Source organism: Lathamus discolor, chromosome 6 (assembly GCF_037157495.1).
Source record: "Lathamus discolor isolate bLatDis1 chromosome 6, bLatDis1.hap1, whole genome shotgun sequence".
Taxonomy (NCBI): domain Eukaryota; kingdom Metazoa; phylum Chordata; class Aves; order Psittaciformes; family Psittacidae; genus Lathamus; species Lathamus discolor.
The window spans coordinates 64,996,089-65,138,263 of record NC_088889.1 but is presented as its reverse complement, the minus strand read 5'-3'; positions in this window follow the sequence as shown (position 1 = coordinate 65,138,263).

The window sequence follows — 142,175 nt, the reverse complement described above, 5'->3', positions numbered from 1 at the left end:
TTGACCTCTAATCCCACAGCCGATGGGCCAGCAGGGAAACTCCGGCTGGGTATCTTCAGCGCACAGTGAGCTTTGAAACTGTGTCACACACATTGCTGTCACCCCTCACTTTCCTACCTGAAAGTCCAATTGAATCCTACAACTCCTGTGCTTGCTCTTTGTCAGCAGCAGCAGAATATAGCAGTTACGTTTGGTCTCTGCTGAAACAGCAGAAGAGACATGCACAAAGTTCCTGCTGATCATCTTCAGCACACAGTGAGCTTTGCAACTGTGACACACACATTACTGTCACTGGTCACTTTATCTCCTAAAAGTCCATTTGAATGCAACCTTTCCAGTGCCCGCTCTCTCTGAGCAGCAGCAGAGTGAGTAGAGCAGGAACGTTTAGACTCTGCTGAAAGAGCAGAAGAGCCAGGCCAAAATGTTCCTGCTGATCATCGTCAGCGCACAGCGAGCTTTGCAACTCTGCAACACACATTGCTGTCACTCCTCCCTTCATCGCCTAATAGTCCGTTTGAATCCATAGTCTCTCGCGCCCTCTCTCGTTTGAACAGCAGCAGTGACACGTGAACATGAGCTCTTGGCCTCTGCTCCCACAGCCGAAGAGCCAGGAGTGAAAGCTCCGGCTATGCATCTTCAGCACGCAGTCAGCTTTGCAACTGTGACACATATATTGCTGTCGCTCCTCACGTTCCTACCTCAAAGTCCAATTGAATCCAAAATCTCTGTGCCCTTTCTCTGCTGTGCAGCAGCAGAGAGGGTAGAGCAGGAATGTTTAGACCCTACTCAAAGAATAGAAGAGCCAGGACAAAATGTTCCTGCAGATCATCTTCAGCGCACAGCGAGCTTTGCAACTCTGCAGCACACATTGCTGTCACTCCTCCCTTTCCTGCCTGAAAGACCAATTGAATCCAACATCTCTGTGCTCTCTCTCTGCTGAGCAGCAACAGAGAGAGTAGAGCAGCAATGTTTAGACTGTGCTAAAACAGCAGAAGAGCCTTGCGAAAAAGCTCCTGCTGATCATGTTTAGCACACAGTTAGCTTTGCAACTGTGACACAAACATTGCTGTCACTGGTCACTTTATCTCCTAAAAGTGCATTTGAATCCAACGTTTCTGGTGCCCTCTCTCCTTTCAAGAGCAGTTGTGACAGGGGAGCACGAAGCGCTTGACCTCTAATCCCACAGCCGATGGGCCAGCAGGGAAACTCCGGCTGGGTATCTTCAGCGCACAGTGAGCTTTGAAACTGTGTCACACACATTGCTGTCACCCCTCACTTTCCTACCTGAAAGTCCAATTGAATCCTACAACTCCTGTGCTTGCTCTTTGTCAGCAGCAGCAGAATATAGCAGTTACATTTGGTCTCTGCTGAAACAGCAGAAGAGACATGCACAAAGTTCCTGCTGATCATCTTCAGCACACAGTGAGCTTTGCAACTGTGACACACACATTACTGTCACTGGTCACTTTATCTCCTAAAAGTCCATTTGAATGCAACCTTTCCAGTGCCCGCTCTCTCTGAGCAGCAGCAGAGTGAGTAGAGCAGGAACGTTTAGACTCTGCTGAAAGAGCAGAAGAGCCAGGCCAAAATGTTCCTGCTCATCATCGTCATCGCACAGCGAGCTTTGCAACTCTGCAACACACATTGCTGTCACTCCTCCCTTCATCTCCTAATAGTCCGTTTGAATCCATAGTCTCTCGCGCCCTCTCTCGTTTGAACAGCAGCAGTGACACGTGAACACGAGCTCTTGGCCTCTGCTCCCACAGCCGAAGAGCCAGGAGTGAAAGCTCCGGCTATGCATCTTCAGCACGCAGTCAGCTTTGCAACTGTGACACATATATTGCTGTCGCTCCTCACGTTCCTACCTCAAAGTCCAATTGAATCCAAAATCTCTGTGCCCTTTCTCTGCTGTGCAGCAGCAGAGAGGGTAGAGCAGGAACGTTTAGACCCTACTCAAAGAATAGAAGAGCCAGGACAAAATGTTCCTGCAGATCATCTTCAGCGCACAGCGAGCTTTGCAACTCTGCAGCACACATTGCTGTCACTCCTCCCTTTCCTGCCTGAAAGACCAATTGAATCCAATATCTCTGTGCCAGCTCTCTGCTGAGCAGCAACAGAGAGAGTAGAGCAGCAATGTTTAGACTGTGCTAAAACAGCAGAAGAGCCTTGCGAAAAAGCTCCTGCTGGTCATCTATAGCACACAGTGAGCTTTGCAACTGTGACACAAACATTGCTGTCACTCTTCACTCTTTCTCCAAAAAGACCGTTTGAATACAACCTCTCCAGTGCACGCTCTCTGTGAGCTGCAGCAAGAGTAAGTAGAGCAGGAACGTTTAGACACTGCTGAAAGAGCAGAAAAGCCAGGACAAAATGTTCCTACAGATCATCTTCAGCGCACAGCGAGCTTTGCAACTCTGCAACATCCATTGCTGTCTCTCCTCCCTTTCCTGCCTGAAAGACCAATTGAATCCAACATCTCTGTGCTCTCTCTCTGCTGAGCAGCAACAGAGAGAGTAGAGCAGCAATGTTTAGACTGTGCTAAAACAGCAGAAGAGCCTTGCGAAAAAGCTCCTGCTGATCATGTTTAGCACACAGTTAGCTTTGCAACTGTGACACAAACATTGCTGTCACTGGTCACTTTATCTCCTAAAAGTGCATTTGAATCCAACGTTTCTGGTGCCCTCTCTCCTTTCAAGAGCAGTTGTGACAGGGGAGCACGAAGCGCTTGACCTCTAATCCCACAGCCGATGGGCCAGCAGGGAAACTCCGGCTGGGTATCTTCAGCGCACAGTGAGCTTTGAAACTGTGTCACACACATTGCTGTCACCCCTCACTTTCCTACCTGAAAGTCCAATTGAATCCTACAACTCCTGTGCTTGCTCTTTGTCAGCAGCAGCAGAATATAGCAGTTACATTTGGTCTCTGCTGAAACAGCAGAAGAGACATGCACAAAGTTCCTGCTGATCATCTTCAGCACACAGTGAGCTTTGCAACTGTGACACACACATTACTGTCACTGGTCACTTTATCTCCTAAAAGTCCATTTGAATGCAACCTTTCCAGGGCCCGCTCTCTCTGAGCAGCAGCAGAGTGAGTAGAGCAGGAACGTTTAGACTCTGCTGAAAGAGCAGAAGAGCCAGGCCAAAATGTTCCTGCTCATCATCGTCATCGCACAGCGAGCTTTGCAACTCTGCAACACACATTGCTGTCACTCCTCCCTTCATCTCCTAATAGTCCGTTTGAATCCATAGTCTCTCGCGCCCTCTCTCGCTTGAACAGCAGCAGTGACACGTGAACACGAGCTCTTGGCCTCTGCTCCCACAGCCGAAGAGCCAGGAGTGAAAGCTCCGGCTATGCATCTTCAGCACGCAGTCAGCTTTGCAACTGTGACACATATATTGCTGTCGCTCCTCACGTTCCTACCTCAAAGTCCAATTGAATCCAAAATCTCTGTGCCCTTTCTCTGCTGTGCAGCAGCAGAGAGGGTAGAGCAGGAACGTTTAGACCCTACTCAAAGAATAGAAGAGCCAGGACAAAATGTTCCTGCAGATCATCTTCAGCGCACAGCGAGCTTTGCAACTCTGCAGCACACATTGCTGTCACTCCTCCCTTTCCTGCCTGAAAGACCAATTGAATCCAACATCTCTGTGCCAGCTCTCTGCTGAGCAGCAACAGAGAGAGTAGAGCAGCAATGTTTAGACTGTGCTAAAACAGCAGAAGAGCCTTGTGAAAAACCTCCTGCTGGTCATCTATAGCACACAGTGAGCTTTGCAACTGTGACACAAACATTGCTGTCACTCTTCACTCTTTCTCCAAAAAGACCGTTTGAATACAACCTCTCCAGTGCACGCTCTCTGTGAGCTGCAGCAAGAGTAAGTAGAGCAGGAACGTTTAGACACTGCTGAAAGAGCAGAAAAGCCAGGCCAAAATGTTCCTACAGATCATCTTCAGCGCACAGCGAGCTTTGCAACTCTGCAACATCCATTGCTGTCTCTCCTCCCTTTCCTGCCTGAAAGACCAATTGAATCCAACATCTCTGTGCTCTCTCTCTGCTGAGCAGCAACAGAGAGAGTAGAGCAGCAATGTTTAGACTGTGCTAAAACAGCAGAAGAGCCTTGCGGAAAAGCTCCTGCTGATCATGTTTAGCACACAGTTAGCTTTGCAACTGTGACACAAACATTGCTGTCGCTGGTCACTTTATCTCCTAAAAGTGCATTTGAATCCAACGTTTCTGGTGCCCTCTCTCCTTTCAAGAGCAGTTGTGACAGGGGAGCACGAAGCGCTTGACCTCTAATCCCACAGCCGATGGGCCAGCAGGGAAACTCCGGCTAGGTATCTTCAGCGCACAGTGAGCTTTGAAACTGTGTCACACACATTGCTGTCACCCCTCACTTTCCTACCTGAAAGTCCAATTGAATCCTACAACTCCTGTGCTTGCTCTTTGTCAGCAGCAGCAGAATATAGCAGTTACGTTTGGTCTCTGCTGAAACAGCAGAAGAGACATGCACAAAGTTCCTGCTGATCATCTTCAGCACACAGTGAGCTTTGCAACTGTGACACACACATTACTGTCACTGGTCACTTTATCTCCTAAAAGTCCATTTGAATGCAACCTTTCCAGTGCCCGCTCTCTCTGAGCAGCAGCAGAGTGAGTAGAGCAGGAACGTTTAGACTCTGCTGAAAGAGCAGAAGAGCCAGGCCAAAATGTTCCTGCTCATCATCGTCATCGCACAGCGAGCTTTGCAACTCTGCAACACACATTGCTGTCACTCCTCCCTTCATCTCCTAATAGTCCGTTTGAATCCATAGTCTCTCGCGCCCTCTCTCGTTTGAACAGCAGCAGTGACACGTGAACACGAGCTCTTGGCCTCTGCTCCCACAGCCGAAGAGCCAGGAGTGAAAGCTCCGGCTATGCATCTTCAGCACGCAGTCAGCTTTGCAACTGTGACACATATATTGCTGTCGCTCCTCACGTTCCTACCTCAAAGTCCAATTGAATCCAAAATCTCTGTGCCCTTTCTCTGCTGTGCAGCAGCAGAGAGGGTAGAGCAGGAATGTTTAGACCCTACTCAAAGAATAGAAGAGCCAGGACAAAATGTTCCTGCAGATCATCTTCAGCGCACAGCGAGCTTTGCAACTCTGCAGCACACATTGCTGTCACTCCTCCCTTTCCTGCCTGAAAGACCAATTGAATCCAACATCTCTGTGCTCTCTCTCTGCTGAGCAGCAACAGAGAGAGTAGAGCAGCAATGTTTAGACTGTGCTAAAACAGCAGAAGAGCCTTGCGAAAAAGCTCCTGCTGATCATGTTTAGCACACAGTTAGCTTTGCAACTGTGACACAAACATTGCTGTCACTGGTCACTTTATCTCCTAAAAGTGCATTTGAATCCAACGTTTCTGGTGCCCTCTCTCCTTTCAAGAGCAGTTGTGACAGGGGAGCACGAAGCGCTTGACCTCTAATCCCACAGCCGATGGGCCAGCAGGGAAACTCCGGCTGGGTATCTTCAGCGCACAGTGAGCTTTGAAACTGTGTCACACACATTGCTGTCACCCCTCACTTTCCTACCTGAAAGTCCAATTGAATCCTACAACTCCTGTGCTTGCTCTTTGTCAGCAGCAGCAGAATATAGCAGTTACATTTGGTCTCTGCTGAAACAGCAGAAGAGACATGCACAAAGTTCCTGCTGATCATCTTCAGCACACAGTGAGCTTTGCAACTGTGACACACACATTACTGTCACTGGTCACTTTATCTCCTAAAAGTCCATTTGAATGCAACCTTTCCAGTGCCCGCTCTCTCTGAGCAGCAGCAGAGTGAGTAGAGCAGGAACGTTTAGACTCTGCTGAAAGAGCAGAAGAGCCAGGCCAAAATGTTCCTGCTCATCATCGTCATCGCACAGCGAGCTTTGCAACTCTGCAACACACATTGCTGTCACTCCTCCCTTCATCTCCTAATAGTCCGTTTGAATCCATAGTCTCTCGCGCCCTCTCTCGCTTGAACAGCAGCAGTGACACGTGAACACGAGCTCTTGGCCTCTGCTCCCACAGCCGAAGAGCCAGGAGTGAAAGCTCCGGCTATGCATCTTCAGCACGCAGTCAGCTTTGCAACTGTGACACATATATTGCTGTCGCTCCTCACGTTCCTACCTCAAAGTCCAATTGAATCCAAAATCTCTGTGCCCTTTCTCTGCTGTGCAGCAGCAGAGAGGGTAGAGCAGGAACGTTTAGACCCTACTCAAAGAATAGAAGAGCCAGGACAAAATGTTCCTGCAGATCATCTTCAGCGCACAGCGAGCTTTGCAACTCTGCAGCACACATTGCTGTCACTCCTCCCTTTCCTGCCTGAAAGACCAATTGAATCCAACATCTCTGTGCCAGCTCTCTGCTGAGCAGCAACAGAGAGAGTAGAGCAGCAATGTTTAGACTGTGCTAAAACAGCAGAAGAGCCTTGCGAAAAACCTCCTGCTGGTCATCTATAGCACACAGTGAGCTTTGCAACTGTGACACAAACATTGCTGTCACTCTTCACTCTTTCTCCAAAAAGACCGTTTGAATACAACCTCTCCAGTGCACGCTCTCTGTGAGCTGCAGCAAGAGTAAGTAGAGCAGGAACGTTTAGACACTGCTGAAAGAGCAGAAAAGCCAGGCCAAAATGTTCCTACAGATCATCTTCAGCGCACAGCGAGCTTTGCAACTCTGCAACATCCATTGCTGTCTCTCCTCCCTTTCCTGCCTGAAAGACCAATTGAATCCAACATCTCTGTGCTCTCTCTCTGCTGAGCAGCAACAGAGAGAGTAGAGCAGCAATGTTTAGACTGTGCTAAAACAGCAGAAGAGCCTTGCGGAAAAGCTCCTGCTGATCATGTTTAGCACACAGTTAGCTTTGCAACTGTGACACAAACATTGCTGTCGCTGGTCACTTTATCTCCTAAAAGTGCATTTGAATCCAACGTTTCTGGTGCCCTCTCTCCTTTCAAGAGCAGTTGTGACAGGGGAGCACGAAGCGCTTGACCTCTAATCCCACAGCCGATGGGCCAGCAGGGAAACTCCGGCTGGGTATCTTCAGCGCACAGTGAGCTTTGAAACTGTGTCACACACATTGCTGTCACCCCTCACTTTCCTACCTGAAAGTCCAATTGAATCCTACAACTCCTGTGCTTGCTCTTTGTCAGCAGCAGCAGAATATAGCAGTTACGTTTGGTCTCTGCTGAAACAGCAGAAGAGACATGCACAAAGTTCCTGCTGATCATCTTCAGCACACAGTGAGCTTTGCAACTGTGACACACACATTACTGTCACTGGTCACTTTATCTCCTAAAAGTCCATTTGAATGCAACCTTTCCAGTGCCCGCTCTCTCTGAGCAGCAGCAGAGTGAGTAGAGCAGGAACGTTTAGACTCTGCTGAAAGAGCAGAAGAGCCAGGCCAAAATGTTCCTGCTGATCATCGTCAGCGCACAGCGAGCTTTGCAACTCTGCAACACACATTGCTGTCACTCCTCCCTTCATCTCCTAATAGTCCGTTTGAATCCATAGTCTCTCGCGCCCTCTCTCGTTTGAACAGCAGCAGTGACACGTGAACACGAGCTCTTGGCCTCTGCTCCCACAGCCGAAGAGCCAGGAGTGAAAGCTCCGGCTATGCATCTTCAGCACGCAGTCAGCTTTGCAACTGTGACACATATATTGCTGTCGCTCCTCACGTTCCTACCTCAAAGTCCAATTGAATCCAAAATCTCTGTGCCCTTTCTCTGCTGTGCAGCAGCAGAGAGGGTAGAGCAGGAATGTTTAGACCCTACTCAAAGAATAGAAGAGCCAGGACAAAATGTTCCTGCAGATCATCTTCAGCGCACAGCGAGCTTTGCAACTCTGCAGCACACATTGCTGTCACTCCTCCCTTTCCTGCCTGAAAGACCAATTGAATCCAACATCTCTGTGCCAGCTCTCTGCTGAGCAGCAACAGAGAGAGTAGAGCAGCAATGTTTAGACTGTGCTAAAACAGCAGAAGAGCCTTGCGGAAAAGCTCCTGCTGATCATGTTTAGCACACAGTTAGCTTTGCAACTGTGACACAAACATTGCTGTCGCTGGTCACTTTATCTCCTAAAAGTGCATTTGAATCCAACGTTTCTGGTGCCCTCTCTCCTTTCAAGAGCAGTTGTGACAGGGGAGCACGAAGCGCTTGACCTCTAATCCCACAGCCGATGGGCCAGCAGGGAAACTCCGGCTGGGTATCTTCAGCGCACAGTGAGCTTTGAAACTGTGTCACACACATTGCTGTCACCCCTCACTTTCCTACCTGAAAGTCCAATTGAATCCTACAACTCCTGTGCTTGCTCTTTGTCAGCAGCAGCAGAATATAGCAGTTACGTTTGGTCTCTGCTGAAACAGCAGAAGAGACATGCACAAAGTTCCTGCTGATCATCTTCAGCACACAGTGAGCTTTGCAACTGTGACACACACATTACTGTCACTGGTCACTTTATCTCCTAAAAGTCCATTTGAATGCAACCTTTCCAGTGCCCGCTCTCTCTGAGCAGCAGCAGAGTGAGTAGAGCAGGAACGTTTAGACTCTGCTGAAAGAGCAGAAGAGCCAGGCCAAAATGTTCCTGCTCATCATCGTCAGCGCACAGCGAGCTTTGCAACTCTGCAACACACATTGCTGTCACTCCTCCCTTCATCTCCTAATAGTCCGTTTGAATCCATAGTCTCTCGCGCCCTCTCTCGTTTGAACAGCAGCAGTGACACGTGAACACGAGCTCTTGGCCTCTGCTCCCACAGCCGAAGAGCCAGGAGTGAAAGCTCCGGCTATGCATCTTCAGCACGCAGTCAGCTTTGCAACTGTGACACATATATTGCTGTCGCTCCTCACGTTCCTACCTCAAAGTCCAATTGAATCCAAAATCTCTGTGCCCTTTCTCTGCTGTGCAGCAGCAGAGAGGGTAGAGCAGGAATGTTTAGACCCTACTCAAAGAATAGAAGAGCCAGGACAAAATGTTCCTGCAGATCATCTTCAGCGCACAGCGAGCTTTGCAACTCTGCAGCACACATTGCTGTCACTCCTCCCTTTCCTGCCTGAAAGACCAATTGAATCCAACATCTCTGTGCCAGCTCTCTGCTGAGCAGCAACAGAGAGAGTAGAGCAGCAATGTTTAGACTGTGCTAAAACAGCAGAAGAGCCTTGCGGAAAAGCTCCTGCTGATCATGTTTAGCACACAGTTAGCTTTGCAACTGTGACACAAACATTGCTGTCACTGGTCACTTTATCTCCTAAAAGTGCATTTGAATCCAACGTTTCTGGTGCCCTCACTCCTTTCAAGAGCAGTTGTGACAGGGGAGCACGAAGCGCTTGACCTCTAATCCCACAGCCGATGGGCCAGCAGGGAAACTCCGGCTGGGTATCTTCAGCGCACAGTGAGCTTTGAAACTGTGTCACACACATTGCTGTCACCCCTCACTTTCCTACCTGAAAGTCCAATTGAATCCTACAACTCCTGTGCTTGCTCTTTGTCAGCAGCAGCAGAATATAGCAGTTACGTTTGGTCTCTGCTGAAACAGCAGAAGAGACATGCACAAAGTTCCTGCTGATCATCTTCAGCACACAGTGAGCTTTGCAACTGTGACACACACATTACTGTCACTGGTCACTTTATCTCCTAAAAGTCCATTTGAATGCAACCTTTCCAGTGCCCGCTCTCTCTGAGCAGCAGCAGAGTGAGTAGAGCAGGAACGTTTAGACTCTGCTGAAAGAGCAGAAGAGCCAGGCCAAAATGTTCCTGCTCATCATCGTCATCGCACAGCGAGCTTTGCAACTCTGCAACACACATTGCTGTCACTCCTCCCTTCATCTCCTAATAGTCCGTTTGAATCCATAGTCTCTCGCGCCCTCTCTCGCTTGAACAGCAGCAGTGACACGTGAACACGAGCTCTTGGCCTCTGCTCCCACAGCCGAAGAGCCAGGAGTGAAAGCTCCGGCTATGCATCTTCAGCACGCAGTCAGCTTTGCAACTGTGACACATATATTGCTGTCGCTCCTCACGTTCCTACCTCAAAGTCCAATTGAATCCAAAATCTCTGTGCGCTTTCTCTGCTGTGCAGCAGCAGAGAGGGTAGAGCAGGAACGTTTAGACCCTACTCAAAGAATAGAAGAGCCAGGACAAAATGTTCCTGCAGATCATCTTCAGCGCACAGCGAGCTTTGCAACTCTGCAGCACACATTGCTGTCACTCCTCCCTTTCCTGCCTGAAAGACCAATTGAATCCAACATCTCTGTGCCAGCTCTCTGCTGAGCAGCAACAGAGAGAGTAGAGCAGCAATGTTTAGACTGTGCTAAAACAGCAGAAGAGCCTTGCGAAAAACCTCCTGCTGGTCATCTATAGCACACAGTGAGCTTTGCAACTGTGACACAAACATTGCTGTCACTCTTCACTCTTTCTCCAAAAAGACCGTTTGAATACAACCTCTCCAGTGCACGCTCTCTGTGAGCTGCAGCAAGAGTAAGTAGAGCAGGAACGTTTAGACACTGCTGAAAGAGCAGAAAAGCCAGGCCAAAATGTTCCTACAGATCATCTTCAGCGCACAGCGAGCTTTGCAACTCTGCAACATCCATTGCTGTCTCTCCTCCCTTTCCTGCCTGAAAGACCAATTGAATCCAACATCTCTGTGCTCTCTCTCTGCTGAGCAGCAACAGAGAGAGTAGAGCAGCAATGTTTAGACTGTGCTAAAACAGCAGAAGAGCCTTGCGGAAAAGCTCCTGCTGATCATGTTTAGCACACAGTTAGCTTTGCAACTGTGGCACAAACATTGCTGTCACTGGTCACTTTATCTCCTAAAAGTGCATTTCAATCCAACGTTTCTGGTGCCCTCTCTCCTTTCAAGAGCAGTTGTGACAGGGGAGCACGAAGCGCTTGACCTCTAATCCCACAGCCGATGGGCCAGCAGGGAAACTCCGGCTGGGTATCTTCAGCGCACAGTGAGCTTTGAAACTGTGTCACACACATTGCTGTCACCCCTCACTTTCCTACCTGAAAGTCCAATTGAATCCTACAACTCCTGTGCTTGCTCTTTGTCAGCAGCAGCAGAATATAGCAGTTACGTTTGGTCTCTGCTGAAACAGCAGAAGAGACATGCACAAAGTTCCTGCTGATCATCTTCAGCACACAGTGAGCTTTGCAACTGTGACACACACATTACTGTCACTGGTCACTTTATCTCCTAAAAGTCCATTTGAATGCAACCTTTCCAGTGCCCGCTCTCTCTGAGCAGCAGCAGAGTGAGTAGAGCAGGAACGTTTAGACTCTGCTGAAAGAGCAGAAGAGCCAGGCCAAAATGTTCCTGCTGATCATCGTCAGCGCACAGCGAGCTTTGCAACTCTGCAACACACATTGCTGTCACTCCTCCCTTCATCTCCTAATAGTCCGTTTGAATCCATAGTCTCTCGCGCCCTCTCTCGTTTGAACAGCAGCAGTGACACGTGAACACGAGCTCTTGGCCTCTGCTCCCACAGCCGAAGAGCCAGGAGTGAAAGCTCCGGCTATGCATCTTCAGCACGCAGTCAGCTTTGCAACTGTGACACATATATTGCTGTCGCTCCTCACGTTCCTACCTCAAAGTCCAATTGAATCCAAAATCTCTGTGCCCTTTCTCTGCTGTGCAGCAGCAGAGAGGGTAGAGCAGGAATGTTTAGACCCTACTCAAAGAATAGAAGAGCCAGGACAAAATGTTCCTGCAGATCATCTTCAGCGCACAGCGAGCTTTGCAACTCTGCAGCACACATTGCTGTCACTCCTCCCTTTCCTGCCTGAAAGACCAATTGAATCCAACATCTCTGTGCCAGCTCTCTGCTGAGCAGCAACAGAGAGAGTAGAGCAGCAATGTTTAGACTGTGCTAAAACAGCAGAAGAGCCTTGCGAAAAAGCTCCTGCTGATCATGTTTAGCACACAGTTAGCTTTGCAACTGTGACACAAACATTGCTGTCACTGGTCACTTTATCTCCTAAAAGTGCATTTGAATCCAACGTTTCTGGTGCCCTCTCTCCTTTCAAGAGCAGTTGTGACAGGGGAGCACGAAGCGCTTGACCTCTAATCCCACAGCCGATGGGCCAGCAGGGAAACTCCGGCTGGGTATCTTCAGCGCACAGTGAGCTTTGAAACTGTGTCACACACATTGCTGTCACCCCTCACTTTCCTACCTGAAAGTCCAATTGAATCCTACAACTCCTGTGCTTGCTCTTTGTCAGCAGCAGCAGAATATAGCAGTTACATTTGGTCTCTGCTGAAACAGCAGAAGAGACATGCACAAAGTTCCTGCTGATCATCTTCAGCACACAGTGAGCTTTGCAACTGTGACACACACATTACTGTCACTGGTCACTTTATCTCCTAAAAGTCCATTTGAATGCAACCTTTCCAGGGCCCGCTCTCTCTGAGCAGCAGCAGAGTGAGTAGAGCAGGAACGTTTAGACTCTGCTGAAAGAGCAGAAGAGCCAGGCCAAAATGTTCCTGCTGATCATCGTCAGCGCACAGCGAGCTTTGCAACTCTGCAACACACATTGCTGTCACTCCTCCCTTCATCTCCTAATAGTCCGTTTGAATCCATAGTCTCTCGCGCCCTCTCTCGCTTGAACAGCAGCAGTGACACGTGAACACGAGCTCTTGGCCTCTGCTCCCACAGCCGAAGAGCCAGGAGTGAAAGCTCCGGCTATGCATCTTCAGCACGCAGTCAGCTTTGCAACTGTGACACATATATTGCTGTCGCTCCTCACGTTCCTACCTCAAAGTCCAATTGAATCCAAAATCTCTGTGCGCTTTCTCTGCTGTGCAGCAGCAGAGAGGGTAGAGCAGGAACGTTTAGACCCTACTCAAAGAATAGAAGAGCCAGGACAAAATGTTCCTGCAGATCATCTTCAGCGCACAGCGAGCTTTGCAACTCTGCAGCACACATTGCTGTCACTCCTCCCTTTCCTGCCTGAAAGACCAATTGAATCCAACATCTCTGTGCCAGCTCTCTGCTGAGCAGCAACAGAGAGAGTAGAGCAGCAATGTTTAGACTGTGCTAAAACAGCAGAAGAGCCTTGCGAAAAACCTCCTGCTGGTCATCTATAGCACACAGTGAGCTTTGCAACTGTGACACAAACATTGCTGTCACTCTTCACTCTTTCTCCAAAAAGACCGTTTGAATACAACCTCTCCAGTGCACGCTCTCTGTGAGCTGCAGCAAGAGTAAGTAGAGCAGGAACGTTTAGACACTGCTGAAAGAGCAGAAAAGCCAGGCCAAAATGTTCCTACAGATCATCTTCAGCGCACAGCGAGCTTTGCAACTCTGCAACATCCATTGCTGTCTCTCCTCCCTTTCCTGCCTGAAAGACCAATTGAATCCAACATCTCTGTGCTCTCTCTCTGCTGAGCGGCAACAGAGAGAGTAGAGCAGCAATGTTTAGACTGTGCTAAAACAGCAGAAGAGCCTTGCGAAAAAGCTCCTGCTGATCATGTTTAGCACACAGTTAGCTTTGCAACTGTGACACAAACATTGCTGTCACTGGTCACTTTATCTCCTAAAAGTGCATTTGAATCCAACGTTTCTGGTGCCCTCACTCCTTTCAAGAGCAGTTGTGACAGGGGAGCACGAAGCGCTTGACCTCTAATCCCACAGCCGATGGGCCAGCAGGGAAACTCCGGCTGGGTATCTTCAGCGCACAGTGAGCTTTGAAACTGTGTCACACACATTGCTGTCACCCCTCACTTTCCTACCTGAAAGTCCAATTGAATCCTACAACTCCTGTGCTTGCTCTTTGTCAGCAGCAGCAGAATATAGCAGTTACGTTTGGTCTCTGCTGAAACAGCAGAAGAGACATGCACAAAGTTCCTGCTGATCATCTTCAGCACACAGTGAGCTTTGCAACTGTGACACACACATTACTGTCACTGGTCACTTTATCTCCTAAAAGTCCATTTGAATGCAACCTTTCCAGTGCCCGCTCTCTCTGAGCAGCAGCAGAGTGAGTAGAGCAGGAACGTTTAGACTCTGCTGAAAGAGCAGAAGAGCCAGGCCAAAATGTTCCTGGTGATCATCGTCAGCGCACAGCGAGCTTTGCAACTCTGCAACACACATTGCTGTCACTCCTCCCTTCATCTCCTAATAGTCCGTTTGAATCCATAGTCTCTCGCGCCCTCTCTCGTTTGAACAGCAGCAGTGACACGTGAACACGAGCTCTTGGCCTCTGCTCCCACAGCCGAAGAGCCAGGAGTGAAAGCTCCGGCTATGCATCTTCAGCACGCAGTCAGCTTTGCAACTGTGACACATATATTGCTGTCGCTCCTCACGTTCCTACCTCAAAGTCCAATTGAATCCAAAATCTCTGTGCCCTTTCTCTGCTGTGCAGCAGCAGAGAGGGTAGAGCAGGAATGTTTAGACCCTACTCAAAGAATAGAAGAGCCAGGACAAAATGTTCCTGCAGATCATCTTCAGCGCACAGCGAGCTTTGCAACTCTGCAGCACACATTGCTGTCACTCCTCCCTTTCCTGCCTGAAAGACCAATTGAATCCAACATCTCTGTGCTCTCTCTCTGCTGAGCAGCAACAGAGAGAGTAGAGCAGCAATGTTTAGACTGTGCTAAAACAGCAGAAGAGCCTTGCGAAAAAGCTCCTGCTGATCATGTTTAGCACACAGTTAGCTTTGCAACTGTGACACAAACATTGCTGTCACTGGTCACTTTATCTCCTAAAAGTGCATTTGAATCCAACGTTTCTGGTGCCCTCTCTCCTTTCAAGAGCAGTTGTGACAGGGGAGCACGAAGCGCTTGACCTCTAATCCCACAGCCGATGGGCCAGCAGGGAAACTCCGGCTGGGTATCTTCAGCGCACAGTGAGCTTTGAAACTGTGTCACACACATTGCTGTCACCCCTCACTTTCCTACCTGAAAGTCCAATTGAATCCTACAACTCCTGTGCTTGCTCTTTGTCAGCAGCAGCAGAATATAGCAGTTACATTTGGTCTCTGCTGAAACAGCAGAAGAGACATGCACAAAGTTCCTGCTGATCATCTTCAGCACACAGTGAGCTTTGCAACTGTGACACACACATTACTGTCACTGGTCACTTTATCTCCTAAAAGTCCATTTGAATGCAACCTTTCCAGGGCCCGCTCTCTCTGAGCAGCAGCAGAGTGAGTAGAGCAGGAACGTTTAGACTCTGCTGAAAGAGCAGAAGAGCCAGGCCAAAATGTTCCTGCTGATCATCGTCAGCGCACAGCGAGCTTTGCAACTCTGCAACACACATTGCTTTCACTCCTCCCTTCATCTCCTAATAGTCCGTTTGAATCCATAGTCTCTCGCGCCCTCTCTCGTTTGAACAGCAGCAGTGACACGTGAACACGAGCTCTTGGCCTCTGCTCCCACAGCCGAAGAGCCAGGAGTGAAAGCTCCGGCTATGCATCTTCAGCACGCAGTCAGCTTTGCAACTGTGACACATATATTGCTGTCGCTCCTCACGTTCCTACCTCAAAGTCCAATTGAATCCAAAATCTCTGTGCCCTTTCTCTGCTGTGCAGCAGCAGAGAGGGTAGAGCAGGAACGTTTAGACCCTACTCAAAGAATAGAAGAGCCAGGACAAAATGTTCCTGCAGATCATCTTCAGCGCACAGCGAGCTTTGCAACTCTGCAGCACACATTGCTGTCACTCCTCCCTTTCCTGCCTGAAAGACCAATTGAATCCAACATCTCTGTGCCAGCTCTCTGCTGAGCAGCAACAGAGAGAGTAGAGCAGCAATGTTTAGACTGTGCTAAAACAGCAGAAGAGCCTTGCGAAAAACCTCCTGCTGGTCATCTATAGCACACAGTGAGCTTTGCAACTGTGACACAAACATTGCTGTCACTCTTCACTCTTTCTCCAAAAAGACCGTTTGAATACAACCTCTCCAGTGCACGCTCTCTGTGAGCTGCAGCAAGAGTAAGTAGAGCAGGAACGTTTAGACACTGCTGAAAGAGCAGAAAAGCCAGGACAAAATGTTCCTACAGATCATCTTCAGCGCACAGCGAGCTTTGCAACTCTGCAACATCCATTGCTGTCTCTCCTCCCTTTCCTGCCTGAAAGACCAATTGAATCCAACATCTCTGTGCTCTCTCTCTGCTGAGCAGCAACAGAGAGAGTAGAGCAGCAATGTTTAGACTGTGCTAAAACAGCAGAAGAGCCTTGCGAAAAAGCTCCTGCTGATCATGTTTAGCACACAGTTAGCTTTGCAACTGTGACACAAACATTGCTGTCACTGGTCACTTTATCTCCTAAAAGTGCATTTGAATCCAACGTTTCTGGTGCCCTCTCTCCTTTCAAGAGCAGTTGTGACAGGGGAGCACGAAGCGCTTGACCTCTAATCCCACAGCCGATGGGCCAGCAGGGAAACTCCGGCTGGGTATCTTCAGCGCACAGTGAGCTTTGAAACTGTGTCACACACATTGCTGTCACCCCTCACTTTCCTACCTGAAAGTCCAATTGAATCCTACAACTCCTGTGCTTGCTCTTTGTCAGCAGCAGCAGAATATAGCAGTTACGTTTGGTCTCTGCTGAAACAGCAGAAGAGACATGCACAAAGTTCCTGCTGATCATCTTCAGCACACAGTGAGCTTTGCAACTGTGACACACACATTACTGTCACTGGTCACTTTATCTCCTAAAAGTCCATTTGAATGCAACCTTTCCAGTGCCCGCTCTCTCTGAGCAGCAGCAGAGTGAGTAGAGCAGGAACGTTTAGACTCTGCTGAAAGAGCAGAAGAGCCAGGCCAAAATGTTCCTGCTCATCATCGTCATCGCACAGCGAGCTTTGCAACTCTGCCACACACATTGCTGTCACTCCTCCCTTCATCTCCTAATAGTCCGTTTGAATCCATAGTCTCTCGCGCCCTCTCTCGCTTGAACAGCAGCAGTGACACGTGAACACGAGCTCTTGGCCTCTGCTCCCACAGCCGAAGAGCCAGGAGTGAAAGCTCCGGCTATGCATCTTCAGCACGCAGTCAGCTTTGCAACTGTGACACATATATTGCTGTCGCTCCTCACGTTCCTACCTCAAAGTCCAATTGAATCCAAAATCTCTGTGCCCTTTCTCTGCTGTGCAGCAGCAGAGAGGGTAGAGCAGGAACGTTTAGACCCTACTCAAAGAATAGAAGAGCCAGGACAAAATGTTCCTGCAGATCATCTTCAGCGCACAGCGAGCTTTGCAACTCTGCAGCACACATTGCTGTCACTCCTCCCTTTCCTGCCTGAAAGACCAATTGAATCCAACATCTCTGTGCCAGCTCTCTGCTGAGCAGCAACAGAGAGAGTAGAGCAGCAATGTTTAGACTGTGCTAAAACAGCAGAAGAGCCTTGCGAAAAACCTCCTGCTGGTCATCTATAGCACACAGTGAGCTTTGCAACTGTGACACAAACATTGCTGTCACTCTTCACTCTTTCTCCAAAAAGACCGTTTGAATACAACCTCTCCAGTGCACGCTCTCTGTGAGCTGCAGCAAGAGTAAGTAGAGCAGGAACGTTTAGACACTGCTGAAAGAGCAGAAAAGCCAGGCCAAAATGTTCCTACAGATCATCTTCAGCGCACAGCGAGCTTTGCAACTCTGCAACATCCATTGCTGTCTCTCCTCCCTTTCCTGCCTGAAAGACCAATTGAATCCAACATCTCTGTGCTCTCTCTCTGCTGAGCAGCAACAGAGAGAGTAGAGCAGCAATGTTTAGACTGTGCTAAAACAGCAGAAGAGCCTTGCGGAAAAGCTCCTGCTGATCATGTTTAGCACACAGTTAGCTTTGCAACTGTGACACAAAGATTGCTGTCGCTGGTCACTTTATCTCCTAAAAGTGCATTTGAATCCAACGTTTCTGGTGCCCTCTCTCCTTTCAAGAGCAGTTGTGACAGGGGAGCACGAAGCGCTTGACCTCTAATCCCACAGCCGATGGGCCAGCAGGGAAACTCCGGCTGGGTATCTTCAGCGCACAGTGAGCTTTGAAACTGTGTCACACACATTGCTGTCACCCCTCACTTTCCTACCTGAAAGTCCAATTGAATCCTACAACTCCTGTGCTTGCTCTTTGTCAGCAGCAGCAGAATATAGCAGTTACGTTTGGTCTCTGCTGAAACAGCAGAAGAGACATGCACAAAGTTCCTGCTGATCATCTTCAGCACACAGTGAGCTTTGCAACTGTGACACACACATTACTGTCACTGGTCACTTTATCTCCTAAAAGTCCATTTGAATGCAACCTTTCCAGTGCCCGCTCTCTCTGAGCAGCAGCAGAGTGAGTAGAGCAGGAACGTTTAGACTCTGCTGAAAGAGCAGAAGAGCCAGGCCAAAATGTTCCTGCTCATCATCGTCAGCGCACAGCGAGCTTTGCAACTCTGCAACACACATTGCTGTCACTCCTCCCTTCATCTCCTAATAGTCCGTTTGAATCCATAGTCTCTCGCGCCCTCTCTCGCTTGAACAGCAGCAGTGACACGTGAACACGAGCTCTTGGCCTCTGCTCCCACAGCCGAAGAGCCAGGAGTGAAAGCTCCGGCTATGCATCTTCAGCACGCAGTCAGCTTTGCAACTGTGACACATATATTGCTGTCGCTCCTCACGTTCCTACCTCAAAGTCCAATTGAATCCAAAATCTCTGTGCGCTTTCTCTGCTGTGCAGCAGCAGAGAGGGTAGAGCAGGAACGTTTAGACCCTACTCAAAGAATAGAAGAGCCAGGACAAAATGTTCCTGCAGATCATCTTCAGCGCACAGCGAGCTTTGCAACTCTGCAGCACACATTGCTGTCACTCCTCCCTTTCCTGCCTGAAAGACCAATTGAATCCAACATCTCTGTGCCAGCTCTCTGCTGAGCAGCAACAGAGAGAGTAGAGCAGCAATGTTTAGACTGTGCTAAAACAGCAGAAGAGCCTTGCGAAAAACCTCCTGCTGGTCATCTATAGCACACAGTGAGCTTTGCAACTGTGACACAAACATTGCTGTCACTCTTCACTCTTTCTCCAAAAAGACCGTTTGAATACAACCTCTCCAGTGCACGCTCTCTGTGAGCTGCAGCAAGAGTAAGTAGAGCAGGAACGTTTAGACACTGCTGAAAGAGCAGAAAAGCCAGGCCAAAATGTTCCTACAGATCATCTTCAGCGCACAGCGAGCTTTGCAACTCTGCAACATCCATTGCTGTCTCTCCTCCCTTTCCTGCCTGAAAGACCAATTGAATCCAACATCTCTGTGCTCTCTCTCTGCTGAGCAGCAACAGAGAGAGTAGAGCAGCAATGTTTAGACTGTGCTAAAACAGCAGAAGAGCCTTGCGAAAAAGCTCCTGCTGATCATGTTTAGCACACAGTTAGCTTTGCAACTGTGACACAAACATTGCTGTCACTGGTCACTTTATCTCCTAAAAGTGCATTTGAATCCAACGTTTCTGGTGCCCTCTCTCCTTTCAAGAGCAGTTGTGACAGGGGAGCACGAAGCGCTTGACCTCTAATCCCACAGCCGATGGGCCAGCAGGGAAACTCCGGCTGGGTATCTTCAGCGCACAGTGAGCTTTGAAACTGTGTCACACACATTGCTGTCACCCCTCACTTTCCTACCTGAAAGTCCAATTGAATCCTACAACTCCTGTGCTTGCTCTTTGTCAGCAGCAGCAGAATATAGCAGTTACATTTGGTCTCTGCTGAAACAGCAGAAGAGACATGCACAAAGTTCCTGCTGATCATCTTCAGCACACAGTGAGCTTTGCAACTGTGACACACACATTACTGTCACTGGTCACTTTATCTCCTAAAAGTCCATTTGAATGCAACCTTTCCAGGGCCCGCTCTCTCTGAGCAGCAGCAGAGTGAGTAGAGCAGGAACGTTTAGACTCTGCTGAAAGAGCAGAAGAGCCAGGCCAAAATGTTCCTGCTCATCATCGTCATCGCACAGCGAGCTTTGCAACTCTGCAACACACATTGCTGTCACTCCTCCCTTCATCTCCTAATAGTCCGTTTGAATCCATAGTCTCTCGCGCCCTCTCTCGCTTGAACAGCAGCAGTGACACGTGAACACGAGCTCTTGGCCTCTGCTCCCACAGCCGAAGAGCCAGGAGTGAAAGCTCCGGCTATGCATCTTCAGCACGCAGTCAGCTTTGCAACTGTGACACATATATTGCTGTCGCTCCTCACGTTCCTACCTCAAAGTCCAATTGAATCCAAAATCTCTGTGCGCTTTCTCTGCTGTGCAGCAGCAGAGAGGGTAGAGCAGGAACGTTTAGACCCTACTCAAAGAATAGAAGAGCCAGGACAAAATGTTCCTGCAGATCATCTTCAGCGCACAGCGAGCTTTGCAACTCTGCAGCACACATTGCTGTCACTCCTCCCTTTCCTGCCTGAAAGACCAATTGAATCCAACATCTCTGTGCCAGCTCTCTGCTGAGCAGCAACAGAGAGAGTAGAGCAGCAATGTTTAGACTGTGCTAAAACAGCAGAAGAGCCTTGCGAAAAACCTCCTGCTGGTCATCTATAGCACACAGTGAGCTTTGCAACTGTGACACAAACATTGCTGTCACTCTTCACTCTTTCTCCAAAAAGACCGTTTGAATACAACCTCTCCAGTGCACGCTCTCTGTGAGCTGCAGCAAGAGTAAGTAGAGCAGGAACGTTTAGACACTGCTGAAAGAGCAGAAAAGCCAGGCCAAAATGTTCCTACAGATCATCTTCAGCGCACAGCGAGCTTTGCAACTCTGCAACATCCATTGCTGTCTCTCCTCCCTTTCCTGCCTGAAAGACCAATTGAATCCAACATCTCTGTGCTCTCTCTCTGCTGAGCAGCAACAGAGAGAGTAGAGCAGCAATGTTTAGACTGTGCTAAAACAGCAGAAGAGCCTTGCGAAAAAGCTCCTGCTGATCATGTTTAGCACACAGTTAGCTTTGCAACTGTGACACAAACATTGCTGTCACTGGTCACTTTATCTCCTAAAAGTGCATTTGAATCCAACGTTTCTGGTGCCCTCACTCCTTTCAAGAGCAGTTGTGACAGGGGAGCACGAAGCGCTTGACCTCTAATCCCACAGCCGATGGGCCAGCAGGGAAACTCCGGCTGGGTATCTTCAGCGCACAGTGAGCTTTGAAACTGTGTCACACACATTGCTGTCACCCCTCACTTTCCTACCTGAAAGTCCAATTGAATCCTACAACTCCTGTGCTTGCTCTTTGTCAGCAGCAGCAGAATATAGCAGTTACGTTTGGTCTCTGCTGAAACAGCAGAAGAGACATGCACAAAGTTCCTGCTGATCATCTTCAGCACACAGTGAGCTTTGCAACTGTGACACACACATTACTGTCACTGGTCACTTTATCTCCTAAAAGTCCATTTGAATGCAACCTTTCCAGTGCCCGCTCTCTCTGAGCAGCAGCAGAGTGAGTAGAGCAGGAACGTTTAGACTCTGCTGAAAGAGCAGAAGAGCCAGGCCAAAATGTTCCTGCTCATCATCGTCATCGCACAGCGAGCTTTGCAACTCTGCAACACACATTGCTGTCACTCCTCCCTTCATCTCCTAATAGTCCGTTTGAATCCATAGTCTCTCGCGCCCTCTCTCGTTTGAACAGCAGCAGTGACACGTGAACATGAGCTCTTGGCCTCTGCTCCCACAGCCGAAGAGCCAGGAGTGAAAGCTCCGGCTATGCATCTTCAGCACGCAGTCAGCTTTGCAACTGTGACACATATATTGCTGTCGCTCCTCACGTTCCTACCTCAAAGTCCAATTGAATCCAAAATCTCTGTGCCCTTTCTCTGCTGTGCAGCAGCAGAGAGGGTAGAGCAGGAATGTTTAGACCCTACTCAAAGAATAGAAGAGCCAGGACAAAATGTTCCTGCAGATCATCTTCAGCGCACAGCGAGCTTTGCAACTCTGCAGCACACATTGCTGTCACTCCTCCCTTTCCTGCCTGAAAGACCAATTGAATCCAACATCTCTGTGCTCTCTCTCTGCTGAGCAGCAACAGAGAGAGTAGAGCAGCAATGTTTAGACTGTGCTAAAACAGCAGAAGAGCCTTGCGAAAAAGCTCCTGCTGATCATGTTTAGCACACAGTTAGCTTTGCAACTGTGACACAAACATTGCTGTCACTGGTCACTTTATCTCCTAAAAGTGCATTTGAATCCAACGTTTCTGGTGCCCTCTCTCCTTTCAAGAGCAGTTGTGACAGGGGAGCACGAAGCGCTTGACCTCTAATCCCACAGCCGATGGGCCAGCAGGGAAACTCCGGCTGGGTATCTTCAGCGCACAGTGAGCTTTGAAACTGTGTCACACACATTGCTGTCACCCCTCACTTTCCTACCTGAAAGTCCAATTGAATCCTACAACTCCTGTGCTTGCTCTTTGTCAGCAGCAGCAGAATATAGCAGTTACATTTGGTCTCTGCTGAAACAGCAGAAGAGACATGCACAAAGTTCCTGCTGATCATCTTCAGCACACAGTGAGCTTTGCAACTGTGACACACACATTACTGTCACTGGTCACTTTATCTCCTAAAAGTCCATTTGAATGCAACCTTTCCAGGGCCCGCTCTCTCTGAGCAGCAGCAGAGTGAGTAGAGCAGGAACGTTTAGACTCTGCTGAAAGAGCAGAAGAGCCAGGCCAAAATGTTCCTGCTGATCATCGTCAGCGCACAGCGAGCTTTGCAACTCTGCAACACACATTGCTTTCACTCCACCCTTCATCTCCTAATAGTCCGTTTGAATCCATAGTCTCTCGCGCCCTCTCTCGTTTGAACAGCAGCAGTGACACGTGAACACGAGCTCTTGGCCTCTGCTCCCACAGCCGAAGAGCCAGGAGTGAAAGCTCCGGCTATGCATCTTCAGCACGCAATCAGCTTTGCAACTGTGACACATATATTGCTGTCGCTCCTCACGTTACTACCTCAAAGTCCAATTGAATCCAAAATCTCTGTGCCCTTTCTCTGCTGTGCAGCAGCAGAGAGGGTAGAGCAGGAACGTTTAGACCCTACTCAAAGAATAGAAGAGCCAGGACAAAATGTTCCTGCAGATCATCTTCAGCGCACAGCGAGCTTTGCAACTCTGCAGCACACATTGCTGTCACTCCTCCCTTTCCTGCCTGAAAGACCAATTGAATCCAACATCTCTGTGCCAGCTCTCTGCTGAGCAGCAACAGAGAGAGTAGAGCAGCAATGTTTAGACTGTGCTAAAACAGCAGAAGAGCCTTGCGAAAAACCTCCTGCTGGTCATCTATAGCACACAGTGAGCTTTGCAACTGTGACACAAACATTGCTGTCACTCTTCACTCTTTCTCCAAAAAGACCGTTTGAATACAACCTCTCCAGTGCACGCTCTCTGTGAGCTGCAGCAAGAGTAAGTAGAGCAGGAACGTTTAGACACTGCTGAAAGAGCAGAAAAGCCAGGACAAAATGTTCCTACAGATCATCTTCAGCGCACAGCGAGCTTTGCAACTCTGCAACATCCATTGCTGTCTCTCCTCCCTTTCCTGCCTGAAAGACCAATTGAATCCAACATCTCTGTGCTCTCTCTCTGCTGAGCAGCAACAGAGAGAGTAGAGCAGCAATGTTTAGACTGTTCTAAAACAGCAGAAGAGCCTTGCGAAAAAGCTCCTGCTGATCATGTTTAGCACACAGTTAGCTTTGCAACTGTGACACAAACATTGCTGTCACTGGTCACTTTATCTCCTAAAAGTGCATTTGAATCCAACGTTTCTGGTGCCCTCTCTCCTTTCAAGAGCAGTTGTGACAGGGGAGCACGAAGCGCTTGACCTCTAATCCCACAGCCGATGGGCCAGCAGGGAAACTCCGGCTGGGTATCTTCAGCGCACAGTGAGCTTTGAAACTGTGTCACACACATTGCTGTCACCCCTCACTTTCCTACCTGAAAGTCCAATTGAATCCTACAACTCCTGTGCTTGCTCTTTGTCAGCAGCAGCAGAATATAGCAGTTACGTTTGGTCTCTGCTGAAACAGCAGAAGAGACATGCACAAAGTTCCTGCTGATCATCTTCAGCACACAGTGAGCTTTGCAACTGTGACACACACATTACTGTCACTGGTCACTTTATCTCCTAAAAGTCCATTTGAATGCAACCTTTCCAGTGCCCGCTCTCTCTGAGCAGCAGCAGAGTGAGTAGAGCAGGAACGTTTAGACTCTGCTGAAAGAGCAGAAGAGCCAGGCCAAAATGTTCCTGCTCATCATCGTCATCGCACAGCGAGCTTTGCAACTCTGCAACACACATTGCTGTCACTCCTCCCTTCATCTCCTAATAGTCCGTTTGAATCCATAGTCTCTCGCGCCCTCTCTCGTTTGAACAGCAGCAGTGACACGTGAACACGAGCTCTTGGCCTCTGCTCCCTCAGCCGAAGAGCCAGGAGTGAAAGCTCCGGCTATGCATCTTCAGCACGCAGTCAGCTTTGCAACTGTGACACATATATTGCTGTCGCTCCTCACGTTCCTACCTCAAAGTCCAATTGAATCCAAAATCTCTGTGCCCTTTCTCTGCTGTGCAGCAGCAGAGAGGGTAGAGCAGGAACGTTTAGACCCTACTCAAAGAATAGAAGAGCCAGGACAAAATGTTCCTGCAGATCATCTTCAGCGCACAGCGAGCTTTGCAACTCTGCAGCACACATTGCTGTCACTCCTCCCTTTCCTGCCTGAAAGACCAATTGAATCCAATATCTCTGTGCCAGCTCTCTGCTGAGCAGCAACAGAGAGAGTAGAGCAGCAATGTTTAGACTGTGCTAAAACAGCAGAAGAGCCTTGCGAAAAACCTCCTGCTGGTCATCTATAGCACACAGTGAGCTTTGCAACTGTGACACAAACATTGCTGTCACTCTTCACTCTTTCTCCAAAAAGACCGTTTGAATACAACCTCTCCAGTGCACGCTCTCTGTGAGCTGCAGCAAGAGTAAGTAGAGCAGGAACGTTTAGACACTGCTGAAAGAGCAGAAAAGCCAGGACAAAATGTTCCTACAGATCATCTTCAGCGCACAGCGAGCTTTGCAACTCTGCAACATCCATTGCTGTCTCTCCTCCCTTTCCTGCCTGAAAGACCAATTGAATCCAACATCTCTGTGCTCTCTCTCTGCTGAGCAGCAACAGAGAGAGTAGAGCAGCAATGTTTAGACTGTGCTAAAACAGCAGAAGAGCCTTGCGAAAAAGCTCCTGCTGATCATGTTTAGCACACAGTTAGCTTTGCAACTGTGACACAAACATTGCTGTCACTGGTCACTTTATCTCCTAAAAGTGCATTTGAATCCAACGTTTCTGGTGCCCTCTCTCCTTTCAAGAGCAGTTGTGACAGGGGAGCACGAAGCGCTTGACCTCTAATCCCACAGCCGATGGGCCAGCAGGGAAACTCCGGCTGGGTATCTTCAGCGCACAGTGAGCTTTGAAACTGTGTCACACACATTGCTGTCACCCCTCACTTTCCTACCTGAAAGTCCAATTGAATCCTACAACTCCTGTGCTTGCTCTTTGTCAGCAGCAGCAGAATATAGCAGTTACGTTTGGTCTCTGCTGAAACAGCAGAAGAGACATGCACAAAGTTCCTGCTGATCATCTTCAGCACACAGTGAGCTTTGCAACTGTGACACACACATTACTGTCACTGGTCACTTTATCTCCTAAAAGTCCATTTGAATGCAACCTTTCCAGTGCCCGCTCTCTCTGAGCAGCAGCAGAGTGAGTAGAGCAGGAACGTTTAGACTCTGCTGAAAGAGCAGAAGAGCCAGGCCAAAATGTTCCTGCTCATCATCGTCATCGCACAGCGAGCTTTGCAACTCTGCAACACACATTGCTGTCACTCCTCCCTTCATCTCCTAATAGTCCGTTTGAATCCATAGTCTCTCGCGCCCTCTCTCGTTTGAACAGCAGCAGTGACACGTGAACACGAGCTCTTGGCCTCTGCTGCCACAGCCGAAGAGCCAGGAGTGAAAGCTCCGGCTATGCATCTTCAGCACGCAGTCAGCTTTGCAACTGTGACACATATATTGCTGTCGCTCCTCACGTTCCTACCTCAAAGTCCAATTGAATCCAAAATCTCTGTGCCCTTTCTCTGCTGTGCAGCAGCAGAGAGGGTAGAGCAGGAACGTTTAGACCCTACTCAAAGAATAGAAGAGCCAGGACAAAATGTTCCTGCAGATCATCTTCAGCGCACAGCGAGCTTTGCAACTCTGCAGCACACATTGCTGTCACTCCTCCCTTTCCTGCCTGAAAGACCAATTGAATCCAACATCTCTGTGCCAGCTCTCTGCTGAGCAGCAACAGAGAGAGTAGAGCAGCAATGTTTAGACTGTGCTAAAACAGCAGAAGAGCCTTGCGAAAAACCTCCTGCTGGTCATCTATAGCACACAGTGAGCTTTGCAACTGTGACACAAACATTGCTGTCACTCTTCACTCTTTCTCCAAAAAGACCGTTTGAATACAACCTCTCCAGTGCACGCTCTCTGTGAGCTGCAGCAAGAGTAAGTAGAGCAGGAACGTTTAGACACTGCTGAAAGAGCAGAAAAGCCAGGACAAAATGTTCCTACAGATCATCTTCAGCGCACAGCGAGCTTTGCAACTCTGCAACATCCATTGCTGTCTCTCCTCCTTTTCCTGCCTGAAAAACCAATGAATCCAACATCTCTGTGCTCTCTCTCTGCTGAGCAGGAACAGAGAGAGTAGAGCAGCAATGTTTAGACTGTTCTAAAACAGCAGAAGAGCCTTGCGAAAAAGCTCCTGCTGATCATGTTTAGCACACAGTTAGCTTTGCAACTGTGACACAAACATTGCTGTCACTGGTCACTTTATCTCCTAAAAGTGCATTTGAATCCAACGTTTCTGGTGCCCTCTCTCCTTTCAAGAGCAGTTGTGACAGGGGAGCACGAAGCGCTTGACCTCTAATCCCACAGCCGATGGGCCAGCAGGGAAACTCCGGCTGGGCATCTTCAGCGCACAGTGAGCTTTGAAACTGTGTCACACACATTGCTGTCACCCCTCACTTTCCTACCTGAAAGTCCAATTGAATCCTACAACTCCTGTGCTTGCTCTTTGTCAGCAACAGCAGAATATAGCAGTTACGTTTGGTCTCTGCTGAAACAGCAGAAGAGACATGCACAAAGTTCCTGCTGATCATCTTCAGCACACAGTGAGCTTTGCAACTGTGACACACACATTACTCTCACTCTTCACTCTTTCTCCAAAAAGACCGTTTGAATACAACCTCTCCAGTGCACACTCTCTGTGAGCTGCAGCAAGAGTAAGTAGAGCAGGAACGTTTAGACACTGGTGAAAGAGCAGAAAAGCCAGGCCAAAATGTTCCTACAGATCATCTTCAGCGCACAGCGAGCTTTGCAGCTCTGCAACATACATTGCTGTCACTCCTCCCTTTCCTGCCTGAAAGACCAATTGAATCCGACATCTCTGTGCTCTCTCTCTGCTGAGCAGCAACAGAGAGAGTAGAGCAGCAATGTTTAGACTGTGCTAAAACAGCAGAAGAGCCTTGCGAAAAAGCTCCTGCTGATCATGTTTAGCACACAGTTAGCTTTGCAACTGTGACACACACATTACTGTCTCTGGTCACTTTATCTCCTAAAAGTGCATTTGAATCCAACGTTTCTGGTGCCCTCTCTCCTTTCAAGAGCAGTTGTGACAGGGGGGCACGAAGCGCTTGACCTCTAATCCCACAGCCGATGGGCCAGCAGGGAAACTCCGGCTGGGCATCTTCAGCGCACAGTGAGCTTTGAAACTGTGTCACACACATTGCTGTCACCCCTCTCTTTCCTACCTGAAAGTCCAATTGAATCCTACAACTCCTGTGCTTGCTCTTTGTCAGCAACAGCAGAATATAGCAGTTACGTTTGGTCTCTGCTGAAACAGCAGAAGAGACATGCACAAAGTTCCTGCTGATCATCTTCAGCACACAGTGAGCTTTGCAACTGTGACACACACATTACTGTCACTGGTCACTTTATCTCCTAAAAGTCCATTTGAATGCAACCTTTCCAGTGCCCGCTCTCTCTGAGCAGCAGCAGAGTGAGTAGAGCAGGAACGTTTAGACTCTGCTGAAAGAGCAGAAGAGCCAGGCCAAAATGTTCCTGCTCATCATCGTCATCGCACAGCGAGCTTTGCAACTCTGCAACACACATTGCTGTCACTCCTCCCTTCATCTCCTAATAGTCCGTTTGAATCCATAGTCTCTCGCGCCCTCTCTCGTTTGAACAGCAGCAGTGACACGTGAACACGAGCTCTTGGCCTCTGCTCCCACAGCCGAAGAGCCAGGAGTGAAAGCTCCGGCTATGCATCTTCAGCACGCAGTCAGCTTTGCAACTGTGACACATATATTGCTGTCGCTCCTCACGTTCCTACCTCAAAGTCCAATTGAATCCAAAATCTCTGTGCCCTTTCTCTGCTGTGCAGCAGCAGAGAGGGTAGAGCAGGAACGTTTAGACCCTACTCAAAGAATAGAAGAGCCAGGACAAAATGTTCCTGCAGATCATCTTCAGCGCACAGCGAGCTTTGCAACTCTGCAGCACACATTGCTGTCACTCCTCCCTTTCCTGCCTGAAAGACCAATTGAATCCAACATCTCTGTGCCAGCTCTCTGCTGAGCAGCAACAGAGAGAGTAGAGCAGCAATGTTTAGACTGTGCTAAAACAGCAGAAGAGCCTTGCGAAAAACCTCCTGCTGGTCATCTATAGCACACAGTGAGCTTTGCAACTGTGACACAAACATTGCTGTCACTCTTCACTCTTTCTCCAAAAAGACCGTTTGAATACAACCTCTCCAGTGCACGCTCTCTGTGAGCTGCAGCAAGAGTAAGTAGAGCAGGAACGTTTAGACACTGCTGAAAGAGCAGAAAAGCCAGGACAAAATGTTCCTACAGATCATCTTCAGCGCACAGCGAGCTTTGCAACTCTGCAACATCCATTGCTGTCTCTCCTCCCTTTCCTGCCTGAAAAACCAATGAATCCAACATCTCTGTGCTCTCTCTCTGCTGAGCAGGAACAGAGAGAGTAGAGCAGCAATGTTTAGACTGTTCTAAAACAGCAGAAGAGCCTTGCGAAAAAGCTCCTGCTGATCATGTTTAGCACACAGTTAGCTTTGCAACTGTGACACAAACATTGCTGTCACTGGTCACTTTATCTCCTAAAAGTGCATTTGAATCCAACGTTTCTGGTGCCCTCTCTCCTTTCAAGAGCAGTTGTGACAGGGGAGCACGAAGCGCTTGACCTCTAATCCCACAGCCGATGGGCCAGCAGGGAAACTCCGGCTGGGCATCTTCAGCGCACAGTGAGCTTTGAAACTGTGTCACACACATTGCTGTCACCCCTCACTTTCCTACCTGAAAGTCCAATTGAATCCTACAACTCCTGTGCTTGCTCTTTGTCAGCAGCAGCAGAATATAGCAGTTACGTTTGGTCTCTGCTGAAACAGCAGAAGAGACATGCACAAAGTTCCTGCTGATCATCTTCAGCACACAGTGAGCTTTGCAACTGTGACACACACATTACTCTCACTCTTCACTCTTTCTCCAAAAAGACCGTTTGAATACAACCTCTCCAGTGCACACTCTCTGTGAGCTGCAGCAAGAGTAAGTAGAGCAGGAACGTTTAGACACTGGTGAAAGAGCAGAAAAGCCAGGCCAAAATGTTCCTACAGATCATCTTCAGCGCACAGCGAGCTTTGCAGCTCTGCAACATACATTGCTGTCACTCCTCCCTTTCCTGCCTGAAAGACCAATTGAATCCGACATCTCTGTGCTCTCTCTCTGCTGAGCAGCAACAGAGAGAGTAGAGCAGCAATGTTTAGACTGTGCTAAAACAGCAGAAGAGCCTTGCGAAAAAGCTCCTGCTGATCATGTTTAGCACACAGTTAGCTTTGCAACTGTGACACACACATTACTGTCTCTGGTCACTTTATCTCCTAAAAGTGCATTTGAATCCAACGTTTCTGGTGCCCTCTCTCCTTTCAAGAGCAGTTGTGACAGGGGGGCACGAAGCGCTTGACCTCTAATCCCACAGCCGATGGGCCAGCAGGGAAACTCCGGCTGGGCATCTTCAGCGCACAGTGAGCTTTGAAACTGTGTCACACACATTGCTGTCACCCCTCTCTTTCCTACCTGAAAGTCCAATTGAATCCTACAACTCCTGTGCTTGCTCTTTGTCAGCAACAGCAGAATATAGCAGTTACGTTTGGTCTCTGCTGAAACAGCAGAAGAGACATGCACAAAGTTCCTGCTGATCATCTTCAGCACACAGTGAGCTTTGCAACTGTGACACACACATTACTGTCACTGGTCACTTTATCTCCTAAAAGTCCATTTGAATGCAACCTTTCCAGTGCCCGCTCTCTCTGAGCAGCAGCAGAGTGAGTAGAGCAGGAACGTTTAGACTCTGCTGAAAGAGCAGAAGAGCCAGGCCAAAATGTTCCTGCTCATCATCGTCATCGCACAGCGAGCTTTGCAACTCTGCAACACACATTGCTGTCACTCCTCCCTTCATCTCCTAATAGTCCGTTTGAATCCATAGTCTCTCGCGCCCTCTCTCGTTTGAACAGCAGCAGTGACACGTGAACACGAGCTCTTGGCCTCTGCTCCCACAGCCGAAGAGCCAGGAGTGAAAGCTCCGGCTATGCATCTTCAGCACGCAGTCAGCTTTGCAACTGTGACACATATATTGCTGTCGCTCCTCACGTTCCTACCTCAAAGTCCAATTGAATCCAAAATCTCTGTGCCCTTTCTCTGCTGTGCAGCAGCAGAGAGGGTAGAGCAGGAACGTTTAGACCCTACTCAAAGAATAGAAGAGCCAGGACAAAATGTTCCTGCAGATCATCTTCAGCGCACAGCGAGCTTTGCAACTCTGCAGCACACATTGCTGTCACTCCTCCCTTTCCTGCCTGAAAGACCAATTGAATCCAACATCTCTGTGCCAGCTCTCTGCTGAGCAGCAACAGAGAGAGTAGAGCAGCAATGTTTAGACTGTGCTAAAACAGCAGAAGAGCCTTGCGAAAAACCTCCTGCTGGTCATCTATAGCACACAGTGAGCTTTGCAACTGTGACACAAACATTGCTGTCACTCTTCACTCTTTCTCCAAAAAGACCGTTTGAATACAACCTCTCCAGTGCACGCTCTCTGTGAGCTGCAGCAAGAGTAAGTAGAGCAGGAACGTTTAGACACTGCTGAAAGAGCAGAAAAGCCAGGACAAAATGTTCCTACAGATCATCTTCAGCGCACAGCGAGCTTTGCAACTCTGCAACATCCATTGCTGTCACTCCTCCCTTTCCTGCCTGAAAAACCAATTGAATCCAACATCTCTGTGCTCTCTCTCTGCTGAGCAGGAACAGAGAGAGTAGAGCAGCAATGTTTAGACTGTTCTAAAACAGCAGAAGAGCCTTGCGAAAAAGCTCCTGCTGATCATGTTTAGCACACAGTTAGCTTTGCAACTGTGACACAAACATTGCTGTCACTGGTCACTTTATCTCCTAAAAGTGCATTTGAATCCAACGTTTCTGGTGCCCTCTCTCCTTTCAAGAGCAGTTGTGACAGGGGAGCACGAAGCGCTTGACCTCTAATCCCACAGCCGATGGGCCAGCAGGGAAACTCCGGCTGGGCATCTTCAGCGCACAGTGAGCTTTGAAACTGTGTCACACACATTGCTGTCACCCCTCTCTTTCCTACCTGAAAGTCCAATTGAATCCTACAACTCCTGTGCTTGCTCTTTGTCAGCAACAGCAGAATATAGCAGTTACGTTTGGTCTCTGCTGAAACAGCAGAAGAGACATGCACAAAGTTCCTGCTGATCATCTTCAGCACACAGTGAGCTTTGCAACTGTGACACACACATTACTGTCACTGGTCACTTTATCTCCTAAAAGTCCATTTGAATGCAACCTTTCCAGTGCCCGCTCTCTCTGAGCAGCAGCAGAGTGAGTAGAGCAGGAACGTTTAGACTCTGCTGAAAGAGCAGAAGAGCCAGGCCAAAATGTTCCTGCTCATCATCGTCATCGCACAGCGAGCTTTGCAACTCTGCAACACACATTGCTGTCACTCCTCCCTTCATCTCCTAATAGTCCGTTTGAATCCATAGTCTCTCGCGCCCTCTCTCGTTTGAACAGCAGCAGTGACACGTGAACACGAGCTCTTGGCCTCTGCTCCCACAGCCGAAGAGCCAGGAGTGAAAGCTCCGGCTATGCATCTTCAGCACGCAGTCAGCTTTGCAACTGTGACACATATATTGCTGTCGCTCCTCACGTTCCTACCTCAAAGTCCAATTGAATCCAAAATCTCTGTGCCCTTTCTCTGCTGTGCAGCAGCAGAGAGGGTAGAGCAGGAACGTTTAGACCCTACTCAAAGAATAGAAGAGCCAGGACAAAATGTTCCTGCAGATCATCTTCAGCGCACAGCGAGCTTTGCAACTCTGCAGCACACATTGCTGTCACTCCTCCCTTTCCTGCCTGAAAGACCAATTGAATCCAACATCTCTGTGCCAGCTCTCTGCTGAGCAGCAACAGAGAGAGTAGAGCAGCAATGTTTAGACTGTGCTAAAACAGCAGAAGAGCCTTGCGAAAAACCTCCTGCTGGTCATCTATAGCACACAGTGAGCTTTGCAACTGTGACACAAACATTGCTGTCACTCTTCACTCTTTCTCCAAAAAGACCGTTTGAATACAACCTCTCCAGTGCACGCTCTCTGTGAGCTGCAGCAAGAGTAAGTAGAGCAGGAACGTTTAGACACTGCTGAAAGAGCAGAAAAGCCAGGACAAAATGTTCCTACAGATCATCTTCAGCGCACAGCGAGCTTTGCAACTCTGCAACATCCATTGCTGTCACTCCTCCCTTTCCTGCCTGAAAAACCAATTGAATCCAACATCTCTGTGCTCTCTCTCTGCTGAGCAGGAACAGAGAGAGTAGAGCAGCAATGTTTAGACTGTTCTAAAACAGCAGAAGAGCCTTGCGAAAAAGCTCCTGCTGATCATGTTTAGCACACAGTTAGCTTTGCAACTGTGACACAAACATTGCTGTCACTGGTCACTTTATCTCCTAAAAGTGCATTTGAATCCAACGTTTCTGGTGCCCTCTCTCCTTTCAAGAGCAGTTGTGACAGGGGAGCACGAAGCGCTTGACCTCTAATCCCACAGCCGATGGGCCAGCAGGGAAACTCCGGCTGGGTATCTTCAGCGCACAGTGAGCTTTGAAACTGTGTCACACACATTGCTGTCACCCCTCACTTTCCTACCTGAAAGTCCAATTGAATCCTACAACTCCTGTGCTTGCTCTTTGTCAGCAGCAGCAGAATATAGCAGTTACGTTTGGTCTCTGCTGAAACAGCAGAAGAGACATGCACAAAGTTCCTGCTGATCATCTTCAGCACACAGTGAGCTTTGCAACTGTGACACACACATTACTCTCACTCTTCACTCTTTCTCCAAAAAGACCGTTTGAATACAACCTCTCCAGTGCACACTCTCTGTGAGCTGCAGCAAGAGTAAGTAGAGCAGGAACGTTTAGACACTGGTGAAAGAGCAGAAAAGCCAGGCCAAAATGTTCCTACAGATCATCTTCAGCGCACAGCGAGCTTTGCAGCTCTGCAACATACATTGCTGTCACTCCTCCCTTTCCTGCCTGAAAGACCAATTGAATCCGACATCTCTGTGCTCTCTCTCTGCTGAGCAGCAACAGAGAGAGTAGAGCAGCAATGTTTAGACTGTGCTAAAACAGCAGAAGAGCCTTGCGAAAAAGCTCCTGCTGATCATGTTTAGCACACAGTTAGCTTTGCAACTGTGACACACACATTACTGTCTCTGGTCACTTTATCTCCTAAAAGTGCATTTGAATCCAACGTTTCTGGTGCCCTCTCTCCTTTCAAGAGCAGTTGTGACAGGGGGGCACGAAGCGCTTGACCTCTAATCCCACAGCCGATGGGCCAGCAGGGAAACTCCGGCTGGGCATCTTCAGCGCACAGTGAGCTTTGAAACTGTGTCACACACATTGCTGTCACCCCTCTCTTTCCTACCTGAAAGTCCAATTGAATCCTACAACTCCTGTGCTTGCTCTTTGTCAGCAACAGCAGAATATAGCAGTTACGTTTGGTCTCTGCTGAAACAGCAGAAGAGACATGCACAAAGTTCCTGCTGATCATCTTCAGCACACAGTGAGCTTTGCAACTGTGACACACACATTACTGTCACTGGTCACTTTATCTCCTAAAAGTCCATTTGAATGCAACCTTTCCAGTGCCCGCTCTCTCTGAGCAGCAGCAGAGTGAGTAGAGCAGGAACGTTTAGACTCTGCTGAAAGAGCAGAAGAGCCAGGCCAAAATGTTCCTGCTCATCATCGTCATCGCACAGCGAGCTTTGCAACTCTGCAACACACATTGCTGTCACTCCTCCCTTCATCTCCTAATAGTCCGTTTGAATCCATAGTCTCTCGCGCCCTCTCTCGTTTGAACAGCAGCAGTGACACGTGAACACGAGCTCTTGGCCTCTGCTCCCACAGCCGAAGAGCCAGGAGTGAAAGCTCCGGCTATGCATCTTCAGCACGCAGTCAGCTTTGCAACTGTGACACATATATTGCTGTCGCTCCTCACGTTCCTACCTCAAAGTCCAATTGAATCCAAAATCTCTGTGCCCTTTCTCTGCTGTGCAGCAGCAGAGAGGGTAGAGCAGGAACGTTTAGACCCTACTCAAAGAATAGAAGAGCCAGGACAAAATGTTCCTGCAGATCATCTTCAGCGCACAGCGAGCTTTGCAACTCTGCAGCACACATTGCTGTCACTCCTCCCTTTCCTGCCTGAAAGACCAATTGAATCCAACATCTCTGTGCCAGCTCTCTGCTGAGCAGCAACAGAGAGAGTAGAGCAGCAATGTTTAGACTGTGCTAAAACAGCAGAAGAGCCTTGCGAAAAACCTCCTGCTGGTCATCTATAGCACACAGTGAGCTTTGCAACTGTGACACAAACATTGCTGTCACTCTTCACTCTTTCTCCAAAAAGACCGTTTGAATACAACCTCTCCAGTGCACGCTCTCTGTGAGCTGCAGCAAGAGTAAGTAGAGCAGGAACGTTTAGACACTGCTGAAAGAGCAGAAAAGCCAGGACAAAATGTTCCTACAGATCATCTTCAGCGCACAGCGAGCTTTGCAACTCTGCAACATCCATTGCTGTCACTCCTCCCTTTCCTGCCTGAAAAACCAATTGAATCCAACATCTCTGTGCTCTCTCTCTGCTGAGCAGGAACAGAGAGAGTAGAGCAGCAATGTTTAGACTGTTCTAAAACAGCAGAAGAGCCTTGCGAAAAAGCTCCTGCTGATCATGTTTAGCACACAGTTAGCTTTGCAACTGTGACACAAACATTGCTGTCACTGGTCACTTTATCTCCTAAAAGTGCATTTGAATCCAACGTTTCTGGTGCCCTCTCTCCTTTCAAGAGCAGTTGTGACAGGGGAGCACGAAGCGCTTGACCGCTAATCCCACAGCCGATGGGCCAGCAGGGAAACTCCGGCTGGGCATCTTCAGCGCACAGTGAGCTTTGAAACTGTGTCACACACATTGCTGTCACCCCTCTCTTTCCTACCTGAAAGTCCAATTGAATCCTACAACTCCTGTGCTTGCTCTTTGTCAGCAACAGCAGAATATAGCAGTTACGTTTGGTCTCTGCTGAAACAGCAGAAGAGACATGCACAAAGTTCCTGCTGATCATCTTCAGCACACAGTGAGCTTTGCAACTGTGACACACACATTACTGTCACTGGTCACTTTATCTCCTAAAAGTCCATTTGAATGCAACCTTTCCAGTGCCCGCTCTCTCTGAGCAGCAGCAGAGTGAGTAGAGCAGGAACGTTTAGACTCTGCTGAAAGAGCAGAAGAGCCAGGCCAAAATGTTCCTGCTCATCATCGTCATCGCACAGCGAGCTTTGCAACTCTGCAACACACATTGCTGTCACTCCTCCCTTCATCTCCTAATAGTCCGTTTGAATCCATAGTCTCTCGCGCCCTCTCTCGTTTGAACAGCAGCAGTGACACGTGAACACGAGCTCTTGGCCTCTGCTCCCACAGCCGAAGAGCCAGGAGTGAAAGCTCCGGCTATGCATCTTCAGCACGCAGTCAGCTTTGCAACTGTGACACATATATTGCTGTCGCTCCTCACGTTCCTACCTCAAAGTCCAATTGAATCCAAAATCTCTGTGCCCTTTCTCTGCTGTGCAGCAGCAGAGAGGGTAGAGCAGGAACGTTTAGACCCTACTCAAAGAATAGAAGAGCCAGGACAAAATGTTCCTGCAGATCATCTTCAGCGCACAGCGAGCTTTGCAACTCTGCAACATCCATTGCTGTCACTCCTCCCTTTCCTGCCTGAAAGACCAATTGAATCCAACATCTCTGTGCCAGCTCTCTGCTGAGCAGCAACAGAGAGAGTAGAGCAGCAATGTTTAGACTGTGCTAAAACAGCAGAAGAGCCTTGCGAAAAACCTCCTGCTGGTCATCTATAGCACACAGTGAGCTTTGCAACTGTGACACAAACATTGCTGTCACTCTTCACTCTTTCTCCAAAAAGACCGTTTGAATACAACCTCTCCAGTGCACGCTCTCTGTGAGCTGCAGCAAGAGTAAGTAGAGCAGGAACGTTTAGACACTGCTGAAAGAGCAGAAAAGCCAGGACAAAATGTTCCTACAGATCATCTTCAGCGCACAGCGAGCTTTGCAACTCTGCAACATCCATTGCTGTCACTCCTCCCTTTCCTGCCTGAAAAACCAATTGAATCCAACATCTCTGTGCTCTCTCTCTGCTGAGCAGGAACAGAGAGAGTAGAGCAGCAATGTTTAGACTGTTCTAAAACAGCAGAAGAGCCTTGCGAAAAAGCTCCTGCTGATCATGTTTAGCACACAGTTAGCTTTGCAACTGTGACACAAACATTGCTGTCACTGGTCACTTTATCTCCTAAAAGTGCATTTGAATCCAACGTTTCTGGTGCCCTCTCTCCTTTCAAGAGCAGTTGTGACAGGGGAGCACGAAGCGCTTGACCTCTAATCCCACAGCCGATGGGCCAGCAGGGAAACTCCGGCTGGGTATCTTCAGCGCACAGTGAGCTTTGAAACTGTGTCACACACATTGCTGTCACCCCTCACTTTCCTACCTGAAAGTCCAATTGAATCCTACAACTCCTGTGCTTGCTCTTTGTCAGCAGCAGCAGAATATAGCAGTTACGTTTGGTCTCTGCTGAAACAGCAGAAGAGACATGCACAAAGTTCCTGCTGATCATCTTCAGCACACAGTGAGCTTTGCAACTGTGACACACACATTACTGTCACTGGTCACTTTATCTCCTAAAAGTCCATTTGAATGCAACCTTTCCAGTGCCCGCTCTCTCTGAGCAGCAGCAGAGTGAGTAGAGCAGGAACGTTTAGACTCTGCTGAAAGAGCAGAAGAGCCAGGCCAAAATGTTCCTGCTCATCATCGTCATCGCACAGCGAGCTTTGCAACTCTGCAACACACATTGCTGTCACTCCTCCCTTCATCTCCTAATAGTCCGTTTGAATCCATAGTCTCTCGCGCCCTCTCTCGTTTGAACAGCAGCAGTGACACGTGAACACGAGCTCTTGGCCTCTGCTGCCACAGCCGAAGAGCCAGGAGTGAAAGCTCCGGCTATGCATCTTCAGCACGCAGTCAGCTTTGCAACTGTGACACATATATTGCTGTCGCTCCTCACGTTCCTACCTCAAAGTCCAATTGAATCCAAAATCTCTGTGCCCTTTCTCTGCTGTGCAGCAGCAGAGAGGGTAGAGCAGGAACGTTTAGACCCTACTCAAAGAATAGAAGAGCCAGGACAAAATGTTCCTGCAGATCATCTTCAGCGCACAGCGAGCTTTGCAACTCTGCAGCACACATTGCTGTCACTCCTCCCTTTCCTGCCTGAAAGACCAATTGAATCCAACATCTCTGTGCCAGCTCTCTGCTGAGCAGCAACAGAGAGAGTAGAGCAGCAATGTTTAGACTGTGCTAAAACAGCAGAAGAGCCTTGCGAAAAACCTCCTGCTGGTCATCTATAGCACACAGTGAGCTTTGCAACTGTGACACAAACATTGCTGTCACTCTTCACTCTTTCTCCAAAAAGACCGTTTGAATACAACCTCTCCAGTGCACGCTCTCTGTGAGCTGCAGCAAGAGTAAGTAGAGCAGGAACGTTTAGACACTGCTGAAAGAGCAGAAAAGCCAGGACAAAATGTTCCTACAGATCATCTTCAGCGCACAGCGAGCTTTGCAACTCTGCAACATCCATTGCTGTCTCTCCTCCCTTTCCTGCCTGAAAAACCAATGAATCCAACATCTCTGTGCTCTCTCTCTGCTGAGCAGGAACAGAGAGAGTAGAGCAGCAATGTTTAGACTGTTCTAAAACAGCAGAAGAGCCTTGCGAAAAAGCTCCTGCTGATCATGTTTAGCACACAGTTAGCTTTGCAACTGTGACACAAACATTGCTGTCACTGGTCACTTTATCTCCTAAAAGTGCATTTGAATCCAACGTTTCTGGTGCCCTCTCTCCTTTCAAGAGCAGTTGTGACAGGGGAGCACGAAGCGCTTGACCTCTAATCCCACAGCCGATGGGCCAGCAGGGAAACTCCGGCTGGGCATCTTCAGCGCACAGTGAGCTTTGAAACTGTGTCACACACATTGCTGTCACCCCTCACTTTCCTACCTGAAAGTCCAATTGAATCCTACAACTCCTGTGCTTGCTCTTTGTCAGCAGCAGCAGAATATAGCAGTTACGTTTGGTCTCTGCTGAAACAGCAGAAGAGACATGCACAAAGTTCCTGCTGATCATCTTCAGCACACAGTGAGCTTTGCAACTGTGACACACACATTACTCTCACTCTTCACTCTTTCTCCAAAAAGACCGTTTGAATACAACCTCTCCAGTGCACACTCTCTGTGAGCTGCAGCAAGAGTAAGTAGAGCAGGAACGTTTAGACACTGGTGAAAGAGCAGAAAAGCCAGGCCAAAATGTTCCTACAGATCATCTTCAGCGCACAGCGAGCTTTGCAGCTCTGCAACATACATTGCTGTCACTCCTCCCTTTCCTGCCTGAAAGACCAATTGAATCCGACATCTCTGTGCTCTCTCTCTGCTGAGCAGCAACAGAGAGAGTAGAGCAGCAATGTTTAGACTGTGCTAAAACAGCAGAAGAGCCTTGCGAAAAAGCTCCTGCTGATCATGTTTAGCACACAGTTAGCTTTGCAACTGTGACACACACATTACTGTCTCTGGTCACTTTATCTCCTAAAAGTGCATTTGAATCCAACGTTTCTGGTGCCCTCTCTCCTTTCAAGAGCAGTTGTGACAGGGGGGCACGAAGCGCTTGACCTCTAATCCCACAGCCGATGGGCCAGCAGGGAAACTCCGGCTGGGCATCTTCAGCGCACAGTGAGCTTTGAAACTGTGTCACACACATTGCTGTCACCCCTCTCTTTCCTACCTGAAAGTCCAATTGAATCCTACAACTCCTGTGCTTGCTCTTTGTCAGCAACAGCAGAATATAGCAGTTACGTTTGGTCTCTGCTGAAACAGCAGAAGAGACATGCACAAAGTTCCTGCTGATCATCTTCAGCACACAGTGAGCTTTGCAACTGTGACACACACATTACTGTCACTGGTCACTTTATCTCCTAAAAGTCCATTTGAATGCAACCTTTCCAGTGCCCGCTCTCTCTGAGCAGCAGCAGAGTGAGTAGAGCAGGAACGTTTAGACTCTGCTGAAAGAGCAGAAGAGCCAGGCCAAAATGTTCCTGCTCATCATCGTCATCGCACAGCGAGCTTTGCAACTCTGCAACACACATTGCTGTCACTCCTCCCTTCATCTCCTAATAGTCCGTTTGAATCCATAGTCTCTCGCGCCCTCTCTCGTTTGAACAGCAGCAGTGACACGTGAACACGAGCTCTTGGCCTCTGCTCCCACAGCCGAAGAGCCAGGAGTGAAAGCTCCGGCTATGCATCTTCAGCACGCAGTCAGCTTTGCAACTGTGACACATATATTGCTGTCGCTCCTCACGTTCCTACCTCAAAGTCCAATTGAATCCAAAATCTCTGTGCCCTTTCTCTGCTGTGCAGCAGCAGAGAGGGTAGAGCAGGAACGTTTAGACCCTACTCAAAGAATAGAAGAGCCAGGACAAAATGTTCCTGCAGATCATCTTCAGCGCACAGCGAGCTTTGCAACTCTGCAGCACACATTGCTGTCACTCCTCCCTTTCCTGCCTGAAAGACCAATTGAATCCAACATCTCTGTGCCAGCTCTCTGCTGAGCAGCAACAGAGAGAGTAGAGCAGCAATGTTTAGACTGTGCTAAAACAGCAGAAGAGCCTTGCGAAAAACCTCCTGCTGGTCATCTATAGCACACAGTGAGCTTTGCAACTGTGACACAAACATTGCTGTCACTCTTCACTCTTTCTCCAAAAAGACCGTTTGAATACAACCTCTCCAGTGCACGCTCTCTGTGAGCTGCAGCAAGAGTAAGTAGAGCAGGAACGTTTAGACACTGCTGAAAGAGCAGAAAAGCCAGGACAAAATGTTCCTACAGATCATCTTCAGCGCACAGCGAGCTTTGCAACTCTGCAACATCCATTGCTGTCTCTCCTCCCTTTCCTGCCTGAAAAACCAATGAATCCAACATCTCTGTGCTCTCTCTCTGCTGAGCAGGAACAGAGAGAGTAGAGCAGCAATGTTTAGACTGTTCTAAAACAGCAGAAGAGCCTTGCGAAAAAGCTCCTGCTGATCATGTTTAGCACACAGTTAGCTTTGCAACTGTGACACAAACATTGCTGTCACTGGTCACTTTATCTCCTAAAAGTGCATTTGAATCCAACGTTTCTGGTGCCCTCTCTCCTTTCAAGAGCAGTTGTGACAGGGGAGCACGAAGCGCTTGACCTCTAATCCCACAGCCGATGGGCCAGCAGGGAAACTCCGGCTGGGCATCTTCAGCGCACAGTGAGCTTTGAAACTGTGTCACACACATTGCTGTCACCCCTCACTTTCCTACCTGAAAGTCCAATTGAATCCTACAACTCCTGTGCTTGCTCTTTGTCAGCAGCAGCAGAATATAGCAGTTACGTTTGGTCTCTGCTGAAACAGCAGAAGAGACATGCACAAAGTTCCTGCTGATCATCTTCAGCACACAGTGAGCTTTGCAACTGTGACACACACATTACTCTCACTCTTCACTCTTTCTCCAAAAAGACCGTTTGAATACAACCTCTCCAGTGCACACTCTCTGTGAGCTGCAGCAAGAGTAAGTAGAGCAGGAACGTTTAGACACTGGTGAAAGAGCAGAAAAGCCAGGCCAAAATGTTCCTACAGATCATCTTCAGCGCACAGCGAGCTTTGCAGCTCTGCAACATACATTGCTGTCACTCCTCCCTTTCCTGCCTGAAAGACCAATTGAATCCGACATCTCTGTGCTCTCTCTCTGCTGAGCAGCAACAGAGAGAGTAGAGCAGCAATGTTTAGACTGTGCTAAAACAGCAGAAGAGCCTTGCGAAAAAGCTCCTGCTGATCATGTTTAGCACACAGTTAGCTTTGCAACTGTGACACACACATTACTGTCTCTGGTCACTTTATCTCCTAAAAGTGCATTTGAATCCAACGTTTCTGGTGCCCTCTCTCCTTTCAAGAGCAGTTGTGACAGGGGGGCACGAAGCGCTTGACCTCTAATCCCACAGCCGATGGGCCAGCAGGGAAACTCCGGCTGGGCATCTTCAGCGCACAGTGAGCTTTGAAACTGTGTCACACACATTGCTGTCACCCCTCTCTTTCCTACCTGAAAGTCCAATTGAATCCTACAACTCCTGTGCTTGCTCTTTGTCAGCAACAGCAGAATATAGCAGTTACGTTTGGTCTCTGCTGAAACAGCAGAAGAGACATGCACAAAGTTCCTGCTGATCATCTTCAGCACACAGTGAGCTTTGCAACTGTGACACACACATTACTGTCACTGGTCACTTTATCTCCTAAAAGTCCATTTGAATGCAACCTTTCCAGTGCCCGCTCTCTCTGAGCAGCAGCAGAGTGAGTAGAGCAGGAACGTTTAGACTCTGCTGAAAGAGCAGAAGAGCCAGGCCAAAATGTTCCTGCTCATCATCGTCATCGCACAGCGAGCTTTGCAACTCTGCAACACACATTGCTGTCACTCCTCCCTTCATCTCCTAATAGTCCGTTTGAATCCATAGTCTCTCGCGCCCTCTCTCGTTTGAACAGCAGCAGTGACACGTGAACACGAGCTCTTGGCCTCTGCTCCCACAGCCGAAGAGCCAGGAGTGAAAGCTCCGGCTATGCATCTTCAGCACGCAGTCAGCTTTGCAACTGTGACACATATATTGCTGTCGCTCCTCACGTTCCTACCTCAAAGTCCAATTGAATCCAAAATCTCTGTGCCCTTTCTCTGCTGTGCAGCAGCAGAGAGGGTAGAGCAGGAACGTTTAGACCCTACTCAAAGAATAGAAGAGCCAGGACAAAATGTTCCTGCAGATCATCTTCAGCGCACAGCGAGCTTTGCAACTCTGCAGCACACATTGCTGTCACTCCTCCCTTTCCTGCCTGAAAGACCAATTGAATCCAACATCTCTGTGCCAGCTCTCTGCTGAGCAGCAACAGAGAGAGTAGAGCAGCAATGTTTAGACTGTGCTAAAACAGCAGAAGAGCCTTGCGAAAAACCTCCTGCTGGTCATCTATAGCACACAGTGAGCTTTGCAACTGTGACACAAACATTGCTGTCACTCTTCACTCTTTCTCCAAAAAGACCGTTTGAATACAACCTCTCCAGTGCACGCTCTCTGTGAGCTGCAGCAAGAGTAAGTAGAGCAGGAACGTTTAGACACTGCTGAAAGAGCAGAAAAGCCAGGACAAAATGTTCCTACAGATCATCTTCAGCGCACAGCGAGCTTTGCAACTCTGCAACATCCATTGCTGTCACTCCTCCCTTTCCTGCCTGAAAAACCAATTGAATCCAACATCTCTGTGCTCTCTCTCTGCTGAGCAGGAACAGAGAGAGTAGAGCAGCAATGTTTAGACTGTTCTAAAACAGCAGAAGAGCCTTGCGAAAAAGCTCCTGCTGATCATGTTTAGCACACAGTTAGCTTTGCAACTGTGACACAAACATTGCTGTCACTGGTCACTTTATCTCCTAAAAGTGCATTTGAATCCAACGTTTCTGGTGCCCTCTCTCCTTTCAAGAGCAGTTGTGACAGGGGAGCACGAAGCGCTTGACCTCTAATCCCACAGCCGATGGGCCAGCAGGGAAACTCCGGCTGGGCATCTTCAGCGCACAGTGAGCTTTGAAACTGTGTCACACACATTGCTGTCACCCCTCACTTTCCTACCTGAAAGTCCAATTGAATCCTACAACTCCTGTGCTTGCTCTTTGCAGCAGCAGCAGAATATAGCAGTTACGTTTGGTCTCTGCTGAAACAGCAGAAGAGACATGCACAAAGTTCCTGCTGATCATCTTCAGCACACAGTGAGCTTTGCAACTGTGACACACACATTACTGTCACTCTTCACTCTTTCTCCAAAAAGACCGTTTGAATACAACCTCTCCAGTGCACACTCTCTGTGAGCTGCAGCAAGAGTAAGTAGAGCAGGAACGTTTAGACACTGGTGAAAGTGCAGAAAAGCCAGGCCAAAATGTTCCTACAGATCATCTTCAGCGCACAGCGAGCTTTGCAGCTCTGCAACATACATTGCTGTCACTCCTCCCTTTCCTGCCTGAAAGACCAATTGAATCCGACATCTCTGTGCTCTCTCTCTGCTGAGCAGCAACAGAGAGAGTAGAGCAGCAATGTTTAGACTGTGCTAAAACAGCAGAAGAGCCTTGCGAAAAAGCTCCTGCTGATCATGTTTAGCACACAGTTAGCTTTGCAACTGTGACACACACATTACTGTCTCTGGTCACTTTATCTCCTAAAAGTGCATTTGAATCCAACGTTTCTGGTGCCCTCTCTCCTTTCAAGAGCAGTTGTGACAGGGGGGCACGAAGCGCTTGACCTCTAATCCCACAGCCGATGGGCCAGCAGGGAAACTCCGGCTGGGCATCTTCAGCGCACAGTGAGCTTTGAAACTGTGTCACACACATTGCTGTCACCCCTCTCTTTCCTACCTGAAAGTCCAATTGAATCCTACAACTCCTGTGCTTGCTCTTTGTCAGCAACAGCAGAATATAGCAGTTACGTTTGGTCTCTGCTGAAACAGCAGAAGAGACATGCACAAAGTTCCTGCTGATCATCTTCAGCACACAGTGAGCTTTGCAACTGTGACACACACATTACTGTCACTGGTCACTTTATCTCCTAAAAGTCCATTTGAATGCAACCTTTCCAGTGCCCGCTCTCTCTGAGCAGCAGCAGAGTGAGTAGAGCAGGAACGTTTAGACTCTGCTGAAAGAGCAGAAGAGCCAGGCCAAAATGTTCCTGCTCATCATCGTCATCGCACAGCGAGCTTTGCAACTCTGCAACACACATTGCTGTCACTCCTCCCTTCATCTCCTAATAGTCCGTTTGAATCCATAGTCTCTCGCGCCCTCTCTCGTTTGAACAGCAGCAGTGACACGTGAACACGAGCTCTTGGCCTCTGCTCCCACAGCCGAAGAGCCAGGAGTGAAAGCTCCGGCTATGCATCTTCAGCACGCAGTCAGCTTTGCAACTGTGACACATATATTGCTGTCGCTCCTCACGTTCCTACCTCAAAGTCCAATTGAATCCAAAATCTCTGTGCCCTTTCTCTGCTGTGCAGCAGCAGAGAGGGTAGAGCAGGAACGTTTAGACCCTACTCAAAGAATAGAAGAGCCAGGACAAAATGTTCCTGCAGATCATCTTCAGCGCACAGCGAGCTTTGCAACTCTGCAGCACACATTGCTGTCACTCCTCCCTTTCCTGCCTGAAAGACCAATTGAATCCAACATCTCTGTGCCAGCTCTCTGCTGAGCAGCAACAGAGAGAGTAGAGCAGCAATGTTTAGACTGTGCTAAAACAGCAGAAGAGCCTTGCGAAAAACCTCCTGCTGGTCATCTATAGCACACAGTGAGCTTTGCAACTGTGACACAAACATTGCTGTCACTCTTCACTCTTTCTCCAAAAAGACCGTTTGAATACAACCTCTCCAGTGCACGCTCTCTGTGAGCTGCAGCAAGAGTAAGTAGAGCAGGAACGTTTAGACACTGCTGAAAGAGCAGAAAAGCCAGGACAAAATGTTCCTACAGATCATCTTCAGCGCACAGCGAGCTTTGCAACTCTGCAACATCCATTGCTGTCACTCCTCCCTTTCCTGCCTGAAAAACCAATTGAATCCAACATCTCTGTGCTCTCTCTCTGCTGAGCAGGAACAGAGAGAGTAGAGCAGCAATGTTTAGACTGTTCTAAAACAGCAGAAGAGCCTTGCGAAAAAGCTCCTGCTGATCATGTTTAGCACACAGTTAGCTTTGCAACTGTGACACAAACATTGCTGTCACTGGTCACTTTATCTCCTAAAAGTGCATTTGAATCCAACGTTTCTGGTGCCCTCTCTCCTTTCAAGAGCAGTTGTGACAGGGGAGCACGAAGCGCTTGACCTCTAATCCCACAGCCGATGGGCCAGCAGGGAAACTCCGGCTGGGCATCTTCAGCGCACAGTGAGCTTTGAAACTGTGTCACACACATTGCTGTCACCCCTCACTTTCCTACCTGAAAGTCCAATTGAATCCTACAACTCCTGTGCTTGCTCTTTGTCAGCAGCAGCAGAATATAGCAGTTACGTTTGGTCTCTGCTGAAACAGCAGAAGAGACATGCACAAAGTTCCTGCTGATCATCTTCAGCACACAGTGAGCTTTGCAACTGTGACACACACATTACTGTCACTGGTCACTTTATCTCCTAAAAGTCCATTTGAATGCAACCTTTCCAGTGCCCGCTCTCTCTGAGCAGCAGCAGAGTGAGTAGAGCAGGAACGTTTAGACTCTGCTGAAAGAGCAGAAGAGCCAGGCCAAAATGTTCCTGCTCATCATCGTCAGCGCACAGCGAGCTTTGCAACTCTGCAACACACATTGCTGTCACTCCTCCCTTCATCTCCTAATAGTCCGTTTGAATCCATAGTCTCTCGCGCCCTCTCTCGTTTGAACAGCAGCAGTGACACGTGAACACGAGCTCTTGGCCTCTGCTCCCACAGCCGAAGAGCCAGGATTGAAAGCTCCGGCTATGCATCTTCAGCACGCAGTCAGCTTTGCAACTGTGACACATATATTGCTGTCGCTCCTCACGTTCCTACCTCAAAGTCCAATTGAATCCAAAATCTCTGTGCCCTTTCTCTGCTGTGCAGCAGCAGAGAGGGTAGAGCAGGAACGTTTAGACCCTACTCAAAGAATAGAAGAGCCAGGACAAAATGTTCCTGCAGATCATCTTCAGTGCACAGCGAGCTTTGCAACTCTGCAGCACACATTGCTGTCACTCCTCCCTTTCCTGCCTGAAAGACCAATTGAATCCAACATCTCTGTGCCAGCTCTCTGCTGAGCAGCAACAGAGAGAGTAGAGCAGCAATGTTTAGACTGTGCTAAAACAGCAGAAGAGCCTTGCGAAAAACCTCCTGCTGGTCATCTATAGCACACAGTGAGCTTTGCAACTGTGACACAAACATTGCTGTCACTCTTCACTCTTTCTCCAAAAAGACCGTTTGAATACAACCTCTCCAGTGCACGCTCTCTGTGAGCTGCAGCAAGAGTAAGTAGAGCAGGAACGTTTAGACACTGCTGAAAGAGCAGAAAAGCCAGGACAAAATGTTCCTACAGATCATCTTCAGCGCACAGCGAGCTTTGCAACTCTGCAACATCCATTGCTGTCACTCCTCCCTTTCCTGCCTGAAAAACCAATTGAATCCAACATCTCTGTGCTCTCTCTCTGCTGAGCAGGAACAGAGAGAGTAGAGCAGCAATGTTTAGACTGTTCTAAAACAGCAGAAGAGCCTTGCGAAAAAGCTCCTGCTGATCATGTTTAGCACACAGTTAGCTTTGCAACTGTGACACAAACATTGCTGTCACTGGTCACTTTATCTCCTAAAAGTGCATTTGAATCCAACGTTTCTGGTGCCCTCTCTCCTTTCAAGAGCAGTTGTGACAGGGGAGCACGAAGCGCTTGACCTCTAATCCCACAGCCGATGGGCCAGCAGGGAAACTCAGGCTGGGCATCTTCAGCGCACAGTGAGCTTTGAAACTGTGTCACACACATTGCTGTCACCCCTCACTTTCCTACCTGAAAGTCCAATTGAATCCTACAACTCCTGTGCTTGCTCTTTGTCAGCAGCAGCAGAATATAGCAGTTACGTTTGGTCTCTGCTGAAACAGCAGAAGAGACATGCACAAAGTTCCTGCTGATCATCTTCAGCACACAGTGAGCTTTGCAACTGTGACACACACATTACTCTCACTCTTCACTCTTTCTCCAAAAAGACCGTTTGAATACAACCTCTCCAGTGCACACTCTCTGTGAGCTGCAGCAAGAGTAAGTAGAGCAGGAACGTTTAGACACTGGTGAAAGAGCAGAAAAGCCAGGCCAAAATGTTCCTACATATCATCTTCAGCGCACAGCGAGCTTTGCAGCTCTGCAACATACATTGCTGTCACTCCTCCCTTTCCTGCCTGAAAGACCAATTGAATCCGACATCTCTGTGCTCTCTCTCTGCTGAGCAGCAACAGAGAGAGTAGAGCAGCAATGTTTAGACTGTGCTAAAACAGCAGAAGAGCCTTGCGAAAAAGCTCCTGCTGATCATGTTTAGCACACAGTTAGCTTTGCAACTGTGACACACACATTACTGTCTCTGGTCACTTTATCTCCTAAAAGTGCATTTGAATCCAACGTTTCTGGTGCCCTCTCTCCTTTCAAGAGCAGTTGTGACAGGGGGGCACGAAGCGCTTGACCTCTAATCCCACAGCCGATGGGCCAGCAGGGAAACTCCGGCTGGGCATCTTCAGCGCACAGTGAGCTTTGAAACTGTGTCACACACATTGCTGTCACCCCTCTCTTTCCTACCTGAAAGTCCAATTGAATCCTACAACTCCTGTGCTTGCTCTTTGTCAGCAGCAGCAGAATATAGCAGTTACGTTTGGTCTCTGCTGAAACAGCAGAAGAGACATGCACAAAGTTCCTGCTGATCATCTTCAGCACACAGTGAGCTTTGCAACTGGGACACACACATTACTGTCACTGGTCACTTTATCTCCTAAAAGTCCATTTGAATGCAACCTTTCCAGGGCCCGCTCTCTGAGCAGCAGCAGAGTGAGTTGAGCAGGAACGTTTAGACTCTGCTGAAAGAGCAGAAGAGCCAGGCCAAAATGTTCCTGCTGATCATCGTCAGCGCACAGCGAGCTTTGCAACTCTGCAACACACATTGCTGTCACTCCTCCCTTCATCTCCTAATAGTCCGTTTGAATCCATAGTCTCTCGCGCCCTCTTTCGTTTGAACAGCAGCAGTGACACGTGAACACGAGCTCTTGGCCTCTGCTCCCACAGCCGAAGAGCCAGGTGTGAAAGCTCCGGCTATGCATCTTCAGCACGCAGTCAGCTTTGCAACTGTGACACATATATTGCTGTCGCTCCTCACGTTCCTACCTCAAAGTCCAATTGAATCCAAAATCTCTGTGCGCTTTCTCTGCTGTGCAGCAGCAGAGAGGGTAGAGCAGGAACGTTTAGACCCTACTCAAAGAATAGACGAGCCAGGACAAAATGTTCCTGCAGATCATCTTCAGCGCACAGCGAGCTTTGCAACTCTGCAGCACACATTGCTGTCACTCCTCCCTTTCCTGCCTGAAAGACCAATTGAATCCAACATCTCTGTGCCAGCTCTCTGCTGAGCAGCAACAGAGAGAGTAGAGCAGCAATGTTTAGACTGTGCTAAACCAGCAGAAGAGCCTTGCGAAAAAGCTCCTGCTGGTCATCTATAGCATACAGTGAGTTGGCAAAAATCGTTCAGGTAGAGCAAAAAAAGGCTTAAAAAGGGTTAGAGCTGAGGAAAATTGGGTTATAAATGGCCAAAAGCGGCTTAAAGGTGGTTAGATAGGGGTAAAACTGGGGTAGGAATGGCCAAAAATTGCTTAAAATGGGTTAGAAGTTTGCAAAAGTGTGCTAGAAATGGCCCAAAAGGTTTAAATTGGGATAGAAATGGTGAAAAATGGCTTAAAATGCGTTAGGAGTGAGCAAAAATGGGTTAGATATAGCCGAAAACGGTTTAAATCGTGTGAGAAACAGGCAAAAAATGAGTTAGAAAAGAACTAAAAATGGCTTAAAACGGGTTGAGAGCGAGAAAACATTGTGTAGAAAGAGGCAAAAATGGCTTTAAAAGGGTTAGAGATGTGCAAAAATGGGTTAGAAATGGCAAAAAATGGCTTAAAAAAACCTGGGTTAGAAACAGAAAAAAAAATAGCATAAACCGTGTTGAAAGTGGGGAGAAATGGTTTAGAAAGAACCAAAAATGGCTTTAAAAGGGTTAGAGATTTGCAAAAATGGAATAGAAATGGCCAAAATTTATTTAAAAAGCCTCAAAAATGGACAAAAAATGCATTAGAAATGGCCAAAACCGGCTTAAAAGGGTTAGAGGTATGCGAGAACGGTTTAGAAAAAGCCAAAATTGGCTTAAAAGGGGCTAGAGATGAGCAAAAAAGGGTTAGAAATGGCCAAAAATAGCTTAAAATGGGTTAGATATAGCCAAAAAAGGGTTAAAACGGGTTAGTAGTGGGTAAAAAAGGGTTAGATGTAGCCGAAAATGGCATAAAACGTGTGAGAACTGGGCCAAAAATGGGTCAGAAAAGAAAAAAAAATGCTTATAATTACTTGAATGCGGAAGAGAGTGTTTTAGAAAGAGCCCAAAACGGCTTTAAAAGGGTTAGATGTATGCAAAAATGGGTTACAAATGGCCAAAAACGCCTTAAAATGGGATAGAAATAGTGAAAAATGGCTTAAAATGTGTTAGAAGTGTGTAAAAATGGTTTAGATAAATCCAAAAATGGTTTAAATCGTGTGAGCAATGGGCAAAAAATGAGTTAGAAAGGGAAAGAAAAACGGCTTAAACCAGGTTGAAAGTCAGAAAAAATGGTGTAGAAAGACCCAAACGTGTCTTTAAAAGGGCTAGAGATGAGCAGAAATGGGTTAGAAATGGCAAAGAATGGCTTAAAAGAGGTTAGAGATGTGCCAGAAATGGTTAGAAATGGCCAAAACTGCTTTAAAGCCGGTTAGAGATGTGCAAAAATGGGCTAGAAATGGCCAAAAATGGATTCAAGTGGGTAAAGAAATGGGGAAAACTGGGTTAGAAACAGAAAAAAACTAGCTTAAAACGGGTGGAAAGTGGGCAAAAATGGTTTAGAATGAGTCAAAAATGCATTAAAAGGGTTCTAGACACGCAAAAATGGGATAGAAATGGCCAAAAATGATTTAAAACGGGTTAGAAATGGACAAAAATTGGATTAGAAATGGCCAAAACCGGTTTAAAAAGGGTTAGAGGTAAGCAGAGATGAGTGAGAAATAGCCAAAACCGGCTTAAAAAAGGTTAGAGATGTGCAAAAATGGGTCAGAAATGACCAAAGCTGGCTTAAAATGGGTTAGAAACGGCCAAAAAAGCTTTAAAGCGGGTTAGAGATGTGCGAAAACGGGTTAGAAATGGCCTAAGTTGGCCAAAAGCGGGTTAGAAATGGCCAAAAAGGCTTTAAAGCAGGTTAGAGATGTGTGTGCAATGGTTAGAAATGGCAAAAATGGGTTAAAGCAGGTAAGAAATGGGGAAAAGTTGGTTAGAAAGGAAATAGAAAAAACCTTCAAACGAGTGGAAAGTTGGCAAAAATCGTTCAGGTAGAGCAAAAAAAGGCTTAAAAAGGGTTAGAGCTGAGGAAAATTGGGTTATAAATGGCCAAAAGCGGCTTAAAGGTGGTTAGATAGGGGTAAAACTGGGGTAGGAATGGCCAAAAATTGCTTAAAATGGGTTAGAAGTTTGCAAAACTGTGCTAGAAATGGCCCAAAAGGTTTAAATTGGGATAGAAATGGTGAAAAATGGCTTAAAATGCGTTAGGAGTGAGCAAAAATGGGTTAGATATAGCCGAAAACGGTTTAAATCGTGTGAGAAACAGGCAAAAAATGAGTTAGAAAAGAACTAAAAATGGCTTAAAACGGGTTGAGAGCGAGAAAACATCGTGTAGAAAGAGGCAAAAATGGCTTTAAAAGGGTTAGAGATGTGCAAAAATGGGTTAGAAATGGCAAAAAATGGCTTAAAAGGGCTTATAGATGTGCCAAAAATGGTTGGAAATGGCCAAAAATGCTTTAAAGCAGGTTAGAGATGTGTAAAAGTGGGTTAGAAATGGCCAAAAATGGATTAAAGCGGGTAATAATTGGGAGAAACTGTGTTAGAAACAGAAAAAAAAAAAGCTTAATAAGAGTTGAAGGAGGGCAAAAATGGTTAAGGTATAGCCAAAAAAGGCTTAAAAAGGGTAAGAGATATGCAAAAACTGGGATAGAAATGGCCAAAAAGGCTTTAAAGCAGGTTAGAGATGTGCAAAAACTGGTCAGAAATGGCCAAAAAAGGATTAAAGCGGGAGAGAAATGGGAAAAACTGCATTAGAAACAGAAAAAAAGCATAAAAAGTTTTGAATGTAGGAAAAAATGGTGAAGATATAGCCCAAAAAGGCTTAAATAGGATTATAGATGTGCAAAAATGGGATAGAAATGGCCAAAAACTCTTTAAAATGTGTTAGAAATGGAGAAAAATGGGTTAGAAATGGATAAAAAATGGATAAGAAATGGCCAAAAGTAGCTTAAAAGGGGTTAGAGATGTGCAAAAATGAGTTAGAAATGGCCAAGAATGGCATAAAATAGGTTAAGAATGGCCAAAATTGGGTTAGAAATGGCCAAAAAGGCTTTAAAGCAGGTAAGAGATGTGTAAAAAAAAAAAAAAATAAAATGGTTAGAAGTGGCAAAAAATGGATTAAAGATGGTGAGAAATGCAGAAAACTGGGTTAGAAACAGAAAAAAAAATAGCATAAACCGTGTTGAAAGTGGGGAGAAATGGTTTAGAAAGAACCAAAAATGGCTTTAAAAGGGTTAGAGATTTGCAAAAATGGAATAGAAATGGCCAAAATTTATTTAAAAAGCCTCAAAAATGGACAAAAAATGCATTAGAAATGGCCAAAACCGGCTTAAAAGGGTTAGAGGTATGCGAGAACGGTTTAGAAAAAGCCAAAATTGGCTTAAAAGGGGCTAGAGATGAGCAAAAAAGGGTTAGAAATGGCCAAAAATAGCTTAAAATGGGTTAGATATAGCCAAAAAAGGGTTAAAATGGGTTAGTAGTGGGTAAAAAAGGGTTAGATGTAGCCGAAAATGGCATAAAACGTGTGAGAACTGGGCCAAAAATGGGTCAGAAAAGAAAAAAAAATGCTTATAACTAGTTGAATGCAGAAGAAAGTGTTTTAGAAAGAGCCCAAAACGGCTTTAAAAGGGTTAGATGTATGCAAAAATGGGTTAGAAATGGCCAAAAACGCCTTAAAATGGGATAGAAATAGTGAAAAATGGCTTAAAATGTGTTAGAAGTGTGTAAAAATGGTTTAGATAAACCCAAAAATGGTTTAAATCGTGTGAGCAATGGGCAAAAAATGAGTTAGAAAAGGAAAGAAAAATGGCTTAAACCAGGTTGAAAGTCAGAAAAAATGGTGTAGAAAGACCCAAACGTGGCTTTAAAAGGGCTAGAGATGAGCAGAAATGGGTTAGAAATGGCAAAGAATGGCTTAAAAGAGGTTAGAGATGTGCCAGAAATGGTTAGAAATGGCCAAAACTGCTTTAAAGCCGGTTAGAGATGTGCAAAAATGGGCTAGAAATGGCCAAAAATGGATTCAAGTGGGTAAAGAAATGGGGAAAACTGGGTTAGAAACAGAAAAAAACTAGCTTAAAACGGGTGGAAAGTGGGCAAAAATGGTTTAGAATGAGTCAAAAATGCATTAAAAGGGTTCTAGACACGCAAAAATGGGATAGAAATGGCCAAAAATGATTTAAAACGGGTTAGAAATGGACAAAAATTGGATTAGAAATGGCCAAAACCGGTTTAAAAAGGGTTAGAGGTAAGCAGAGATGAGTGAGAAATAGCCAAAACCGGCTTAAAAAAGGTTAGAGATGTGCAAAAATGGGTCAGAAATGACCAAAGCTGGCTTAAAATGGGTTAGAAACGGCCAAAAAAGCTTTAAAGCGGGTTAGAGATGTGCGAAAACGGGTTAGAAATGGCCTAAGTTGGCCAAAAGCGGGTTAGAAATGGCCAAAAAGGCTTTAAAGCAGGTTAGAGATGTGTGTGCAATGGTTAGAAATGGCAAAAATGGGTTAAAGCAGGTAAGAAATGGGGAAAAGTTGGTTAGAAAGGAAATAGAAAAAACCTTCAAACGAGTGGAAAGTTGGCAAAAATCGTTCAGGTAGAGCAAAAAAAGGCTTAAAAAGGGTTAGAGCTGAGGAAAATTGGGTTATAAATGGCCAAAAGCGGCTTAAAGGTGGTTAGATAGGGGTAAAACTGGGGTAGGAATGGCCAAAAATTGCTTAAAATGGGTTAGAAGTTTGCAAAACTGTGCTAGAAATGGCCCAAAAGGTTTAAATTGGGATAGAAATGGTGAAAAATGGCTTAAAATGCGTTATGAGTGAGCAAAAATGGGTTAGATATAGCCGAAAACGGTTTAAATCGTGTGAGAAACAGGCAAAAAATGAGTTAGAAAAGAACTAAAAATGGCTTAAAACGGGTTGAGAGCGAGAAAACATCGTGTAGAAAGAGGCAAAAATGGCTTTAAAAGGGTTAGAGATGTGCAAAAATGGGTTAGAAATGGCAAAAGTGGCTTAAAAGGGCTTACAGATGTGCCAAAAATGGTTGGAAATGGCCAAAAATGCTTTAAAGCAGGTTAGAGATGTGTAAAAGTGGGTTAGAAATGGCCAAAAATGGATTAAAGCGGGTAATAATTGGGAGAAACTGTGTTAGAAACAGAAAAAAAAAAAGCTTAATAAGAGTTGAAGGAGGGCAAAAATGGTTAAGGTATAGCCAAAAAAGGCTTAAAAAGGGTAAGAGATATGCAAAAACTGGGATAGAAATGGCCAAAAAGGCTTTAAAGCAGGTTAGAGATGTGCAAAAACTGGTCAGAAATGGCCAAAAAAGGATTAAAGCGGGAGAGAAATGGGAAAAACTGCATTAGAAACAGAAAAAAAGCATAAAAAGTTTTGAATGTAGGAAAAAATGGTGAAGATATAGCCCAAAAAGGCTTAAATAGGATTATAGATGTGCAAAAATGGGATAGAAATGGCCAAAAACTCTTTAAAATGTGTTAGAAATGGAGAAAAATGGGTTAGAAATGGATAAAAAATGGATAAGAAATGGCCAAAAGTAGCTTAAAAGGGGTTAGAGATGTGCAAAAATGAGTTAGAAATGGCCAAGAATGGCATAAAACAGGTTAAGAATGGCCAAAATTGGGTTAGAAATGGCCAAAAAGGCTTTAAAGCAGGTAAGAGATGTGTAAAAAAAAAAAAAAATAAAATGGTTAGAAGTGGCAAAAAATGGATTAAAGATGGTGAGAAATGCAGAAAACTGGGTTAGAAACAGAAAAAAAAATAGCATAAACCGTGTTGAAAGTGGGGAGAAATGGTTTAGAAAGAACCAAAAATGGCTTTAAAAGGGTTAGAGATTTGCAAAAATGGAATAGAAATGGCCAAAATTTATTTAAAAAGCCTCAAAAATGGACAAAAAATGCATTAGAAATGGCCAAAACCGGCTTAAAAGGGTTAGAGGTATGCGAGAACGGTTTAGAAAAAGCCAAAATTGGCTTAAAAGGGGCTAGAGATGAGCAAAAAAGGGTTAGAAATGGCCAAAAATAGCTTAAAATGGGTTAGATATAGCCAAAAAAGGGTTAAAACGGGTTAGTAGTGGGTAAAAAAGGGTTAGATGTAGCCGAAAATGGCATAAAACGTGTGAGAACTGGGCCAAAAATGGGTCAGAAAAGAAAAAAAAATGCTTATAATTACTTGAATGCGGAAGAGAGTGTTTTAGAAAGAGCCCAAAACGGCTTTAAAAGGGTTAGATGTATGCAAAAATGGGTTACAAATGGCCAAAAACGCCTTAAAATGGGATAGAAATAGTGAAAAATGGCTTGAAATGTGTTAGAAGTGTGTAAAAATGGTTTAGATAAATCCAAAAATGGTTTAAATCGTGTGAGCAATGGGCAAAAAATGAGTTAGAAAGGGAAAGAAAAACGGCTTAAACCAGGTTGAAAGTCAGAAAAAATGGTGTAGAAAGACCCAAACGTGGCTTTAAAAGGGCTAGAGATGAGCAGAAATGGGTTAGAAATGGCAAAGAATGGCTTAAAAGAGGTTAGAGATGTGCCAGAAATGGTTAGAAATGGCCAAAACTGCTTTAAAGCCGGTTAGAGATGTGCAAAAATGGGCTAGAAATGGCCAAAAATGGATTCAAGTGGGTAAAGAAATGGGGAAAACTGGGTTAGAAACAGAAAAAAACTAGCTTAAAACGGGTGGAAAGTGGGCAAAAATGGTTTAGAATGAGTCAAAAATGCATTAAAAGGGTTCTAGACACGCAAAAATGGGATAGAAATGGCCAAAAATGATTTAAAACGGGTTAGAAATGGACAAAAATTGGATTAGAAATGGCCAAAACCGGTTTAAAAAGGGTTAGAGGTAAGCAGAGATGAGTGAGAAATAGCCAAAACCGGCTTAAAAAAGGTTAGAGATGTGCAAAAATGGGTCAGAAATGACCAAAGCTGGCTTAAAATGGGTTAGAAACGGCCAAAAAAGCTTTAAAGCGGGTTAGAGATGTGCGAAAACGGGTTAGAAATGGCCTAAGTTGGCCAAAAGCGGGTTAGAAATGGCCAAAAAGGCTTTAAAGCAGGTTAGAGATGTGTGTGCAATGGTTAGAAATGGCAAAAATGGGTTAAAGCAGGTAAGAAATGGGGAAAAGTTGGTTAGAAAGGAAATAGAAAAAACCTTCAAACGAGTGGAAAGTTGGCAAAAATCGTTCAGGTAGAGCAAAAAAAGGCTTAAAAAGGGTTAGAGCTGAGGAAAATTGGGTTATAAATGGCCAAAAGCGGCTTAAAGGTGGTTAGATAGGGGTAAAACTGGGGTAGGAATGGCCAAAAATTGCTTAAAATGGGTTAGAAGTTTGCAAAACTGTGCTAGAAATGGCCCAAAAGGTTTAAATTGGGATAGAAATGGTGAAAAATGGCTTAAAATGCGTTATGAGTGAGCAAAAATGGGTTAGATATAGCCGAAAACGGTTTAAATCGTGTGAGAAACAGGCAAAAAATGAGTTAGAAAAGAACTAAAAATGGCTTAAAACGGGTTGAGAGCGAGAAAACATCGTGTAGAAAGAGGCAAAAATGGCTTTAAAAGGGTTAGAGATGTGCAAAAATGGGTTAGAAATGGCAAAAGTGGCTTAAAAGGGCTTACAGATGTGCCAAAAATGGTTGGAAATGGCCAAAAATGCTTTAAAGCAGGTTAGAGATGTGTAAAAGTGGGTTAGAAATGGCCAAAAATGGATTAAAGCGGGTAATAATTGGGAGAAACTGTGTTAGAAACAGAAAAAAAAAAAGCTTAATAAGAGTTGAAGGAGGGCAAAAATGGTTAAGGTATAGCCAAAAAAGGCTTAAAAAGGGTAAGAGATATGCAAAAACTGGGATAGAAATGGCCAAAAAGGCTTTAAAGCAGGTTAGAGATGTGCAAAAACTGGTCAGAAATGGCCAAAAAAGGATTAAAGCGGGAGAGAAATGGGAAAAACTGCATTAGAAACAGAAAAAAAGCATAAAAAGTTTTGAATGTAGGAAAAAATGGTGAAGATATAGCCCAAAAAGGCTTAAATAGGATTATAGATGTGCAAAAATGGGATAGAAATGGCCAAAAACTCTTTAAAATGTGTTAGAAATGGAGAAAAATGGGTTAGAAATGGATAAAAAATGGATAAGAAATGGCCAAAAGTAGCTTAAAAGGGGTTAGAGATGTGCAAAAATGAGTTAGAAATGGCCAAGAATGGCATAAAACAGGTTAAGAATGGCCAAAATTGGGTTAGAAATGGCCAAAAAGGCTTTAAAGCAGGTAAGAGATGTGTAAAAAAAAAAAAAAATAAAATGGTTAGAAGTGGCAAAAAATGGATTAAAGATGGTGAGAAATGCAGAAAACTGGGTTAGAAACAGAAAAAAAAATAGCATAAACCGTGTTGAAAGTGGGGAGAAATGGTTTAGAAAGAACCAAAAATGGCTTTAAAAGGGTTAGAGATTTGCAAAAATGGAATAGAAATGGCCAAAATTTATTTAAAAAGCCTCAAAAATGGACAAAAAATGCATTAGAAATGGCCAAAACCGGCTTAAAAGGGTTAGAGGTATGCGAGAACGGTTTAGAAAAAGCCAAAATTGGCTTAAAAGGGGCTAGAGATGAGCAAAAAAGGGTTAGAAATGGCCAAAAATAGCTTAAAATGGGTTAGATATAGCCAAAAAAGGGTTAAAACGGGTTAGTAGTGGGTAAAAAAGGGTTAGATGTAGCCGAAAATGGCATAAAACGTGTGAGAACTGGGCCAAAAATGGGTCAGAAAAGAAAAAAAAATGCTTATAATTACTTGAATGCGGAAGAGAGTGTTTTAGAAAGAGCCCAAAACGGCTTTAAAAGGGTTAGATGTATGCAAAAATGGGTTACAAATGGCCAAAAACGCCTTAAAATGGGATAGAAATAGTGAAAAATGGCTTGAAATGTGTTAGAAGTGTGTAAAAATGGTTTAGATAAATCCAAAAATGGTTTAAATCGTGTGAGCAATGGGCAAAAAATGAGTTAGAAAGGGAAAGAAAAACGGCTTAAACCAGGTTGAAAGTCAGAAAAAATGGTGTAGAAAGACCCAAACGTGGCTTTAAAAGGGCTAGAGATGAGCAGAAATGGGTTAGAAATGGCAAAGAATGGCTTAAAAGAGGTTAGAGATGTGCCAGAAATGGTTAGAAATGGCCAAAACTGCTTTAAAGCCGGTTAGAGATGTGCAAAAATGGGCTAGAAATGGCCAAAAATGGATTCAAGTGGGTAAAGAAATGGGGAAAACTGGGTTAGAAACAGAAAAAAACTAGCTTAAAACGGGTGGAAAGTGGGCAAAAATGGTTTAGAATAAGTCAAAAATGCATTAAAAGGGTTCTAGACACGCAAAAATGGGATAGAAATGGCCAAAAATGATTTAAAACGGGTTAGAAATGGACAAAAATTGGATTAGAAATGGCCAAAACCGGTTTAAAAAGGGTTAGAGGTAAGCAGAGATGAGTGAGAAATAGCCAAAACCGGCTTAAAAAAGGTTAGAGATGTGCAAAAATGGGTCAGAAATGACCAAAGCTGGCTTAAAATGGGTTAGAAACGGCCAAAAAAGCTTTAAAGCGGGTTAGAGATGTGCGAAAACGGGTTAGAAATGGCCTAAGTTGGCCAAAAGCGGGTTAGAAATGGCCAAAAAGGCTTTAAAGCAGGTTAGAGATGTGTGTGCAATGGTTAGAAATGGCAAAAATGGGTTAAAGCAGGTAAGAAATGGGGAAAAGTTGGTTAGAAAGGAAATAGAAAAAACCTTCAAACGAGTGGAAAGTTGGCAAAAATCGTTCAGGTAGAGCAAAAAAAGGCTTAAAAAGGGTTAGAGCTGAGGAAAATTGGGTTATAAATGGCCAAAAGCGGCTTAAAGGTGGTTAGATAGGGGTAAAACTGGGGTAGGAATGGCCAAAAATTGCTTAAAATGGGTTAGAAGTTTGCAAAACTGTGCTAGAAATGGCCCAAAAGGTTTAAATTGGGATAGAAATGGTGAAAAATGGCTTAAAATGCGTTAGGAGTGAGCAAAAATGGGTTAGATATAGCCGAAAACGGTTTAAATCGTGTGAGAAACAGGCAAAAAATGAGTTAGAAAAGAACTAAAAATGGCTTAAAACGGGTTGAGAGCGAGAAAACATCGTGTAGAAAGAGGCAAAAATGGCTTTAAAAGGGTTAGAGATGTGCAAAAATGGGTTAGAAATGGCAAAAAATGGCTTAAAAGGGCTTATAGATGTGCCAAAAATGGTTGGAAATGGCCAAAAATGCTTTAAAGCAGGTTAGAGATGTGTAAAAGTGGGTTAGAAATGGCCAAAAATGGATTAAAGCGGGTAATAATTGGGAGAAACTGTGTTAGAAACAGAAAAAAAAAAAGCTTAATAAGAGTTGAAGGAGGGCAAAAATGGTTAAGGTATAGCCAAAAAAGGCTTAAAAAGGGTAAGAGATATGCAAAAACTGGGATAGAAATGGCCAAAAAGGCTTTAAAGCAGGTTAGAGATGTGCAAAAACTGGTCAGAAATGGCCAAAAAAGGATTAAAGCGGGAGAGAAATGGGAAAAACTGCATTAGAAACAGAAAAAAAGCATAAAAAGTTTTGAATGTAGGAAAAAATGGTGAAGATATAGCCCAAAAAGGCTTAAATAGGATTATAGATGTGCAAAAATGGGATAGAAATGGCCAAAAACTCTTTAAAATGTGTTAGAAATGGAGAAAAATGGGTTAGAAATGGATAAAAAATGGATAAGAAATGGCCAAAAGTAGCTTAAAAGGGGTTAGAGATGTGCAAAAATGAGTTAGAAATGGCCAAGAATGGCATAAAACAGGTTAAGAATGGCCAAAATTGGGTTAGAAATGGCCAAAAAGGCTTTAAAGCAGGTAAGAGATGTGTAAAAAAAAAAAAAAATAAAATGGTTAGAAGTGGCAAAAAATGGATTAAAGATGGTGAGAAATGCAGAAAACTGGGTTAGAAACAGAAAAAAAAATAGCATAAACCGTGTTGAAAGTGGGGAGAAATGGTTTAGAAAGAACCAAAAATGGCTTTAAAAGGGTTAGAGATTTGCAAAAATGGAATAGAAATGGCCAAAATTTATTTAAAAAGCCTCAAAAATGGACAAAAAATGCATTAGAAATGGCCAAAACCGGCTTAAAAGGGTTAGAGGTATGCGAGAACGGTTTAGAAAAAGCCAAAATTGGCTTAAAAGGGGCTAGAGATGAGCAAAAAAGGGTTAGAAATGGCCAAAAATAGCTTAAAATGGGTTAGATATAGCCAAAAAAGGGTTAAAATGGGTTAGTAGTGGGTAAAAAAGGGTTAGATGTAGCCGAAAATGGCATAAAACGTGTGAGAACTGGGCCAAAAATGGGTCAGAAAAGAAAAAAAAATGCTTATAACTAGTTGAATGCAGAAGAAAGTGTTTTAGAAAGAGCCCAAAACGGCTTTAAAAGGGTTAGATGTATGCAAAAATGGGTTAGAAATGGCCAAAAACGCCTTAAAATGGGATAGAAATAGTGAAAAATGGCTTAAAATGTGTTAGAAGTGTGTAAAAATGGTTTAGATAAATCCAAAAATGGTTTAAATCGTGTGAGCAATGGGCAAAAAATGAGTTAGAAAGGGAAAGAAAAACGGCTTAAACCAGGTTGAAAGTCAGAAAAAATGGTGTAGAAAGACCCAAACGTGGCTTTAAAAGGGCTAGAGATGAGCAGAAATGGGTTAGAAATGGCAAAGAATGGCTTAAAAGAGGTTAGAGATGTGCCAGAAATGGTTAGAAATGGCCAAAACTGCTTTAAAGCCGGTTAGAGATGTGCAAAAATGGGCTAGAAATGGCCAAAAATGGATTCAAGTGGGTAAAGAAATGGGGAAAACTGGGTTAGAAACAGAAAAAAACTAGCTTAAAACGGGTGGAAAGTGGGCAAAAATGGTTTAGAATGAGTCAAAAATGCATTAAAAGGGTTCTAGACACGCAAAAATGGGATAGAAATGGCCAAAAATGATTTAAAACGGGTTAGAAATGGACAAAAATTGGATTAGAAATGGCCAAAACCGGTTTAAAAAGGGTTAGAGGTAAGCAGAGATGAGTGAGAAATAGCCAAAACCGGCTTAAAAAAGGTTAGAGATGTGCAAAAATGGGTCAGAAATGACCAAAGCTGGCTTAAAATGGGTTAGAAACGGCCAAAAAAGCTTTAAAGCGGGTTAGAGATGTGCGAAAACGGGTTAGAAATGGCCTAAGTTGGCCAAAAGCGGGTTAGAAATGGCCAAAAAGGCTTTAAAGCAGGTTAGAGATGTGTGTGCAATGGTTAGAAATGGCAAAAATGGGTTAAAGCAGGTAAGAAATGGGGAAAAGTTGGTTAGAAAGGGAAGAGAAAAAACCTTCAAACGAGTGGAAAGTTGGCAAAAATCGTTCAGGTAGAGCAAAAAAGGCTTAAAAAGGGTTAGAGCTGAGGAAAAATGGGTTATAAACGGCCAAAAGCGGCTTAAAGGTGGTTAGATAGGGGTAAAACTGGGGTAGGAATGGCCAAAAATTGCTTAAAATGGGTTAGAAGTTTGCAAAACTGTGCTAGAAATGGCCCAAAAGGTTTAAATTGGGATAGAAATGGTGAAAAATGGCTTAAAATGCGTTAGGAGTGAGCAAAAATGGGTTAGATATAGCCGAAAACGGTTTAAATCGTGTGAGAAACAGGCAAAAAATGAGTTAGAAAAGAACTAAAAATGGCTTAAAACGGGTTGAGAGCGAGAAAACATCGTGTAGAAAGAGGCAAAAATGGCTTTAAAAGGGTTAGAGATGTGCAAAAATGGGTTAGAAATGGCAAAAAATGGCTTAAAAGGGCTTATAGATGTGCCAAAAATGGTTGGAAATGGCCAAAAATGCTTTAAAGCAGGTTAGAGATGTGTAAAAGTGGGTTAGAAATGGCCAAAAATGGATTAAAGCGGGTAATAATTGGGAGAAACTGTGTTAGAAACAGAAAAAAAAAAAGCTTAATAAGAGTTGAAGGAGGGCAAAAATGGTTAAGGTATAGCCAAAAAAGGCTTAAAAAGGGTAAGAGATATGCAAAAACTGGGATAGAAATGGCCAAAAAGGCTTTAAAGCAGGTTAGAGATGTGCAAAAACTGGTCAGAAATGGCCAAAAAAGGATTAAAGCGGGAGAGAAATGGGAAAAACTGCATTAGAAACAGAAAAAAAGCATAAAAAGTTTTGAATGTAGGAAAAAATGGTGAAGATATAGCCCAAAAAGGCTTAAATAGGATTATAGATGTGCAAAAATGGGATAGAAATGGCCAAAAACTCTTTAAAATGTGTTAGAAATGGAGAAAAATGGGTTAGAAATGGATAAAAAATGGATAAGAAATGGCCAAAAGTAGCTTAAAAGGGGTTAGAGATGTGCAAAAATGAGTTAGAAATGGCCAAGAATGGCATAAAACAGGTTAAGAATGGCCAAAATTGGGTTAGAAATGGCCAAAAAGGCTTTAAAGCAGGTAAGAGATGTGTAAAAAAAAAAAAAAATAAAATGGTTAGAAGTGGCAAAAAATGGATTAAAGATGGTGAGAAATGCAGAAAACTGGGTTAGAAACAGAAAAAAAAATAGCATAAACCGTGTTGAAAGTGGGGAGAAATGGTTTAGAAAGAACCAAAAATGGCTTTAAAAGGGTTAGAGATTTGCAAAAATGGAATAGAAATGGCCAAAATTTATTTAAAAAGCCTCAAAAATGGACAAAAAATGCATTAGAAATGGCCAAAACCGGCTTAAAAGGGTTAGAGGTATGCGAGAACGGTTTAGAAAAAGCCAAAATTGGCTTAAAAGGGGCTAGAGATGAGCAAAAAAGGGTTAGAAATGGCCAAAAATAGCTTAAAATGGGTTAGATATAGCCAAAAAAGGGTTAAAACGGGTTAGTAGTGGGTAAAAAAGGGTTAGATGTAGCCGAAAATGGCATAAAACGTGTGAGAACTGGGCCAAAAATGGGTCAGAAAAGAAAAAAAAATGCTTATAATTACTTGAATGCGGAAGAGAGTGTTTTAGAAAGAGCCCAAAACGGCTTTAAAAGGGTTAGATGTATGCAAAAATGGGTTACAAATGGCCAAAAACGCCTTAAAATGGGATAGAAATAGTGAAAAATGGCTTGAAATGTGTTAGAAGTGTGTAAAAATGGTTTAGATAAATCCAAAAATGGTTTAAATCGTGTGAGCAATGGGCAAAAAATGAGTTAGAAAGGGAAAGAAAAACGGCTTAAACCAGGTTGAAAGTCAGAAAAAATGGTGTAGAAAGACCCAAACGTGGCTTTAAAAGGGCTAGAGATGAGCAGAAATGGGTTAGAAATGGCAAAGAATGGCTTAAAAGAGGTTAGAGATGTGCCAGAAATGGTTAGAAATGGCCAAAACTGCTTTAAAGCCGGTTAGAGATGTGCAAAAATGGGCTAGAAATGGCCAAAAATGGATTCAAGTGGGTAAAGAAATGGGGAAAACTGGGTTAGAAACAGAAAAAAACTAGCTTAAAACGGGTGGAAAGTGGGCAAAAATGGTTTAGAATAAGTCAAAAATGCATTAAAAGGGTTCTAGACACGCAAAAATGGGATAGAAATGGCCAAAAATGATTTAAAACGGGTTAGAAATGGACAAAAATTGGATTAGAAATGGCCAAAACCGGTTTAAAAAGGGTTAGAGGTAAGCAGAGATGAGTGAGAAATAGCCAAAACCGGCTTAAAAAAGGTTAGAGATGTGCAAAAATGGGTCAGAAATGACCAAAGCTGGCTTAAAATGGGTTAGAAACGGCCAAAAAAGCTTTAAAGCGGGTTAGAGATGTGCGAAAACGGGTTAGAAATGGCCTAAGTTGGCCAAAAGCGGGTTAGAAATGGCCAAAAAGGCTTTAAAGCAGGTTAGAGATGTGTGTGCAATGGTTAGAAATGGCAAAAATGGGTTAAAGCAGGTAAGAAATGGGGAAAAGTTGGTTAGAAAGGAAATAGAAAAAACCTTCAAACGAGTGGAAAGTTGGCAAAAATCGTTCAGGTAGAGCAAAAAAAGGCTTAAAAAGGGTTAGAGCTGAGGAAAATTAGGTTATAAATGGCCAAAAGCGGCTTAAAGGTGGTTAGATAGGGGTAAAACTGGGGTAGGAATGGCCAAAAATTGCTTAAAATGGGTTAGAAGTTTGCAAAACTGTGCTAGAAATGGCCCAAAAGGTTTAAATTGGGATAGAAATGGTGAAAAATGGCTTAAAATGCGTTAGGAGTGAGCAAAAATGGGTTAGATATAGCCGAAAACGGTTTAAATCGTGTGAGAAACAGGCAAAAAATGAGTTAGAAAAGAACTAAAAATGGCTTAAAACGGGTTGAGAGCGAGAAAACATCGTGTAGAAAGAGGCAAAAATGGCTTTAAAAGGGTTAGAGATGTGCAAAAATGGGTTAGAAATGGCAAAAAATGGCTTAAAAGGGCTTATAGATGTGCCAAAAATGGTTGGAAATGGCCAAAAATGCTTTAAAGCAGGTTAGAGATGTGTAAAAGTGGGTTAGAAATGGCCAAAAATGGATTAAAGCGGGTAATAATTGGGAGAAACTGTGTTAGAAACAGAAAAAAAAAAAGCTTAATAAGAGTTGAAGGAGGGCAAAAATGGTTAAGGTATAGCCAAAAAAGGCTTAAAAAGGGTAAGAGATATGCAAAAACTGGGATAGAAATGGCCAAAAAGGCTTTAAAGCAGGTTAGAGATGTGCAAAAACTGGTCAGAAATGGCCAAAAAAGGATTAAAGCGGGAGAGAAATGGGAAAAACTGCATTAGAAACAGAAAAAAAGCATAAAAAGTTTTGAATGTAGGAAAAAATGGTGAAGATATAGCCCAAAAAGGCTTAAATAGGATTATAGATGTGCAAAAATGGGATAGAAATGGCCAAAAACTCTTTAAAATGTGTTAGAAATGGAGAAAAATGGGTTAGAAATGGATAAAAAATGGATAAGAAATGGCCAAAAGTAGCTTAAAAGGGGTTAGAGATGTGCAAAAATGAGTTAGAAATGGCCAAGAATGGCATAAAACAGGTTAAGAATGGCCAAAATTGGGTTAGAAATGGCCAAAAAGGCTTTAAAGCAGGTAAGAGATGTGTAAAAAAAAAAAAAAAAAAATGGTTAGAAGTGGCAAAAAATGGATTAAAGATGGTGAGAAATGCAGAAAACTGGGTTAGAAACAGAAAAAAAAATAGCATAAACCGTGTTGAAAGTGGGGAGAAATGGTTTAGAAAGAACCAAAAATGGCTTTAAAAGGGTTAGAGATTTGCAAAAATGGAATAGAAATGGCCAAAATTTATTTAAAAAGCCTCAAAAATGGACAAAAAATGCATTAGAAATGGCCAAAACCGGCTTAAAAGGGTTAGAGGTATGCGAGAACGGTTTAGAAAAAGCCAAAATTGGCTTAAAAGGGGCTAGAGATGAGCAAAAAAGGGTTAGAAATGGCCAAAAATAGCTTAAAATGGGTTAGATATAGCCAAAAAAGGGTTAAAACGGGTTAGTAGTGGGTAAAAAAGGGTTAGATGTAGCCGAAAATGGCATAAAACGTGTGAGAACTGGGCCAAAAATGGGTCAGAAAAGAAAAAAAAATGCTTATAATTACTTGAATGCGGAAGAGAGTGTTTTAGAAAGAGCCCAAAACGGCTTTAAAAGGGTTAGATGTATGCAAAAATGGGTTACAAATGGCCAAAAACGCCTTAAAATGGGATAGAAATAGTGAAAAATGGCTTGAAATGTGTTAGAAGTGTGTAAAAATGGTTTAGATAAATCCAAAAATGGTTTAAATCGTGTGAGCAATGGGCAAAAAATGAGTTAGAAAGGGAAAGAAAAACGGCTTAAACCAGGTTGAAAGTCAGAAAAAATGGTGTAGAAAGACCCAAACGTGGCTTTAAAAGGGCTAGAGATGAGCAGAAATGGGTTAGAAATGGCAAAGAATGGCTTAAAAGAGGTTAGAGATGTGCCAGAAATGGTTAGAAATGGCCAAAACTGCTTTAAAGCCGGTTAGAGATGTGCAAAAATGGGCTAGAAATGGCCAAAAATGGATTCAAGTGGGTAAAGAAATGGGGAAAACTGGGTTAGAAACAGAAAAAAACTAGCTTAAAACGGGTGGAAAGTGGGCAAAAATGGTTTAGAATAAGTCAAAAATGCATTAAAAGGGTTCTAGACACGCAAAAATGGGATAGAAATGGCCAAAAATGATTTAAAACGGGTTAGAAATGGACAAAAATTGGATTAGAAATGGCCAAAACCGGTTTAAAAAGGGTTAGAGGTAAGCAGAGATGAGTGAGAAATAGCCAAAACCGGCTTAAAAAAGGTTAGAGATGTGCAAAAATGGGTCAGAAATGACCAAAGCTGGCTTAAAATGGGTTAGAAACGGCCAAAAAAGCTTTAAAGCGGGTTAGAGATGTGCGAAAACGGGTTAGAAATGGCCTAAGTTGGCCAAAAGCGGGTTAGAAATGGCCAAAAAGGCTTTAAAGCAGGTTAGAGATGTGTGTGCAATGGTTAGAAATGGCAAAAATGGGTTAAAGCAGGTAAGAAATGGGGAAAAGTTGGTTAGAAAGGAAATAGAAAAAACCTTCAAACGAGTGGAAAGTTGGCAAAAATCGTTCAGGTAGAGCAAAAAAAGGCTTAAAAAGGGTTAGAGCTGAGGAAAATTAGGTTATAAATGGCCAAAAGCGGCTTAAAGGTGGTTAGATGGGGGTAAAACTGGGGTAGGAATGGCCAAAAATTGCTTAAAATGGGTTAGAAGTTTGCAAAACTGTGCTAGAAATGGCCCAAAAGGTTTAAATTGGGATAGAAATGGTGAAAAATGGCTTAAAATGCGTTAGGAGTGAGCAAAAATGGGTTAGATATAGCCGAAAACGGTTTAAATCGTGTGAGAAACAGGCAAAAAATGAGTTAGAAAAGAACTAAAAATGGCTTAAAACGGGTTGAGAGCGAGAAAACATCGTGTAGAAAGAGGCAAAAATGGCTTTAAAAGGGTTAGAGATGTGCAAAAATGGGTTAGAAATGGCAAAAAATGGCTTAAAAGGGCTTATAGATGTGCCAAAAATGGTTGGAAATGGCCAAAAATGCTTTAAAGCAGGTTAGAGATGTGTAAAAGTGGGTTAGAAATGGCCAAAAATGGATTAAAGCGGGTATAATTGGGAGAAACTGTGTTAGAAACAGAAAAAAAAAAAAGCAGCTTAATAAGAGTTGAAGGAGGGCAAAAATGGTTAAGGTATAGCCAAAAAAAGGCTTAAAAAGGGTTAGAGATATGCAAAAACTGGGATAGAAATGGCCAAAAAGGCTTTAAAGCAGGTTAGAGATGTGCAAAAACTGGTCAGAAATGGCCAAAAATGGATTAAAGCGGGAGAGAAATGGGAAAAACTGCATTAGAAACAGAAAAAAAGCATAAAAAGTTTTGAATGAGGGAAAAAATGGTGAAGATATAGCCCAAAAAGGCTTAAATAGGATTATAGATGTGCAAAAATGGGATAGAAATGGCCAAAAACTCTTTAAAATGTGTTAGAAATGGAGAAAAATGGGTTAGAAATGGATAAAAAATGGATAAGAAATGGCCAAAAGTAGCTTAAAAGGGGTTAGAGATGTGCAAAAATGAGTTAGAAATGGCCAAGAATGGCATAAAACAGGTTAAGAATGGCCAAAATTGGGTTAGAAATGGCCAAAAAGGCTTTAAAGCAGGTAAGAGATGTGTAAAAAAAAAAAAAAATAAAATGGTTAGAAGTGGCAAAAAATGGATTAAAGATGGTGAGAAATGCAGAAAACTGGGTTAGAAACAGAAAAAAAAATAGCATAAACCGTGTTGAAAGTGGGGAGAAATGGTTTAGAAAGAACCAAAAATGGCTTTAAAAGGGTTAGAGATTTGCAAAAATGGAATAGAAATGGCCAAAATTTATTTAAAAAGCCTCAAAAATGGACAAAAAATGCATTAGAAATGGCCAAAACCGGCTTAAAAGGGTTAGAGGTATGCGAGAACGGTTTAGAAAAAGCCAAAATTGGCTTAAAAGGGGCTAGAGATGAGCAAAAAAGGGTTAGAAATGGCCAAAAATAGCTTAAAATGGGTTAGATATAGCCAAAAAAGGGTTAAAACGGGTTAGTAGTGGGTAAAAAAGGGTTAGATGTAGCCGAAAATGGCATAAAACGTGTGAGAACTGGGCCAAAAATGGGTCAGAAAAGAAAAAAAAATGCTTATAATTACTTGAATGCGGAAGAGAGTGTTTTAGAAAGAGCCCAAAACGGCTTTAAAAGGGTTAGATGTATGCAAAAATGGGTTACAAATGGCCAAAAACGCCTTAAAATGGGATAGAAATAGTGAAAAATGGCTTAAAATGTGTTAGAAGTGTGTAAAAATGGTTTAGATAAATCCAAAAATGGTTTAAATCGTGTGAGCAATGGGCAAAAAATGAGTTAGAAAGGGAAAGAAAAACGGCTTAAACCAGGTTGAAAGTCAGAAAAAATGGTGTAGAAAGACCCAAACGTGGCTTTAAAAGGGCTAGAGATGAGCAGAAATGGGTTAGAAATGGCAAAGAATGGCTTAAAAGAGGTTAGAGATGTGCCAGAAATGGTTAGAAATGGCCAAAACTGCTTTAAAGCCGGTTAGAGATGTGCAAAAATGGGCTAGAAATGGCCAAAAATGGATTCAAGTGGGTAAAGAAATGGGGAAAACTGGGTTAGAAACAGAAAAAAACTAGCTTAAAACGGGTGGAAAGTGGGCAAAAATGGTTTAGAATAAGTCAAAAATGCATTAAAAGGGTTCTAGACACGCAAAAATGGGATAGAAATGGCCAAAAATGATTTAAAACGGGTTAGAAATGGACAAAAATTGGATTAGAAATGGCCAAAACCGGTTTAAAAAGGGTTAGAGGTAAGCAGAGATGAGTGAGAAATAGCCAAAACCGGCTTAAAAAAGGTTAGAGATGTGCAAAAATGGGTCAGAAATGACCAAAGCTGGCTTAAAATGGGTTAGAAACGGCCAAAAAAGCTTTAAAGCGGGTTAGAGATGTGCGAAAACGGGTTAGAAATGGCCTAAGTTGGCCAAAAGCGGGTTAGAAATGGCCAAAAAGGCTTTAAAGCAGGTTAGAGATGTGTGTGCAATGGTTAGAAATGGCAAAAATGGGTTAAAGCAGGTAAGAAATGGGGAAAAGTTGGTTAGAAAGGAAATAGAAAAAACCTTCAAACGAGTGGAAAGTTGGCAAAAATCGTTCAGGTAGAGCAAAAAAAGGCTTAAAAAGGGTTAGAGCTGAGGAAAATTAGGTTATAAATGGCCAAAAGCGGCTTAAAGGTGGTTAGATAGGGGTAAAACTGGGGTAGGAATGGCCAAAAATTGCTTAAAATGGGTTAGAAGTTTGCAAAACTGTGCTAGAAATGGCCCAAAAGGTTTAAATTGGGATAGAAATGGTGAAAAATGGCTTAAAATGCGTTAGGAGTGAGCAAAAATGGGTTAGATATAGCCGAAAACGGTTTAAATCGTGTGAGAAACAGGCAAAAAATGAGTTAGAAAAGAACTAAAAATGGCTTAAAACGGGTTGAGAGCGAGAAAACATCGTGTAGAAAGAGGCAAAAATGGCTTTAAAAGGGTTAGAGATGTGCAAAAATGGGTTAGAAATGGCAAAAAATGGCTTAAAAGGGCTTATAGATGTGCCAAAAATGGTTGGAAATGGCCAAAAATGCTTTAAAGCAGGTTAGAGATGTGTAAAAGTGGGTTAGAAATGGCCAAAAATGGATTAAAGCGGGTATAATTGGGAGAAACTGTGTTAGAAACAGAAAAAAAAAAAAGCAGCTTAATAAGAGTTGAAGGAGGGCAAAAATGGTTAAGGTATAGCCAAAAAAAGGCTTAAAAAGGGTTAGAGATATGCAAAAACTGGGATAGAAATGGCCAAAAAGGCTTTAAAGCAGGTTAGAGATGTGCAAAAACTGGTCAGAAATGGCCAAAAATGGATTAAAGCGGGAGAGAAATGGGAAAAACTGCATTAGAAACAGAAAAAAAGCATAAAAAGTTTTGAATGAGGGAAAAAATGGTGAAGATATAGCCCAAAAAGGCTTAAATAGGATTATAGATGTGCAAAAATGGGATAGAAATGGCCAAAAACTCTTTAAAATGTGTTAGAAATGGAGAAAAATGGGTTAGAAATGGATAAAAAATGGATAAGAAATGGCCAAAAGTAGCTTAAAAGGGGTTAGAGATGTGCAAAAATGAGTTAGAAATGGCCAAGAATGGCATAAAACAGGTTAAGAATGGCCAAAATTGGGTTAGAAATGGCCAAAAAGGCTTTAAAGCAGGTAAGAGATGTGTAAAAAAAAAAAATAAAATGGTTAGAAGTGGCAAAAAATGGATTAAAGATGGTGAGAAATGCAGAAAACTGGGTTAGAAACAGAAAAAAAAATAGCATAAACCGTGTTGAAAGTGGGGAGAAATGGTTTAGAAAGAACCAAAAATGGCTTTAAAAGGGTTAGAGATTTGCAAAAATGGAATAGAAATGGCCAAAATTTATTTAAAAAGCCTCAAAAATGGACAAAAAATGCATTAGAAATGGCCAAAACCGGCTTAAAAGGGTTAGAGGTATGCGAGAACGGTTTAGAAAAAGCCAAAATTGGCTTAAAAGGGGCTAGAGATGAGCAAAAAAGGGTTAGAAATGGCCAAAAATAGCTTAAAATGGGTTAGATATAGCCAAAAAAGGGTTAAAACGGGTTAGTAGTGGGTAAAAAAGGGTTAGATGTAGCCGAAAATGGCATAAAACGTGTGAGAACTGGGCCAAAAATGGGTCAGAAAAGAAAAAAAAATGCTTATAATTACTTGAATGCGGAAGAGAGTGTTTTAGAAAGAGCCCAAAACGGCTTTAAAAGGGTTAGATGTATGCAAAAATGGGTTAGAAATGGCCAAAAACGCCTTAAAATGGGATAGAAATAGTGAAAAATGGCTTAAAATGTGTTAGAAGTGTGTAAAAATGGTTTAGATAAATCCAAAAATGGTTTAAATCGTGTGAGCAATGGGCAAAAAATGAGTTAGAAAGGGAAAGAAAAACGGCTTAAACCAGGTTGAAAGTCAGAAAAAATGGTGTAGAAAGACCCAAACGTGGCTTTAAAAGGGCTAGAGATGAGCAGAAATGGGTTAGAAATGGCAAAGAATGGCTTAAAAGAGGTTAGAGATGTGCCAGAAATGGTTAGAAATGGCCAAAACTGCTTTAAAGCCGGTTAGAGATGTGCAAAAATGGGCTAGAAATGGCCAAAAATGGATTCAAGTGGGTAAAGAAATGGGGAAAACTGGGTTAGAAACAGAAAAAAACTAGCTTAAAACGGGTGGAAAGTGGGCAAAAATGGTTTAGAATGAGTCAAAAATGCATTAAAAGGGTTCTAGACACGCAAAAATGGGATAGAAATGGCCAAAAATGATTTAAAACGGGTTAGAAATGGACAAAAATTGGATTAGAAATGGTCAAAACCGGTTTAAAAAGGGTTAGAGGTAAGCAGAGATGAGTGAGAAATAGCCAAAACCGGCTTAAAAAAGGTTAGAGATGTGCAAAAATGGGTCAGAAATGACCAAAGCTGGCTTAAAATGGGTTAGAAACGGCCAAAAAAGCTTTAAAGCGGGTTAGAGATGTGCGAAAACGGGTTAGAAATGGCCTAAGTTGGCCAAAAGCGGGTTAGAAATGGCCAAAAAGGCTTTAAAGCAGGTTAGAGATGTGTGTGCAATGGTTAGAAATGGCAAAAATGGGTTAAAGCAGGTAAGAAATGGGGAAAAGTTGGTTAGAAAGGAAATAGAAAAAACCTTCAAACGAGTGGAAAGTTGGCAAAAATCGTTCAGGTAGAGCAAAAAAAGGCTTAAAAAGGGTTAGAGCTGAGGAAAAATGGGTTATAAATGGCCAAAAGCGGCTTAAAGGTGGTTAGATAGGGGTAAAACTGGGGTAGGAATGGCCAAAAATTGCTTAAAATGGGTTAGAAGTTTGCAAAACTGTGCTAGAAATGGCCCAAAAGGTTTAAATTGGGATAGAAATGGTGAAAAATGGCTTAAAATGCGTTAGGAGTGAGCAAAAATGGGTTAGATATAGCCGAAAACGGTTTAGATCGTGTGAGAAACAGGCAAAAAATGAGTTAGAAAAGAACTAAAAATGGCTTAAAACGGGTTGAGAGCGAGAAAACATCGTGTAGAAAGAGGCAAAAATGGCTTTAAAAGGGTTAGAGATGTGCAAAAATGGGTTAGAAATGGCAAAAAATGGCTTAAAAGGGCTTATAGATGTGCCAAAAATGGTTGGAAATGGCCAAAAATGCTTTAAAGCAGGTTAGAGATGTGTAAAAGTGGGTTAGAAATGGCCAAAAATGGATTAAAGCGGGTAATAATTGGGAGAAACTGTGTTAGAAACAGAAAAAAAAAAAGCTTAATAAGAGTTGAAGGAGGGCAAAAATGGTTAAGGTATAGCCAAAAAAGGCTTAAAAAGGGTAAGAGATATGCAAAAACTGGGATAGAAATGGCCAAAAAGGCTTTAAAGCAGGTTAGAGATGTGCAAAAACTGGTCAGAAATGGCCAAAAAAGGATTAAAGCGGGAGAGAAATGGGAAAAACTGCATTAGAAACAGAAAAAAAGCATAAAAAGTTTTGAATGTAGGAAAAAATGGTGAAGATATAGCCCAAAAAGGCTTAAATAGGATTATAGATGTGCAAAAATGGGATAGAAATGGACAAAAACTCTTTAAAATGTGTTAGAAATGGAGAAAAATGGGTTAGAAATGGATAAAAAATGGATAAGAAATGGCCAAAAGTAGCTTAAAAGGGGTTAGAGATGTGCAAAAATGAGTTAGAAATGGCCAAGAATGGCATAAAACAGGTTAAGAATGGCCAAAATTGGGTTAGAAATGGCCAAAAAGGCTTTAAAGCAGGTAAGAGATGTGTAAAAAAAAAAAAAAATAAAATGGTTAGAAGTGGCAAAAAATGGATTAAAGATGGTGAGAAATGCAGAAAACTGGGTTAGAAACAGAAAAAAAAATAGCATAAACCGTGTTGAAAGTGGGGAGAAATGGTTTAGAAAGAACCAAAAATGGCTTTAAAAGGGTTAGAGATTTGCAAAAATGGAATAGAAATGGCCAAAATTTATTTAAAAAGCCTCAAAAATGGACAAAAAATGCATTAGAAATGGCCAAAACCGGCTTAAAAGGGTTAGAGGTATGCGAGAACGGTTTAGAAAAAGCCAAAATTGGCTTAAAAGGGGCTAGAGATGAGCAAAAAAGGGTTAGAAATGGCCAAAAATAGCTTAAAATGGGTTAGATATAGCCAAAAAAGGGTTAAAATGGGTTAGTAGTGGGTAAAAAAGGGTTAGATGTAGCCGAAAATGGCATAAAACGTGTGAGAACTGGGCCAAAAATGGGTCAGAAAAGAAAAAAAAATGCTTATAACTAGTTGAATGCAGAAGAAAGTGTTTTAGAAAGAGCCCAAAACGGCTTTAAAAGGGTTAGATGTATGCAAAAATGGGTTAGAAATGGCCAAAAACGCCTTAAAATGGGATAGAAATAGTGAAAAATGGCTTAAAATGTGTTAGAAGTGTGTAAAAATGGTTTAGATAAACCCAAAAATGGTTTAAATCGTGTGAGCAATGGGCAAAAAATGAGTTAGAAAAGGAAAGAAAAATGGCTTAAACCAGGTTGAAAGTCAGAAAAAATGGTGTAGAAAGACCCAAACGTGGCTTTAAAAGGGCTAGAGATGAGCAGAAATGGGTTAGAAATGGCAAAGAATGGCTTAAAAGAGGTTAGAGATGTGCCAGAAATGGTTAGAAATGGCCAAAACTGCTTTAAAGCCGGTTAGAGATGTGCAAAAATGGGCTAGAAATGGCCAAAAATGGATTCAAGTGGGTAAAGAAATGGGGAAAACTGGGTTAGAAACAGAAAAAAACTAGCTTAAAACGGGTGGAAAGTGGGCAAAAATGGTTTAGAATGAGTCAAAAATGCATTAAAAGGGTTCTAGACACGCAAAAATGGGATAGAAATGGCCAAAAATGATTTAAAACGGGTTAGAAATGGACAAAAATTGGATTAGAAATGGCCAAAACCGGTTTAAAAAGGGTTAGAGGTAAGCAGAGATGAGTGAGAAATAGCCAAAACCGGCTTAAAAAAGGTTAGAGATGTGCAAAAATGGGTCAGAAATGACCAAAGCTGGCTTAAAATGGGTTAGAAACGGCCAAAAAAGCTTTAAAGCGGGTTAGAGATGTGCGAAAACGGGTTAGAAATGGCCTAAGTTGGCCAAAAGCGGGTTAGAAATGGCCAAAAAGGCTTTAAAGCAGGTTAGAGATGTGTGTGCAATGGTTAGAAATGGCAAAAATGGGTTAAAGCAGGTAAGAAATGGGGAAAAGTTGGTTAGAAAGGAAATAGAAAAAACCTTCAAACGAGTGGAAAGTTGGCAAAAATCGTTCAGGTAGAGCAAAAAAAGGCTTAAAAAGGGTTAGAGCTGAGGAAAATTGGGTTATAAATGGCCAAAAGCGGCTTAAAGGTGGTTAGATAGGGGTAAAACTGGGGTAGGAATGGCCAAAAATTGCTTAAAATGGGTTAGAAGTTTGCAAAACTGTGCTAGAAATGGCCCAAAAGGTTTAAATTGGGATAGAAATGGTGAAAAATGGCTTAAAATGCGTTAGGAGTGAGCAAAAATGGGTTAGATATAGCCGAAAACGGTTTAAATCGTGTGAGAAACAGGCAAAAAATGAGTTAGAAAAGAACTAAAAATGGCTTAAAACGGGTTGAGAGCGAGAAAACATCGTGTAGAAAGAGGCAAAAATGGCTTTAAAAGGGTTAGAGATGTGCAAAAATGGGTTAGAAATGGCAAAAGTGGCTTAAAAGGGCTTATAGATGTGCCAAAAATGGTTGGAAATGGCCAAAAATGCTTTAAAGCAGGTTAGAGATGTGTAAAAGTGGGTTAGAAATGGCCAAAAATGGATTAAAGCGGGTAATAATTGGGAGAAACTGTGTTAGAAACAGAAAAAAAAAAAGCTTAATAAGAGTTGAAGGAGGGCAAAAATGGTTAAGGTATAGCCAAAAAAGGCTTAAAAAGGGTAAGAGATATGCAAAAACTGGGATAGAAATGGCCAAAAAGGCTTTAAAGCAGGTTAGAGATGTGCAAAAACTGGTCAGAAATGGCCAAAAAAGGATTAAAGCGGGAGAGAAATGGGAAAAACTGCATTAGAAACAGAAAAAAAGCATAAAAAGTTTTGAATGTAGGAAAAAATGGTGAAGATATAGCCCAAAAAGGCTTAAATAGGATTATAGATGTGCAAAAATGGGATAGAAATGGCCAAAAACTCTTTAAAATGTGTTAGAAATGGAGAAAAATGGGTTAGAAATGGATAAAAAATGGATAAGAAATGGCCAAAAGTAGCTTAAAAGGGGTTAGAGATGTGCAAAAATGAGTTAGAAATGGCCAAGAATGGCATAAAACAGGTTAAGAATGGCCAAAATTGGGTTAGAAATGGCCAAAAAGGCTTTAAAGCAGGTAAGAGATGTGTAAAAAAAAAAAAAATAAAATGGTTAGAAGTGGCAAAAAATGGATTAAAGATGGTGAGAAATGCAGAAAACTGGGTTAGAAACAGAAAAAAAAATAGCATAAACCGTGTTGAAAGTGGGGAGAAATGGTTTAGAAAGAACCAAAAATGGCTTTAAAAGGGTTAGAGATTTGCAAAAATGGAATAGAAATGGCCAAAATTTATTTAAAAAGCCTCAAAAATGGACAAAAAATGCATTAGAAATGGCCAAAACCGGCTTAAAAGGGTTAGAGGTATGCGAGAACGGTTTAGAAAAAGCCAAAATTGGCTTAAAAGGGGCTAGAGATGAGCAAAAAAGGGTTAGAAATGGCCAAAAATAGCTTAAAATGGGTTAGATATAGCCAAAAAAGGGTTAAAACGGGTTAGTAGTGGGTAAAAAAGGGTTAGATGTAGCCGAAAATGGCATAAAACGTGTGAGAACTGGGCCAAAAATGGGTCAGAAAAGAAAAAAAAATGCTTATAATTACTTGAATGCGGAAGAGAGTGTTTTAGAAAGAGCCCAAAACGGCTTTAAAAGGGTTAGATGTATGCAAAAATGGGTTAGAAATGGCCAAAAACGCCTTAAAATGGGATAGAAATAGTGAAAAATGGCTTAAAATGTGTTAGAAGTGTGTAAAAATGGTTTAGATAAATCCAAAAATGGTTTAAATCGTGTGAGCAATGGGCAAAAAATGAGTTAGAAAGGGAAAGAAAAACGGCTTAAACCAGGTTGAAAGTCAGAAAAAATGGTGTAGAAAGACCCAAACGTGGCTTTAAAAGGGCTAGAGATGAGCAGAAATGGGTTAGAAATGGCAAAGAATGGCTTAAAAGAGGTTAGAGATGTGCCAGAAATGGTTAGAAATGGCCAAAACTGCTTTAAAGCAGGTTAGAGATGTGCAAAAATGGGCTAGAAATGGCCAAAAATGGATTCAAGTGGGTAAAGAAATGGGGAAAACTGGGTTAGAAACAGAAAAAAACTAGCTTAAAACGGGTGGAAAGTGGGCAAAAATGGTTTAGAATGAGTCAAAAATGCATTAAAAGGGTTCTAGACACGCAAAAATGGGATAGAAATGGCCAAAAATGATTTAAAACGGGTTAGAAATGGACAAAAATTGGATTAGAAATGGCCAAAACCGGTTTAAAAAGGGTTAGAGGTAAGCAGAGATGAGTGAGAAATAGCCAAAACCGGCTTAAAAAAGGTTAGAGATGTGCAAAAATGGGTCAGAAATGACCAAAGCTGGCTTAAAATGGGTTAGAAACGGCCAAAAAAGCTTTAAAGCGGGTTAGAGATGTGCGAAAACGGGTTAGAAATGGCCTAAGTTGGCCAAAAGCGGGTTAGAAATGGCCAAAAAGGCTTTAAAGCAGGTTAGAGATGTGTGTGCAATGGTTAGAAATGGCAAAAATGGGTTAAAGCAGGTAAGAAATGGGGAAAAGTTGGTTAGAAAGGGAAGAGAAAAAACCTTCAAACGAGTGGAAAGTTGGCAAAAATCGTTCAGGTAGAGCAAAAAAGGCTTAAAAAGGGTTAGAGCTGAGGAAAAATGGGTTATAAACGGCCAAAAGCGGCTTAAAGTTGGTTAGATAGGGGTAAAACTGGGGTAGGAATGGCCAAAAATTGCTTAAAATGGGTTAGAAGTTTGCAAAACTGTGCTAGAAATGGCCCAAAAGGTTTAAATTGGGATAGAAATGGTGAAAAATGGCTTAAAATGCGTTAGGAGTGAGCAAAAATGGGTTAGATATAGCCGAAAACGGTTTAGATCGTGTGAGAAACAGGCAAAAAATGAGTTAGAAAAGAACTAAAAATGGCTTAAAACGGGTTGAGAGCGAGAAAACATCGTGTAGAAAGAGGCAAAAATGGCTTTAAAAGGGTTAGAGATGTGCAAAAATGGGTTAGAAATGGCAAAAAAATGGCTTAAAAGGGCTTATAGATGTGCCAAAAATGGTTGGAAATGGCCAAAAATGCTTTAAAGCAGATTAGAGATGTGTAAAAGTGGGTTAGAAATGGCCTAAAATGGATTAAAGCGGGTATAATTGGGAGAAACTGTGTTAGAAACAGAAAAAAAAAAAAGCAGCTTAATAAGAGTTGAAGGAGGGCAAAAATGGTTAAGGTATAGCCAAAAAAAGGCTTAAAAAGGGTTAGAGATATGCAAAAACTGGGATAGAAATGGCCAAAAAGGCTTTAAAGCAGGTTAGAGATGTGCAAAAACTGGTCAGAAATGGCCAAAAATGGATTAAAGCGGGAGAGAAATGGGAAAAACTGCATTAGAAACAGAAAAAAAGCATAAAAAGTTTTGAATGAGGGAAAAAATGGTGAAGATATAGCCCAAAAAGGCTTAAATAGGATTATAGATGTGCAAAAATGGGATAGAAATGGCCAAAAACTCTTTAAAATGTGTTAGAAATGGAGAAAAATGGGTTACAAATGGACAAAAAATGGATAAGAAATGGCCAAAAGTAGCTTAAAAGGGGTTAGAGATGTGCAAAAATGAGTTAGAAATGGCCAAGAATGGCATAAAACAGGTTAAGAATGGCCAAAATTGGGTTAGAAATGGCCAAAAAGGCTTTAAAGCAGGTAAGAGATGTGTAAAAAAAAAAAAAAATAAAATGGTTAGAAGTGGCAAAAAATGGATTAAAGATGGTGAGAAATGCAGAAAACTGGGTTAGAAACAGAAAAAAAAATAGCATAAACCGTGTTGAAAGTGGGGAGAAATGGTTTAGAAAGAACCAAAAATGGCTTTAAAAGGGTTAGAGATTTGCAAAAATGGAATAGAAATGGCCAAAATTTATTTAAAAAGCCTCAAAAATGGACAAAAAATGCATTAGAAATGGCCAAAACCGGCTTAAAAGGGTTAGAGGTATGCGAGAACGGTTTAGAAAAAGCCAAAATTGGCTTAAAAGGGGCTAGAGATGAGCAAAAAAGGGTTAGAAATGGCCAAAAATAGCTTAAAATGGGTTAGATATAGCCAAAAAAGGGTTAAAACGGGTTAGTAGTGGGTAAAAAAGGGTTAGATGTAGCCGAAAATGGCATAAAACGTGTGAGAACTGGGCCAAAAATGGGTCAGAAAAGAAAAAAAAATGCTTATAATTACTTGAATGCGGAAGAGAGTGTTTTAGAAAGAGCCCAAAACGGCTTTAAAAGGGTTAGATGTATGCAAAAATGGGTTACAAATGGCCAAAAACGCCTTAAAATGGGATAGAAATAGTGAAAAATGGCTTAAAATGTGTTAGAAGTGTGTAAAAATGGTTTAGATAAATCCAAAAATGGTTTAAATCGTGTGAGCAATGGGCAAAAAATGAGTTAGAAAGGGAAAGAAAAACGGCTTAAACCAGGTTGAAAGTCAGAAAAAATGGTGTAGAAAGACCCAAACGTGGCTTTAAAAGGGCTAGAGATGAGCAGAAATGGGTTAGAAATGGCAAAGAATGGCTTAAAAGAGGTTAGAGATGTGCCAGAAATGGTTAGAAATGGCCAAAACTGCTTTAAAGCCGGTTAGAGATGTGCAAAAATGGGCTAGAAATGGCCAAAAATGGATTCAAGTGGGTAAAGAAATGGGGAAAACTGGGTTAGAAACAGAAAAAAACTAGCTTAAAACGGGTGGAAAGTGGGCAAAAATGGTTTAGAATGAGTCAAAAATGCATTAAAAGGGTTCTAGACACGCAAAAATGGGATAGAAATGGCCAAAAATGATTTAAAACGGGTTAGAAATGGACAAAAATTGGATTAGAAATGGCCAAAACCGGTTTAAAAAGGGTTAGAGGTAAGCAGAGATGAGTGAGAAATAGCCAAAACCGGCTTAAAAAAGGTTAGAGATGTGCAAAAATGGGTCAGAAATGACCAAAGCTGGCTTAAAATGGGTTAGAAACGGCCAAAAAAGCTTTAAAGCGGGTTAGAGATGTGCGAAAACGGGTTAGAAATGGCCTAAGTTGGCCAAAAGCGGGTTAGAAATGGCCAAAAAGGCTTTAAAGCAGGTTAGAGATGTGTGTGCAATGGTTAGAAATGGCAAAAATGGGTTAAAGCAGGTAAGAAATGGGGAAAAGTTGGTTAGAAAGGGAAGAGAAAAAACCTTCAAACGAGTGGAAAGTTGGCAAAAATCGTTCAGGTAGAGCAAAAAAGGCTTAAAAAGGGTTAGAGCTGAGGAAAAATGGGTTATAAACGGCCAAAAGCGGCTTAAAGTTGGTTAGATAGGGGTAAAACTGGGGTAGGAATGGCCAAAAATTGCTTAAAATGGGTTAGAAGTTTGCAAAACTGTGCTAGAAATGGCCCAAAAGGTTTAAATTGGGATAGAAATGGTGAAAAATGGCTTAAAATGCGTTAGGAGTGAGCAAAAATGGGTTAGATATAGCCGAAAACGGTTTAAATCGTGTGAGAAACAGGCAAAAAATGAGTTAGAAAAGAACTAAAAATGGCTTAAAACGGGTTGAGAGCGAGAAAACATCGTGTAGAAAGAGGCAAAAATGGCTTTAAAAGGGTTAGAGATGTGCAAAAATGGGTTAGAAATGGCAAAAATGGCTTAAAAGGGCTTATAGATGTGCCAAAAATGGTTGGAAATGGCCAAAAATGCTTTAAAGCAGGTTAGAGATGTGTAAAAGTGGGTTAGAAATGGCCAAAAATGGATTAAAGCGGGTAATAATTGGGAGAAACTGTGTTAGAAACAGAAAAAAAAAAAGCTTAATAAGAGTTGAAGGAGGGCAAAAATGGTTAAGGTATAGCCAAAAAAGGCTTAAAAAGGGTAAGAGATATGCAAAAACTGGGATAGAAATGGCCAAAAAGGCTTTAAAGCAGGTTAGAGATGTGCAAAAACTGGTCAGAAATGGCCAAAAAAGGATTAAAGCGGGAGAGAAATGGGAAAAACTGCATTAGAAACAGAAAAAAAGCATAAAAAGTTTTGAATGTAGGAAAAAATGGTGAAGATATAGCCCAAAAAGGCTTAAATAGGATTATAGATGTGCAAAAATGGGATAGAAATGGCCAAAAACTCTTTAAAATGTGTTAGAAATGGAGAAAAATGGGTTAGAAATGGATAAAAAATGGATAAGAAATGGCCAAAAGTAGCTTAAAAGGGGTTAGAGATGTGCAAAAATGAGTTAGAAATGGCCAAGAATGGCATAAAACAGGTTAAGAATGGCCAAAATTGGGTTAGAAATGGCCAAAAAGGCTTTAAAGCAGGTAAGAGATGTGTAAAAAAAAAAAAAAATAAAATGGTTAGAAGTGGCAAAAAATGGATTAAAGATGGTGAGAAATGCAGAAAACTGGGTTAGAAACAGAAAAAAAAATAGCATAAACCGTGTTGAAAGTGGGGAGAAATGGTTTAGAAAGAACCAAAAATGGCTTTAAAAGGGTTAGAGATTTGCAAAAATGGAATAGAAATGGCCAAAATTTATTTAAAAAGCCTCAAAAATGGACAAAAAATGCATTAGAAATGGCCAAAACCGGCTTAAAAGGGTTAGAGGTATGCGAGAACGGTTTAGAAAAAGCCAAAATTGGCTTAAAAGGGGCTAGAGATGAGCAAAAAAGGGTTAGAAATGGCCAAAAATAGCTTAAAATGGGTTAGATATAGCCAAAAAAGGGTTAAAATGGGTTAGTAGTGGGTAAAAAAGGGTTAGATGTAGCCGAAAATGGCATAAAACGTGTGAGAACTGGGCCAAAAATGGGTCAGAAAAGAAAAAAAAATGCTTATAACTAGTTGAATGCAGAAGAAAGTGTTTTAGAAAGAGCCCAAAACGGCTTTAAAAGGGTTAGATGTATGCAAAAATGGGTTAGAAATGGCCAAAAACGCCTTAAAATGGGATAGAAATAGTGAAAAATGGCTTGAAATGTGTTAGAAGTGTGTAAAAATGGTTTAGATAAATCCAAAAATGGTTTAAATCGTGTGAGCAATGGGCAAAAAATGAGTTAGAAAAGGAAAGAAAAATGGCTTAAACCAGGTTGAAAGTCAGAAAAAATGGTGTAGAAAGACCCAAACGTGGCTTTAAAAGGGCTAGAGATGAGCAGAAATGGGTTAGAAATGGCAAAGAATGGCTTAAAAGAGGTTAGAGATGTGCCAGAAATGGTTAGAAATGGCCAAAACTGCTTTAAAGCCGGTTAGAGATGTGCAAAAATGGGCTAGAAATGGCCAAAAATGGATTCAAGTGGGTAAAGAAATGGGGAAAACTGGGTTAGAAACAGAAAAAAACTAGCTTAAAACGGGTGGAAAGTGGGCAAAAATGGTTTAGAATGAGTCAAAAATGCATTAAAAGGGTTCTAGACACGCAAAAATGGGATAGAAATGGCCAAAAATGATTTAAAACGGGTTAGAAATGGACAAAAATTGGATTAGAAATGGCCAAAACCGGTTTAAAAAGGGTTAGAGGTAAGCAGAGATGAGTGAGAAATAGCCAAAACCGGCTTAAAAAAGGTTAGAGATGTGCAAAAATGGGTCAGAAATGACCAAAGCTGGCTTAAAATGGGTTAGAAACGGCCAAAAAAGCTTTAAAGCGGGTTAGAGATGTGCGAAAACGGGTTAGAAATGGCCTAAGTTGGCCAAAAGCGGGTTAGAAATGGCCAAAAAGGCTTTAAAGCAGGTTAGAGATGTGTGTGCAATGGTTAGAAATGGCAAAAATGGGTTAAAGCAGGTAAGAAATGGGGAAAAGTTGGTTAGAAAGGAAATAGAAAAAACCTTCAAACGAGTGGAAAGTTGGCAAAAATCGTTCAGGTAGAGCAAAAAAAGGCTTAAAAAGGGTTAGAGCTGAGGAAAATTGGGTTATAAATGGCCAAAAGCGGCTTAAAGGTGGTTAGATAGGGGTAAAACTGGGGTAGGAATGGCCAAAAATTGCTTAAAATGGGTTAGAAGTTTGCAAAACTGTGCTAGAAATGGCCCAAAAGGTTTAAATTGGGATAGAAATGGTGAAAAATGGCTTAAAATGCGTTAGGAGTGAGCAAAAATGGGTTAGATATAGCCGAAAACGGTTTAAATCGTGTGAGAAACAGGCAAAAAATGAGTTAGAAAAGAACTAAAAATGGCTTAAAACGGGTTGAGAGCGAGAAAACATCGTGTAGAAAGAGGCAAAAATGGCTTTAAAAGGGTTAGAGATGTGCAAAAATGGGTTAGAAATGGCAAAAAATGGCTTAAAAGGGCTTATAGATGTGCCAAAAATGGTTGGAAATGGCCAAAAATGCTTTAAAGCAGGTTAGAGATGTGTAAAAGTGGGTTAGAAATGGCCAAAAATGGATTAAAGCGGGTAATAATTGGGAGAAACTGTGTTAGAAACAGAAAAAAAAAAAGCTTAATAAGAGTTGAAGGAGGGCAAAAATGGTTAAGGTATAGCCAAAAAAGGCTTAAAAAGGGTAAGAGATATGCAAAAACTGGGATAGAAATGGCCAAAAAGGCTTTAAAGCAGGTTAGAGATGTGCAAAAACTGGTCAGAAATGGCCAAAAAAGGATTAAAGCGGGAGAGAAATGGGAAAAACTGCATTAGAAACAGAAAAAAAGCATAAAAAGTTTTGAATGTAGGAAAAAATGGTGAAGATATAGCCCAAAAAGGCTTAAATAGGATTATAGATGTGCAAAAATGGGATAGAAATGGCCAAAAACTCTTTAAAATGTGTTAGAAATGGAGAAAAATGGGTTAGAAATGGATAAAAAATGGATAAGAAATGGCCAAAAGTAGCTTAAAAGGGGTTAGAGATGTGCAAAAATGAGTTAGAAATGGCCAAGAATGGCATAAAACAGGTTAAGAATGGCCAAAATTGGGTTAGAAATGGCCAAAAAGGCTTTAAAGCAGGTAAGAGATGTGTAAAAAAAAAAAAAAATAAAATGGTTAGAAGTGGCAAAAAATGGATTAAAGATGGTGAGAAATGCAGAAAACTGGGTTAGAAACAGAAAAAAAAATAGCATAAACCGTGTTGAAAGTGGGGAGAAATGGTTTAGAAAGAACCAAAAATGGCTTTAAAAGGGTTAGAGATTTGCAAAAATGGAATAGAAATGGCCAAAATTTATTTAAAAAGCCTCAAAAATGGACAAAAAATGCATTAGAAATGGCCAAAACCGGCTTAAAAGGGTTAGAGGTATGCGAGAACGGTTTAGAAAAAGCCAAAATTGGCTTAAAAGGGGCTAGAGATGAGCAAAAAAGGGTTAGAAATGGCCAAAAATAGCTTAAAATGGGTTAGATATAGCCAAAAAAGGGTTAAAATGGGTTAGTAGTGGGTAAAAAAGGGTTAGATGTAGCCGAAAATGGCATAAAACGTGTGAGAACTGGGCCAAAAATGGGTCAGAAAAGAAAAAAAAATGCTTATAACTAGTTGAATGCAGAAGAAAGTGTTTTAGAAAGAGCCCAAAACGGCTTTAAAAGGGTTAGATGTATGCAAAAATGGGTTAGAAATGGCCAAAAACGCCTTAAAATGGGATAGAAATAGTGGAAAATGGCTTAAAATGTGTTAGAAGTGTGTAAAAATGGTTTAGATAAACCCAAAAATGGTTTAAATCGTGTGAGCAATGGGCAAAAAATGAGTTAGAAAAGGAAAGAAAAATGGCTTAAACCAGGTTGAAAGTCAGAGAAAATGGTGTAGAAAGACCCAAACGTGGCTTTAAAAGGGCTAGAGATGAGCAGAAATGGGTTAGAAATGGCAAAGAATGGCTTAAAAGAGGTTAGAGATGTGCCAGAAATGGTTAGAAATGGCCAAAACTGCTTTAAAGCCGGTTAGAGATGTGCAAAAATGGGCTAGAAATGGCCAAAAATGGATTCAAGTGGGTAAAGAAATGGGGAAAACTGGGTTAGAAACAGAAAAAAACTAGCTTAAAACGGGTGGAAAGTGGGCAAAAATGGTTTAGAATGAGTCAAAAATGCATTAAAAGGGTTCTAGACACGCAAAAATGGGATAGAAATGGCCAAAAATGATTTAAAACGGGTTAGAAATGGACAAAAATTGGATTAGAAATGGTCAAAACCGGTTTAAAAAGGGTTAGAGGTAAGCAGAGATGAGTGAGAAATAGCCAAAACCGGCTTAAAAAAGGTTAGAGATGTGCAAAAATGGGTCAGAAATGACCAAAGCTGGCTTAAAATGGGTTAGAAACGGCCAAAAAAGCTTTAAAGCGGGTTAGAGATGTGCGAAAACGGGTTAGAAATGGCCTAAGTTGGCCAAAAGCGGGTTAGAAATGGCCAAAAAGGCTTTAAAGCAGGTTAGAGATGTGTGTGCAATGGTTAGAAATGGCAAAAATGGGTTAAAGCAGGTAAGAAATGGGGAAAAGTTGGTTAGAAAGGAAATAGAAAAAACCTTCAAACGAGTGGAAAGTTGGCAAAAATCGTTCAGGTAGAGCAAAAAAAGGCTTAAAAAGGGTTAGAGCTGAGGAAAATTGGGTTATAAATGGCCAAAAGCGGCTTAAAGGTGGTTAGATAGGGGTAAAACTGGGGTAGGAATGGCCAAAAATTGCTTAAAATGGGTTAGAAGTTTGCAAAACTGTGCTAGAAATGGCCCAAAAGGTTTAAATTGGGATAGAAATGGTGAAAAATGGCTTAAAATGCGTTAGGAGTGAGCAAAAATGGGTTAGATATAGCCGAAAACGGTTTAAATCGTGTGAGAAACAGGCAAAAAATGAGTTAGAAAAGAACTAAAAATGGCTTAAAACGGGTTGAGAGCGAGAAAACATCGTGTAGAAAGAGGCAAAAATGGCTTTAAAAGGGTTAGAGATGTGCAAAAATGGGTTAGAAATGGCAAAAGTGGCTTAAAAGGGCTTATAGATGTGCCAAAAATGGTTGGAAATGGCCAAAAATGCTTTAAAGCAGGTTAGAGATGTGTAAAAGTGGGTTAGAAATGGCCAAAAATGGATTAAAGCGGGTATAATTGGGAGAAACTGTGTTAGAAACAGAAAAAAAAAAAAGCTTAATAAGAGTTGAAGGAGGGCAAAAATGGTTAAGGTATAGCCAAAAAAGGCTTAAAAAGGGTAAGAGATATGCAAAAACTGGGATAGAAATGGCCAAAAAGGCTTTAAAGCAGGTTAGAGATGTGCAAAAACTGGTCAGAAATGGCCAAAAAAGGATTAAAGCGGGAGAGAAATGGGAAAAACTGCATTAGAAACAGAAAAAAAGCATAAAAAGTTTTGAATGTAGGAAAAAATGGTGAAGATATAGCCCAAAAAGGCTTAAATAGGATTATAGATGTGCAAAAATGGGATAGAAATGGCCAAAAACTCTTTAAAATGTGTTAGAAATGGAGAAAAATGGGTTAGAAATGGATAAAAAATGGATAAGAAATGGCCAAAAGTAGCTTAAAAGGGGTTAGAGATGTGCAAAAATGAGTTAGAAATGGCCAAGAATGGCATAAAACAGGTTAAGAATGGCCAAAATTGGGTTAGAAATGGCCAAAAAGGCTTTAAAGCAGGTAAGAAATGTGTAAAAAAAAAAAAAAATAAAATGGTTAGAAGTGGCAAAAAATGGATTAAAGATGGTGAGAAATGCAGAAAACTGGGTTAGAAACAGAAAAAAAAATAGCATAAACCGTGTTGAAAGTGGGGAGAAATGGTTTAGAAAGAACCAAAAATGGCTTTAAAAGGGTTAGAGATTTGCAAAAATGGAATAGAAATGGCCAAAATTTATTTAAAAAGCCTCAAAAATGGACAAAAAATGCATTAGAAATGGCCAAAACCGGCTTAAAAGGGTTAGAGGTATGCGAGAACGGTTTAGAAAAAGCCAAAATTGGCTTAAAAGGGGCTAGAGATGAGCAAAAAAGGGTTAGAAATGGCCAAAAATAGCTTAAAATGGGTTAGATATAGCCAAAAAAGGGTTAAAACGGGTTAGTAGTGGGTAAAAAAGGGTTAGATGTAGCCGAAAATGGCATAAAACGTGTGAGAACTGGGCCAAAAATGGGTCAGAAAAGAAAAAAAAATGCTTATAATTACTTGAATGCGGAAGAGAGTGTTTTAGAAAGAGCCCAAAACGGCTTTAAAAGGGTTAGATGTATGCAAAAATGGGTTACAAATGGCCAAAAACGCCTTAAAATGGGATAGAAATAGTGAAAAATGGCTTAAAATGTGTTAGAAGTGTGTAAAAATGGTTTAGATAAATCCAAAAATGGTTTAAATCGTGTGAGCAATGGGCAAAAAATGAGTTAGAAAGGGAAAGAAAAACGGCTTAAACCAGGTTGAAAGTCAGAAAAAATGGTGTAGAAAGACCCAAACGTGGCTTTAAAAGGGCTAGAGATGAGCAGAAATGGGTTAGAAATGGCAAAGAATGGCTTAAAAGAGGTTAGAGATGTGCCAGAAATGGTTAGAAATGGCCAAAACTGCTTTAAAGCCGGTTAGAGATGTGCAAAAATGGGCTAGAAATGGCCAAAAATGGATTCAAGTGGGTAAAGAAATGGGGAAAACTGGGTTAGAAACAGAAAAAAACTAGCTTAAAACGGGTGGAAAGTGGGCAAAAATGGTTTAGAATGAGTCAAAAATGCATTAAAAGGGTTCTAGACACGCAAAAATGGGATAGAAATGGCCAAAAATGATTTAAAACGGGTTAGAAATGGACAAAAATTGGATTAGAAATGGTCAAAACCGGTTTAAAAAGGGTTAGAGGTAAGCAGAGATGAGTGAGAAATAGCCAAAACCGGCTTAAAAAAGGTTAGAGATGTGCAAAAATGGGTCAGAAATGACCAAAGCTGGCTTAAAATGGGTTAGAAACGGCCAAAAAAGCTTTAAAGCGGGTTAGAGATGTGCGAAAACGGGTTAGAAATGGCCTAAGTTGGCCAAAAGCGGGTTAGAAATGGCCAAAAAGGCTTTAAAGCAGGTTAGAGATGTGTGTGCAATGGTTAGAAATGGCAAAAATGGGTTAAAGCAGGTAAGAAATGGGGAAAAGTTGGTTAGAAAGGAAATAGAAAAAACCTTCAAACGAGTGGAAAGTTGGCAAAAATCGTTCAGGTAGAGCAAAAAAAGGCTTAAAAAGGGTTAGAGCTGAGGAAAATTGGGTTATAAATGGCCAAAAGCGGCTTAAAGGTGGTTAGATAGGGGTAAAACTGGGGTAGGAATGGCCAAAAATTGCTTAAAATGGGTTAGAAGTTTGCAAAACTGTGCTAGAAATGGCCCAAAAGGTTTAAATTGGGATAGAAATGGTGAAAAATGGCTTAAAATGCGTTAGGAGTGAGCAAAAATGGGTTAGATATAGCCGAAAACGGTTTAAATCGTGTGAGAAACAGGCAAAAAATGAGTTAGAAAAGAACTAAAAATGGCTTAAAACGGGTTGAGAGCGAGAAAACATCGTGTAGAAAGAGGCAAAAATGGCTTTAAAAGGGTTAGAGATGTGCAAAAATGGGTTAGAAATGGCAAAAGTGGCTTAAAAGGGCTTATAGATGTGCCAAAAATGGTTGGAAATGGCCAAAAATGCTTTAAAGCAGGTTAGAGATGTGTAAAAGTGGGTTAGAAATGGCCAAAAATGGATTAAAGCGGGTATAATTGGGAGAAACTGTGTTAGAAACAGAAAAAAAAAAAAGCTTAATAAGAGTTGAAGGAGGGCAAAAATGGTTAAGGTATAGCCAAAAAAGGCTTAAAAAGGGTAAGAGATATGCAAAAACTGGGATAGAAATGGCCAAAAAGGCTTTAAAGCAGGTTAGAGATGTGCAAAAACTGGTCAGAAATGGCCAAAAAAGGATTAAAGCGGGAGAGAAATGGGAAAAACTGCATTAGAAACAGAAAAAAAGCATAAAAAGTTTTGAATGTAGGAAAAAATGGTGAAGATATAGCCCAAAAAGGCTTAAATAGGATTATAGATGTGCAAAAATGGGATAGAAATGGCCAAAAACTCTTTAAAATGTGTTAGAAATGGAGAAAAATGGGTTAGAAATGGATAAAAAATGGATAAGAAATGGCCAAAAGTAGCTTAAAAGGGGTTAGAGATGTGCAAAAATGAGTTAGAAATGGCCAAGAATGGCATAAAACAGGTTAAGAATGGCCAAAATTGGGTTAGAAATGGCCAAAAAGGCTTTAAAGCAGGTAAGAAATGTGTAAAAAAAAAAAAAAATAAAATGGTTAGAAGTGGCAAAAAATGGATTAAAGATGGTGAGAAATGCAGAAAACTGGGTTAGAAACAGAAAAAAAAATAGCATAAACCGTGTTGAAAGTGGGGAGAAATGGTTTAGAAAGAACCAAAAATGGCTTTAAAAGGGTTAGAGATTTGCAAAAATGGAATAGAAATGGCCAAAATTTATTTAAAAAGCCTCAAAAATGGACAAAAAATGCATTAGAAATGGCCAAAACCGGCTTAAAAGGGTTAGAGGTATGCGAGAACGGTTTAGAAAAAGCCAAAATTGGCTTAAAAGGGGCTAGAGATGAGCAAAAAAGGGTTAGAAATGGCCAAAAATAGCTTAAAATGGGTTAGATATAGCCAAAAAAGGGTTAAAACGGGTTAGTAGTGGGTAAAAAAGGGTTAGATGTAGCCGAAAATGGCATAAAACGTGTGAGAACTGGGCCAAAAATGGGTCAGAAAAGAAAAAAAAATGCTTATAATTACTTGAATGCGGAAGAGAGTGTTTTAGAAAGAGCCCAAAACGGCTTTAAAAGGGTTAGATGTATGCAAAAATGGGTTACAAATGGCCAAAAACGCCTTAAAATGGGATAGAAATAGTGAAAAATGGCTTAAAATGTGTTAGAAGTGTGTAAAAATGGTTTAGATAAATCCAAAAATGGTTTAAATCGTGTGAGCAATGGGCAAAAAATGAGTTAGAAAGGGAAAGAAAAACGGCTTAAACCAGGTTGAAAGTCAGAAAAAATGGTGTAGAAAGACCCAAACGTGGCTTTAAAAGGGCTAGAGATGAGCAGAAATGGGTTAGAAATGGCAAAGAATGGCTTAAAAGAGGTTAGAGATGTGCCAGAAATGGTTAGAAATGGCCAAAACTGCTTTAAAGCAGGTTAGAGATGTGCAAAAATGGGCTAGAAATGGCCAAAAATGGATTCAAGTGGGTAAAGAAATGGGGAAAACTGGGTTAGAAACAGAAAAAAACTAGCTTAAAACGGGTGGAAAGTGGGCAAAAATGGTTTAGAATGAGTCAAAAATGCATTAAAAGGGTTCTAGACACGCAAAAATGGGATAGAAATGGCCAAAAATGATTTAAAACGGGTTAGAAATGGACAAAAATTGGATTAGAAATGGCCAAAACCGGTTTAAAAAGGGTTAGAGGTAAGCAGAGATGAGTGAGAAATAGCCAAAACCGGCTTAAAAAAGGTTAGAGATGTGCAAAAATGGGTCAGAAATGACCAAAGCTGGCTTAAAATGGGTTAGAAACGGCCAAAAAAGCTTTAAAGCGGGTTAGAGATGTGCGAAAACGGGTTAGAAATGGCCTAAGTTGGCCAAAAGCGGGTTAGAAATGGCCAAAAAGGCTTTAAAGCAGGTTAGAGATGTGTGTGCAATGGTTAGAAATGGCAAAAATGGGTTAAAGCAGGTAAGAAATGGGGAAAAGTTGGTTAGAAAGGGAAGAGAAAAAACCTTCAAACGAGTGGAAAGTTGGCAAAAATCGTTCAGGTAGAGCAAAAAAGGCTTAAAAAGGGTTAGAGCTGAGGAAAAATGGGTTATAAACGGCCAAAAGCGGCTTAAAGTTGGTTAGATAGGGGTAAAACTGGGGTAGGAATGGCCAAAAATTGCTTAAAATGGGTTAGAAGTTTGCAAAACTGTGCTAGAAATGGCCCAAAAGGTTTAAATTGGGATAGAAATGGTGAAAAATGGCTTAAAATGCGTTAGGAGTGAGCAAAAATGGGTTAGATATAGCCGAAAACGGTTTAAATCGTGTGAGAAACAGGCAAAAAATGAGTTAGAAAAGAACTAAAAATGGCTTAAAACGGGTTGAGAGCGAGAAAACATCGTGTAGAAAGAGGCAAAAATGGCTTTAAAAGGGTTAGAGATGTGCAAAAATGGGTTAGAAATGGCAAAAAAATGGCTTAAAAGGGCTTATAGATGTGCCAAAAATGGTTGGAAATGGCCAAAAATGCTTTAAAGCAGATTAGAGATGTGTAAAAGTGGGTTAGAAATGGCCTAAAATGGATTAAAGCGGGTATAATTGGGAGAAACTGTGTTAGAAACAGAAAAAAAAAAAAAGCAGCTTAATAAGAGTTGAAGGAGGGCAAAAATGGTTAAGGTATAGCCAAAAAAAGGCTTAAAAAGGGTTAGAGATATGCAAAAACTGGGATAGAAATGGCCAAAAAGGCTTTAAAGCAGGTTAGAGATGTGCAAAAACTGGTCAGAAATGGCCAAAAATGGATTAAAGCGGGAGAGAAATGGGAAAAACTGCATTAGAAACAGAAAAAAAGCATAAAAAGTTTTGAATGAGGGAAAAAATGGTGAAGATATAGCCCAAAAAGGCTTAAATAGGATTATAGATGTGCAAAAATGGGATAGAAATGGCCAAAAACTCTTTAAAATGTGTTAGAAATGGAGAAAAATGGGTTACAAATGGACAAAAAATGGATAAGAAATGGCCAAAAGTAGCTTAAAAGGGGTTAGAGATGTGCAAAAATGAGTTAGAAATGGCCAAGAATGGCATAAAACAGGTTAAGAATGGCCAAAATTGGGTTAGAAATGGCCAAAAAGGCTTTAAAGCAGGTAAGAGATGTGTAAAAAAAAAAAAAAATAAAATGGTTAGAAGTGGCAAAAAATGGATTAAAGATGGTGAGAAATGCAGAAAACTGGGTTAGAAACAGAAAAAAAAATAGCATAAACCGTGTTGAAAGTGGGGAGAAATGGTTTAGAAAGAACCAAAAATGGCTTTAAAAGGGTTAGAGATTTGCAAAAATGGAATAGAAATGGCCAAAATTTATTTAAAAAGCCTCAAAAATGGACAAAAAATGCATTAGAAATGGCCAAAACCGGCTTAAAAGGGTTAGAGGTATGCGAGAACGGTTTAGAAAAAGCCAAAATTGGCTTAAAAGGGGCTAGAGATGAGCAAAAAAGGGTTAGAAATGGCCAAAAATAGCTTAAAATGGGTTAGATATAGCCAAAAAAGGGTTAAAACGGGTTAGTAGTGGGTAAAAAAGGGTTAGATGTAGCCGAAAATGGCATAAAACGTGTGAGAACTGGGCCAAAAATGGGTCAGAAAAGAAAAAAAAATGCTTATAATTACTTGAATGCGGAAGAGAGTGTTTTAGAAAGAGCCCAAAACGGCTTTAAAAGGGTTAGATGTATGCAAAAATGGGTTACAAATGGCCAAAAACGCCTTAAAATGGGATAGAAATAGTGAAAAATGGCTTAAAATGTGTTAGAAGTGTGTAAAAATGGTTTAGATAAACCCAAAAATGGTTTAAATCGTGTGAGCAATGGGCAAAAAATGAGTTAGAAAGGGAAAGAAAAATGGCTTAAACCAGGTTGAAAGTCAGAGAAAATGGTGTAGAAAGACCCAAACGTGGCTTTAAAAGGGCTAGAGATGAGCAGAAATGGGTTAGAAATGGCAAAGAATGGCTTAAAAGAGGTTAGAGATGTGCCAGAAATGGTTAGAAATGGCCAGAACTGCTTTAAAGCCGGTTAGAGATGTGCAAAAATGGGCTAGAAATGGCCAAAAATGGATTCAAGTGGGTAAAGAAATGGGGAAAACTGGGTTAGAAACAGAAAAAAACTAGCTTAAAACGGGTGGAAAGTGGGCAAAAATGGTTTAGAATGAGTCAAAAATGCATTAAAAGGGTTCTAGACACGCAAAAATGGGATAGAAATGGCCAAAAATGATTTAAAACGGGTTAGAAATGGACAAAAATTGGATTAGAAATGGCCAAAACCGGTTTAAAAAGGGTTAGAGGTAAGCAGAGATGAGTGAGAAATAGCCAAAACCGGCTTAAAAAAGGTTAGAGATGTGCAAAAATGGGTCAGAAATGACCAAAGCTGGCTTAAAATGGGTTAGAAACGGCCAAAAACGCTTTAAAGCGGGTTAGAGATGTGCGAAAACGGGTTAGAAATGGCCTAAGTTGGCCAAAAGCGGGTTAGAAATGGCCAAAAAGGCTTTAAAGCAGGTTAGAGATGTGTGTGCAATGGTTAGAAATGGCAAAAATGGGTTAAAGCAGGTAAGAAATGGGGAAAAGTTGGTTAGAAAGGAAATAGAAAAAACCTTCAAACGAGTGGAAAGTTGGCAAAAATCGTTCAGGTAGAGCAAAAAAAGGCTTAAAAAGGGTTAGAGCTGAGGAAAAATGGGTTATAAATGGCCAAAAGCGGCTTAAAGGTGGTTAGATAGGGGTAAAACTGGGGTAGGAATGGCCAAAAATTGCTTAAAATGGGTTAGAAGTTTGCAAAACTGTGCTAGAAATGGCCCAAAAGGTTTAAATTGGGATAGAAATGGTGAAAAATGGCTTAAAATGCGTTAGGAGTGAGCAAAAATGGGTTAGATATAGCCGAAAACGGTTTAAATCGTGTGAGAAACAGGCAAAAAATGAGTTAGAAAAGAACTAAAAATGGCTTAAAACGGGTTGAGAGCGAGAAAACATCGTGTAGAAAGAGGCAAAAATGGCTTTAAAAGGGTTAGAGATGTGCAAAAATGGGTTAGAAATGGCAAAAAATGGCTTAAAAGGGCTTATAGATGTGCCAAAAATGGTTGGAAATGGCCAAAAATGCTTTAAAGCAGTTTAGAGATGTGTAAAAGTGGGTTAGAAATGGCCTAAAATGGATTAAAGCGGGTATAATTGGGAGAAACTGTGTTAGAAACAGAAAAAAAAAAAAAAAAGCTTAATAAGAGTTGAAGGAGGGCAAAAATGGTTAAGGTATAGCCAAAAAAAGGCTTAAAAAGGGTTAGAGATATGCAAAAACTGGGATAGAAATGGCCAAAAAGGCTTTAAAGCAGGTTAGAGATGTGCAAAAACTGGTCAGAAATGGCCAAAAATGGATTAAAGCGGGAGAGAAATGGGAAAAACTGCATTAGAAACAGAAAAAAAGCATAAAAAGTTTTGAATGAGGGAAAAAATGGTGAAGATATAGCCCAAAAAGGCTTAAATAGGATTATAGATGTGCAAAAATGGGATAGAAATGGCCAAAAACTCTTTAAAATGTGTTAGAAATGGAGAAAAATGGGTTAGAAATGGATAAAAAATGGATAAGAAATGGCCAAAAGTAGCTTAAAAGGGGTTAGAGATGTGCAAAAATGAGTTAGAAATGGCCAAGAATGGCATAAAACAGGTTAAGAATGGCCAAAATTGGGTTAGAAATGGCCAAAAAGGCTTTAAAGCAGGTAAGAGATGTGTAAAAAAAAAAAAAAATAAAATGGTTAGAAGTGGCAAAAAATGGATTAAAGATGGTGAGAAATGCAGAAAACTGGGTTAGAAACAGAAAAAAAAATAGCATAAACCGTGTTGAAAGTGGGGAGAAATGGTTTAGAAAGAACCAAAAATGGCTTTAAAAGGGTTAGAGATTTGCAAAAATGGAATAGAAATGGCCAAAATTTATTTAAAAAGCCTCAAAAATGGACAAAAAATGCATTAGAAATGGCCAAAACCGGCTTAAAAGGGTTAGAGGTATGCGAGAACGGTTTAGAAAAAGCCAAAATTGGCTTAAAAGGGGCTAGAGATGAGCAAAAAAGGGTTAGAAATGGCCAAAAATAGCTTAAAATGGGTTAGATATAGCCAAAAAAGGGTTAAAATGGGTTAGTAGTGGGTAAAAAAGGGTTAGATGTAGCCGAAAATGGCATAAAACGTGTGAGAACTGGGCCAAAAATGGGTCAGAAAAGAAAAAAAAAATGCTTATAATTAGTTGAATGCAGAAGAAAGTGTTTTAGAAAGAGCCAAAAACAGGTTTAAAAGGGTTAGATGTATGCAAAAATGGGTTAGAAATGGCCAAAAACGCCTTAAAATGGGATAGAAATAGTGAAAAATGGCTTAAAATGTGTTAGAAGTGTGTAAAAATGGTTTAGATAAACCCAAAAATGGTTTAAATCGTGTGAGCAATGGGCAAAAAATGAGTTAGAAAGGGAAAGAAAAATGGCTTAAACCAGGTTGAAAGTCAGAGAAAATGGTGTAGAAAGACCCAAACGTGGCTTTAAAAGGGCTAGAGATGAGCAGAAATGGGTTAGAAATGGCAAAGAATGGCTTAAAAGAGGTTAGAGATGTGCCAGAAATGGTTAGAAATGGCCAAAACTGCTTTAAAGCAGGTTAGAGATGTGCAAAAATGGGCTAGAAATGGCCAAAAATGGATTCAAGTGGGTAAAGAAATGGGGAAAACTGGGTTAGAAACAGAAAAAAACTAGCTTAAAACGGGTGGAAAGTGGGCAAAAATGGTTTAGAATGAGTCAAAAATGCATTAAAAGGGTTCTAGACATGCAAAAATGGGATAGAAATGGCCAAAAATGATTTAAAACGGGTTAGAAATGGACAAAAATTGGATTAGAAATGGCCAAAACCGGTTTAAAAAGGGTTAGAGGTAAGCAGAGATGAGTGAGAAATAGCCAAAACCGGCTTAAAAAAGGTTAGAGATGTGCAAAAATGGGTCAGAAATGACCAAAGCTGGCTTAAAATGGGTTAGAAACGGCCAAAAAAGCTTTAAAGCGGGTTAGAGATGTGCGAAAACGGGTTAGAAATGGCCTAAGTTGGCCAAAAGCGGGTTAGAAATGGCCAAAAAGGCTTTAAAGCAGGTTAGAGATGTGTGTGCAATGGTTAGAAATGGCAAAAATGGGTTAAAGCAGGTAAGAAATGGGGAAAAGTTGGTTAGAAAGGAAATAGAAAAAACCTTCAAACGAGTGGAAAGTTGGCAAAAATCGTTCAGGTAGAGCAAAAAAAGGCTTAAAAAGGGTTAGAGCTGAGGAAAAATGGGTTATAAATGGCCAAAAGCGGCTTAAAGGTGGTTAGATAGGGGTAAAACTGGGGTAGGAATGGCCAAAAATTGCTTAAAATGGGTTAGAAGTTTGCAAAACTGTGCTAGAAATGGCCCAAAAGGTTTAAATTGGGATAGAAATGGTGAAAAATGGCTTAAAATGCGTTAGGAGTGAGCAAAAATGGGTTAGATATAGCCGAAAACGGTTTAGATCGTGTGAGAAACAGGCAAAAAATGAGTTAGAAAAGAACTAAAAATGGCTTAAAACGGGTTGAGAGCGAGAAAACATCGTGTAGAAAGAGGCAAAAATGGCTTTAAAAGGGTTAGAGATGTGCAAAAATGGGTTAGAAATGGCAAAAAATGGCTTAAAAGGGCTTATAGATGTGCCAAAAATGGTTGGAAATGGCCAAAAATGCTTTAAAGCAGGTTAGAGATGTGTAAAAGTGGGTTAGAAATGGCCAAAAATGGATTAAAGCGGGTAATAATTGGGAGAAACTGTGTTAGAAACAGAAAAAAAAAAAGCTTAATAAGAGTTGAAGGAGGGCAAAAATGGTTAAGGTATAGCCAAAAAAGGCTTAAAAAGGGTAAGAGATATGCAAAAACTGGGATAGAAATGGCCAAAAAGGCTTTAAAGCAGGTTAGAGATGTGCAAAAACTGGTCAGAAATGGCCAAAAAAGGATTAAAGCGGGAGAGAAATGGGAAAAACTGCATTAGAAACAGAAAAAAAGCATAAAAAGTTTTGAATGTAGGAAAAAATGGTGAAGATATAGCCCAAAAAGGCTTAAATAGGATTATAGATGTGCAAAAATGGGATAGAAATGGCCAAAAACTCTTTAAAATGTGTTAGAAATGGAGAAAAATGGGTTAGAAATGGATAAAAAATGGATAAGAAATGGCCAAAAGTAGCTTAAAAGGGGTTAGAGATGTGCAAAAATGAGTTAGAAATGGCCAAGAATGGCATAAAACAGGTTAAGAATGGCCAAAATTGGGTTAGAAATGGCCAAAAAGGCTTTAAAGCAGGTAAGAGATGTGTAAAAAAAAAAAAAATAAAATGGTTAGAAGTGGCAAAAAATGGATTAAAGATGGTGAGAAATGCAGAAAACTGGGTTAGAAACAGAAAAAAAAATAGCATAAACCGTGTTGAAAGTGGGGAGAAATGGTTTAGAAAGAACCAAAAATGGCTTTAAAAGGGTTAGAGATTTGCAAAAATGGAATAGAAATGGCCAAAATTTATTTAAAAAGCCTCAAAAATGGACAAAAAATGCATTAGAAATGGCCAAAACCGGCTTAAAAGGGTTAGAGGTATGCGAGAACGGTTTAGAAAAAGCCAAAATTGGCTTAAAAGGGGCTAGAGATGAGCAAAAAAGGGTTAGAAATGGCCAAAAATAGCTTAAAATGGGTTAGATATAGCCAAAAAAGGGTTAAAATGGGTTAGTAGTGGGTAAAAAAGGGTTAGATGTAGCCGAAAATGGCATAAAACGTGTGAGAACTGGGCCAAAAATGGGTCAGAAAAGAAAAAAAAATGCTTATAATTACTTGAATGCGGAAGAGAGTGTTTTAGAAAGAGCCCAAAACGGCTTTAAAAGGGTTAGATGTATGCAAAAATGGGTTACAAATGGCCAAAAACGCCTTAAAATGGGATAGAAATAGTGAAAAATGGCTTAAAATGTGTTAGAAGTGTGTAAAAATGGTTTAGATAAATCCAAAAATGGTTTAAATCGTGTGAGCAATGGGCAAAAAATGAGTTAGAAAGGGAAAGAAAAACGGCTTAAACCAGGTTGAAAGTCAGAAAAAATGGTGTAGAAAGACCCAAACGTGGCTTTAAAAGGGCTAGAGATGAGCAGAAATGGGTTAGAAATGGCAAAGAATGGCTTAAAAGAGGTTAGAGATGTGCCAGAAATGGTTAGAAATGGCCAAAACTGCTTTAAAGCCGGTTAGAGATGTGCAAAAATGGGCTAGAAATGGCCAAAAATGGATTCAAGTGGGTAAAGAAATGGGGAAAACTGGGTTAGAAACAGAAAAAAACTAGCTTAAAACGGGTGGAAAGTGGGCAAAAATGGTTTAGAAAGAGTCAAAAATGCATTAAAAGGGTTCTAGGCACGCAAAAATGGGATAGAAATGGCCAAAAATGATTTAAAACGGGTTAGAAATGGACAAAAATTGGATTAGAAATGGCCAAAACCGGTTTAAAAAGGGTTAGAGGTAAGCAGAGATGAGTGAGAAATAGCCAAAACCGGCTTAAAAAAGGTTAGAGATGTGCAAAAATGGGTCAGAAATGACCAAAGCTGGCTTAAAATGGGTTAGAAACGGCCAAAAAAGCTTTAAAGCGGGTTAGAGATGTGCGAAAACGGGTTAGAAATGGCCTAAGTTGGCCAAAAGCGGGTTAGAAATGGCCAAAAAGGCTTTAAAGCAGGTTAGAGATGTGTGTGCAATGGTTAGAAATGGCAAAAATGGGTTAAAGCAGGTAAGAAATGGGGAAAAGTTGGTTAGAAAGGGAAGAGAAAAAACCTTCAAACGAGTGGAAAGTTGGCAAAAATCGTTCAGGTAGAGCAAAAAAGGCTTAAAAAGGGTTAGAGCTGAGGAAAAATGGGTTATAAACGGCCAAAAGCGGCTTAAAGTTGGTTAGATAGGGGTAAAACTGGGGTAGGAATGGCCAAAAATTGCTTAAAATGGGTTAGAATTTTGCAAAACTGTGCTAGAAATGGCCCAAAAGGTTTAAATTGGGATTGAAATGGTGAAAAATGGCTTAAAATGCGTTAGGAGTGAGCAAAAATGGGTTAGATATAGCCGAAAACGGTTTAGATCGTGTGAGAAACAGGCAAAAAATGAGTTAGAAAAGAACTAAAAATGGCTTAAAACGGGTTGAGAGCGAGAAAACATCGTGTAGAAAGAGGCAAAAATGGCTTTAAAAGGGTTAGAGATGTGCAAAAATGAGTTAGAAATGGCAAAAAAATGGCTTAAAAGGGCTTATAGATGTGCCAAAAATGGTTGGAAATGGCCAAAAATGCTTTAAAGCCGTTTAGAGATGTGTAAAAGTGGGTTAGAAATGGCCTAAAATGGATTAAAGCGGGTATAATTGGGAGAAACTGTGTTAGAAACAGAAAAAAAAAAAAAAAAAGCTTAATAAGAGTTGAAGGAGGGCAAAAATGGTTAAGGTATAGCCAAAAAAAGGCTTAAAAAGGGTTAGAGATATGCAAAAACTGGGATAGAAATGGCCAAAAAGGCTTTAAAGCAGGTTAGAGATGTGCAAAAACTGGTCAGAAATGGCCAAAAATGGATTAAAGCGGGAGAGAAATGGGAAAAACTGCATTAGAAACAGAAAAAAAGCATAAAAAGTTTTGAATGAGGGAAAAAATGGTGAAGATATAGCCCAAAAAGGCTTAAATAGGATTATAGATGTGCAAAAATGGGATAGAAATGGCCAAAAACTCTTTAAAATGTGTTAGAAATGGAGAAAAATGGGTTAGAAATGGATAAAAAATGGATAAGAAATGGCCAAAAGTAGCTTAAAAGGGGTTAGAGATGTGCAAAAATGAGTTAGAAATGGCCAAGAATGGCATAAAACAGGTTAAGAATGGCCAAAATTGGGTTAGAAATGGCCAAAAAGGCTTTAAAGCAGGTAAGAGATGTGTAAAAAAAAAAAAAATAAAATGGTTAGAAGTGGCAAAAAATGGATTAAAGATGGTGAGAAATGCAGAAAACTGGGTTAGAAACAGAAAAAAAAATAGCATAAACCGTGTTGAAAGTGGGGAGAAATGGTTTAGAAAGAACCAAAAATGGCTTTAAAAGGGTTAGAGATTTGCAAAAATGGAATAGAAATGGCCAAAATTTATTTAAAAAGCCTCAAAAATGGACAAAAAATGCATTAGAAATGGCCAAAACCGGCTTAAAAGGGTTAGAGGTATGCGAGAACGGTTTAGAAAAAGCCAAAATTGGCTTAAAAGGGGCTAGAGATGAGCAAAAAAGGGTTAGAAATGGCCAAAAATAGCTTAAAATGGGTTAGATATAGCCAAAAAAGGGTTAAAATGGGTTAGTAGTGGGTAAAAAAGGGTTAGATGTAGCCGAAAATGGCATAAAACGTGTGAGAACTGGGCCAAAAATGGGTCAGAAAAGAAAAAAAAAATGCTTATAATTAGTTGAATGCAGAAGAAAGTGTTTTAGAAAGAGCCAAAAACAGCTTTAAAAGGGTTAGATGTATGCAAAAATGGGTTAGAAATGGCCAAAAACGCCTTAAAATGGGATAGAAATAGTGAAAAATGGCTTAAAATGTGTTAGAAGTGTGTAAAAATGGTTTAGATAAATCCAAAAATGGTTTAAATCGTGTGAGCAATGGGCAAAAAATGAGTTAGAAAGGGAAAGAAAAACGGCTTAAACCAGGTTGAAAGTCAGAAAAAATGGTGTAGAAAGACCCAAACGTGGCTTTAAAAGGGCTAGAGATGAGCAGAAATGGGTTAGAAATGGCAAAGAATGGCTTAAAAGAGGTTAGAGATGTGCCAGAAATGGTTAGAAATGGCCAAAACTGCTTTAAAGCCGGTTAGAGATGTGCAAAAATGGGCTAGAAATGGCCAAAAATGGATTCAAGTGGGTAAAGAAATGGGGAAAACTGGGTTAGAAACAGAAAAAAACTAGCTTAAAACGGGTGGAAAGTGGGCAAAAATGGTTTAGAATGAGTCAAAAATGCATTAAAAGGGTTCTAGACACGCAAAAATGGGATAGAAATGGCCAAAAATGATTTAAAACGGGTTAGAAATGGACAAAAATTGGATTAGAAATGGCCAAAACCGGTTTAAAAAGGGTTAGAGGTAAGCAGAGATGAGTGAGAAATAGCCAAAACCGGCTTAAAAAAGGTTAGAGATGTGCAAAAATGGGTCAGAAATGACCAAAGCTGGCTTAAAATGGGTTAGAAACGGCCAAAAAAGCTTTAAAGCGGGTTAGAGATGTGCGAAAACGGGTTAGAAATGGCCTAAGTTGGCCAAAAGCGGGTTAGAAATGGCCAAAAAGGCTTTAAAGCAGGTTAGAGATGTGTGTGCAATGGTTAGAAATGGCAAAAATGGGTTAAAGCAGGTAAGAAATGGGGAAAAGTTGGTTAGAAAGGGAAGAGAAAAAACCTTCAAACGAGTGGAAAGTTGGCAAAAATCGTTCAGGTAGAGCAAAAAAGGCTTAAAAAGGGTTAGAGCTGAGGAAAAATGGGTTATAAACGGCCAAAAGCGGCTTAAAGTTGGTTAGATAGGGGTAAAACTGGGGTAGGAATGGCCAAAAATTGCTTAAAATGGGTTAGAATTTTGCAAAACTGTGCTAGAAATGGCCCAAAAGGTTTAAATTGGGATTGAAATGGTGAAAAATGGCTTAAAATGCGTTAGGAGTGAGCAAAAATGGGTTAGATATAGCCGAAAACGGTTTAGATCGTGTGAGAAACAGGCAAAAAATGAGTTAGAAAAGAACTAAAAATGGCTTAAAACGGGTTGAGAGCGAGAAAACATCGTGTAGAAAGAGGCAAAAATGGCTTTAAAAGGGTTAGAGATGTGCAAAAATGAGTTAGAAATGGCAAAAAAATGGCTTAAAAGGGCTTATAGATGTGCCAAAAATGGTTGGAAATGGCCAAAAATGCTTTAAAGCCGTTTAGAGATGTGTAAAAGTGGGTTAGAAATGGCCTAAAATGGATTAAAGCGGGTATAATTGGGAGAAACTGTGTTAGAAACAGAAAAAAAAAAAAAAAAAGCTTAATAAGAGTTGAAGGAGGGCAAAAATGGTTAAGGTATAGCCAAAAAAAGGCTTAAAAAGGGTTAGAGATATGCAAAAACTGGGATAGAAATGGCCAAAAAGGCTTTAAAGCAGGTTAGAGATGTGCAAAAACTGGTCAGAAATGGCCAAAAATGGATTAAAGCGGGAGAGAAATGGGAAAAACTGCATTAGAAACAGAAAAAAAGCATAAAAAGTTTTGAATGAGGGAAAAAATGGTGAAGATATAGCCCAAAAAGGCTTAAATAGGATTATAGATGTGCAAAAATGGGATAGAAATGGCCAAAAACTCTTTAAAATGTGTTAGAAATGGAGAAAAATGGGTTAGAAATGGATAAAAAATGGATAAGAAATGGCCAAAAGTAGCTTAAAAGGGGTTAGAGATGTGCAAAAATGAGTTAGAAATGGCCAAGAATGGCATAAAACAGGTTAAGAATGGCCAAAATTGGGTTAGAAATGGCCAAAAAGGCTTTAAAGCAGGTAAGAGATGTGTAAAAAAAAAAAAAATAAAATGGTTAGAAGTGGCAAGAAAATGGATTAAAGATGGTGAGAAATGCAGAAAACTGGGTTAGAAACAGAAAAAAAAATAGCATAAACCGTGTTGAAAGTGGGGAGAAATGGTTTAGAAAGAACCAAAAATGGCTTTAAAAGGGTTAGAGATTTGCAAAAATGGAATAGAAATGGCCAAAATTTATTTAAAAAGCCTCAAAAATGGACAAAAAATGCATTAGAAATGGCCAAAACCGGCTTAAAAGGGTTAGAGGTATGCGAGAACGGTTTAGAAAAAGCCAAAATTGGCTTAAAAGGGGCTAGAGATGAGCAAAAAAGGGTTAGAAATGGCCAAAAATAGCTTAAAATGGGTTAGATATAGCCAAAAAAGGGTTAAAATGGGTTAGTAGTGGGTAAAAAAGGGTTAGATGTAGCCGAAAATGGCATAAAACGTGTGAGAACTGGGCCAAAAATGGGTCAGAAAAGAAAAAAAAAATGCTTATAATTAGTTGAATGCAGAAGAAAGTGTTTTAGAAAGAGCCAAAAACAGCTTTAAAAGGGTTAGATGTATGCAAAAATGGGTTAGAAATGGCCAAAAACGCCTTAAAATGGGATAGAAATAGTGAAAAATGGCTTAAAATGTGTTAGAAGTGTGTAAAAATGGTTTAGATAAATCCAAAAATGGTTTAAATCGTGTGAGCAATGGGCAAAAAATGAGTTAGAAAGGGAAAGAAAAACGGCTTAAACCAGGTTGAAAGTCAGAAAAAATGGTGTAGAAAGACCCAAACGTGGCTTTAAAAGGGCTAGAGATGAGCAGAAATGGGTTAGAAATGGCAAAGAATGGCTTAAAAGAGGTTAGAGATGTGCCAGAAATGGTTAGAAATGGCCAAAACTGCTTTAAAGCAGGTTAGAGATGTGCAAAAATGGGCTAGAAATGGCCAAAAAATGGATTCAAGTGGGTAAAGAAATGGGGAAAACTGGGTTAGAAACAGAAAAAAACTAGCTTAAAACGGGTGGAAAGTGGGCAAAAATGGTTTAGAAAGAGTCAAAAATGCATTAAAAGGGTTCTAGGCACGCAAAAATGGGATAGAAATGGCCAAAAATGATTTAAACCGGGTTAGAAATGGACAAAAATTGGATTAGAAATGGCCAAAACCGGTTTAAAAAGGGTTAGAGGTAAGCAGAGATGAGTGAGAAATAGCCAAAACCGGCTTAAAAAAGGTTAGAGATGTGCAAAAATGGGTCAGAAATGACCAAAGCTGGCTTAAAATGGGTTAGAAACGGCCAAAAAAGCTTTAAAGCGGGTTAGAGATGTGCGAAAACGGGTTAGAAATGGCCTAAGTTGGCCAAAAGCGGGTTAGAAATGGCCAAAAAGGCTTTAAAGCAGGTTAGAGATGTGTGTGCAATGGTTAGAAATGGCAAAAATGGGTTAAAGCAGGTAAGAAATGGGGAAAAGTTGGTTAGAAAGGGAAGAGAAAAAACCTTCAAACGAGTGGAAAGTTGGCAAAAATCGTTCAGGTAGAGCAAAAAAGGCTTAAAAAGGGTTAGAGCTGAGGAAAAATGGGTTATAAACGGCCAAAAGCGGCTTAAAGTTGGTTAGATAGGGGTAAAACTGGGGTAGGAATGGCCAAAAATTGCTTAAAATGGGTTAGAAGTTTGCAAAACTGTGCTAGAAATGGCCCAAAAGGTTTAAATTGGGACAGAAATGGTGAAAAATGGCTTAAAATGCGTTAGGAGTGAGCAAAAATGGGTTAGATATAGCCGAAAACGGTTTAAATCGTGTGAGAAACAGGCAAAAAATGAGTTAGAAAAGAACTAAAAATGGCTTAAAACGGGTTGAGAGCGAGAAAACATCGTGTAGAAAGAGGCAAAAATGGCTTTAAAAGGGTTAGAGATGTGCAAAAATGGGTTAGAAATGGCAAAAAAATGGCTTAAAAGGGCTTATAGATGTGCCAAAAATGGTTGGAAATGGCCAAAAATGCTTTAAAGCAGTTTAGAGATGTGTAAAAGTGGGTTAGAAATGGCCTAAAATGGATTAAAGCGGGTATAATTGGGAGAAACTGTGTTAGAAACAGAAAAAAAAAAAAAAAGCTTAATAAGAGTTGAAGGAGGGCAAAAATGGTTAAGGTATAGCCAAAAAAAGGCTTAAAAAGGGTTAGAGATATGCAAAAACTGGGATAGAAATGGCCAAAAAGGCTTTAAAGCAGGTTAGAGATGTGCAAAAACTGGTCAGAAATGGCCAAAAATGGATTAAAGCGGGAGAGAAATGGGAAAAACTGCATTAGAAACAGAAAAAAAGCATAAAAAGTTTTGAATGAGGGAAAAAATGGTGAAGATATAGCCCAAAAAGGCTTAAATAGGATTATAGATGTGCAAAAATGGGATAGAAATGGCCAAAAACTCTTTAAAATGTGTTAGAAATGGAGAAAAATGGGTTAGAAATGGATAAAAAATGGATAAGAAATGGCCAAAAGTAGCTTAAAAGGGGTTAGAGATGTGCAAAAATGAGTTAGAAATGGCCAAGAATGGCATAAAACAGGTTAAGAATGGCCAAAATTGGGTTAGAAATGGCCAAAAAGGCTTTAAAGCAGGTAAGAGATGTGCAAAAAAAAAAAAAAATAAAATGGTTAGAAGTGGCAAAAAAATGGATTAAAGATGGTGAGAAATGCAGAAAACTGGGTTAGAAACGGAAAAAAAAAATAGCATAAACCGTGTTGAAAGTGGGGAGAAATGGTTTAGAAAGAACCAAAAATGGCTTTAAAAGGGTTAGAGATTTGCAAAAATGGAATAGAAATTGCCAAAATTTATTTAAAAAGCCTCAAAAATGGACAAAAAATGCATTAGAAATGGCCAAAACCGGCTTAAAAGGGTTAGAGGTATGCGAGAACGGTTTAGAAAAAGCCAAAATTGGCTTAAAAGGGGCTAGAGATGAGCAAAAAAGGGTTAGAAATGGCCAAAAATAGCTTAAAATGGGTTAGATATAGCCAAAAAAGGGTTAAAATGGGTTAGTAGTGGGTAAAAAAGGGTTAGATGTAGCCGAAAATGGCATAAAACGTGTGAGAACTGGGCCAAAAATGGGTCAGAAAAGAAAAAAAAATGCTTATAATTACTTGAATGCGGAAGAGAGTGTTTTAGAAAGAGCCCAAAACGGCTTTAAAAGGGTTAGATGTATGCAAAAATGGGTTACAAATGGCCAAAAACGCCTTAAAATGGGATAGAAATAGTGAAAAATGGCTTAAAATGTGTTAGAAGTGTGTAAAAATGGTTTAGATAAATCCAAAAATGGTTTAAATCGTGTGAGCAATGGGCAAAAAAATGAGTTAGAAAGGGAAAGAAAAACGGCTTAAACCAGGTTGAAAGTCAGAAAAAATGGTGTAGAAAGACCCAAACGTGGCTTTAAAAGGGCTAGAGATGAGCAGAAATGGGTTAGAAATGGCAAAGAATGGCTTAAAAGAGGTTAGAGATGTGCCAGAAATGGTTAGAAATGGCCAAAACTGCTTTAAAGCCGGTTAGAGATGTGCAAAAATGGGCTAGAAATGGCCAAAAATGGATTCAAGTGGGTAAAGAAATGGGGAAAACTGGGTTAGAAACAGAAAAAAACTAGCTTAAAACGGGTGGAAAGTGGGCAAAAATGGTTTAGAATGAGTCAAAAATGCATTAAAAGGGTTCTAGACACGCAAAAATGGGATAGAAATGGCCAAAAATGATTTAAAACGGGTTAGAAATGGACAAAAATTGGATTAGAAATGGCCAAAACCGGTTTAAAAAGGGTTAGAGGTAAGCAGAGATGAGTGAGAAATAGCCAAAACCGGCTTAAAAAAGGTTAGAGATGTGCAAAAATGGGTCAGAAATGACCAAAGCTGGCTTAAAATGGGTTAGAAACGGCCAAAAAAGCTTTAAAGCGGGTTAGAGATGTGCGAAAACGGGTTAGAAATGGCCTAAGTTGGCCAAAAGCGGGTTAGAAATGGCCAAAAAGGCTTTAAAGCAGGTTAGAGATGTGTGTGCAATGGTTAGAAATGGCAAAAATGGGTTAAAGCAGGTAAGAAATGGGGAAAAGTTGGTTAGAAAGGGAAGAGAAAAAACCTTCAAACGAGTGGAAAGTTGGCAAAAATCGTTCAGGTAGAGCAAAAAAGGCTTAAAAAGGGTTAGAGCTGAGGAAAAATGGGTTATAAACGGCCAAAAGCGGCTTAAAGTTGGTTAGATAGGGGTAAAACTGGGGTAGGAATGGCCAAAAATTGCTTAAAATGGGTTAGAAGTTTGCAAAACTGTGCTAGAAATGGCCCAAAAGGTTTAAATTGGGACAGAAATGGTGAAAAATGGCTTAAAATGCGTTAGGAGTGAGCAAAAATGGGTTAGATATAGCCGAAAACGGTTTAAATCGTGTGAGAAACAGGCAAAAAATGAGTTAGAAAAGAACTAAAAATGGCTTAAAACGGGTTGAGAGCGAGAAAACATCGTGTAGAAAGAGGCAAAAATGGCTTTAAAAGGGTTAGAGATGTGCAAAAATGGGTTAGAAATGGCAAAAAAATGGCTTAAAAGGGCTTATAGATGTGCCAAAAATGGTTGGAAATGGCCAAAAATGCTTTAAAGCAGTTTAGAGATGTGTAAAAGTGGGTTAGAAATGGCCTAAAATGGATTAAAGCGGGTATAATTGGGAGAAACTGTGTTAGAAACAGAAAAAAAAAAAAAAAGCTTAATAAGAGTTGAAGGAGGGCAAAAATGGTTAAGGTATAGCCAAAAAAAGGCTTAAAAAGGGTTAGAGATATGCAAAAACTGGGATAGAAATGGCCAAAAAGGCTTTAAAGCAGGTTAGAGATGTGCAAAAACTGGTCAGAAATGGCCAAAAATGGATTAAAGCGGGAGAGAAATGGGAAAAACTGCATTAGAAACAGAAAAAAAGCATAAAAAGTTTTGAATGAGGGAATAAATGGTGAAGATATAGCCCAAAAAGGCTTAAATAGGATTACAGATGTGCAAAAATGGGATAGAAATGGCCAAAAACTCTTTAAAATGTGTTAGAAATGGAGAAAAATGGGTTAGAAATGGATAAAAAATGGATAAGAAATGGCCAAAAGTAGCTTAAAAGGGGTTAGAGATGTGCAAAAATGAGTTAGAAATGGCCAAGAATGGCATAAAACAGGTTAAGAATGGCCAAAATTGGGTTAGAAATGGCCAAAAAGGCTTTAAAGCAGGTAAGGGATGTGCAAAAAAAAAAAAAAATAAAATGGTTAGAAGTGGCAAAAAAATGGATTAAAGATGGTGAGAAATGCAGAAAACTGGGTTAGAAACGGAAAAAAAAATAGCATAAACCGTGTTGAAAGTGGGGAGAAATGGTTTAGAAAGAACCAAAAATGGCTTTAAAAGGGTTAGAGATTTGCAAAAATGGAATAGAAATGGCCAAAATTTATTTAAAAAGCCTCAAAAATGGACAAAAAATGCATTAGAAATGGCCAAAACCGGCTTAAAAGGGTTAGAGGTATGCGAGAACGGTTTAGAAAAAGCCAAAATTGGCTTAAAAGGGGCTAGAGATGAGCAAAAAAGGGTTAGAAATGGCCAAAAATAGCTTAAAATGGGTTAGATATAGCCAAAAAAGGGTTAAAATGGGTTAGTAGTGGGTAAAAAAGGGTTAGATGTAGCCGAAAATGGCATAAAACGTGTGAGAACTGGGCCAAAAATGGGTCAGAAAAGAAAAAAAAAATGCTTATAACTAGTTGAATGCGGAAGAAAGTGTTTTAGAAAGAGCCCAAAACGGCTTTAAAAGGGTTAGATGTATGCAAAAATGGGTTAGAAATGGCCAAAAACGCCTTAAAATGGGATAGAAATAGTGGAAAATGGCTTAAAATGTGTTAGAAGTGTGTAAAAATGGTTTAGATAAACCCAAAAATGGTTTAAATCGTGTGAGCAATGGGCAAAAAATGAGTTAGAAAAGGAAAGAAAAATGGCTTAAACCAGGTTGAAAGTCAGAAAAAATGGTGTAGAAAGACCCAAACGTGGCTTTAAAAGGGCTAGAGATGAGCAGAAATGGGTTAGAAATGGCAAAGAATGGCTTAAAAGAGGTTAGAGATGTGCCAGAAATGGTTAGAAATGGCCAAAACTGCTTTAAAGCCGGTTAGAGATGTGCAAAAATGGGCTAGAAATGGCCAAAAATGGATTCAAGTGGGTAAAGAAATGGGGAAAACTGGGTTAGAAACAGAAAAAAACTAGCTTAAAACGGGTGGAAAGTGGGCAAAAATGGTTTAGAATGAGTCAAAAATGCATTAAAAGGGTTCTAGACACGCAAAAATGGGATAGAAATGGCCAAAAATGATTTAAAACGGGTTAGAAATGGACAAAAATTGGATTAGAAATGGTCAAAACCGGTTTAAAAAGGGTTAGAGGTAAGCAGAGATGAGTGAGAAATAGCCAAAACCGGCTTAAAAAAGGTTAGAGATGTGCAAAAATGGGTCAGAAATGACCAAAGCTGGCTTAAAATGGGTTAGAAACGGCCAAAAAAGCTTTAAAGCGGGTTAGAGATGTGCGAAAACGGGTTAGAAATGGCCTAAGTTGGCCAAAAGCGGGTTAGAAATGGCCAAAAAGGCTTTAAAGCAGGTTAGAGATGTGTGTGCAATGGTTAGAAATGGCAAAAATGGGTTAAAGCAGGTAAGAAATGGGGAAAAGTTGGTTAGAAAGGAAATAGAAAAAACCTTAAAACGAGTGGAAAGTTGGCAAAAATCGTTCAGGTAGAGCAAAAAAAGGCTTAAAAAGGGTTAGAGCTGAGGAAAATTGGGTTATAAATGGCCAAAAGCGGCTTAAAGGTGGTTAGATAGGGGTAAAACTGGGGTAGGAATGGCCAAAAATTGCTTAAAATGGGTTAGAAGTTTGCAAAACTGTGCTAGAAATGGCCCAAAAGGTTTAAATTGGGATAGAAATGGTGAAAAATGGCTTAAAATGCGTTAGGAGTGAGCAAAAATGGGTTAGATATAGCCGAAAACGGTTTAAATCGTGTGAGAAACAGGCAAAAAATGAGTTAGAAAAGAACTAAAAATGGCTTAAAACGGGTTGAGAGCGAGAAAACATCGTGTAGAAAGAGGCAAAAATGGCTTTAAAAGGGTTAGAGATGTGCAAAAATGGGTTAGAAATGGCAAAAGTGGCTTAAAAGGGCTTATAGATGTGCCAAAAATGGTTGGAAATGGCCAAAAATGCTTTAAAGCAGGTTAGAGATGTGTAAAAGTGGGTTAGAAATGGCCAAAAATGGATTAAAGCGGGTAATAATTGGGAGAAACTGTGTTAGAAACAGAAAAAAAAAAAGCTTAATAAGAGTTGAAGGAGGGCAAAAATGGTTAAGGTATAGCCAAAAAAGGCTTAAAAAGGGTAAGAGATATGCAAAAACTGGGATAGAAATGGCCAAAAAGGCTTTAAAGCAGGTTAGAGATGTGCAAAAACTGGTCAGAAATGGCCAAAAAAGGATTAAAGCGGGAGAGAAATGGGAAAAACTGCATTAGAAACAGAAAAAAAGCATAAAAAGTTTTGAATGTAGGAAAAAATGGTGAAGATATAGCCCAAAAAGGCTTAAATAGGATTATAGATGTGCAAAAATGGGATAGAAATGGCCAAAAACTCTTTAAAATGTGTTAGAAATGGAGAAAAATGGGTTAGAAATGGATAAAAAATGGATAAGAAATGGCCAAAAGTAGCTTAAAAGGGGTTAGAGATGTGCAAAAATGAGTTAGAAATGGCCAAGAATGGCATAAAACAGGTTAAGAATGGCCAAAATTGGGTTAGAAATGGCCAAAAAGGCTTTAAAGCAGGTAAGAGATGTGTAAAAAAAAAAAAAATAAAATGGTTAGAAGTGGCAAGAAAATGGATTAAAGATGGTGAGAAATGCAGAAAACTGGGTTAGAAACAGAAAAAAAAATAGCATAAACCGTGTTGAAAGTGGGGAGAAATGGTTTAGAAAGAACCAAAAATGGCTTTAAAAGGGTTAGAGATTTGCAAAAATGGAATAGAAATGGCCAAAATTTATTTAAAAAGCCTCAAAAATGGACAAAAAATGCATTAGAAATGGCCAAAACCGGCTTAAAAGGGTTAGAGGTATGCGAGAACGGTTTAGAAAAAGCCAAAATTGGCTTAAAAGGGGCTAGAGATGAGCAAAAAAGGGTTAGAAATGGCCAAAAATAGCTTAAAATGGGTTAGATATAGCCAAAAAAGGGTTAAAACGGGTTAGTAGTGGGTAAAAAAGGGTTAGATGTAGCCGAAAATGGCATAAAACGTGTGAGAACTGGGCCAAAAATGGGTCAGAAAAGAAAAAAAAATGCTTATAATTACTTGAATGCGGAAGAGAGTGTTTTAGAAAGAGCCCAAAACGGCTTTAAAAGGGTTAGATGTATGCAAAAATGGGTTACAAATGGCCAAAAACGCCTTAAAATGGGATAGAAATAGTGAAAAATGGCTTAAAATGTGTTAGAAGTGTGTAAAAATGGTTTAGATAAATCCAAAAATGGTTTAAATCGTGTGAGCAATGGGCAAAAAATGAGTTAGAAAGGGAAAGAAAAACGGCTTAAACCAGGTTGAAAGTCAGAAAAAATGGTGTAGAAAGACCCAAACGTGGCTTTAAAAGGGCTAGAGATGAGCAGAAATGGGTTAGAAATGGCAAAGAATGGCTTAAAAGAGGTTAGAGATGTGCCAGAAATGGTTAGAAATGGCCAAAACTGCTTTAAAGCAGGTTAGAGATGTGCAAAAATGGGCTAGAAATGGCCAAAAATGGATTCAAGTGGGTAAAGAAATGGGGAAAACTGGGTTAGAAACAGAAAAAAACTAGCTTAAAACGGGTGGAAAGTGGGCAAAAATGGTTTAGAATGAGTCAAAAATGCATTAAAAGGGTTCTAGACACGCAAAAATGGGATAGAAATGGCCAAAAATGATTTAAACCGGGTTAGAAATGGACAAAAATTGGATTAGAAATGGCCAAAACCGGTTTAAAAAGGGTTAGAGGTAAGCAGAGATGAGTGAGAAATAGCCAAAACCGGCTTAAAAAAGGTTAGAGATGTGCAAAAATGGGTCAGAAATGACCAAAGCTGGCTTAAAATGGGTTAGAAACGGCCAAAAAAGCTTTAAAGCGGGTTAGAGATGTGCGAAAACGGGTTAGAAATGGCCTAAGTTGGCCAAAAGCAGGTTAGAAATGGCCAAAAAGGCTTTAAAGCAGGTTACAGATGTGTGTGCAATGGTTAGAAATGGCAAAAATGGGTTAAAGCAGGTAAGAAATGGGGAAAAGTTGGTTAGAAAGGGAAGAGAAAAAACCTTCAAACGAGTGGAAAGTTGGCAAAAATCGTTCAGGTAGAGCAAAAAAGGCTTAAAAAGGGTTAGAGCTGAGGAAAAATGGGTTATAAACGGCCAAAAGCGGCTTAAAGTTGGTTAGATAGGGGTAAAACTGGGGTAGGAATGGCCAAAAATTGCTTAAAATGGGTTAGAAGTTTGCAAAACTGTGCTAGAAATGGCCCAAAAGGTTTAAATTGGGATAGAAATGGTGAAAAATGGCTTAAAATGCGTTAGGAGTGAGCAAAAATGGGTTAGATATAGCCGAAAACGGTTTAGATCGTGTGAGAAACAGGCAAAAAATGAGTTAGAAAAGAACTAAAAATGGCTTAAAACGGGTTGAGAGCGAGAAAACATCGTGTAGAAAGAGGCAAAAATGGCTTTAAAAGGGTTAGAGATGTGCAAAAATGGGTTAGAAATGGCAAAAAAATGGCTTAAAAGGGCTTATAGATGTGCCAAAAATGGTTGGAAATGGCCAAAAATGCTTTAAAGCAGATTAGAGATGTGTAAAAGTGGGTTAGAAATGGCCTAAAATGGATTAAAGCGGGTATAATTGGGAGAAACTGTGTTAGAAACAGAAAAAAAAAAAAGCAGCTTAATAAGAGTTGAAGGAGGGCAAAAATGGTTAAGGTATAGCCAAAAAAAGGCTTAAAAAGGGTTAGAGATATGCAAAAACTGGGATAGAAATGGCCAAAAAGGCTTTAAAGCAGGTTAGAGATGTGCAAAAACTGGTCAGAAATGGCCAAAAATGGATTAAAGCGGGAGAGAAATGGGAAAAACTGCATTAGAAACAGAAAAAAAGCATAAAAAGTTTTGAATGAGGGAAAAAATGGTGAAGATATAGCCCAAAAAGGCTTAAATAGGATTATAGATGTGCAAAAATGGGATAGAAATGGCCAAAAACTCTTTAAAATGTGTTAGAAATGGAGAAAAATGGGTTACAAATGGACAAAAAATGGATAAGAAATGGCCAAAAGTAGCTTAAAAGGGGTTAGAGATGTGCAAAAATGAGTTAGAAATGGCCAAGAATGGCATAAAACAGGTTAAGAATGGCCAAAATTGGGTTAGAAATTGCCAAAAAGGCTTTAAAGCAGGTAAGAGATGTGTAAAAAAAAAAAAAAATAAAATGGTTAGAAGTGGCAAAAAATGGATTAAAGATGGTGAGAAATGCAGAAAACTGGGTTAGAAACAGAAAAAAAAATAGCATAAACCGTGTTGAAAGTGGGGAGAAATGGTTTAGAAAGAACCAAAAATGGCTTTAAAAGGGTTAGAGATTTGCAAAAATGGAATAGAAATGGCCAAAATTTATTTAAAAAGCCTCAAAAATGGACAAAAAATGCATTAGAAATGGCCAAAACCGGCTTAAAAGGGTTAGAGGTATGCGAGAACGGTTTAGAAAAAGCCAAAATTGGCTTAAAAGGGGCTAGAGATGAGCAAAAAAGGGTTAGAAATGGCCAAAAATAGCTTAAAATGGGTTAGATATAGCCAAAAAAGGGTTAAAACGGGTTAGTAGTGGGTAAAAAAGGGTTAGATGTAGCCGAAAATGGCATAAAACGTGTGAGAACTGGGCCAAAAATGGGTCAGAAAAGAAAAAAAAATGCTTATAATTACTTGAATGCGGAAGAGAGTGTTTTAGAAAGAGCCCAAAACGGCTTTAAAAGGGTTAGATGTATGCAAAAATGGGTTACAAATGGCCAAAAACGCCTTAAAATGGGATAGAAATAGTGAAAAATGGCTTAAAATGTGTTAGAAGTGTGTAAAAATGGTTTAGATAAATCCAAAAATGGTTTAAATCATGTGAGCAATGGGCAAAAAATGAGTTAGAAAGGGAAAGAAAAACGGCTTAAACCAGGTTGAAAGTCAGAAAAAATGGTGTAGAAAGACCCAAACGTGGCTTTAAAAGGGCTAGAGATGAGCAGAAATGGGTTAGAAATGGCAAAGAATGGCTTAAAAGAGGTTAGAGATGTGCCAGAAATGGTTAGAAATGGCCAAAACTGCTTTAAAGCAGGTTAGAGATGTGCAAAAATGGGCTAGAAATGGCCAAAAATGGATTCAAGTGGGTAAAGAAATGGGGAAAACTGGGTTAGAAACAGAAAAAAACTAGCTTAAAACGGGTGGAAAGTGGGCAAAAATGGTTTAGAATGAGTCAAAAATGCATTAAAAGGGTTCTAGACACGCAAAAATGGGATAGAAATGGCCAAAAATGATTTAAAACGGGTTAGAAATGGACAAAAATTGGATTAGAAATGGCCAAAACCGGTTTAAAAAGGGTTAGAGGTAAGCAGAGATGAGTGAGAAATAGCCAAAACCGGCTTAAAAAAGGTTAGAGATGTGCAAAAATGGGTCAGAAATGACCAAAGCTGGCTTAAAATGGGTTAGAAACGGCCAAAAACGCTTTAAAGCGGGTTAGAGATGTGCGAAAACGGGTTAGAAATGGCCTAAGTTGGCCAAAAGCGGGTTAGAAATGGCCAAAAAGGCTTTAAAGCAGGTTAGAGATGTGTGTGCAATGGTTAGAAATGGCAAAAATGGGTTAAAGCAGGTAAGAAATGGGGAAAAGTTGGTTAGAAAGGGAAGAGAAAAAACCTTCAAACGAGTGGAAAGTTGGCAAAAATCGTTCAGGTAGAGCAAAAAAGGCTTAAAAAGGGTTAGAGCTGAGGAAAAATGGGTTATAAACGGCCAAAAGCGGCTTAAAGTTGGTTAGATAGGGGTAAAACTGGGGTAGGAATGGCCAAAAATTGCTTAAAATGGGTTAGAAGTTTGCAAAACTGTGCTAGAAATGGCCCAAAAGGTTTAAATTGGGATAGAAATGGTGAAAAATGGCTTAAAATGCGTTAGGAGTGAGCAAAAATGGGTTAGATATAGCCGAAAACGGTTTAAATCGTGTGAGAAACAGGCAAAAAATGAGTTAGAAAAGAACTAAAAATGGCTTAAAACGGGTTGAGAGCGAGAAAACATCGTGTAGAAAGAGGCAAAAATGGCTTTAAAAGGGTTAGAGATGTGCAAAAATGGGTTAGAAATGGCAAAAAAATGGCTTAAAAGGGCTTATAGATGTGCCAAAAATGGTTGGAAATGGCCAAAAATGCTTTAAAGCAGATTAGAGATGTGTAAAAGTGGGTTAGAAATGGCCTAAAATGGATTAAAGCGGGTATAATTGGGAGAAACTGTGTTAGAAACAGAAAAAAAAAAAAGCAGCTTAATAAGAGTTGAAGGAGGGCAAAAATGGTTAAGGTATAGCCAAAAAAAGGCTTAAAAAGGGTTAGAGATATGCAAAAACTGGGATAGAAATGGCCAAAAAGGCTTTAAAGCAGGTTAGAGATGTGCAAAAACTGGTCAGAAATGGCCAAAAATGGATTAAAGCGGGAGAGAAATGGGAAAAACTGCATTAGAAACAGAAAAAAAGCATAAAAAGTTTTGAATGAGGGAAAAAATGGTGAAGATATAGCCCAAAAAGCTTAAATAGGATTATAGATGTGCAAAAATGGGATAGAAATGGCCAAAAACTCTTTAAAATGTGTTAGAAATGGAGAAAAATGGGTTACAAATGGACAAAAAATGGATAAGAAATGGCCAAAAGTAGCTTAAAAAGGGGTTAGAGATGTGCAAAAATGAGTTAGAAATGGCCAAGAATGGCATAAAACAGGTTAAGAATGGCCAAAATTGGGTTAGAAATGGCCAAAAAGGCTTTAAAGCAGGTAAGAGATGTGTAAAAAAAAAAAAAAATAAAATGGTTAGAAGTGGCAAAAAATGGATTAAAGATGGTGAGAAATGCAGAAAACTGGGTTAGAAACAGAAAAAAAAATAGCATAAACCGTGTTGAAAGTGGGGAGAAATGGTTTAGAAAGAACCAAAAATGGCTTTAAAAGGGTTAGAGATTTGCAAAAATGGAATAGAAATGGCCAAAATTTATTTAAAAAGCCTCAAAAATGGACAAAAAATGCATTAGAAATGGCCAAAACCGGCTTAAAAGGGTTAGAGGTATGCGAGAACGGTTTAGAAAAAGCCAAAATTGGCTTAAAAGGGGCTAGAGATGAGCAAAAAAGGGTTAGAAATGGCCAAAAATAGCTTAAAATGGGTTAGATATAGCCAAAAAAGGGTTAAAACGGGTTAGTAGTGGGTAAAAAAGGGTTAGATGTAGCCGAAAATGGCATAAAACGTGTGAGAACTGGGCCAAAAATGGGTCAGAAAAGAAAAAAAAATGCTTATAATTACTTGAATGCGGAAGAGAGTGTTTTAGAAAGAGCCCAAAACGGCTTTAAAAGGGTTAGATGTATGCAAAAATGGGTTACAAATGGCCAAAAACGCCTTAAAATGGGATAGAAATAGTGAAAAATGGCTTAAAATGTGTTAGAAGTGTGTAAAAATGGTTTAGATAAATCCAAAAATGGTTTAAATCGTGTGAGCAATGGGCAAAAAATGAGTTAGAAAGGGAAAGAAAAAACGGCTTAAACCAGGTTGAAAGTCAGAAAAAATGGTGTAGAAAGACCCAAACGTGGCTTTAAAAGGGCTAGAGATGAGCAGAAATGGGTTAGAAATGGCAAAGAATGGCTTAAAAGAGGTTAGAGATGTGCCAGAAATGGTTAGAAATGGCCAAAACTGCTTTAAAGCCGGTTAGAGATGTGCAAAAATGGGCTAGAAATGGCCAAAAATGGATTCAAGTGGGTAAAGAAATGGGGAAAACTGGGTTAGAAACAGAAAAAAACTAGCTTAAAACGGGTGGAAAGTGGGCAAAAATGGTTTAGAATGAGTCAAAAATGCATTAAAAGGGTTCTAGACACGCAAAAATGGGATAGAAATGGCCAAAAATGATTTAAAACGGGTTAGAAATGGACAAAAATTGGATTAGAAATGGCCAAAACCGGTTTAAAAAGGGTTAGAGGTAAGCAGAGATGAGTGAGAAATAGCCAAAAACCGGCTTAAAAAAGGTTAGAGATGTGCAAAAATGGGTCAGAAATGACCAAAGCTGGCTTAAAATGGGTTAGAAACGGCCAAAAAAGCTTTAAAGCGGGTTAGAGATGTGCGAAAACGGGTTAGAAATGGCCTAAGTTGGCCAAAAGCGGGTTAGAAATGGCCAAAAAGGCTTTAAAGCAGGTTAGAGATGTGTGTGCAATGGTTAGAAATGGCAAAAATGGGTTAAAGCAGGTAAGAAATGGGGAAAAGTTGGTTAGAAAGGGAAGAGAAAAAACCTTCAAACGAGTGGAAAGTTGGCAAAAATCGTTCAGGTAGAGCAAAAAAGGCTTAAAAAGGGTTAGAGCTGAGGAAAATTGGGTTATAAATGGCCAAAAGCGGCTTAAAGTTGGTTAGATAGGGGTAAAACTGGGGTAGGAATGGCCAAAAATTGCTTAAAATGGGTTAGAAGTTTGCAAAACTGTGCTAGAAATGGCCCAAAAGGTTTAAATTGGGATAGAAATGGTGAAAAATGGCTTAAAATGCGTTAGGAGTGAGCAAAAATGGGTTAGATATAGCCGAAAACGGTTTAGATCGTGTGAGAAACAGGCAAAAAATGAGTTAGAAAAGAACTAAAAATGGCTTAAAACGGGTTGAGAGCGAGAAAACATCGTGTAGAAAGAGGCAAAAATGGCTTTAAAAGGGTTAGAGATGTGCAAAAATGGGTTAGAAATGGCAAAAAAAATGGCTTAAAAGGGCTTATAGATGTGCCAAAAATGGTTGGAAATGGCCAAAAATGCTTTAAAGCAGTTTAGAGATGTGTAAAAGTGGGTTAGAAATGGCCTAAAATGGATTAAAGCGGGTATAATTGGGAGAAACTGTGTTAGAAACAGAAAAAAAAAAAAGCAGCTTAATAAGAGTTGAAGGAGGGCAAAAATGGTTAAGGTATAGCCAAAAAAAGGCTTAAAAAGGGTTAGAGATATGCAAAAAACTGGGATAGAAATGGCCAAAAAGGCTTTAAAGCAGGTTAGAGATGTGCAAAAAACTGGTCAGAAATGGCCAAAAATGGATTAAAGCGGGAGAGAAATGGGAAAAACTGCATTAGAAACAGAAAAAAAGCATAAAAAGTTTTGAATGAGGGAAAAAATGGTGAAGATATAGCCCAAAAAGGCTTAAATAGGATTATAGATGTGCAAAAATGGGATAGAAATGGCCAAAAAACTCTTTAAAATGTGTTAGAAATGGAGAAAAATGGGTTACAAATGGACAAAAAATGGATAAGAAATGGCCAAAAGTAGCTTAAAAGGGGTTAGAGATGTGCAAAAATGAGTTAGAAATGGCCAAGAATGGCATAAAACAGGTTAAGAATGGCCAAAATTGGGTTAGAAATGGCCAAAAAGGCTTTAAAGCAGGTAAGAGATGTGTAAAAAAAAAAAAAAATAAAATGGTTAGAAGTGGCAAAAAATGGATTAAAGATGGTGAGAAATGCAGAAAACTGGGTTAGAAACAGAAAAAAAAAATAGCATAAACCGTGTTGAAAGTGGGGAGAAATGGTTTAGAAAGAACCAAAAATGGCTTTAAAAGGGTTAGAGATTTGCAAAAATGGAATAGAAATGGCCAAAATTTATTTAAAAAGCCTCAAAAATGGACAAAAAATGCATTAGAAATGGCCAAAACCGGCTTAAAAGGGCTAGAGGTATGCGAGAACGGTTTAGAAAAAGCCAAAATTGGCTTAAAAGGGGCTAGAGATGAGCAAAAAAGGGTTAGAAATGGCCAAAAATAGCTTAAAATGGGTTAGATATAGCCAAAAAAGGGTTAAAACGGGTTAGTAGTGGGTAAAAAAGGGTTAGATGTAGCCGAAAATGGCATAAAACGTGTGAGAACTGGGCCAAAAATGGGTCAGAAAAGAAAAAAAAAATGCTTATAATTACTTGAATGCGGAAGAGAGTGTTTTAGAAAGAGCCCAAAACGGCTTTAAAAGGGTTAGATGTATGCAAAAATGGGTTACAAATGGCCAAAAACGCCTTAAAATGGGATAGAAATAGTGAAAAATGGCTTAAAATGTGTTAGAAGTGTGTAAAAATGGTTTAGATAAATCCAAAAATGGTTTAAATCGTGTGAGCAATGGGCAAAAAATGAGTTAGAAAGGGAAAGAAAAACGGCTTAAACCAGGTTGAAAGTCAGAAAAAATGGTGTAGAAAGACCCAAACGTGGCTTTAAAAGGGCTAGAGATGAGCAGAAATGGGTTAGAAATGGCAAAGAATGGCTTAAAAGAGGTTAGAGATGTGCCAGAAATGGTTAGAAATGGCCAAAACTGCTTTAAAGCCGGTTAGAGATGTGCAAAAATGGGCTAGAAATGGCCAAAAATGGATTCAAGTGGGTAAAGAAATGGGGAAAACTGGGTTAGAAACAGAAAAAAAACTAGCTTAAAACGGGTGGAAAGTGGGCAAAAATGGTTTAGAATGAGTCAAAAATGCATTAAAAGGGTTCTAGACACGCAAAAATGGGATAGAAATGGCCAAAAATGATTTAAAACGGGTTAGAAATGGACAAAAATTGGATTAGAAATGGCCAAAACCGGTTTAAAAAGGGTTAGAGGTAAGCAGAGATGAGTGAGAAATAGCCAAAACCGGCTTAAAAAAAGTTAGAGATGTGCAAAAATGGGTCAGAAATGACCAAAGCTGGCTTAAAATGGGTTAGAAACGGCCAAAAACGCTTTAAAGCGGGTTAGAGATGTGCGAAAACGGGTTAGAAATGGCCTAAGTTGGCCAAAAGCGGGTTAGAAATGGCCAAAAAGGCTTTAAAGCAGGTTAGAGATGTGTGTGCAATGGTTAGAAATGGCAAAAATGGGTTAAAGCAGGTAAGAAATGGGGAAAAGTTGGTAAGAAAGGAAATAGAAAAAACCTTCAAACGAGTGGAAAGTTGGCAAAAATCGTTCAGGTAGAGCAAAAAAAGGCTTAAAAAGGGTTAGAGCTGAGGAAAAATGGGTTATAAATGGCCAAAAGCGGCTTAAAGGTGGTTAGATAGGGGTAAAACTGGGGTAGGAATGGCCAAAAATTGCTTAAAATGGGTTAGAAGTTTGCAAAACTGTGCTAGAAATGGCCCAAAAGGTTTAAATTGGGATAGAAATGGTGAAAAATGGCTTAAAATGCGTTAGGAGTGAGCAAAAATGGGTTAGATATAGCCGAAAACGGTTTAAATCGTGTGAGAAACAGGCAAAAAATGAGTTAGAAAAGAACTAAAAATGGCTTAAAACGGGTTGAGAGCGAGAAAACATCGTGTAGAAAGAGGCAAAAATGGCTTTAAAAGGGTTAGAGATGTGCAAAAATGGGTTAGAAATGGCAAAAAATGGCTTAAAAGGGCTTATAGATGTGACAAAAATGGTTGGAAATGGCCAAAAATGCTTTAAAGCAGTTTAGAGATGTGTAAAAGTGGGTTAGAAATGGCCTAAAATGGATTAAAGCGGGTATAATTGGGAGAAACTGTGTTAGAAACAGAAAAAAAAAAAAAAAAGCTTAATAAGAGTTGAAGGAGGGCAAAAATGGTTAAGGTATAGCCAAAAAAAGGCTTAAAAAGGGTTAGAGATATGCAAAAACTGGGATAGAAATGGCCAAAAAGGCTTTAAAGCAGGTTAGAGATGTGCAAAAACTGGTCAGAAATGGCCAAAAATGGATTAAAGCGGGAGAGAAATGGGAAAAACTGCATTAGAAACAGAAAAAAAGCATAAAAAGTTTTGAATGAGGGAAAAAATGGTGAAGATATAGCCCAAAAAGGCTTAAATAGGATTATAGATGTGCAAAAATGGGATAGAAATGGCCAAAAACTCTTTAAAATGTGTTAGAAATGGAGAAAAATGGGTTACAAATGGACAAAAAATGGATAAGAAATGGCCAAAAGTAGCTTAAAAGGGGTTAGAGATGTGCAAAAATGAGTTAGAAATGGCCAAGAATGGCATAAAACAGGTTAAGAATGGCCAAAATTGGGTTAGAAATGGCCAAAAAGGCTTTAAAGCAGGTAAGAGATGTGTAAAAAAAAAAAAAAATAAAATGGTTAGAAGTGGCAAAAAATGGATTAAAGATGGTGAGAAATGCAGAAAACTGGGTTAGAAACAGAAAAAAAAATAGCATAAACCGTGTTGAAAGTGGGGAGAAATGGTTTAGAAAGAACCAAAAATGGCTTTAAAAGGGTTAGAGATTTGCAAAAATGGAATAGAAATGGCCAAAATTTATTTAAAAAGCCTCAAAAATGGACAAAAAATGCATTAGAAATGGCCAAAACCGGCTTAAAAGGGTTAGAGGTATGCGAGAACGGTTTAGAAAAAGCCAAAATTGGCTTAAAAGGGGCTAGAGATGAGCAAAAAAGGGTTAGAAATGGCCAAAAATAGCTTAAAATGGGTTAGATATAGCCAAAAAAGGGTTAAAATGGGTTAGTAGTGGGTAAAAAAGGGTTAGATGTAGCCGAAAATGGCATAAAACGTGTGAGAACTGGGCCAAAAATGGGTCAGAAAAGAAAAAAAAAATGCTTATAATTAGTTGAATGCAGAAGAAAGTGTTTTAGAAAGAGCCAAAAACAGGTTTAAAAGGGTTAGATGTATGCAAAAATGGGTTAGAAATGGCCAAAAACGCCTTAAAATGGGATAGAAATAGTGAAAAATGGCTTAAAATGTGTTAGAAGTGTGTAAAAATGGTTTAGATAAACCCAAAAATGGTTTAAATCGTGTGAGCAATGGGCAAAAAATGAGTTAGAAAGGGAAAGAAAAATGGCTTAAACCAGGTTGAAAGTCAGAGAAAATGGTGTAGAAAGACCCAAACGTGGCTTTAAAAGGGCTAGAGATGAGCAGAAATGGGTTAGAAATGGCAAAGAATGGCTTAAAAGAGGTTAGAGATGTGCCAGAAATGGTTAGAAATGGCCAAAACTGCTTTAAAGCAGGTTAGAGATGTGCAAAAATGGGCTAGAAATGGCCAAAAATGGATTCAAGTGGGTAAAGAAATGGGGAAAACTGGGTTAGAAACAGAAAAAAACTAGCTTAAAACGGGTGGAAAGTGGGCAAAAATGGTTTAGAATGAGTCAAAAATGCATTAAAAGGGTTCTAGACATGCAAAAATGGGATAGAAATGGCCAAAAATGATTTAAAACGGGTTAGAAATGGACAAAAATTGGATTAGAAATGGCCAAAACCGGTTTAAAAAGGGTTAGAGGTAAGCAGAGATGAGTGAGAAATAGCCAAAACCGGCTTAAAAAAGGTTAGAGATGTGCAAAAATGGGTCAGAAATGACCAAAGCTGGCTTAAAATGGGTTAGAAACGGCCAAAAAAGCTTTAAAGCGGGTTAGAGATGTGCGAAAACGGGTTAGAAATGGCCTAAGTTGGCCAAAAGCGGGTTAGAAATGGCCAAAAAGGCTTTAAAGCAGGTTAGAGATGTGTGTGCAATGGTTAGAAATGGCAAAAATGGGTTAAAGCAGGTAAGAAATGGGGAAAAGTTGGTTAGAAAGGAAATAGAAAAAACCTTCAAACGAGTGGAAAGTTGGCAAAAATCGTTCAGGTAGAGCAAAAAAAGGCTTAAAAAGGGTTAGAGCTGAGGAAAAATGGGTTATAAATGGCCAAAAGCGGCTTAAAGGTGGTTAGATAGGGGTAAAACTGGGGTAGGAATGGCCAAAAATTGCTTAAAATGGGTTAGAAGTTTGCAAAACTGTGCTAGAAATGGCCCAAAAGGTTTAAATTGGGATAGAAATGGTGAAAAATGGCTTAAAATGCGTTAGGAGTGAGCAAAAATGGGTTAGATATAGCCGAAAACGGTTTAAATCGTGTGAGAAACAGGCAAAAAATGAGTTAGAAAAGAACTAAAAATGGCTTATGAGAGCGAGAAAACATCGTGTAGAAAGAGGCAAAAATGGCTTTAAAAGGGTTAGAGATGTGCAAAAATGGGTAGGAAATGGCAAAAAATGGCTTAAAAGGGCTTATAGATGTGCCAAAAATGGTTGGAAATGGCCAAAAATGCTTTAAAGCAGATTAGAGATGTGTAAAAGTGGGTTAGAAATGGCCTAAAATGGATTAAAGCGGGTATAATTGGGAGAAACTGTGTTAGAAACAGAAAAAAAAAAAAGCAGCTTAATAAGAGTTGAAGGAGGGCAAAAATGGTTAAGGTATAGCCAAAAAAAGGCTTAAAAAGGGTTAGAGATATGCAAAAACTGGGATAGAAATGGCCAAAAAGGCTTTAAAGCAGGTTAGAGATGTGCAAAAACTGGTCAGAAATGGCCAAAAATGGATTAAAGCGGGAGAGAAATGGGAAAAACTGCATTAGAAACAGAAAAAAAGCATAAAAAGTTTTGAATGAGGGAAAAAATGGTGAAGATATAGCCCAAAAAGGCTTAAATAGGATTATAGATGTGCAAAAATGGGATAGAAATGGCCAAAAACTCTTTAAAATGTGTTAGAAATGGAGAAAAATGGGTTAGAAATGGATAAAAAATGGATAAGAAATGGCCAAAAGTAGCTTAAAAGGGGTTAGAGATGTGCAAAAATGAGTTAGAAATGGCCAAGAATGGCATAAAACAGGTTAAGAATGGCCAAAATTGGGTTAGAAATGGCCAAAAAGGCTTTAAAGCAGGTAAGAGATGTGTAAAAAAAAAAAAAAATAAAATGGTTAGAAGTGGCAAAAAATGGATTAAAGATGGTGAGAAATGCAGAAAACTGGGTTAGAAACAGAAAAAAAAATAGCATAAACCGTGTTGAAAGTTGGGAGAAATGGTTTAGAAAGAACCAAAAATGGCTTTAAAAGGGTTAGAGATTTGCAAAAATGGAATAGAAATGGCCAAAATTTATTTAAAAAGCCTCAAAAATGGACAAAAAATGCATTAGAAATGGCCAAAACCGGCTTAAAAGGGTTAGAGGTATGCGAGAACGGTTTAGAAAAAGCCAAAATTGGCTTAAAAGGGGCTAGAGATGAGCAAAAAAGGGTTAGAAATGGCCAAAAATAGCTTAAAATGGGTTAGATATAGCCAAAAAAGGGTTAAAATGGGTTAGTAGTGGGTAAAAAAGGGTTAGATGTAGCCGAAAATGGCATAAAAACGTGTGAGAACTGGGCCAAAAATGGGTCAGAAAAGAAAAAAAAAATGCTTATAATTAGTTGAATGCAGAAGAAAGTGTTTTAGAAAGAGCCAAAAACAGGTTTAAAAGGGTTAGATGTATGCAAAAATGGGTTAGAAATGGCCAAAAACGCCTTAAAATGGGATAGAAATAGTGAAAAATGGCTTAAAATGTGTTAGAAGTGTGTAAAAATGGTTTAGATAAACCCAAAAATGGTTTAAATCGTGTGAGCAATGGGCAAAAAATGAGTTAGAAAGGGAAAGAAAAATGGCTTAAACCAGGTTGAAAGTCAGAGAAAATGGTGTAGAAAGACCCAAACGTGGCTTTAAAAGGGCTAGAGATGAGCAGAAATGGGTTAGAAATGGCAAAGAATGGCTTAAAAGAGGTTAGAGATGTGCCAGAAATGGTTAGAAATGGCCAAAACTGCTTTAAAGCAGGTTAGAGATGCGCAAAAATGGGCTAGAAATGGCCAAAAATGGATTCAAGTGGGTAAAGAAATGGGGAAAACTGGGTTAGAAACAGAAAAAAACTAGCTTAAAACGGGTGGAAAGTGGGCAAAAATGGTTTAGAATGAGTCAAAAATGCATTAAAAGGGTTCTAGACATGCAAAAATGGGATAGAAATGGCCAAAAATGATTTAAAACGGGTTAGAAATGGACAAAAATTGGATTAGAAATGGCCAAAACCGGTTTAAAAAGGGTTAGAGGTAAGCAGAGATGAGTGAGAAATAGCCAAAACCGGCTTAAAAAAGGTTAGAGATGTGCAAAAATGGGTCAGAAATGACCAAAGCTGGCTTAAAATGGGTTAGAAACGGCCAAAAACGCTTTAAAGCGGGTTAGAGATGTGCGAAAACGGGTTAGAAATGGCCTAAGTTGGCCAAAAGCGGGTTAGAAATGGCCAAAAAGGCTTTAAAGCAGGTTAGAGATGTGTGTGCAATGGTTAGAAATGGCAAAAATGGGTTAAAGCAGGTAAGAAATGGGGAAAAGTTGGTTAGAAAGGAAATAGAAAAAACCTTCAAACGAGTGGAAAGTTGGCAAAAATCGTTCAGGTAGAGCAAAAAAAGGCTTAAAAAGGGTTAGAGCTGAGGAAAAATGGGTTATAAATGGCCAAAAGCGGCTTAAAGGTGGTTAGATAGGGGTAAAACTGGGGTAGGAATGGCCAAAAATTGCTTAAAATGGGTTAGAAGTTTGCAAAACTGTGCTAGAAATGGCCAAAAGGTTTAAATTGGGATAGAAATGGTGAAAAATGGCTTAAAATGCGTTAGGAGTGAGCAAAAATGGTTAGATATAGCCGAAAACGGTTTAAATCGTGTGAGAAACAGGCAAAAAATGAGTTAGAAAAGAACTAAAAATGGCTTAAAACGGGTTGAGAGCGAGAAAACATCGTGTAGAAAGAGGCAAAAATGGCTTTAAAAGGGTTAGAGATGTGCAAAAATGGGTTAGAAATGGCAAAAAATGGCTTAAAAGGGCTTATAGATGTGCCAAAAATGGTTGGAAATGGCCAAAAATGCTTTAAAGCAGGTTAGAGATGTGTAAAAGTGGGTTAGAAATGGCCAAAAATGGATTAAAGCGGGTAATAATTGGGAGAAACTGTGTTAGAAACAGAAAAAAAAAAAAGCTTAATAAGAGTTGAAGGAGGGCAAAAATGGTTAAGGTATAGCCAAAAAAGGCTTAAAAAGGGTAAGAGATATGCAAAAACTGGGATAGAAATGGCCAAAAAGGCTTTAAAGCAGGTTAGAGATGTGCAAAAACTGGTCAGAAATGGCCAAAAAAGGATTAAAGCGGGAGAGAAATGGGAAAAACTGCATTAGAAACAGAAAAAAAGCATAAAAAGTTTTGAATGTAGGAAAAAATGGTGAAGATATAGCCCAAAAAGGCTTAAATAGGATTATAGATGTGCAAAAATGGGATAGAAATGGCCAAAAACTCTTTAAAATGTGTTAGAAATGGAGAAAAATGGGTTAGAAATGGATAAAAAATGGATAAGAAATGGCCAAAAGTAGCTTAAAAGGGGTTAGAGATGTGCAAAAATGAGTTAGAAATGGCCAAGAATGGCATAAAACAGGTTAAGAATGGCCAAAATTGGGTTAGAAATGGCCAAAAAGGCTTTAAAGCAGGTAAGAGATGTGTAAAAAATAAAAAATAAAATGGTTAGAAGTGCAAGAAAATGGATTAAAGATGGTGAGAAATGCAGAAAACTGGGTTAGAAACAGAAAAAAAAATAGCATAAACCGTGTTGAAAGTGGGGAGAAATGGTTTAGAAAGAACCAAAAATGGCTTAAAAGGGTTAGAGATTTGCAAAAATGGAATAGAAATGGCCAAAATTTATTAAAAAGCCTCAAAAATGGACAAAAAATGCATTAGAAATGGCCAAAACCGGCTTAAAAGGGTTAGAGGTATGCGAGAACGGTTTAGAAAAAGCCAAAATTGGCTTAAAAGGGGCTAGAGATGAGCAAAAAAGGGTTAGAAATGGCCAAAAATAGCTTAAAATGGGTTAGATATAGCCAAAAAAGGGTTAAAATGGGTTAGTAGTGGGTAAAAAAGGGTTAGATGTAGCCGAAAATGGCATAAAACGTGTGAGAACTGGGCCAAAAATGGGTCAGAAAAGAAAAAAAAATGCTTATAATTACTTGAATGCGGAAGAGAGTGTTTTAGAAAGAGCCCAAAACGGCTTTAAAAGGGTTAGATGTATGCAAAAATGGGTTACAAATGGCCAAAAACGCCTTAAATGGGATAGAAATAGTGAAAAATGGCTTAAAATGTGTTAGAAGTGTGTAAAAATGGTTTAGATAAATCCAAAATGGTTTAAATCGTGTGAGCAATGGGCAAAAAATGAGTTAGAAAGGGAAAGAAAAACGGCTTAAACCAGGTTGAAAGTCAGAGAAAATGGTGTAGAAAGACCCAAACGTGGCTTTAAAAGGGCTAGAGATGAGCAGAAATGGGTTAGAAATGGCAAAGAATGGCTTAAAAGAGGTTAGAGATGTGCCAGAAATGGTTAGAAATGGCCAAAACTGCTTTAAAGCCGGTTAGAGATGTGCAAAAATGGGCTAGAAATGGCCAAAAATGGATTCAAGTGGGTAAAGAAATGGGGAAAACTGGGTTAGAAACAGAAAAAAACTAGCTTAAAACGGGTGGAAAGTGGGCAAAAATGGTTTAGAATGAGTCAAAAATGCATTAAAAGGGTTCTAGACACGCAAAAATGGGATAGAAATGGCCAAAAATGATTTAAAACGGGTTAGAAATGGACAAAAATTGATTAGAAATGGCCAAAACCGGTTTAAAAAGGGTTAGAGGTAAGCAGAGATGAGTGAGAAATAGCCAAAACCGGCTTAAAAAAGGTTAGAGATGTGCAAAAATGGGTCAGAAATGACCAAAGCTGGCTTAAAATGGGTAGAAACGGCCAAAAAAGCTTTAAAGCGGGTTAGAGATGTGCGAAAACGGGTTAGAAATGGCCTAAGTTGGCCAAAAGCGGGTTAGAAATGGCCAAAAAGGCTTTAAAGCAGGTTAGAGATGTGTGTGCAATGGTTAGAAATGGCAAAAATGGGTTAAAGCAGGTAAGAAATGGGGAAAAGTTGGTTAGAAAGGGAAGAGAAAAAACCTTCAAACGAGTGGAAAGTTGGCAAAAATCGTTCAGGTAGAGCAAAAAAGGCTTAAAAAGGGTTAGAGCTGAGGAAAAATGGGTTATAAACGGCCAAAAGCGGCTTAAAGTTGGTTAGATAGGGGTAAAACTGGGGTAGGAATGGCCAAAAATTGCTTAAAATGGGTTAGAAGTTTGCAAAACTGTGCTAGAAATGGCCCAAAAGGTTTAAATTGGGATAGAAATGGTGAAAAATGGCTTAAAATGCGTTAGGAGTGAGCAAAAATGGGTTAGATATAGCCGAAAACGGTTTAGATCGTGTGAGAAACAGGCAAAAAATGAGTTAGAAAAGAACTAAAAATGGCTTAAAACGGGTTGAGAGCGAGAAAACATCGTGTAGAAAGAGGCAAAAATGGCTTTAAAAGGGTTAGAGATGTGCAAAAATGGGTTAGAAATGGCAAAAAATGGCTTAAAAGGGCTTATAGATGTGCCAAAAATGGTTGGAAATGGCCAAAAATGCTTTAAAGCAGGTTAGAGATGTGTAAAAGTGGGTTAGAAATGGCCAAAAATGGATTAAAGCGGGTAATAATTGGGAGAAACTGTGTTAGAAACAGAAAAAAAAAAGCTTAATAAGAGTTGAAGGAGGGCAAAAATGGTTAAGGTATAGCCAAAAAAGGCTTAAAAAGGGTAAGAGATATGCAAAAACTGGGATAGAAATGGCCAAAAAGGCTTTAAAGCAGGTTAGAGATGTGCAAAAACTGGTCAGAAATGGCCAAAAAAGGATTAAAGCGGGAGAGAAATGGGAAAAACTGCATTAGAAACAGAAAAAAAGCATAAAAAGTTTTGAATGTAGGAAAAAATGGTGAAGATATAGCCCAAAAAGGCTTAAATAGGATTATAGATGTGCAAAAATGGGATAGAAATGGCCAAAAACTCTTTAAAATGTGTTAGAAATGGAGAAAAATGGGTTAGAAATGGATAAAAAATGGATAAGAAATGGCCAAAAGTAGCTTAAAAGGGGTTAGAGATGTGCAAAAATGAGTTAGAAATGGCCAAGAATGGCATAAAACAGTTAAGAATGGCCAAAATTGGTTAGAAATGGCCAAAAAGGCTTTAAAGCAGGTAAGAGATGTGTAAAAAAAAAAAAAATAAAATGGTTAGAAGTGGCAAAAAATGGATTAAAGATGGTGAGAAATGCAGAAAACTGGGTTAGAACAGAAAAAAAAATAGCATAAACCGTGTTGAAAGTGGGGAGAAATGGTTTAGAAAGAACCAAAAATGGCTTTAAAAGGGTTAGAGATTTGCAAAAATGGAATAGAAATGGCCAAAATTTATTTAAAAAGCCTCAAAAATGGACAAAAAATGCATTAGAAATGGCCAAAACCGGCTTAAAAGGGTTAGAGGTATGCGAGAACGGTTTAGAAAAAGCCAAAATTGGCTTAAAAGGGCTAGAGATGAGCAAAAAAGGGTTAGAAATGGCCAAAAATAGCTTAAAATGGGTTAGATATAGCCAAAAAAGGGTTAAAACGGGTTAGTAGTGGGTAAAAAAGGGTTAGATGTAGCCGAAAATGGCATAAAACGTGTGAGAACTGGGCCAAAAATGGGTCAGAAAAGAAAAAAAAAATGCTTATAATTAGTTGAATGCAGAAGAAAGTGTTTTAGAAAGAGCAAAAAACAGGTTTAAAAGGGTTAGATGTATGCAAAAATGGGTTAGAAATGGCCAAAAACGCCTTAAAATGGGATAGAAATAGTGAAAAATGGCTTAAAATGTGTTAGAAGTGTGTAAAAATGGTTTAGATAAACCCAAAAATGGTTTAAATCGTGTGAGCAATGGGCAAAAAATGAGTTAGAAAAGGAAAGAAAAACGGCTTAAACCAGGTTGAAAGTCAGAGAAAATGGTGTAGAAAGACCCAAACGTGGCTTTAAAAGGGCTAGAGATGAGCAGAAATGGGTTAGAAATGGCAAAGAATGGCTTAAAAGAGGTTAGAGATGTGCCAGAAATGGTTAGAAATGGCCAAAACTGCTTTAAAGCAGGTTAGAGATGTGCAAAAATGGGCTAGAAATGGCCAAAAATGGATTCAAGTGGGTAAAGAAATGGGGAAAACTGGGTTAGAAACAGAAAAAAACTAGCTTAAAACGGGTGGAAAGTGGGCAAAAATGGTTTAGAATGAGTCAAAAATGCATTAAAAGGGTTCTAGACACGCAAAAATGGGATAGAAATGGCCAAAAATGATTTAAAACGGGTTAGAAATGGACAAAAATTGGATTAGAAATGGCCAAAACCGGTTTAAAAAGGGTTAGAGGTAAGCAGAGATGAGTGAGAAATAGCCAAAACCGGCTTAAAAAAGGTTAGAGATGTGCAAAAATGGGTCAGAAATGACCAAAGCTGGCTTAAAATGGGTTAGAAACGGCCAAAAAAGCTTTAAAGCGGGTTAGAGATGTGCGAAAACGGGTTAGAAATGGCCTAAGTTGGCCAAAAGCGGGTTAGAAATGGCCAAAAAGGCTTTAAAGCAGGTTAGAGATGTGTGTGCAATGGTTAGAAATGGCAAAAATGGGTTAAAGCAGGTAAGAAATGGGGAAAAGTTGGTTAGAAAGGGAAGAGAAAAAACCTTCAAACGAGTGGAAAGTTGGCAAAAATCGTTCAGGTAGAGCAAAAAAGGCTTAAAAAGGGTTAGAGCTGAGGAAAAATGGGTTATAAACGGCCAAAAGCGGCTTAAAGTTGGTTAGATAGGGGTAAAACTGGGGTAGGAATGGCCAAAAATTGCTTAAAATGGGTTAGAAGTTTGCAAAACTGTGCTAGAAATGGCCCAAAAGGTTTAAATTGGGACAGAAATGGTGAAAAATGGCTTAAAATGCGTTAGGAGTGAGCAAAAATGGGTTAGATATAGCCGAAAACGGTTTAGATCGTGTGAGAAACAGGCAAAAAATGAGTTAGAAAAGAACTAAAAATGGCTTAAAACGGGTTGAGAGCGAGAAAACATCGTGTAGAAAGAGGCAAAAATGGCTTTAAAAGGGTTAGAGATGTGCAAAAATGGGTTAGAAATGGCAAAAAAATGGCTTAAAAGGGCTTATAGATGTGCCAAAAATGGTTGGAAATGGCCAAAAATGCTTTAAAGCCGTTTAGAGATGTGTAAAAGTGGGTTAGAAATGGCCTAAAATGGATTAAAGCGGGTATAATTGGGAGAAACTGTGTTAGAAACAGAAAAAAAAAAAAGCAGCTTAATAAGAGTTGAAGGAGGGCAAAAATGGTTAAGGTATAACCAAAAAAAGGCTTAAAAAGGGTTAGAGATATGCAAAAACTGGGATAGAAATGGCCAAAAAGGCTTTAAAGCAGGTTAGAGATGTGCAAAAACTGGTCAGAAATGGCCAAAAATGGATTAAAGCGGGAGAGAAATGGGAAAAACTGCATTAGAAACAGAAAAAAAGCATAAAAAGTTTTGAATGAGGGAAAAAATGGTGAAGATATAGCCCAAAAAGGCTTAAATAGGATTATAGATGTGCAAAAATGGGATAGAAATGGCCAAAAACTCTTTAAAATGTGTTAGAAATGGAGAAAAATGGGTTAGAAATGGATAAAAAATGGATAAGAAATGGCCAAAAGTAGCTTAAAAGGGGTTAGAGATGTGCAAAAATGAGTTAGAAATGGCCAAGAATGGCATAAAACAGGTTAAGAATGGCCAAAATTGGGTTAGAAATGGCCAAAAAGGCTTTAAAGCAGGTAAGAGATGTGTAAAAAAAAAAAAAATAAAATGGTTAGAAGTGGCAAAAAATGGATTAAAGATGGTGAGAAATGCAGAAAACTGGGTTAGAAACAGAAAAAAAAATAGCATAAACCGTGTTGAAAGTGGGGAGAAATGGTTTAGAAAGAACCAAAAATGGCTTTAAAAGGGTTAGAGATTTGCAAAAATGGAATAGAAATGGCCAAAATTTATTTAAAAAGCCTCAAAAATGGACAAAAAATGCATTAGAAATGGCCAAAACCGGCTTAAAAGGGTTAGAGGTATGCGAGAACGGTTTAGAAAAAGCCAAAATTGGCTTAAAAGGGGCTAGAGATGAGCAAAAAAGGGTTAGAAATGGCCAAAAATAGCTTAAAATGGGTTAGATATAGCCAAAAAAGGGTTAAAACGGGTTAGTAGTGGGTAAAAAAGGGTTAGATGTAGCCGAAAATGGCATAAAACGTGTGAGAACTGGGCCAAAAATGGGTCAGAAAAGAAAAAAAAATGCTTATAATTACTTGAATGCGGAAGAGAGTGTTTTAGAAAGAGCCCAAAACGGCTTTAAAAGGGTTAGATGTATGCAAAAATGGGTTACAAATGGCCAAAAACGCCTTAAAATGGGATAGAAATAGTGAAAAATGGCTTAAAATGTGTTAGAAGTGTGTAAAAATGGTTTAGATAAATCCAAAAATGGTTTAAATCGTGTGAGCAATGGGCAAAAAATGAGTTAGAAAGGGAAAGAAAAACGGCTTAAACCAGGTTGAAAGTCAGAGAAAATGGTGTAGAAAGACCCAAACGTGGCTTTAAAAGGGCTAGAGATGAGCAGAAATGGGTTAGAAATGGCAAAGAATGGCTTAAAAGAGGTTAGAGATGTGCCAGAAATGGTTAGAAATGGCCAAAACTGCTTTAAAGCCGGTTAGAGATGTGCAAAAATGGCTAGAAATGGCCAAAAATGGATTCAAGTGGGTAAAGAAATGGGGAAAACTGGGTTAGAAACAGAAAAAAAACTAGCTTAAAAACGGTGGAAAGTGGGCAAAATGGTTTAGAATGAGTCAAAAATGCATTAAAAGGGTTCTAGACACGCAAAAATGGGATAGAAATGGCCAAAAATGATTTAAAACGGGTTAGAAATGGACAAAAATTGGATTAGAAATGGCCAAAACCGGTTTAAAAAGGGTTAGAGGTAAGCAGAGATGAGTGAGAAATAGCCAAAACCGGCTTAAAAAAGGTTAGAAGATGTGCAAAAATGGGTCAGAAATGACCAAAGCTGGCTTAAAATGGGTTAGAAACGGCCAAAAAAGCTTTAAAGCGGGTTAGAGATGTGCGAAAACGGGTTAGAAATGGCCTAAGTTGGCCAAAAGCGGGTTAGAAATGGCCAAAAGGCTTTAAAGCAGGTTAGAGATGTGTGTGCAATGGTTAGAAATGGCAAAAATGGGTTAAAGCAGGTAAGAAATGGGAAAAGTTGGTTAGAAAGGGAAGAGAAAAAACCTTCAAACGAGTGGAAAGTTGGCAAAAATCGTTCAGGTAGAGCAAAAAAGGCTTAAAAGGGTTAGAGCTGAGGAAAAATGGGTTATAAACGGCCAAAAGCGGCTTAAAGTTGGTTAGATAGGGGTAAAACTGGGGTAGGAATGGCCAAAAATTGCTTAAAATGGGTTAGAAGTTTGCAAAACTGTGCTAGAAATGGCCCAAAAGGTTTAAATTGGGATAGAAATGGTGAAAAATGGCTTAAAATGCGTTAGGAGTGAGCAAAAATGGGTTAGATATAGCCGAAAACGGTTTAGATCGTGTGAGAAACAGGCAAAAAATGAGTTAGAAAAGAACTAAAAATGGCTTAAAACGGGTTGAGAGCGAGAAAACATCGTGTAGAAAGAGGCAAAAATGGCTTTAAAAGGGTTAGAGATGTGCAAAAATGGGTTAGAAATGGCAAAAAAATGGCTTAAAAGGGCTTATAGATGTGCCAAAAATGGTTGGAAATGGCCAAAAATGCTTTAAAGCAGATTAGAGATGTGTAAAAGTGGGTTAGAAATGGCCTAAAATGGATTAAAGCGGGTATAATTGGGAGAAACTGTGTTAGAAACAGAAAAAAAAAAAAAGCAGCTTAATAAGAGTTGAAGGAGGGCAAAAATGGTTAAGGTATAGCCAAAAAAAGGCTTAAAAAGGGTTAGAGATATGAAAAAACTGGGATAGAAATGGCCAAAAAGGCTTTAAAGCAGGTTAGAGATGTGCAAAAACTGGTCAGAAATGGCCAAAAATGGATTAAAGCGGGAGAGAAATGGGAAAAACTGCATTAGAAACAGAAAAAAAGCATAAAAAGTTTTGAATGAGGGAAAAAATGGTGAAGATATAGCCCAAAAAGGCTTAAATAGGATTATAGATGTGCAAAAATGGGATAGAAATGGCCAAAAACTCTTTAAAATGTGTTAGAAATGGAGAAAAATGGGTTAGAAATGGATAAAAAATGGATAAGAAATGGCCAAAAGTAGCTTAAAAGGGGTTAGAGATGTGCAAAAATGAGTTAGAAATGGCCAAGAATGGCATAAAACAGGTTAAGAATGGCCAAAATTGGGTTAGAAATGGCCAAAAAGGCTTTAAAGCAGGTAAGAGATGTGTAAAAAAAAAAAAAATAAAATGGTTAGAAGTGGCAAAAAATGGATTAAAGATGGTGAGAAATGCAGAAAACTGGGTTAGAAACAGAAAAAAAAATAGCATAAACCGTGTTGAAAGTGGGGAGAAATGGTTTAGAAAGAACCAAAAATGGCTTTAAAAGGGTTAGAGATTTGCAAAAATGGAATAGAAACGGCCAAAATTTATTTAAAAAGCCTCAAAAATGGACAAAAAATGCATTAGAAATGGCCAAAACCGGCTTAAAAGGGTTAGAGGTATGCGAGAACGGTTTAGAAAAAGCCAAAATTGGCTTAAAAGGGGCTAGAGATGAGCAAAAAAGGGTTAGAAATGGCCAAAAATAGCTTAAAATGGGTTAGATATAGCCAAAAAAGGGTTTAAAACGGGTTAGTAGTGGGTAAAAAAGGGTTAGATGTAGCCGAAAATGGCATAAAACGTGTGAGAACTGGGCCAAAAATGGGTCAGAAAAGAAAAAAAAAATGAAAAAAAAAATGCTTATAATTAGTTGAATGCAGAAGAAAGTGTTTTAGAAAGAGCCAAAAACAGGTTTAAAAGGGTTAGATGTATGCAAAAATGGGTTAGAAATGGCCAAAAACGCCTTAAAATGGGATAGAAATAGTGTGAAAAATGGCTTAAAATGTGTTAGAAGTGTCTAAAAATGGTTTAGATAAACCCAAAAATGGTTTAAATCGTTGTGAGCAATGGGCAAAAAATGAGTTAGAAAAGGAAAGAAAAACGGCTTAAACCAGGTTGAAAGTCAGAGAAAATGGTGTAGAAAGACCCAAACGTGGCTTTAAAAGGGCTAGAGATGAGCAGAAATGGGTTAGAAATGGCAAAGAATGGCTTAAAAGAGGTTAGAGATGTGCCAGAAATGGTTAGAAATGGCCAAAACTGCTTTAAAGCAGGTTAGAGATGTGCAAAAATGGGCTAGAAATGGCCAAAAATGGATTCAAGTGGGTAAAGAAATGGGGAAAACTGGGTTAGAAACAGAAAAAAACTAGCTTAAAACGGGTGGAAAGTGGGCAAAAATGGTTGAGAAAGAGTCAAAAATGCATTAAAAGGGTTCTAGGCACGCAAAAATGGGATAGAAATGGCCAAAAATGATTTAAACCGGGTTAGAAATGGACAAAAATTGGATTAGAAATGGCCAAAACCGGTTTAAAAAGGGTTAGAGGTAAGCAGAGATGAGTGAGAAATAGCCAAAACCGGCTTAAAAAAGGTTAGAGATGTGCAAAAATGGGTCAGAAATTACCAAAGCTGGCTTAAAATGGGTTAGAAACGGCCAAAAAAGCTTTAAAGCGGGTTAGAGATGTGCGAAAACGGGTTAGAAATGGCCTAAGTTGGCCAAAAGCGGGTTAGAAATGGCCAAAAAGGCTTTAAAGCAGGTTAGAGATGTGTGTGCAATGGTTAGAAATGGCAAAAATGGGTTAAAGCAGGTAAGAAATGGGGAAAAGTTGGTTAGAAAGGGAAGAGAAAAAACCTTCAAACGAGTGGAAAGTTGGCAAAAATCGTTCAGGTAGAGCAAAAAAGGCTTAAAAAGGGTTAGAGCTGAGGAAAAATGGGTTATAAAACGGCCAAAAGCGGCTTAAAGTTGGTTAGATAGGGGTAAAACTGGGGTAGGAATGGCCAAAAATTGCTTAAAATGGGTTAGAAGTTTGCAAAACTGTGCTAGAAATGGCCCAAAAGGTTTAAATTGGGACAGAAATGGTGAAAAATGGCTTAAAATGCGTTAGGAGTGAGCAAAAATGGGTTAGATATAGCCGAAAACGGTTTAGATCGTGTGAGAAACAGGCAAAAAATGAGTTAGAAAAGAACTAAAAATGGCTTAAAACGGGTTGAGAGCGAGAAAACATCGTGTAGAAAGAGGCAAAAATGGCTTTAAAAGGGTTAGAGATGTGCAAAAATGGGTTAGAAATGGCAAAAAAATGGCTTAAAAGGGCTTATAGATGTGCCAAAAATGGTTGGAAATGGCCAAAAATGCTTTAAAGCCGTTTAGAGATGTGTAAAAGTGGGTTAGAAATGGCCTAAAATGGATTAAAGCGGGTATAATTGGGAGAAACTGTGTTAGAAACAGAAAAAAAAAAAAAAAAGCTTAATAAGAGTTGAAGGAGGGCAAAAATGGTTAAGGTATAGCCAAAAAAAGGCTTAAAAAGGGTTAGAGATATGCAAAAACTGGGATAGAAATGGCCAAAAAGGCTTTAAAGCAGGTTAGAGATGTGCAAAAACTGGTCAGAAATGGCCAAAAATGGATTAAAGCGGGAGAGAAATGGGAAAAACTGCATTAGAAACAGAAAAAAAGCATAAAAAGTTTTGAATGAGGGAAAAAATGGTGAAGATATAGCCCAAAAAGGCTTAAATAGGATTATAGATGTGCAAAAATGGGATAGAAATGGCCAAAAACTCTTTAAAATGTGTTAGAAATGGAGAAAAATGGGTTAGAAATGGATAAAAAATGGATAAGAAATGGCCAAAAGTAGCTTAAAAGGGGTTAGAGATGTGCAAAAATGAGTTAGAAATGGCCAAGAATGGCATAAAACAGGTTAAGAATGGCCAAAATTGGGTTAGAAATGGCCAAAAAGGCTTTAAAGCAGGTAAGAGATGTGTAAAAAAAAAAAAATAAAATGGTTAGAAGTGGCAAAAAATGGATTAAAGATGGTGAGAAATGCAGAAAACTGGGTTAGAAACAGAAAAAAAAATAGCATAAACCGTGTTGAAAGTGGGGAGAAATGGTTTAGAAAGAACCAAAAATGGCTTTAAAAGGGTTAGAGATTTGCAAAAATGGAATAGAAATGGCCAAAATTTATTTAAAAAGCCTCAAAAATGGACAAAAAATGCATTAGAAATGGCCAAAACCGGCTTAAAAGGGTTAGAGGTATGCGAGAACGGTTTAGAAAAAGCCAAAATTGGCTTAAAAGGGGCTAGAGATGAGCAAAAAAGGGTTAGAAATGGCCAAAAATAGCTTAAAATGGGTTAGATATAGCCAAAAAAGGGTTAAAATGGGTTAGTAGTGGGTAAAAAAGGGTTAGATGTAGCCGAAAATGGCATAAAACGTGTGAGAACTGGGCCAAAAATGGGTCAGAAAAGAAAAAAAAATGCTTATAATTACTTGAATGCGGAAGAGAGTGTTTTAGAAAGAGCCCAAAACAGCTTTAAAAGGGTTAGATGTATGCAAAAATGGGTTACAAATGGCCAAAAACGCCTTAAAATGGGATAGAAATAGTGAAAAATGGCTTAAAATGTGTTAGAAGTGTGTAAAAATGGTTTAGATAAATCCAAAAATGGTTTAAATCGTGTGAGCAATGGGCAAAAAATGAGTTAGAAAGGGAAAGAAAAACGGCTTAAACCAGGTTGAAAGTCAGAAAAAATGGTGTAGAAAGACCCAAACGTGGCTTTAAAAGGGCTAGAGATGAGCAGAAATGGGTTAGAAATGGCAAAGAATGGCTTAAAAGAGGTTAGAGATGTGCCAGAAATGGTTAGAAATGGCCAAAACTGCTTTAAAGCCGGTTAGAGATGTGCAAAAATGGGCTAGAAATGGCCAAAAATGGATTCAAGTGGGTAAAGAAATGGGGAAAACTGGGTTAGAAACAGAAAAAAACTAGCTTAAAACGGGTGGAAAGTGGGCAAAAATGGTTTAGAATGAGTCAAAAATGCATTAAAAGGGTTCTAGACACGCAAAAATGGGATAGAAATGGCCAAAAATGATTTAAAACGGGTTAGAAATGGACAAAAATTGGATTAGAAATGGCCAAAACCGGTTTAAAAAGGGTTAGAGGTAAGCAGAGATGAGTGAGAAATAGCCAAAACCGGCTTAAAAAAGGTTAGAGATGTGCAAAAATGGGTCAGAAATGACCAAAGCTGGCTTAAAATGGGTTAGAAACGGCCAAAAAAGCTTTAAAGCGGGTTAGAGATGTGCGAAAACGGGTTAGAAATGGCCTAAGTTGGCCAAAAGCGGGTTAGAAATGGCCAAAAAGGCTTTAAAGCAGGTTAGAGATGTGTGTGCAATGGTTAGAAATGGCAAAAATGGGTTAAAGCAGGTAAGAAATGGGGAAAAGTTGGTTAGAAAGGGAAGAGAAAAAACCTTCAAACGAGTGGAAAGTTGGCAAAAATCGTTCAGGTAGAGCAAAAAAGGCTTAAAAAGGGTTAGAGCTGAGGAAAAATGGGTTATAAACGGCCAAAAGCGGCTTAAAGTTGGTTAGATAGGGGTAAAACTGGGGTAGGAATGGCCAAAAAATGCTTAAAATGGGTTAGAAGTTTGCAAAACTGTGCTAGAAATGGCCCAAAAGGTTTAAATTGGGATAGAAATGGTGAAAAATGGCTTAAAATGCGTTAGGAGTGAGCAAAAATGGGTTAGATATAGCCGAAAACGGTTTAGATCGTGTGAGAAACAGGCAAAAAATGAGTTAGAAAAGAACTAAAAATGGCTTAAAACGGGTTGAGAGCGAGAAAACATCGTGTAGAAAGAGGCAAAAATGGCTTTAAAAGGGTTAGAGATGTGCAAAAATGAGTTAGAAATGGCAAAAAAATGGCTTAAAAGGGCTTATAGATGTGCCAAAAATGGTTGGAAATGGCCAAAAATGCTTTAAAGCAGTTTAGAGATGTGTAAAAGTGGGTTAGAAATGGCCTAAAATGGATTAAAGCGGGTATAATTGGGAGAAACTGTGTTAGAAACAGAAAAAAAAAAAAAAAAGCTTAATAAGAGTTGAAGGAGGGCAAAAATGGTTAAGGTATAGCCAAAAAAAGGCTTAAAAAGGGTTAGAGATATGCAAAAACTGGGATAGAAATGGCCAAAAAGGCTTTAAAGCAGGTTAGAGATGTGCAAAAACTGGTCAGAAATGGCCAAAAATGGATTAAAGCGGGAGAGAAATGGGAAAAACTGCATTAGAAACAGAAAAAAAGCATAAAAAGTTTTGAATGAGGGAAAAAATGGTGAAGATATAGCCCAAAAAGGCTTAAATAGGATTATAGATGTGCAAAAATGGGATAGAAATGGCCAAAAACTCTTTAAAATGTGTTAGAAATGGAGAAAAATGGGTTAGAAATGGATAAAAAATGGATAAGAAATGGCCAAAAGTAGCTTAAAAGGGGTTAGAGATGTGCAAAAATGAGTTAGAAATGGCCAAGAATGGCATAAAACAGGTTAAGAATGGCCAAAATTGGGTTAGAAATGGCCAAAAAGGCTTTAAAGCAGGTAAGAGATGTGTAAAAAAAAAAAAAATAAAATGGTTAGAAGTGGCAAAAAATGGATTAAAGATGGTGAGAAATGCAGAAAACTGGGTTAGAAACAGAAAAAAAAATAGCATAAACCGTGTTGAAAGTGGGGAGAAATGGTTTAGAAAGAACCAAAAATGGCTTTAAAAGGGTTAGAGATTTGCAAAAATGGAATAGAAATGGCCAAAATTTATTAAAAAGCCTCAAAATGGACAAAAAATGCATTAGAAATGGCCAAAACCGGCTTAAAAGGGTTAGAGGTATGCGAGAACGGTTTAGAAAAAGCCAAAATTGGCTTAAAAGGGGCTAGAGATGAGCAAAAAAGGGTTAGAAATGGCCAAAAATAGCTTAAAATGGGTTAGATATAGCCAAAAAAGGGTTAAAATGGGTTAGTAGTGGGTAAAAAAGGGTTAGATGTAGCCGAAAATGGCATAAAACGTGTGAGAACTGGGCCAAAAATGGGTCAGAAAAGAAAAAAAAATGCTTATAATTACTTGAATGCGGAAGAGAGTGTTTTAGAAAGAGCCCAAAACGGCTTTAAAAGGGTTAGATGTATGCAAAAATGGGTTACAAATGGCCAAAAACGCCTTAAAATGGGATAGAAATAGTGAAAAATGGCTTAAAATGTGTTAGAAGTGTGTAAAAATGGTTTAGATAAATCCAAAAATGGTTTAAATCGTTGTGAGCAATGGGCAAAAAATGAGTTAGAAAGGGAAAGAAAAACGGCTTAAACCAGGTTGAAAGTCAGAAAAAATGGTGTAGAAAGACCCAAACGTGGCTTTAAAAGGGCTAGAGATGAGCAGAAATGGGTTAGAAATGGCAAAGAATGGCTTAAAAGAGGTTAGAGATGTGCCAGAAATGGTTAGAAATGGCCAAAACTGCTTTAAAGCCGGTTAGAGATGTGCAAAAATGGGCTAGAAATGGCCAAAAATGGATTCAAGTGGGTAAAGAAATGGGGAAAACTGGGTTAGAAACAGAAAAAAACTAGCTTAAAACGGGTGGAAAGTGGGCAAAAATGGTTTAGAATGAGTCAAAAATGCATTAAAAGGGTTCTAGACACGCAAAAATGGGATAGAAATGGCCAAAAATGATTTAAAACGGGTTAGAAATGGACAAAAATTGGATTAGAAATGGCCAAAACCGGTTTAAAAAGGGTTAGAGGTAAGCAGAGATGAGTGAGAAATAGCCAAAACCGGCTTAAAAAAGGTTAGAGATGTGCAAAAATGGGTCAGAAATGACCAAAGCTGGCTTAAAATGGGTTAGAAACGGCCAAAAAAGCTTTAAAGCGGGTTAGAGATGTGCGAAAACGGGTTAGAAATGGCCTAAGTTGGCCAAAAGCGGGTTAGAAATGGCCAAAAAGGCTTTAAAGCAGGTTAGAGATGTGTGTGCAATGGTTAGAAATGGCAAAAATGGGTTAAAGCAGGTAAGAAATGGGGAAAAGTTGGTTAGAAAGGAAATAGAAAAAACCTTCAAACGAGTGGAAAGTTGGCAAAAATCGTTCAGGTAGAGCAAAAAAGGCTTAAAAAGGGTTAGAGCTGAGGAAAAATGGGTTATAAACGGCCAAAAGCGGCTTAAAGTTGGTTATAGATAGGGGTAAAACTGGGGTAGGAATGGCCAAAAATTGCTTAAAATGGGTTAGAAGTTTGCAAAACTGTGCTAGAAATGGCCCAAAAGGTTTAAATTGGGATAGAAATGGTGAAAAATGGCTTAAAATGCGTTAGGAGTGAGCAAAAATGGGTTAGATATAGCCGAAAACGGTTTAGATCGTGTGAGAAACAGGCAAAAAATGAGTTAGAAAAGAACTAAAAATGGCTTAAAACGGGTTGAGAGCGAGAAAACATCGTGTAGAAAGAGGCAAAAATGGCTTTAAAAGGGTTAGAGATGTGCAAAAATGAGTTAGAAATGGCAAAAAAATGGCTTAAAAGGGCTTATAGATGTGCCAAAAATGGTTGGAAATGGCCAAAAATGCTTTAAAGCCGTTTAGAGATGTGTAAAAGTGGGTTAGAAATGGCCTAAAATGGATTAAAGCGGGTATAATTGGGAGAAACTGTGTTAGAAACAGAAAAAAAAAAAAAAAAAGCTTAATAAGAGTTGAAGGAGGGCAAAAATGGTTAAGGTATAGCCAAAAAAAGGCTTAAAAAGGGTTAGAGATATGCAAAAACTGGGATAGAAATGGCCAAAAAGGCTTTAAAGCAGGTTAGAGATGTGCAAAAACTGGTCAGAAATGGCCAAAAATGGATTAAAGCGGGAGAGAAATGGGAAAAACTGCATTAGAAACAGAAAAAAAGCATAAAAAGTTTTGAATGAGGGAAAAAATGGTGAAGATATAGCCCAAAAAGGCTTAAATAGGATTAGAGATGTGCAAAAATGGGATAGAAATGGCCAAAAACTCTTTAAAATGTGTTAGAAATGGAGAAAAATGGGTTAGAAATGGATAAAAAATGGATAAGAAATGGCCAAAAGTAGCTTAAAAGGGGTTAGAGATGTGCAAAAATGAGTTAGAAATGGCCAAGAATGGCATAAAACAGGTTAAGAATGGCCAAAATTGGGTTAGAAATGGCCAAAAAGGCTTTAAAGCAGGTAAGAGATGTGTAAAAAAAAAAAAAATAAAATGGTTAGAAGTGGCAAAAAATGGATTAAAGATGGTGAGAAATGCAGAAAACTGGGTTAGAAACAGAAAAAAAAATAGCATAAACCGTGTTGAAAGTGGGGAGAAATGGTTTAGAAAGAACCAAAAATGGCTTTAAAAGGGTTAGAGATTTGCAAAAATGGAATAGAAATGGCCAAAATTTATTTAAAAAGCCTCAAAAATGGACAAAAAATGCATTAGAAATGGCCAAAACCGGCTTAAAAGGGTTAGAGGTATGCGAGAACGGTTTAGAAAAAGCCAAAATTGGCTTAAAAGGGGCTAGAGATGAGCAAAAAAGGGTTAGAAATGGCCAAAAATAGCTTAAAATGGGTTAGATATAGCCAAAAAAGGGTTAAAACGGGTTAGTAGTGGGTAAAAAAGGGTTAGATGTAGCCGAAAATGGCATAAAACGTGTGAGAACTGGGCCAAAAATGGGTCAGAAAAGAAAAAAAAATGCTTATAATTACTTGAATGCGGAAGAGAGTGTTTTAGAAAGAGCCCAAAACGGCTTTAAAAGGGTTAGATGTATGCAAAAATGGGTTACAAATGGCCAAAAACGCCTTAAAATGGGATAGAAATAGTGAAAAATGGCTTAAAATGTGTTAGAAGTGTGTAAAAATGGTTTAGATAAATCCAAAAATGGTTTAAATCGTGTGAGCAATGGGCAAAAAATGAGTTAGAAAGGGAAAGAAAAACGGCTTAAACCAGGTTGAAAGTCAGAAAAAATGGTGTAGAAAGACCCAAACGTGGCTTTAAAAGGGCTAGAGATGAGCAGAAATGGGTTAGAAATGGCAAAGAATGGCTTAAAAGAGGTTAGAGATGTGCCAGAAATGGTTAGAAATGGCCAAAACTGCTTTAAAGCCGGTTAGAGATGTGCAAAAATGGGCTAGAAATGGCCAAAAATGGATTCAAGTGGGTAAAGAAATGGGGAAAACTGGGTTAGAAACAGAAAAAAACTAGCTTAAAACGGGTGGAAAGTGGGCAAAAATGGTTTAGAATGAGTCAAAAATGCATTAAAAGGGTTCTAGACACGCAAAAATGGGATAGAAATGGCCAAAAATGATTTAAAACGGGTTAGAAATGGACAAAAATTGGATTAGAAATGGCCAAAACCGGTTTAAAAAGGGTTAGAGGTAAGCAGAGATGAGTGAGAAATAGCCAAAACCGGCTTAAAAAAGGTTAGAGATGTGCAAAAATGGGTCAGAAATGACCAAAGCTGGCTTAAAATGGGTTAGAAACGGCCAAAAAAGCTTTAAAGCGGGTTAGAGATGTGCGAAAACGGGTTAGAAATGGCCTAAGTTGGCCAAAAGCGGGTTAGAAATGGCCAAAAAGGCTTTAAAGCAGGTTAGAGATGTGTGTGCAATGGTTAGAAATGGCAAAAATGGGTTAAAGCAGGTAAGAAATGGGGAAAAGTTGGTTAGAAAGGGAAGAGAAAAAACCTTCAAACGAGTGGAAAGTTGGCAAAAATCGTTCAGGTAGAGCAAAAAAGGCTTAAAAAGGGTTAGAGCTGAGGAAAAATGGGTTATAAACGGCCAAAAGCGGCTTAAAGTTGGTTAGATAGGGGTAAAACTGGGGTAGGAATGGCCAAAAATTGCTTAAAATGGGTTAGAAGTTTGCAAAACTGTGCTAGAAATGGCCCAAAAGGTTTAAATTGGGATAGAAATGGTGAAAAATGGCTTAAAATGCGTTAGGAGTGAGCAAAAATGGGTTAGATATAGCCGAAAACGGTTTAGATCGTGTGAGAAACAGGCAAAAAATGAGTTAGAAAAGAACTAAAAATGGCTTAAAACGGGTTGAGAGCGAGAAAACATCGTGTAGAAAGAGGCAAAAATGGCTTTAAAAGGGTTAGAGATGTGCAAAAATGAGTTAGAAATGGCAAAAAAATGGCTTAAAAGGGCTTATAGATGTGCCAAAAATGGTTGGAAATGGCCAAAATGCTTTAAAGCCGTTTAGAGATGTGTAAAAGTGGGTTAGAAATG